Source organism: Mustela erminea, chromosome 14 (genome assembly GCF_009829155.1).
Source record: "Mustela erminea isolate mMusErm1 chromosome 14, mMusErm1.Pri, whole genome shotgun sequence".
In the NCBI taxonomy this organism is placed as follows: Eukaryota; Metazoa; Chordata; class Mammalia; order Carnivora; family Mustelidae; genus Mustela; species Mustela erminea.
Genome location: NC_045627.1, coordinates 2,728,126 through 2,872,304, shown reverse-complemented (window position 1 = coordinate 2,872,304; position 144,179 = coordinate 2,728,126). Strand labels below are relative to the sequence as shown.

At 43.6% G+C, this 144,179-nt stretch overlaps 2 protein-coding genes and 1 pseudogene across 12 annotated transcripts; 2 read left to right on the top strand and 1 right to left on the bottom strand.

Moving 5' to 3' along the window:
• Positions 1-63,357: 63,357 nt before the first annotated feature.
• Positions 63,358-64,554, top strand: LOC116573092 (annotated as a pseudogene).
• Positions 64,555-72,824: 8,270 nt separating this feature from the next.
• On the bottom strand, positions 72,825-83,743 carry LOC116573582 (sentrin-specific protease 2-like). The gene is given in 2 exon segments (XM_032313756.1): positions 72,825-75,974; positions 83,690-83,743. Coding segments are annotated over 2 exon segments (1,974 nt in total). The 3' UTR covers positions 72,825-74,054.
• A 2,415-nt stretch (positions 83,744-86,158) lies between these two features.
• Positions 86,159-139,641, top strand: LOC116573214 (protein sidekick-1-like). Of its 11 annotated transcripts, none has more exons than XR_004278651.1 (6): positions 86,159-86,299; positions 97,308-97,502; positions 102,064-102,204; positions 133,902-134,072; positions 138,771-138,854; positions 139,566-139,641. XR_004278651.1 is itself a non-coding variant. In XM_032313153.1 (4 exons), exons 1-3 carry the CDS (start codon positions 97,040-97,042, stop codon positions 100,487-100,489), a joined length of 327 nt encoding a protein of 108 aa, XP_032169044.1. In that variant the 5' UTR covers positions 96,965-97,039; the 3' UTR covers positions 100,490-100,535; positions 102,064-102,497. The 11 variants fall into 11 exon arrangements, 3 of the variants coding, with proteins under 3 accessions (XP_032169046.1, XP_032169044.1, XP_032169045.1); XR_004278650.1 differs by having other exon boundaries at positions 133,899-134,072; XR_004278652.1 differs by lacking the exon at positions 133,902-134,072.
• Positions 139,642-144,179: the final 4,538 nt, after the last annotated feature.

Below are 144,179 nucleotides of genomic sequence, written 5' to 3'. Positions count from 1 at the left end.
AATGTGAACTTGAGTCAGAGAAGCTATAAAAGTGTGGCCTCTTTCCAGCATGACGATGTCAGTTTCAACTTAGCAGAATCCTTCTCATCCCTCATGCCCCCTGCCCGGCTCAGCATCAATGTGCGCCTTACTTCTCCATTCTCAGTGCCTTGTTGTCACCTTACACCGATTAGAAACTTCCATGGCCACTCATTCCCTCATAAAAGTCTTTCCATAAGACCATTCTAGAAGCTGAAGTCCATCTGAGGCTAGCATGCTGAGTCCAGGGCCAAAGCAGGACTGGGCTCTGGGGGAGGTTAGGTTGGGTGCGCAGTCCTTGAAGAGGGAGGACAGGGCAGCCTCCCCTGGGATATGGAAAGTTCTTCAGGAGAAAGAGCCAGAGAGCTGACTCTAGGCAAGAGTGTGGGAGAACAGAGTGTGGGAGAACAGAGGTGTCCCACAAATTGTTTTAATGTGCTGGAGGAATCTTAGGCATATTCCGATTCAGCCCACAGTTTTGTTAGTAAGGCACCGAGCTAAGCCTTATACACACAATCCATGGAAAGGTCTAGACTCCTGGTCTGCAGTCCCCCAGGCCAGTCTAGTATCACCTACAGACCCCATCTACCCCCCAAAAGGAAGAAAAGTCAGTGTCTACCAGCATGCAAGGTGAGCCTCCATGGTGGGGATGACAGCACAGGGTTCCTTAGAAAGCAGACTGCCCCTGGGATGTTTTTGCTCATTTTTTGATGAGTTAAAATTGGGGAACTTGGAACTGGTGCCTCCCACTTCCACCTAGACAAAAATGATTTTTACACTTGGGTGAAGGAGAGACGAATTCCCATCTAGTTTACTTTCTGTGACTCTATTGAGGGGGAAGTTAAGGAGGTAAACTCGACATATTTTTATAAGTCTGTTTTAAGAAAGTCAAAAGATTAATGTGATTTATTCAAGAGTATTTATTTATTTTTCCTCCTATAATTAGTCTGCACTGGCATAGACTTATTTTCCTTCACATGGGAAAGGCACAATCCTAAACAAGGGGAGGAAATCCTCCCATTCGATTTTGTCATCTGCTTCCTTTCTCACATGTCTTTTCTCTTTTCCTGAGAAAGTCACCTGGTTGAGCACTTCGTACCTCCCTGCACAGAAGCAAAAGTCCCAATGTGTGTCAATCACACAATAGGACTGAAACACCTGTTTACAAAATTAAAGCAGAGTTTTATTTACTAACCTGTGCATTTTATTAGGCATCATTTTCTTCTCTTGATGTTTCACACACACAAGCCCTGCAGGGTTCTCTTTCTGGCAATATGGCAACCTAATTACCCAAATCATCCCTTCTTGCTGAAAATAATTAAAAAGGTTGAAAATCAAAGGCTTCTTCAAAGCACTGATGAGCTGGCAAGAAATCAAGCCATACACAAAGCAGAATCCAAGGGAACATGGAAACAGAGGGAAATAACAGAGTCGGCTCCCCGCCTGGGGAATTTGCCAACTTTGATGACACTGAGCTCTGGTGCTCACGGCTTCATGGAGCCTAGGAGATGGAGACACAGCACAGGACAGCCAAAGTGGCACATCCCAGAAGACCCTCGTCCCCCAAAACTGGGACGCCTGAAAATCACACGTTCAGCGTCAGCTTGATCTGAAAATAGACCCAAGTTTCCCCTAACCACTGCACAGCACTAGGAGGAAAATCACCCAGCTCCTTGGGCTCCAGCAGAAGGGGAACCCCGCCCATGGAAAGTCGCGGCCACAGGCTAGACCTTATACACATTTACAGCACAGACTCACACCTCCTGTGTAAAACAACAGTCAGGGCACGTGGGTGGCTCAGTTGGTTGGGCCTCTGCCTTCAGCTTGGGTCATGATCTCGGGGTCTTGGGATTGAACCCAGCATCGAGCTTTCTGCTCAGCACGGACCCTGCTTCCTCCTCTCTCTCTCTCTCTCTGCCTGCCTCTCTGCCTACTTGTGATCTCTGTCTGTCAAATAAATGAATAAAATTTTAAAACAACAACAACAACACTGAAGAGGAAATGTACCTCAAAGGGACAATGCACTAATGGTCTCCCAGGGCATCTGGCAAAATAACCTCGACTTTTCTACAAAGAGTTCTGCTTTAATTCCAGGAGAATCCGGAATTCTTTCTCTCTCCCTCTCTCTTTTTTAATTTAAATTTTAGGTAGTTAACATACAGTGCAATATTGGTTTCTGGAGCAAAATTCAGTGATTCATCATTTACATACAACACCCAGGGCTCATCCCAGTGAGTGCCTTCCTTGGGGAGCCTGGGTGGCTCAGTTGGTTAAGGGACTGCCTTCAGCTCAGGTCATGATCCCAGGGTACTTGGATCAAGCCCCGCACTGGGCTCCCTGCTCAGTGGCGGGGGGGGCTTGCTTCTCCTCTCCCTCTGCTGCTCCCACTGCTAGTGCTCTCCTGCTTCTGTCAAATAAATAAATAAAATCTTAAAAAAAATGAGTGGCCTCTTTAATGCGCATCACCCACCTAGCCCATCCCCCACCCACCTCCCTCCAACAACGCTCGGTTTGTTCCTATCATTAAGAGTCTTATAGCTTGTGTACCTCTCTTCTTTTTCTTTTTCCCCTTCCCATAGGTACTTCTGTTTTCTTTCTTAAAATCCACACATAAGTGGGGCGCCTGGGTGGCTCAGTGGGTTAAGCCTCTGCCTTCGGCTCAGGTCATGATCTCAGGGTCCTGGGATCGAGTCCCGTATCGGGCTCTCTGCTCAGCGGGGGGCCTGCTTCCTCCTCTCTCTCTGTCTGCCTCTCTGCCTACTTGTGATCTCTCGCTGTCAAATAAATAAATAAAATCTTAAAAAAAATCCACACATAAGTGAATCATATGGCATTTGTCTTTCTCTGACTTATTTCACTCAGCATAATACTCTCTTGCTCTTGTTGTTGCAAGTGTCAAGATTTCATTCTTTTTGATGGCTAAGTAATAGTCCTTTGTAGGTAAATACCACAGCTTCTTTATCCATTCATCATTCAATGGACTTTTGGGCTCTCTCCATAGTTTAGCTCTTGTTGATAATACAACTATAAACATTGGGGGGTGTCCTTTCAAATCTGTATTTTTCTACCCTTTGGGTAAATATGTAGTAGTGCGATGGCTGAGTTGTAGGGTAATTCTACTGTTAACATGTTGAGGAACCTCCATATTGTTTTCCAGAGTTTCTGCACCAGTTTGCATTCCCACCAACAATGCAAGAGACTTCCCCTTTCACCACAACCTTGCCAACATCTATTGTTTCTTGTATTGTTGATTTTAGCCATCCTGAAAGGCTTCAGATAGTATCTCATTGTGGTCTTAATTCACATTTCCCTGAGGATGACTGATGTTGAGCTTCTTTTCATGTGTCTGTTAGCCATCTCGATGTCTCTTTTTGGAAGAGTATCTATTCATGTCTTTTGCCCATTTCTTAACTGGGTTATTTGGTTTTTGGGTGTTGAGTTTGATAAGTTCTTTGTAGATTTGGGGTACTAACCCTTTATCAGCAAATCTGTTGTTTGCAAATATCTTCTCCAATTCTATAGGCTGCTGTTGATTGTTTTCTTTGCTATGCAGGAGATTTTTTATCTTGGTGAAATCCCAGTGATTCATTGTTGCTTTTGTTTCCCTTGTCTGTGGTGACCTGTCCAGTAAGAAGTTGCTATGGCCAAGGTCAAAGAGGGTTCTGCCTGTGTTCTCTAGGATTTTGATGATTTCCTGTCTCACATTAAGGTTTTTAATCCATTTTGAATTTATTTTTGTATAAGGTATAAGAAAGTGGTTCAGTTTCATTCTTCTGCATGTTGCTGTCCAGTTTTCCCAATGGTGTTGGGACTTTCTTTCTTCCATTGGATATTCTTTCCTGCTTTGTTGAAGATCAGTTAACTGTATAGTTGTAGGTCCATTTTTTGGATTCTCTATTCTGTTCCATTGATCTATGTGTCTGTTTTTGTGCCAGTACTATACTGTCTTTTTTTTCCTTTAAGATTTATTTCTTTATTGAGGGGGAGGGGGAGAGGGAGTGAGAGAGTCCAAGCAGACATCTCAATGAGTGGGTAGACTGTTGTGGGGCTGTAACCCAAGACCCTGAGATCATGACCTGAGCCAAAGTCAAGAGTCAGATGCTAAACCGACTGAGCCACCCAGGCATCCTAGTACCATACTGCCGTGATGATTACAGCCTTGCAATATAGTTTGAAATCCAAAATTGTGGTGCCTCCAATTAATTTTGTTTTTCTTTTTCAGAATTACTTTGGCTATTCAGGGTCTTTTGTGGTTCCATACAAATTTTAGGATTCTTTATTCTAACTGTGAAAAAATGCTGGTGGTATTAAAATGAGTTAATAAACATATAGATTGCTTTGGGTAGTGTAAACACTTTAACAATGTTTGTTCTTCCAATATGAAGTATAGAATGCTTGCCATTTCTTTGTGTCCTCTTCAATTTCTTTCATAAGTGTTTTATAGTTTTCAGAGTATAGATCTTTTACCTCTTTATTTAGATTTATTATTAAGTATCCTATTGTTTTTGGTGTAATTGTAAATGGGATCCATTCCTTGATTTATTTTTTTGCTACTTTGTTGTTGGTATATAGAAATGCAACAGACTTCTGTACATTGATTTTATACCCTGCAAATTTGCTGAATTCATGTATGAGTCCTAGTAACTTTTTGGTGGAGTCTTTCAGATTTCCTACATAGAGTACCATGTCATTTGCAAATAATATAACTTTTACTCTTCTTTGCCAACTTAGGTGCCTTTTATTTTATTTTATTTTATTTTGTTTATTTCTTTTTATGGCTGAGGCTAAGGCTTCCAGGAATATGTTAAATAGGAATGGTGAAAGTGGACATCCTTATCTTGTTCTTGATTGTAGAGGAAAGGCTCTCAGTTTTACCTCATTGAAAAATGATATTAGCTGTGGGTGTTTCATATATGGCCCTCGTAATATTGAGTTATGTTCCATCTATCCTTATTCTGGTGAGCATTTTTGTCAGGAAAAGGTGCTGTATTTTGTCAGATTTTTTTCTGTATCTATTTACAGGATCATATGGTTCTTATCCTTTCTTTTATTAATATGATGTACCACTTTGATTGATTTGTGAATAGTGAACCACCCCTGCAACCCAGGAATAAATCCCTCTTGATCATGGTGAATAGTTCTTTTAATGTACTGTTGAATTTTATTTGCTATATCTTGTTGAGAATTTTCTTTTACATCCATGTTCATCAGGGATATTAGCCTGTAATTCTCCTTTTCAGTGGGGTCTTCATCTGGTTTGGGAATCAAGGTAATGCTGGTTTCATAGAATAAATTTGGAAGATTTCCTTCCATTTCTATTTTTTGGAACAGTGTGAGAAGAATATATATTAACTCTTCTTTAAATGTCTGATAGAATTTCCCTGGGAAGCCATCTGGCCCAGGACTTTTTGTTTGTTGGGTGATTTTTGATTTCTGATTCAATTTCATTGCTGCTTATGGGTGTGTTCAAATTTCTATTTCTTCTTGTTTCAGTTTTGATAGTTTATAAATTTCTAGGAATTTGTCCATTTTTTTCAGGTTGCCCAGTTTGTTGGCATGTAATTTTTCATAGTTTTCTCTGAAAATTGTTTGTATTTCTGTGGTATTGGTTGTGATCTATCCTCTATCATTAGTGATTTTATATATTTGGGTCCTTTCTCTTTTCTTTTTGATTAATAGGCCTAGCGATTTATCAATTTTATTAATTCTTTTAAAGAACCAGCTCTTAATTTCGATAATCCATTCTACTGGTTTTCTTTTTGTTTGTTTCTACATAATTTATTTCTGCTCTAACTTTTATTATTTCCCTTCTTCTGTTGGCTTTAGGCTCTATTGCTCTTCCTTTTTTATCTCCTTCAGGTGTAAGGTCAGGTTGTGTATTTGAGACTTTTCTTTCTTCTTGAGGTAGGCCTATACTGAAATGTACTTCCCTCTTAGAACTGCCTTTGCTGCATCCCAAAGGTTTGGGGCTGTTGTGCTTTCTCATTTTCTTCCATGTATTTTTAAAATTCTTCTTTAAATTCCTGGTTAACCCATTCATTCTTTAATAGGATGTTCTTTAACCTGTAAGTATTTGACAAACTATGAGAGACTCTTAATCTCAGGAAATGAACTGAGGGTTGCTGGAGGAGCGGGGAGGGATAGGGTGGCTGGGTGATGGACATTGGGGAAGGTATGTGCTCTGGTGAGTTCTGTGAATTATGTAAGACTGATGATTCACAGACCTGCACCCTGAAACAAATGATACATTATATGTTAATTTTAAAATACCTATGTATTTGAGGTCTTTCCAAATTTTTTCTTGTGGTTTGACTTCATCTTTTTGTACTTGTTGAGGCCTGATTTGTGATCTATTCTGGAGAATGTCCCATGTGCACTCAAGAAGAATGTGTATTCTGCTGCTTTAGAATGAATTGTTCTGAATTTTTATATTTGATATAAAATATCATCTGGTCCAGTGTCATTCAAAGCCATTGCTTCCTTGATTTTCTGCTCAGATGATTGTCCATTGCTGTAAGTAGCATGTTAAAGTCCCCTACTATTATTGTATTATTATCAATCAGTTTATTTATATTTGTTATTAACTGATTTATATTTCTGGGTGCTCCCAAGTTGGGGGCATAAATATTTACAATTGTTAGATCTTCTTTTTTTTCTTTTCTTTTATTTAAATATTTGATTTATTTACTTCAGAGAGAGAGAGAGCAAGCATGGGCAGGGGAAGGGGTGTAGGGAGGGGCAGAAGGAGGAACAGAGGGAGAGGGATAAACTCCATTGAATGGGGAGCCCAATGTAGGGCTCAGTTCCAGGGTCCTGGGATCATGACCCGAGCCAAAGGCAGGCACTTAACTGCCTGAGCTACCCAGTCACCCCCAATTGTGAACTCTTCTTGATGGATAGACTACTGAATTATGGTGCAGTGCCCTTCCTCATCTCTTGTTACAGTCTTTGGTTTAAAATCTAATTTGCTGATATAAGTATGGCCACTCTAGCTTCTTTTGATATGCATTAACACAATAGATGGTTCTGCATCCCCTCACTTTCAATCTGTAGGTGTATTTAGGTATAAAAGGAGTCCATTGTAGGCAGCATATAGATGGCTCTTTTTTTTTAATCCATTCTGATACCCTATGTCTTTTGATCAGAGCATTTAGTCCATTTACATTCAAATTGAGTATTGAAAGATATGAATTTAATACTGTTGTGTTACCTGCAGAGGTGGTGTTTCTGGTGATGTTCTCTGTTCCTGTTCCTTTCCAGTCTTTGTTGGCTTCTGGTCCTTTTTTTTTCACTCAAAGAGTTCCCCTTCATATTTCTTGCAGGGCTTGTTTGGTGGTCATGAACTCCTTTTGTTTGTTGTTGTCTGGGAAACTCTTTCTGAATGACAGCCTTGCTGGATTAAACTATTATGGGCAGCATATTTTTCTTATTCAGCACATTGAATATTTCCTGCCATTCCTTTCTGGCTTACCAGGTCTCTGTGGACAGGATCTGTTTTGAACCTGATCTGTTTCCCTTGTAGGTTAAGGACTTTTTTCCCTTGCTACTTTCAGGTTTCTTTTCTTGTCCATGTATTTTGTGGATTTGACTCTGATATGTCTCGGCAATGGCCAGCTTTTTTGTTGAATTTAGTGAGAGGATTTTGATGGCTGTGTACTTCCCCAGATTAGGGAAGTTTTCAGCTATAATGTGTTCAAATAAATCTCCTTCCCCTTTATTTCTCTCTTCATCTTCTAGAACTCCTATTATACAAATGTTACTATGTTTTACTAAGTTGCTGAGTTCTCGAAATCTACCTTTGTAGTCCATTATCTTTCTTTCCCTCTTCTTTTCAGTTTCATTATTTCCCATAATTTTATCTTCTATATCACCAATTTTCTCCTCTGCTTCATCCATTCTCATTGTTACAGCATCCATTTGAGTTTGCACTTAGGTATAGCATTCTTAATTTTGGCCTGAGTAGATTTTATTTCTTTTATCTCTGTAGTAGATAGTCTATGTCGTCTATGCTTTTTTTAAACTCAACTAGTATCCTCATAACCATTTTAAATTCTAGTTCAGACATTTTACTTATGCCTGTATTGATTAAATCCCTGGTTGTGATTCTATTTCATGTTCTTTCTTTTGGAATGAATTCCTCTTCCTCATCGTTTTGTCCAGAAAAGGAGAGAGAAAAAAGAACAACAAAAACAAACAAACAAAAAACAAAGAAAGAGAAAAAAATAAGAAAAATGAAAACACAAAATAAGACCCCCCCCCAACCTCCAAATCCAGCTCGAGGCTGCCTGAGTAGCTCACTGGTTAAGTATCTGTCTTTGGCTCAGGTCATTATCCCGGGGTCCTGGATCAAGCCCAGAGTAGCTTCTTGCTCAGCAGGGAGTCTGCTTGTCTCTCTCCCTCAGCCCCCCCCCCCACTCATACTCGCTCTCTCTCAAGTAAATAATAAAATATTTTATAAATGCCAACTAGATCCAGGTGTGTTTTGGTCTGCTTGTTAAAAAAACCTAGGTCCCAAAATAAAATAAAATTAGAAAAAAATAATATATATATGTGAAGAGTATATATATATAAATTTTTAAAATTGCAAAGGAAATGGAAAATATAAGAAAATAAATGAAAAAAAATAAAAGAAATAAAGAATAAAAGCAAAAAGGAAGCTCCATCTTATTTCCCCTAGATCTGAAGCTCTGCATCCCTCTATGATCAGTAAAGGACACCCTTTGCGCTGGTCTTCTAGGGGAGGGGCCTGCCCTGCTGACTCTCAGGCCACAGTGTTTTAGTGGAAATGTGAGGCCAGTGCACAGAGGGCTGGGCTAGATGTATATGCATCCACTAGGTGGCGCTGTTTTACGCCCTGAAGGCTGTCCCCGCTCATGCAAGGGACAGATATGGTTGCGCCCTGTTCTACCCCTGAACTGAAAGTTTGCACCCCTTACTCTTCAGTGAGCCCTCCTGGAAAAGCCATCAACCTATTTGTTTCCTGGTTTCCGTCTGAACCTGCATTCATCCTGCCCATGTCTGAGCCTTCTTACCTAAAGGTGTAGAGCCCAGTTTCAAAACTCCAAATTTCAGGAACACCCACAGTGCGATCCAGCACTCTTCCTGCAGGGGAGGGGCTCAGCACGCGTTGGGACACATCAGAAAAGCACTGCCACGTCCAAATGGCAGTTCACAGGTGATAGACGAAAGCTGGCACCAAGACCCGCTGCTCTCTGCTGGCTTGCCAGCTCCTAGGCCTGGGAAGAGCGTAGCACTGGGAACTACCCATCATTCTTCCTGTGACCTGGGGGTGTTGGACCATCCTGTCACTCCTGGGATTCCAGCCCCTCTTCCTTACCAGAGCGCCTTTAATCCAGCCACAACCTCCACAATAGCAAACTTAAAAGTTCAGATTGTGTGCTCTGCCTCTAACACTTTGTGGTTGTCCCTACAAGCCGGTTCTCTCCCTACGGCTGCATCCACAGCTGTGTCTTCTACAGTTGGACTTCCGCACCTCTTACCTTCCAAAAGGTGGCTGTGTTTCCACTTGTGGACTTGCAGTTTCTGTTCTCTGGGACCTCCAGCTGCCTTCTTGGGGGTTCTGAACAATTTGATAACCATCTAGTTGTGTTCTGGGGACAAAAATGTTCAGGTCCTTCTACTACTCTGCCATTTTAACTCCTCTCTCCGTATTAGGAATCCTTAGTCCTCAAAGAACTTTCTCAAATACATGTCTGTGGAAAACAAGCAGCCCACATAAATATATCATAAATATTTAAGGAAACAAGGAAGCCTGAGTAAAAACCACTGCAAACAACAATTGAGATAGACTTGCAAAGAGCTCAGATACTGGAGTTATCAGACACAGAATTAAAAAAAAAAAAAACATGTTTTCTGTTAAAAAAGAAACAGACTTCAATGGCTGAGGAGATTAAAAAAAGAATGAAGTAGAATGTCTAGAAAGAAATGTAGCAATGAAATAAATACCTGAATAGATGAGTTTAATACATTCTACATGACCGAAGAGAGAACTGGATCCTAAGGACAAAATACGGATCTTAAGAACTTACTAAATGTCCCATAGAAAGAGGAAAAGATGGCACATTTGAAAGCAAGAACTATAAACTGAGAAAGTCTAACATGAGTATAACAAGATGTTCTGAAGGAAAGAAAAAAGACAGACGAGATGAGGCAGAGATAATATTTAATGATGTAATGGCTACAATTTTTCAAAAACTTTCAAAAGACACAAATCCACATACAAAGGTCCAACAAATAGCTCACATAATGGAACTGCAGAAAAACTGACAGGAGGAGATCTTAAAAGGAACCAGAGAGAAGAAAGAGAGTCTACCTTCAAAGGTGCAACTGTTAGCTCATTCAATCTCAACGGCAACTGTAGAAATCAGACAAAAACAGAATATTTTCAGTGTGCTGGGAGAAGAGAACTGTGCACACACACCGACACACACCTCCAGCTAAAGCATATTTTAAAGGGTTAGAGTTAGGGTTATATAAAGCTATTTTTAGGCTAATAAATCTCAGCCTGCCACCAGCAAACATCAAGGGGTTTCTTTCTTTCTTTTTTTCTTTCTTTCTTTCTTTCTTTCTTTCTTTCTTTCTTTCTTAAGATTTATTTATTTATTTGAGAGAGAGAAAGAGAGCTTGTGCGTTGGGGTGGGTAGAGGGAGAGAGAGAGAGAGAATCTTGAGCAGAATCTTGAGCTCTGTACTGAGGGTGGAATCTGACATGGAACTCGATCCCACCACCCTGAGGTCGTGACTTGAGCCCAAATCAAGAGTCGGACACTTAACCAACTGAGCCACCAGGTGCCCCAGACATTGGAGAGTTTAAGGAAATTTTCAAGGATATTCATTAAGTAGAAGGAAGATAATACTAGATGCAAGGAATAAAAAGCAAAGAAAGTGATAATTATATGGGAAAATGTACTTTTAAATGGCTGTATGAAACATTAACAGTAATGTTTTATAGGTCTAAATATGACATAGAATTAAAATACATAAAAACATCATAAAATTCAGTTAGTGACAAGTGGAGTTTAATTATTCTTAAATCCTTGAAATGATTGGAAGGATATAAAAATATTTATGAACTCTAGACGTTGATAAATTAAATAAGCATTAAAACAACAAAAGGTAAAAAGAATGTGTTACTTCTACAGTCAAAGGAAAACTTAGAAGAAAAAAATTATTTAAAAACCAAGTTAGGGGCATCTGGCTGGCTCAGTCAGGGGCACGTGACTCTTGATCTTGGGGTCGTGAGTTTGAGCCCCATGTTGGATGTAGAGATCACTTAAAAACAAAATCTTTAAAAAGTTAGTCCAAAAGAAAGAAAGGGGGACAGAAAAGACATAGAAAAGAGTGAGACTAGGTGGGGGAAAGTATGGAATAATACAGTGGCTGTGAGTACAATGACAGAAGTCCAAATATATAAGTAATTATAATAAATTCAAAGGCAAAGATCAGGCGCCTAAGTGGCTCCATTGGTTAAGCATCTGACTCTTGATTTTGCTCAGGTCATGATCTTGGGGTCATGGAATCCAGCCCCATGTTGACCTCCATGCTCAGAGGGGAGTCTGCTTCAGATTCTCTCCCCCTCTCCCACTGCCCCTACGCCCATTCACACGAGCTCACACTGTCTCTTTCTCTCAATTAAGTAAACAAATCTTTTTTTAAAAAAGGACAAAGATCATCAGATGGAAGTTAAAAATAATTTAATTACATGGTTTTTAGGGTGGAGATTCTTGATGCTTTGAGTCTAAGATATAAATATAACCACAAAGAGCCAGGGCACTGAGGTGGCTTAAGTGGCTGACTCTTGATTTCGGCTCAGGTCATGATCTCAGGGTCGTGCAATTGAGCCCTGTGTGCAACTCTGCACCCTGCTTAGGGCTCCACACCTCACGTGGGCTCCATGCTCAGCAGAGTCCGCTTGGGATTCTCTCTTACCCTCTCCCACTGCCCTCTCCCCCACCAACGCTCAGACATGGGCTCAAAATAAATAAATAAATAAACAAATAAGTAAATAAATAAATTACTTTTAAAAAAAAGAAGTATAAAGTGTTGGTAACAGCCAAGGCACTCTTTGAAAGGGGGAAGGACCTTATCATAAGGCTCTCATACTTAGGACAGCATGGCACTGGTTCAGGCATAGAGGTGTAGATAAGCCATTGGAATGTGACAGAAACCCACACGTAGATGTACTTCATAGGCAGTGCTACTGACATGTTAGGTCACTGGGGACAGAATTGGTGTTTCAAAACAGAGCATGAGAAAAATTGGTTATCTGTAGGGAAAAAAGACCAAACTCACACCAAAAACCACCCCATAATGCCAAGATGATTCAAGTACTAACTGTGAAAGGCAAAATCTAGAAAATGTTTCAAAAACAATATAGAAAAATATCCTTATGACTTGAGGAAAGACAAGAGTTTATTAAAGGGAAAGCAGAAAACACAACTTAAAGATTAACAAACTCAACAACAATTTTAAAATTAAAATTTTTCAAATCAAAGACTCAGAATAAAATGACAGACAACCTTGAAGAACATATCTGCTACACATGTAGTCAACAAATGGTTAGTGTATGGAAAAGATATGCATATATATTATTGACCATTTTTTAAAAGATTTTATTTATTTACTTGACAGCCAGAGATCACAGTAGGCAGAGAGACAGGGAGAGAGAGAGAGAGGGAAGCAGACTCTCTTCTGAGCAGAGAGCCCAATGCGGGGCTCAATCCCAGGGCCCTGGGATCATGACCTGAGCCAAAGGTAGAGGCTTTAATACACTGAGCCACCAGGTGCCCCACGACCATTTTTATATCTTTTGGAAAATGTGTATTGAAGGCCTTTGCCCATTTTGCAATTGGGTTGTTTGTATTACTGTTCTTACTGAGCTGAATGTGTACCTTATATATGCTGAATATTAATCCCTTATCAGACATAAGACTTGCAAATATTTGACAGATTTCTTTTTTACAAGAGACAAACTCCAAAATGCTTTGAAATGTAATCCTATTCAACTAAATTCCTTCACTCAAACTGTTTCCATTGAAAGCTAATGTATTTAAGAAAGAGAGAGAAAGAAAGAAAGAAAGAAAAGGAAGACAGATCAGATGCCAAAACACTGGATTTCCCTGGTTTCCATTTACCTCTTTTCCTAGAGGATCTTTTCTAGATTTTTCTCCCTCTTTTTATCAGAAAGGATTCACACCTGACAGAAGTCTCTGTTCCATAATCCTAATTTATCTTCCTGACCTACTATACTCGAACTAGAGAGAATGATAAGAAAATAATATGACAATAGGAATAGCTACAATTTAGGGAACGCCTACAATTTACCCATGCACCAGCTTCGGCCCAAACCTATGAGACACAGGTATTGTTATCCTCATTTCACAGGAAAGAAAAATAAGTCTCCGAAATGATAAGTCTTTTGCCCAAGGTCACGAGGCTATAGGCAGAGAAGTCAGAATTCCATCTTGATTCCAATGCCTGTGTCCTCAAGTACTGAGGAGAACTATCATGCCAGTGCCCAGAGAGAGAAAAATCCTACCGAACATTGGCTGTACACCTGCTAAAGAGGTCTCTCTGTTGGTCTGTCTACTGAGGAAGGCATATATCCTGACTTTGTCCTATGGTCCCACAGCCAATAATAATGTCCAACACTAGTGAAATAAAGTACTCTACCTTTTACATCTATCATCTCATTCAATCTTCTCAATCCTTATGAGAGAGTTTCTATTACCACTTCCTCTCACTGATGAGGAAACTAAGGTTTTGTCGAGTGAGGTCATTAGCTGACAAGTGCAGTGGAGATTTTGTGCCCAAGCTGCCTGATGTCCAAGTCCATCCTGAGAGGCAGGGGACTGAGCAGTTTGAGTCCGGGGGCCTGGTTCTTTCCAGTGATCTCTTTCAGAGAAGCAAGGGGTAATAAACCTTTCTTCCTGGGCCACTGCAGTTTTGTCTGCAGGCTCAAAGCAGGAAGGAGGGCACACGCCCTGCCATTAGTATCTAACATTGATGTTGCGCGGGCCCAGTGTTGCATCAGCATCATTCCTTCTGGGCTGTGGGTTCTCTGCCAATACTGGGACAGCCCTCTCCAGGAACAGATGGTGGGATTCTTAGATGCTTCCACTTGAGCAGAACTGTGATAGGCCCATCAACATGGAGGCCAGATGTAGACCCTGAGTTGGGCTAATTTCTTGCCAAGACACCAAACTAATTGGTACCAAATGGTCAGCTGTTGTTCCAAGAGGGGAAGGGAATCCCTTCTCAGAATGCCTGGCTGTAGCATAAGGTTAGGGTCAGTCTGGGGAAGCTGGGAGAGACAACATAGCTGGCTTCTGTCCCCTTTCGATTATGACTTCCTACAAGTCCCTGAAATGAGTGTTGGAAAGCAGTAGAAAACCGAGCCCACCCAGAGGGATTAGAGGATGAAAAGTGGGTTTGTTATGACTAGTGGAGAAGGTTTGGTCATTCTCTTGAATTCTTAACTAAATGTTATCTTTAAAACTCTTCATTTCAATACCTTTAATATTGACTTTCAGTTGCTATACTGTTTATTTGTACATTTACTTCCCATTCTCTGCCTCCCTGCATTTTAAAGTAGGCCAGTCCACATGGGCTTGTAATGTTTAAGGCCCTAGGAGCCACTGACCAGCTGGGCAAGTCAGTTCTGCTCTGTGCACCCCCGTCTGTCACCCACACCCATCTACTTCCTCCAAACCATAACATGATGTAACTAATATTTTCAAAACACAGGTCTTTTTGAAAATCATGAGCCTGCATTTGAGGAAATACAAAGCCAGTAAGGGCTACCAAACATGCCTAAAAGTTGCCCATTTCTTAGAGAGGTTTAGAAGTTAAAACTAAATATTAGGAATGCACCCAAACCTCCCTTAGCTTTCTGTCTTAACTCACACATTCTTCGGTTCACAGAAAAGACCTCACACAAAATCACTGGAAATGCCATTCCAGCTTCGCTTCCAAAGCTTCCAGCGTCCAACCCAGATCAGAAGTCGGTTAAGCCGTATTTAATGAATCGGATGTGTGATCTCAAGAAAGAGTTTGTGATGATTCATATTAAGATATGAAGTACTCTCATGTCTTTTCATTTGCAGGTTTCATGATCTCAGGGTCAGGTCTGATGCATCTGTAATTCTGTATAAGCGCAGCTTTAAAGCTCTTGCATATTCGTCAGTGAAAAGCATGCCACAAATAACACGATTACATAGGCAAATGGTATAATTTGCAGAAGGTTTAAAATACAGGTAGGTGGCTTTTTAACATAAAGCACCATGATGCAGAACTGTGCATGCAGAAGGTTCTGATGCAGCAACACTGCTGGGCTCTGAGGAATGTGAGATCTTCTGCCAGCCTCCTTCTTGATCCTGGGACCCTACCTTCCATGCCTCGATGTGGATTGAGACTGTCCCCTTTTTTTCTCTGCACCAATGTTAACATTAGGGAATAGTGACAACATTCTCCCTCTATTTAAACAGGTGTCTTGAAACCAAATGATCCTAGTTTCTGATTTTATTATTAATTAAATCCTTGAGAGTAATTAAGGAGTTGGTATATTAAAAAACATGATGGGGGGCACCCGACTGGCTCAGTCAGGAAAGCCTATGACTCTTGATCTCTGGGCCACGAGTTTGAGTCCCACGTTGGGTGTAGAGATGATGTAAATAAATAAATAAGCTTTAAAAAATTGTTAGGATTTTAAAAATAAATTTAAAAATAAAAATAAAAACACATGTGATATAAACATATAAAACATATCTATTTTAATAGCTCTTGTATCATTATCTGCCTGAAGCCTAGTTAATCAGATCAAGAGTGATTTAAACTGAAGGAGTAATAGAGGAGAAACACTGACATGGATAGAATTATTATGGAAAACAGCAGTTATGGCAAGGAAATGCATATCTGGTTTTTCCCACGAGAAAACAGTAAAGGAAGGATCTAGAGGTAAGACTTATGACCTCAGATACTTAATACATAGAAAATGCAGAGTAAATAAAGTGGATTGAGTTATAACACGGAGTGGTAAATCAGACTATCACAGAGATTTGGAAGATACCGTTCAAAATGGAACCCAGGAATGTGGGAGCTTGTTCTGGGCAGAAGCAGTTGAACAGCAACGTGGATTTCTGTGTCTAGAAATCCAGATCCAGAAGTAGGATCTTGGTGGAGCACAGGGGTAAATTGGAGAAAAGAAATCACACACACAAAAAAGGTGGCGTGTTCTATGGCCACCTGATCAGGGAGAGGAAACAGGTAATAAATTTCTAAAGTAAATATGTTACAGTCAAGGATCCCTTAGCAGAATCTTCAAGATCCGCAAAGGTCTGAAAAGCTCATTTGGTAGCAAAACTTGATCTGACATGAAGCATTTATACTCTTTTGTGGGTGGCAATGCTCATGTTAGTCACTTCGAGTTAAACAAAATACACACACATCAGAGAAGAAATTAGGACATGGAAATAAGAGAAGAAAATGAAAATTATCCAGTTATAAAAATTATCAGTGTTTTGGTGTGTCTCCTGGCACACTTTTCGTTTTCTGCGTACCTACTTATCTCCATATCTACCTATTCACTTGCTTACCATTGGTGATCTTTAACATCTAACATGTAAATCTAGCTATAGAAATATAGCTCTTTTAACAAAGGCTGTATTATTCTATATAATTCGTTCTTTCCATTAAGTAGTAGATCACAAACAACATTCTGTAGAATTAACTATATGCTTTCCATCATCTCAAAGTGGCTACACTGGCAGGAATGTATCTTCTTTATTAATTAATCACAACTTAATGACATTTAATTTGTTCAGACTTTTATTTTTTAAAAGTTTTTATTTATTTATTTGACAGAGAGAGAGAGAGATCACAAGTAGGCAGAGAGGCAGGCCAAGGAGGTGGGAGAAGCAGGCACCCTGCTGAGCAGAGAGCCCGATGTGGGGCTCGATCCCAGGATCCTGAGCTCATGACCTGAGCCGAAGGCAGAGGATTTAACCCACTGAGCCACCCAGGTGCCCCTGTTCAGACATTTCACTATCAAAAGCAATCCTGTGATTGACACACTAATAACTAAATCTTTGCAAATGATTGAAATGATTTCCTTACTGTAAACTTCCAAATGTGAGATGATGGGTCAAGAGATATTTTGACAAGTATTTGATAAATTTGGCAAATAACTCTTTAAGAAATTTATATCAGTATATAATCATCCCACCGAGATGTTGGTATACTAAGCATTTTAATATGTTGGTGACAGACCAACATATTAAAAATGCTCATTTTCCAACAATCTCTCAACACTGAGTAACAGAGTTCAATATCTTGGCCAATTTTTAGGTAGAAATGGTGTTTACTTTTTAAAATTGTAATATCTTTGATTACTGGTTGTGATGGCTAATTTTATGTGTCAACTTGACCTACCAGAGACTGCAGAGATTAAACAGTATTCCTGGGTGTGTCCTTGGGCGGTATTTCTGGATATTTCTGGTAACATTGGAACAGGTGGATTCCGTAAAACAGTTTGCCCTCCCCAATGTGCGTGGGCATCATTCAGTCCATTAAAATCTTGAACAGAACAAAAGGTGGAGGAGGGAAGAATTCACCCCTTTTTTTCCTGCCTCACTGCTTGAGCTGGGATATCTCAAGCTCTTTCTCCAGCTCCTGGCTTGGGACTTACACCAATAGCTCTGCTGGTCCTCAGGCCTTTGGACTCAGACTAAATTATGCCACCAGCTTTCTGGGGTCTCCAGCTTGCCGATGGCAGATGGTGGGACTATTTAACCTCTCATGGATACACACACACACACACACACACACACACACACACACCCCACACATTCGTATACATAAATATCGATTCTGTTACTCTGGAGAGCCTTAAGAACATTTTTCCAGTTGTATTTTTTTTATTAAAACTTTTGTTTTTGTTGTGGCAAAACACGCATAAAGAAATGTGTGCAAACCCGAAGTACAGCTTGGCGAATTATCACAAAGCCAACACATGCTATAGCCAGAACAGAGGTCAAGAAATAGAATCCCCAGCACCCCAAACATTGCCTTTCTGGGCACTGCCCTTTACCCTTCTCCCCAGAGGAGAGGGTACAATTTCTGAATTATTTAGCTATTGCCACAAAAATGCCCATAACAAACCATCCCAGAATTCAATGGCTCTTTAAGACAGAAATCGCTATTGCCATGGATGTTTGACTTCACTAATTTTATCTGGATTCATTTACATGTCTGTGGATCAGCTGATCAAGATTGGGCTTAGCTGGGCCATTGTCCTGACATCTAACATAACAGTCAAGTTTTACTTTTTTTTTTAGTACTTTACATAGATAGACTCCTACAATAGGTATTCTTTTATGTCTAGCAGATTTAATTCAATATTATTTTTTGAAGTTTGTCTAGCAGCATGTCTCTTAACAGCTTATAAGAGCTGATTGTTAAAATTTTAGGAATTTTGGAAACCAGGTGTCAAACATAACATAAAAGGTACATGATAAAAAATCATAATTAAACTAATTACATTAAAAACAAAGGTAATAAATACTCAAAGCTCATTGCTTCCTAATTATTCAACTACCTTTTTTTTAAATCTATGCTCATGAGGCTATGTAAAATTAATTATAACTGCTTGGAATAAACATTATTGAAAGGAGCGGTGTTGTGTATTTCATTCAAATCTTGAGTTCAATACTGTCACATTGGTAGCTTAAAATTGGCCACAGTGGGAGTATTTACCTCATGGAAATTAGCAAATACTGTAAATTAGGGCTTTATTTTATTGTTCTGTTGATCATCTAGACTCAAGAAAGTGATGGAGAAAATGTTCATTAAGAGGACCAATTAACCTTAAAATATGTTGTGTCTGCAGCCTAAATTACATTGTGAGAAACACACAAAAAACCAGGAACTATTCTTTCAGTATTCAAAACTATTATCTAATTCAGTATAGAGGTTCCTCCTTCACTGGCAAGTATGGGAAGGCTCAACATAAATCTTTAGTTTCTTTGGTCTTATTCCTCAACATAAGTAAAATGATCGAGTAACAATCATGTCAGAGCTACATTGTTGGTTTGTTGACCATACCCACAGGCTGCCTACAGATACAGGAGTTCAGCAAAAGTCAACAAAATCGACAGAGAATCGATTGGCAATATGGAATTTCCACTAAGGAGTATTGCAGATTTTATTACTTGTAGATTGTGACTTTCCAACCTTTATAATACTGAAATTTATAATAAGTATATGTATAGATATATAGAGAGATTTTACACATTTGCCAGCATCCCTCTGGTCACTTACATCACATATTGTTGTGTATAGTAGTAGCTCATTTATTATGGTATTCTGCTGAATGATTATACCACCGTTTATTTTTCCACTCTACTGTTCACTGATGTTTGGATGATTTCCAGTTTCAGCTATTTATTTTTTCTTTCTTCTTTCTTTAAATTTAAATATTAATGAGCAATATAGAGTACATCATCAGTTTCAGATGTAGTGTTCAATAATTTATCGGTTGCATTTAACACTCAGGGCTCATCACATCATATGCCCTCCTTAATGCCCATCACCCATTTACCCCCATCCCTCCACCTCCCTCCCCTTCAGCAACCCTCAGTTTGTTTCCTATAGCTAAGAGTCCCTCATGGATTTTCTCCTGCTCTGATGACCTCCCACTCAGTTTTCCCTCCCTTCCCCCGTGACCCTCTGTGCTGTTTCTTACAATCCACATATGAGTGAAACCATATCATTATTTTTCTCTGCCTTATTTCACTCAGCATAATGCTCTCCAGTTCTATCCTTGTCAGTGTAAATGGTAATTATTCATCCTTTCTGATGGCTGAGTAATATTTTGTGTATATATATGTATACATACATACACATACATATATATGTAATATTGATGTAATATGTAATATTATATGTAATATGTAATATTCCCATATATCTGTATCTATCTATACATATCACATTTTCCTTATCCATTCACCTGCAGCAATGCCCACAATAGCCAAAGTATGGAAGAAGCTGAGATTTCCGGCTTTAGATTGAACAAGTAATGCTCTTGAAACATTCTTGTGAATGTATTTTGGTACACATATGTACTCATTTCTTTAGCTATTGTATTAGTTGTGAATGGCTTATATAAGAAACTACCTCAAATTTAGTGCCTTAAAACAATATTAAGTTTATAATGTTACAGTTCTGGAGATCAGAAGCCCCAAATGGGTCTTGTTGGGTTAAAATCAAGGTTTTGGCTGAAATGCATTGCTTCTTGAGAGCCCAGGGAAAGGTCTGTCAGCCTTTTGTTGCTTCTAGAGACCACCGACAGTCCTTGACCTACCGTCCTTTCCAGCCCTCACTCGTCACTCAGATGCCAGCTTCCATTGTCACACCTCTTCTCCGGAATCTGACCCCATGCTTCCCCCTACATGAGGACGCATGTGTTAGATTGAACCCACCTCAGTAATGCAGGATGAGCCCCAACACCCATCTCATGATCTTCAATTTAAACATACTTGCAAAGTCCTTCTTGCCAAGTAAGGTAACCTAAACCCAGGTACAAGTGATTGGGATGCACACGTCTTTTGGAGTGCTATTATTTTTATTTAAGATTTTATTTATTTATTTGTTTGGGACAGAGAATGAGAAAGAGAGCATGAGAGGGGAAAGGTCAGAGGGAGAAGCAGACTCTCACTGAGCAGGGAGCCCGTTGCTGGACTCAATTCTGGAACTCCAGGATCATGACCTGAGCTGAAGGCAGTCACTTAATCAACTGAGCCACCCACGCGCCCCTGGGGCTGCCATTATTGTGCTTGACACAGGCACTGTCTAAAGATGGAATCGCTACACCATAACCATGCATATATAGTCAGCTTTAGAAAATATTACCACATAGTTTCCCTGAGTTGTCCCAATTTCCCCTCTGGAACACTATCTGAATATTTCAGTCACTCCCCTTTTTTGCTGAATAGGGTCAGTCCTCTTTCTTTGGATCATTTCAGCGGATTAGTATTAGAATCTCACTTTAATTTTAACTTATATTTTCCCGATGACTGAAGCAGATTTTCATTGGCTTATCCTATGAAATACCTGCTTCTGTAAAGTGCTTGGTTGAATCTGCCCTCTGTTCATTTTTATATTGGGTTATTTGGTCTTTTTTCTTTCTTTTTTGTCGTCATCTCAAATACTTTTTATATAAAAATATAACTACTTTAATTAATCCTCTTTTTTCCTTATGAATTATTTTAACTCATGTATAATCAACATATGGTGTTATATTAGGTTTATGTGTACAATGCAGTGGTTCAACACTTGGACACATCACCCAGGGCTCATCACAGTATGTGTGCTCTTACTTCCCTTCCCCTATTTGACCCCCCATTTTTTCTTTTAGATGTATCAGAATTTTTTAAAAAATAGGTATTCTGGAATCAAAACTTTCATCATTATGATTATTACAAATATTTTCTCCCACTCCATGTCTTTCATTTTCAATTCCTTTTATCATGTTATTTGAGGAACAGAAGTTCCCATTTTAATGTGGTATACTTTATCAATCTTTTGCACCATGGATAATGTTTTCTGGGTTCTGTTTAAGAAATTGTGTTGCCTACTTTGCCTACTCAGTGTCTTGAAGTTGTTCTCCTACATTATCTTCTAGAAGCCTTATTGTTTTACTTGTCACATTTATTGTTTTAAAGATATTTATTTATTTATTTATTTATTTATTTATTTATTTATTTCTGAGAGAAAGCACCAGTATGGGGAAGGTCAGAGGGAGAGGGAGAAGCAGACTCCCCACTCAGCAGGGAGCCCAACATGGGGCTTGATCCCAGGGCCCTGAGATCATGGTCTGAGCCGGAGGCAAACGGTTCACTGACTGAGCCACCCAAGTGCCTCTAGTTGTCACATTTACATTTACAATCTGTATAGAATTGATTTTTTTGTGTAGTGCGGGTTTTCCCCTCATGTGGATACACAATTGACTTAGCATCATCTATTGAAAAAAAATTCTTTCCCTTGATTCTTGCATTATTGTTGATGTTTTTGCTTTTACTTCAGTGCTGGACATTGAGCATAAACATTCTGAGGGATAATTTGAGGCTTTGTGTGTTTATATCTTTCTCCAGAGAGGATTAGTTTTTATTCCGCAGACAGACTGGGGCAAATGATCCTGATCTGATCAAGGGTGGAGCTGGCTGGAAGCTAAAACTTCCAACTTGGGGAAGCACGTTTATTTCAAGGTCTCCAGCTCCTTTCATGGAATGACCCCTCGGGTCCCGTTTGCAAGATCAGGGGTTGATCGGGGCCTCTCCTCTTCGGTGGGTCATAATATTTGTGTGTCCTGCCCCATGTGAGTGCTGAAGGCTCTGCTCAGCTTCTCAGCCTTTTAGCTGGTTTGTTTTCTTTTCTTTTCTTTTTGTGTTTTTTTGTTTGTTTGTTGTTTTAGCTTCCCATACTCTTGGGTGCAACTTTCAAACCCATGAAAGGACTCCAGGAGAAAAGTATGGCCCTCTATCAGCTCACTCAAAAGGAGACTATAGCCCGCCAGTCAAAGTAGAGTTTGTGGTGATGACCCGAGTGTAACTCACAGTGAGCCCCCTTTGTGGCTGTTGGTCCAGCTGCTGAATACTTGGCAACCAGGGACATTATGGTGGGAAATGCTTAGTAGAAATGCCTGGAAATTTTCCCTCCTTACCACGAATCCAGAAAAACTGCAAACAAAACTGAAACAAAACAAAGGAGGGGAGATGGAACAAATTGTAAGCATGCGCACTGTGATTCAGGTTTACCGCAGTACTTGCTTCCATCCACACTGTGACTAAAACACGGAGAAGAGTGTAACAAGCCATGAAGTCATCTCTGCTCCATCCCAGCCGTCCTTTCCTCTTTCAAACAGACGGCCTCTTTGTTTGTAATATTACGTGTGCCCATCCATGCTATTAGAGTATGAACGTTCTACTTTCTTTTTAAAATATTTTATTTATTTGGGGCACCTGGGTGGCTCAGTGGGTTAAAGCCTCTGCCTTTGGCTCAGGTTATGATCCCAAGGTCCTGGGATGGAGCCCCACATTGGGCTCTCTGCTCAGCAGGGAGCTTGCTTCCCCCTCTTTCTCTGCCTGCTTCTCTGCCTACTTGTGATCTCTGTCTGTCAAATGAATAAATAAAAATCTTTAAAAAAAGATTTTATGTATCTATTTATTTATTTATTTGAGAGTGAGAGCTTGCACAAGCAGGGGAGCAGCGGAGGGAGGGGGGAGGCAGGCTCCTCACTAAGAAGGGAGCCCAATGTGGGACTTGATCCCAGGACCCTGGAATCATGACCTGAGCCAAAGGCAGACTTAACCTACTGAGCCACCCAAGTGCCCCATCCACTTCTCTTGATCGTCTTCTCTCACTACTACGTGTGTGGACTGATTCCACAAACCTAAATTTGCAAAATCCACTGGGAGTACATCTCAAAGAGGGGGGACCCTGCTGGGGTGGTCAGAAAACATACTTTAGATCAGAACCAGAGCACATGACCGGGGGTCTGGATAATGCAGGGAGAAGGGAGACACAAAATCACCTCTGTGGCTGGCTGTTATGTTTCTGCCTTGCCCCCTCCAAGTGAAGCTTGCTTTCAGGAATGCCTCAGGTGAAAACTAATGATCGTCATTTGAGTCAACGAGAGGATAAACACACCCGGCATTCACGATCTGGTGTGCACTTAATGCACCAGTGAGAATGTATGGAAAGCAGGATCTCCTCAGAGCAGCTCTGCTTTGACCAGATTTCCGTATGAAAGAGAGTGGCTAACAAGGTCCACAGCTATTCTGGAAGTGTCACCACGGAGTGAACACAGAGCGCAGAATACACAGGAGGGACGGCATTCCTTCCCAGAGCAGCAGGTGGAATTTTGGGGAAAAATCACCAAAGAACAAACAAACAGTGAACCAGCCCATATACCCTGAAAGTGCTCATCGCTGAGCCTTGGCCAGCTCATCAGTGGGCCCATTTTATGTTTGAATTGCTCGTCTGTCTAGCGCTCCCGGGAATGGATGGTGTCGTATGTCTGGTTCATTGCTGACACTCAACAAACAATATTAATCCTTATCATATGACTTAATTGAAGGCCTGCACAGGAAGCTAAAGGACAAGGTTTCATCTGTCCTGCCTGCCTGGAAGGGACAATTCTGCTTATTTGGACAACTGTGCGTACCTGGGAGATGGATGGCCACTCAGCGTTTTGCCCCCAGCCTCTCTCAGTGTCCGGAGTATAAACACATGACTCCACAGAGACATGACTTCTGGCCCTATTTCCTTCTTCTGCACAGCATAAAAACACCTATTCTGTCCCTCTTCAAATAATAAACTCCTTGTGTGCAAAGACTGTACCATTTACACATTTAGAATCTTCCCGGAGCACCTCAAGGGTGGGCCTTGGTCATATTCAGCTTCTAGTACCAAGGAACAACTCAAGAACAAGAACACCAGCATGGCCTCCTCAACTTAGAATTCACATGGCAGCAAAAACAGGAATCCCAAGGGGTGCCTGGCTGGCTCAGTCCATAGAGCATGCGACTCTTGATCTCGGGGTTGTGAGTTTGAGCCCCACCTTGGGTGTAAAGATTACTGAAAAAGACATCTTAAAAAAAAAAAAAGCTATAATGGCAAAATGACCTGTTCTAAACAGAAGAGAATGTTCTCAAAACCAGAAATCAGTGAGTTGCAAGTGCCCCCCGAGTGCTCCTTCCTCCACAGACTGTCCCTTTGCAGCTGTCTGGAGCCTCTGGCCCCCGACGAGTCAAACAGTGACCAACCCATTGAGTATTTGCCAAACACCCTTGAAGAATGAGGCACAGAGACATTTTGACATAGTCCCTGCTTACAAGAATTCACAATCTGGGCACACAAAGAGATCATACCTAATAAGAAGCAATAAAACCTGTACCAGGCATGCACCCAGCTCCTGGGGTGAGGCCAGCCTGGGAAGTGCTTGTTCCAGACAGTGGGGACCGGGGCTCTGGGGCGAGGCCACACAGAGGCTCACCTCCATGAAGGGAGGGTAGGCCTGAAGGTCAAGAGGATCCAGTGCCCCACCAAAGTGCCTGATTCCCCTGCCCCGGCTTACGAGGCTCTTTCCAGACAGAGAGGCCAGAGTTGGAAATGGGAGAGTGTGGTTGGGTCCTTCCCGGCTAACCTCTGGTCTTTGCTATTGGACACACTCACCACCATCTCCCTCCAAGTCTAAGCCCTATTTGTATCATCACACCCGGTTGACAGTCTGTAGGTGTGATGTATTGTGGCTGCTTTTAGTACCTGCTGCTGGGGTCTCGGGTAGATCCCACTTGTACATGGCCCCCCACTGACCAGCAGCTGACACTAGCAGGGTTCCCTTCCACCCGGCTATGCTGGGGCCTGGCATCACGGTGGGGACAACTCTGCAGACAGGTGGATTCCAGAGCCATCCAGGGATCAGGCTGAAGCAGGCTCCAGCCCAGGCCCATCCTTGCTCAGCTCCTGAGAACATGCTGCCTCATCCCCAGCCTCTGTGGATACATAAACCCTTGCCTCGGGCTTTGCTTCTTAGGAACTGGACCTAAGGCTTAAAATACAATTTCGCAGGTATACTTCAAGTGAGGCAGGTTATCTACACTCTCTTACCTGAAGCTGAGGCCTCCACTCACAAAGTCACAGTGACAACCACTCCTCTACAGAACCAGGCTCACTCGCTCTCAGCATCCAACGTCACGAATTCCTCCTCTCTTTCGGCGGGGCTGAAAGTGGACCCCAGGCTCTGGGGCCCCCTACCTGATTCCTGGATAAGTCTGTGCGGAAAAGAAATGCTGGGCATGGAGACGGGAGGTAAAGAAGAATCTAGAGTGCCAGTGGGGCTTGGGAAGGACAGGAGAACTTTCTAGAGTGGGGGTCATGAATTGAGGGTTTGAAGCCATGGGTGAGGATATAAACAGCTCCTGGACATTCATAGTCAAGTGGGCTTTACTGGGGATGTTCCTTATCTACTTACCTGGCACTTAATCTCAGGAGCAGTGACAGACGGAGACCGAGCCGGAGAGAAAATGTAGGGTGAACAGCGCCTCTAGTGGCCCCTGCCTGGCAGCGCAGCTGCTCCTTGAGAAGCTGCACAGGCAGCATTTATGTAGTCAAACGCCCACTAGAAATTTGTCCCCTGAAGCAGCAGAATCCTTTCTGGTCCTGGGATGCGGCTTATAGGAAGTTGCACCAGGAGGTCCCCACGGTGGGGTCCTACCTTCCTGCAAACCCCATCGGAGGTCTGGCTTGCGGGCTCTCTTTACGATGTGTGGAAGGCGGGAGAAGCTTAGGCAGGCGGCATCTGGAAAAGAGCTGCGTGGGCATGCAGCTGGTGGGCTTCTTCCCTGCCTCATTTTCCTCCTGGGCTCACACGGGTCCCGCTAAATGCAAGACGCGAGGCTGCAGGCCCTTCTGGATGCTCACAACCAGAAGTGTGGCCCCGCCCCTCCCCGGGCCCTTTGCCCCCTCTATGCACAGTCAAAGCTCCTTTGGAGAGGGGCTGTGTGTGGTCTCTGGCCCAAGGGCAGGGCTAGGGACACGGCGACAAGAGCACACCGTACCTCTCTGGTGGGCTCCTAGGGCTCGCGCCACGGAAGTCACAGGTGGCATGTGACTGTCAGTGTGTCTTGGAAAATGCCATCCTCCAAGAGGGCATATTTCTGTTCCCTACCATCTGATACCATTTTCAAAAATGCAGAACACAGTCAGAGACTCACTGATTCTCAGTACAGTCTGCATTTAAAAACCATCCTCTCCCGGGCTGGTGTCCCGGAAATGGCATTGTATTTATTCGTCTTAGAACTCTATTTGGACTGGAATAGAGCAATGTCCCTCCAGACTGTGGGTGCCTGATGGAGGCTTTGGGCTAGAAAAGCTCTCTGTGCAGACATTGCTGTTCGGAGGTTGGCAGGGAGGGGGAGCCCCGGGAGTCAGCCCAGGGCTCCAGAGTCCAAGGATGCAGGCCTGAAGGTCTACCACACACTAGCTGTGTGGCCTTTGGCAAGGCAGTTTCCTATGTATCCATTCTTCCTAGATAAAATTGGAATAGTGATATCTATTTTATTGCATGATTGCTGAATTCCAGGAGAAGGTCTATACAAAACCCCAAGTAAAGATTTATTAATTCCAAGTGATTAATGATAAAGGATATTTTATATATATATATACATATATATATACATATATATGTATATATATATATCATCCATGCCCAACATGGAGCCCAACACTGAGCTTGAACTCACGACCCTGAGATCAAGACTTGAGCTGAGATCAAGAGTCAGACGCTTAACAGACAGAGCCACCCGGGCATCCCTGATATTTACTGTTTTTAATATATGTTTTGAAATAGGGCTTGTATTTACTATTTATCCTGTATCCAGTCTGGTGAATTCCTTTGCATGCAGTAATTAATCATATTTGTTGAATGGATAAAGACATATGTTGCATTATGTCTTCTTTGTCCTTAAACTTCTTTCTCATTCATTATCCTATTCAATGGCAACTGTGAAGGTATCAGCATAACATTTCCCGGCTTAGTGTGCTATTGGATTTCTGAATTTTTGCCTTCCTGTTCACATCCACCACCACAATCTTAGTTTACAGAGGCATTTATTTTATTTTTTTTTAAAGATTTTATTTATTTATCAGAGAGAGAGGGGGGAGAGAGCGAGCACAGGCAGACAGAATGGCAGGCAGAGGCAGAGGGAGAAGCAGGCTCCCTGCTGAGCAAGGAGCCTGATGTGGGACTCGATCCCAGGACGCTGGGATCATGACTTGAGCCGAAGGCAGCTGCTTAACCAACTGAGCCACCTAGGCGTCCCTACAGAGGCATTTAAACAGAGCTTAATATTCTTTAAGATCACAGACTACACAGCCACAGTGCTTGGTGAATCCAGCTCCACCCTGCCTGGCCTTGACTCTGGGCAAAGGTTTCAATGAACCCAACCCTCAATTTCTCCCATCTGCAAAATGGGAACAATAGAGAGCATCCTCTTAAGGCTGTGACTAGGATTAAATGAAGCCCTTCATGGAACACACTAGAACAGTGTCTGGCACATGGTTCTTTTAAAGTCATTCTCCCAGCTGGCATCAGGTTAAGCCCTTAATAGCACAGTTTTGATTATGTCTCTCCTCTAATGAAAAGCCTCTGATGACTCTCCATTGTCTGCCAGATAAAAGGCATCCCATCAGGCCTGGAGCCCAGTGCCCTGTGCAATGCTGTCCCAGTCTTTCTGCCTTTGATTCTTGCTCTGCTCATCCCGGTGAAACCTGAGTTCCTGTGACACTCTGAACACCCTCCCCTCCTACACTTTACAGCCCAGACCCTGCTCCAGGAGTCCCAGCAGAGACCACGCCCACACTGCTCCTCTCTCCCCTCACCCCTTCTCTCTCCCCTCACCCCTCCTCCACAGGGTACGTTCTTCTATCTGCTGGGACACCATCAGCCTATGAGGGCGATTCCCGCCCTATCCCCCTGCTCTTCCCCTGCTTTCTCCTTTCTTCCATCATGTGCATTTTGTTCACTGATTTTTTGGAGAAGGGAATATATTCAGATGGTTCAAAATCCAAAACCTCCATCTGAAAATGTTTCCCTGACATTCTCATCCCTCGGACACTGAGTGTTCTGCCCCACAGACTAGCAATGCCTTCTGTGTCCCATGATTCCTTTTAAAGGATGTTTTATGCATATATGTGTGTATACTATTTTCTTTTCATAGAAGTGGGAGCATGCTGTACACAGACAGGAGTTTACTATAGATATTGTACTCTGTCTTGCTCTTTCTCACTTGCTATACCACGGAGGAGAACGTGTCCACATCCCTTCCCATGGGAGAGTCCTCCTTCCTGTTATGGCTGCATTCGACTTCGCGGATGGATCACGATGGATGGAAGGATGGATGATAGCTTAGTCCACTGGCGGCCACTTTGGTTCTTTCTGTGTTTTTACTATTAGACACAATGTTGCCGTCTATGTCCTTCCCTTAGGTAACATGTGTAACTGGTGCGTGTAAATATTCCCAGCAGTGCACTTGACCGTGGAGAGAGACGTGCACTTGTGATTGTGACTGAGGCTGCCACAGCCGCTGTCGGAGAAGACATGACATTTCACACTCCCATCAGCAAGGTGCGAGCGGGCCAGAGTTGGCTCACTCTTACTAGTCTTCTCCAATATGAGAGGTTGACAGAGGAGATCTTGAGGAGTTTAATCTGCATGTGAGTCTGTTCTTTGAGAATTGCTCAGTTGGGAATCAGCTAATAAAATATCCCTACTTCTAGTTTCTTGTTTGATGGCAGCAATTTCAGGACACTTTTAGTGATTGTGGGGGCAGACCCTTCTTGTCTTACTCCTGATTGAACTGAAATGTGTCTGGTCTTTCCCCTTTAGGCTCGGTGCTTGTTTGGGACTCAAGATGTAACATCTATGCAACAGTTCTTATCATATTCTCCTTTGATACCTTAGTGAATGGAATTGTATTAATCGTTTTCATTATGGCAAACTGTCCTTCCGTTCCTGGAATAAGCAAGGCTTGGTCGTGGGGCATTTCATCCTAATCTGAAGGGCTCTGTGTCCTGGCTGCCACTGTCCTATTAAGGGTTAGTCCATCCCTTTTCAAACAGAATATTATTGGTGATTTTTGTCCTTTGGTGAGCTTTATATCATCATGTGCTTGTTTTGTTAGGTTTCTCAGCCCTCCCTGCCAACTCCACACTGTGTCCTGAACAAGTTGAAGAGCACCGGGTCATCTCTTCCTGAAAAGTCTGGTACAGTTCCCCTTGGACACTGCCTACATCCAGCACTATTCATGGTCTCATTTTTTTTTTAAGATTTTATTTATTTATCAGATTGCGAGCAAGTGAGAACACACAGGCAAGGGGGGATAGCAGACTGCCCTTCATGGTCCCATTTTAAGGCACTAGCCCTTAGTGGTTCCATCTGCCACGCCAGCTGCTAGGCTCCCACAGGGTGACACCCAGCAGCTGGAGTCAGGTGCTCTGGAGCAAGCTTCTGGCCAGTAAGTTCACCTCGATGTACAGTGACTTGGGAACTGAAGCATTCAGCCCGTGGGGTTCTGCACCTGAGCTGCCTGCACAGAAGAAAGAGAAAGCAGCCCAGGCAGCTCAGGGCCTTGGAAAATGATGACCGTGTCCCTGCAGGCACGGCACCACAGCCCGAATAAAGCCAGTAGGTACCCCCATGCTCTCAGAGGATGGCCTTGCGAACAACCTGGGCTGAGCTTGTGTGCCAAGTGTCTTTTCCTTGCAATAATATTAAGAACCCAACAACACAAGAAGACATGGCTTAGCCATAAAGGGTACAGGGTTCAGAGTGGAGCAGGCCTGGGTATGAGCTCTGACCTCTCCTCCCTCAGCCTCCCACCACTTGCGCCAAGACTCCTAACCGGCCTGGAAGGTTCCTCAAGACAAAAATGCCTCCTGATATCCCGAGGCTCAAAGATATTTATGAAAACAAATGGATTCTGTCACCTCGTATCCACTGTAATGATCCAAGGGTTAGAGGCATTTTTCTGTAAATCTTGCTTTCGCATGCTTTTCGTTTAGAATTATAAAGTTGAAAGTAAATTGGAAAACTGCTGTGATTGTTTCTGTAAAGTGCCCCTGAACTTTACGGGCACAGGTGCTTTGACCCATATAGGCACGTGGAAGGAGGGCTTGCGAACGTGAACCACGCTTGGGTGACTCAGCCTCTGAGCTCTTGTCTTTTGCTTCCTGCGCCGGGAAGTGGCGTGACAATCTTAGTCATGTTTACTTTCATAGCCTGTTACTACGTAATAGGCCACTCACAGAAAGCAAGTTAATAACTCCCAAAACATGAAATTTAATGATTTGCCTACATGTTTCAACATACCCCACCTGAAGATCTCAAAGTGCTATTTTTAAAATGTCAGTCCTCATTTTTTTTCACGTTCTACCATCCTCTTGGGACTCAGTGAAGACAACAAAGTAAAAATAATAATGTCGTTGGCATTGGCATTCCATGACTTCCTAGTCTAGTCATCACAGCACGGACGCACCTGTCCTCGCGAGTGTTTTTCTTTGATGTAATCCATAAATGGAGTCAAAGGGACAAGCCATGATGCTACAGAGATGTTTCAGTTTTCCGACACGGCTTCCTTTTTAATACCTGGATTGCTCATGGAAGAGGGAAATCTACTAATCTAAAACTTGCGTTTTCTCGAAGTCTGAATAATTACTGAGAAACATAGCAAACTTCCTCTTGTGTTCACATCGGATTGTAATAGACAAAATTGTGAGAGAATTTCATGGATTCTAGAGGGCTCCACGGTCTCTGATTTTGCAGGCTTCCTGTAGACAAGCCATCCTGCGTGAACGGAGAGGCTGGGTCTGGAGAGAGACGCGCCGTCACCTCCCGGAAACCAGGGACGGAGGGTCACGGACTGCGAGCTGTTCTGGATCTTTCTGAGACCTCTAGCATGGGCCCACAGACAGTCTCAAAGAGAGGCCTGTTTTAGAGAATTTCGATTCTTGTTGGCAAAATTGCTCCTCTCTCCAAAAGCCATTCTTGTCTTTCTATTAAAACACTTATTTTTTTCTTCTGATTTGATCAGTTCACCAATTACTAAAATCACTCAAACTAAGAAGCCCTGGAACAAGAAAACACAATGAGATACAGGGTTCAGTGGCCTAGCCCTGAGTTTCTCAGGGACATTTCCAAAGTCATCAGAGATGTGCTTTCACGGAGAAGGCAGCCTCTGAAAAGGGGAATGAGGAGTCCATGTGATCTTGAACATGTGATTCAGCATCTGCTGCCCCACCTTGCCCTCCTTGGTCATGGGGACGGTTGTAAGGCCCTGCGTGGCCCCGTCAGCATCCCTAGCCTCGTCTCGGGTCCTCCTCTGCACAGTCTCTGTGGCCGTGGTGGCCACAGCTAGCTCTGGCTCTTTCTTCTGTCTGGATCCATCTTGCTGAGCCATCTACAGCCATCCTCAGATGTCAGCTCCACCGTCACGTCCCTAGGAAGTCCTTCCCGATCAGCCTCAGCTTCCCCTGCAGATGCCATGATTCCCAAATACAAGGACATTTCTCCAGTTGTGACTGTGTGATCCCGGACCACACGCTCCTTTCCGCTTTAGAAGTTCTGAGGCCTCTTTCCCACACGGTACATTCCCAGAGCTCGGCCCAGGCCCCAACTCAGGGAACACACCCGGTAGAGTATGCACTGAATACTATTAATAACAGACATTAGTGACAAGAAGAGAAACAGCCTCCTAAATTATAGTCAAATTTCTCCCATTAAGTGCCTTTTGTGACCCTAGGGACTGCATTGCTTCAGTCCTCCATTTTCTCAGCCCGTGGATAGGGACAATAATCACAGCGTTCAAAGGACAGTATAAAAACAAAGCCATATATATGACTGTAACTGCTTGGGATTAATTTAAGGGGTATTTGAAATGCTTCAGATTTCTTGGAAAAGCTGAATGACTGGAGCGTTTGATGCCACAAGTTTGAGCTGCCTCGACTAATTTCTCAAGTCCTCCCTATCAGTCACTATCTACATATTTAGAAATAATTAATGGACAAGGAAATTTGGTAATAATTTGTAGTTTAAAAGGCTTGGATACTTTTGACACTGTGCTTGCTGTTAGATGCAGAAACAGAGGTGTTCACACATGTTAATGATAATAATGTTTTTGTATAGTGCTTTGTCCTTTATGCCGGGCTTTTATAGACATTATAAGGGTCCCGTTTCACAGTTGAGATAATAACAGGCTCTCTTGATGCGAGGTGACTGGTGAGTTGCTCGGGTTCACGGGTCTAGGACACAGAGGTGATACTTGAGTGGAGATCTTCTGCCCGAGTGTCAAGCTCAGATCTGACTCCCTGAGAATTCCCACCACCTTCCAGGTCCCTAGGCAGATTTCTTCTCCTTATGGCTGCAAACGGTATAAAATGTGGACTTCCCTTCCAACTGCTGAGTGTCTGGTTCTTTGATTGGCATATTTTAGCCTTAGTAGAGTTTGAGGTTGGGTGTTAGTGTCCCTGAAGCTCTTTCTTTTCTTCTCCTTCTTTTCATTCTTCTTCCCCTTCTCCTTCTCCTTTTTTAAGTAGGCTTCATGCCCAGCATGGAGCCCAGCATGGAGCTTGAACTCAGAATCTGAGCTGAGATCAAGAGTCAATGCTTAAGCAGCTGAGCCACCCAGGTGCTCCCTGAAGCTTCTTTTATTTTTATTTATTTATTTAAGATTTTATTTACTTATTTGACAGAGAGAGAGAGAGCACAAGCAGGGAGAGGAGAAGAGGGAGAAGTAGGATCCCTGCTGGGCAGATAGCCTGATGAAGGACTTGATCCCAGGACCTGGGGATCATGACCTGAGCCAAAGGCAGTTGCCTAACCAGCTGAGCTGCCCAGGCACCTCCTGAATCTTCTTCTCATGCTCACCTGGGGTCAGGGTGATTTTGGCCAGGTGCCACCACCAACAGTAACCATAAACACTGTAGCTCCTACCATTGTAATGTAGGAGTGCCTAATCTGTTTCAGATGTTGTCCTGGATCTTTTTTTTTTTTTTACCCGTTATTTGTCATTTTAACAATAATCCTGCAAAACAGGTGTTACTGTAGCCATGTTATAGTAAAGCAATGGACTTGCACAAGGTCAGACTGCTTGATGCTAGCAATAAGAATCAAAATCAAGTCTGTCTGGGTCTAATTTCTTCCTACTCTCCCCCTGACTCTTTAATTCTTACAAGAGGATCCAAGTGCAGAAGAGAAAAAGTGGCTTTAGAGTGGTGTGAGTCTCACACACGTGGTCATGGGCAGACCACTGTTCAAGGCCAGAATCTTTTTGGAGCTTTAGGAACATAGCCCTGTCCATTAGTCAAGACTTTCATGCTAACCTCTGATTTTATGTACATCCTTGGCTCCTTCTGGGTTTCCCAGAACTTTATTGGACGTTTCCAAACAATTGTATTTGTTGCAATGGCCCTGCCAAAGGCAAACCTTCTATTTCCAGCTTTTCCAAATGGGCCATGATAGATGAAAGAAGTAAATCTCTAAGTCATACGCAAATACTAAGGAAAGCGTAAGATAGGTGTGTTCTTGCTCCTTGTCAAGATTATGGATATGAGAATTAGAGGCTGATTTTTCCCACAGTGGATTAAAAGGGTGGCTGCATTTCAGTAGTGCCTGCTCTTTTCATCATGACCCTACCCTTCCTCCCACTTCCAGACAGGGACTCAAAGGGGCAGTGAGGGACAGGAGGGGAATCTGTCTTGAGGAGCAGAGGGACAGGACTTCATCTCACTTCCTCAGCTCACCCTGCATTGTGCGTCCCTAGGTCACATCTCTTCTGCCCTTTTTTTCTTAAATTAACATATAATGTATTATTTGCTCCAGGGGCACAGGTCTTGATTCATCAGTCTTACACAGTACGCAGCACTCACCACAACACACACCCTCTCCAATACCCATCGCCCAGTCGCTCCGTCCCTCCCACTCTCCTCCAGTTTCTTTCCCTCCACGGTGCTCACTGCCACATGATGTGGCATAATTATTATTTATTTGTCACTCTTGGTTTTCTGCCTTAAGATGGTAATCTCCAAAAGGAAGATCCTTCCCCGCTCCGCATTTTTTTTTCTTTTTTGTAAATTGCTATTATGAAGCTCCTAGAACAGCATCTGGCAAACAACAAGCACGATGCATGTTTGTTGCAAGAATGAAGGAACACATGAACGCATGAACATCCAGAAGAGGGCTCCTTTCAGGTTTATGCGTGAACGGAACCCTAAAAGCACTTCTGGTCTACCTCAAGAACAATATCCTCGCTGTTGATGAACTACAAGCAATGAAGTGATCGTCCTACCTTGGCCTGTTCTGAAATGACAGAGAGAGCAGGAGAAACAACTCTGATATCTTTTGGGGGTTCAGTGAAAATGTTAACTAATGATTTAGTAAGAAAAGGGAAGACACCGTGCTCTTTTCTATACTCGCTCTCTCTGGTTTTCCATCCTAACTCACATTTATCCTTTGTGAAGTACACTTTTAAATACTTCACATATAATAATAGTTCACCTACTTTGAGGTTAAATGATGATATGTGTACACCTGTGTATATATGTTAATAAGTACTTAATACAATGCATGACATATGGTACGTGCTATACACATACTATCTACTACTCAATCTCTGTTAAAAAATGATACGAGGCCAACAAGAACATGAAAAGATGCTCGACCTCATTTATTATTAGGGCAATGAAATCAAAACCACAAAGAGATGCCTCTTCATGGCCACTAGGTAAGGCATAATAAAAAAATAAAAATAAAAAGGAAAATAAGTATCTACAGGGATACAACAGAGAAATTAGAACCTTCATACTCTTGGTGAGGACATAAAGTGGGGCAGCCACTTTGGGAACAGTGTGGCACTTCTTCAAATGTTTGAGCACAGACTTTCCACGTGACCCAGGAGTTCCACACCTAGGTCACCCAAGAGAAATGAAAACATGTACGCACACCAAAACCTATGCACAAATGTTCTCAGGAACATTACTTACGACAGTCAAAAGGTGGAAACAACCTAAATGTCCATCCGCTGATGAATGGGTAAACACAATGTGCTATTTCCGTGTAATGGATTAGTACTTGGCCATCAAAAGTGATGACATACACTTGATACAATGTGGATAAGCCCCAAAATCATCACACTCAGTGAAAGAAACAAGAAACAAAAGGTCACATATCATATAATTCCATTTATGTGACATGTCTAGGATAAATAAGTCCATAGAGAAGGAAAGCAGAGAGGCTGTGGCTGGGGGCTGGAGGTCGGGGGCGACGGGGAGTGACTGCTTAATGTGAATGGAGCTGGCTTCAGGGGTGAAGGCAAGATCATGCAACTAGACAGAGGGAAGTGACCAATGCTGCAAATATCCTAAAATGTCACTGAATTAAAATGGTTAGTGGTTAATGTGTCATGGAAACTTTACATCCATTAAAAAGACCAGATAAAGCGACTACGGTTACTATCTCTGTTTTTATAAATGAAACTTCTCAGACATAGGAAGGTTAAGTAACTCCCTGTGGGTTTCTTTTCTTTCTTTCTTAAAGATTTATTCATTTATTTATTTGAGAGAGAGAGGGACAGGCAGCAGAATGAGAGGGCACGAGCCGGGTTGGAGGGCAGAGGGAGAAGACTCCCCACTGAGCAGGGAGCCCATGTGACGCAGGCTCCATCCCAGGACCTCGGGATCATGACCCGAGCAGAGGGAAGCTGCTTCACTGACTGAGCCTGCTGGGCAACGTGCACAGCGGGTTTCAGAGGCAGTTGATGGAACAACTACAGTAGAAGTTTCAGCAGTCAGATTTCAGAACACACACTGAAGCAACGGCACACTAACGCTCCTCTTGTTACTCCTTTCTGCTACTCTTTGAGAAGTGACAATAAAAGCTCAGAGCCAGCTCCAGAGGGGGAAGTGTGGCGAAGGTAAAGGATGATCCAATATATAATGAAGAGGGAATGCATTCATGTGTGTGATTAAAGAACACCACCTGCTTGTGCAATATTGTGAAAGCACAATGCCAGGCTGTGAGAGTTCTTGAAAACCGGTCAAATATTTTTAACTGCTGGGGCTTCTGATCTATCTAATAAAATGGCCAGTGTGCCATTCAGCAAATTAAATTGAAGTCATCTCGCTCTTTGGCAACCAAGAAGAGTTATGACAGATGCAGTGTAAACCGCATAATGTCTACTTGTTATTTATAGCCTTATATCCAGAAGATAAGCCATTTTAATTAACATCTGTATCACATAACTGCCTATTTTCCTGAGGAACCACACTGATAATATCCCAAGCAAGTTCAGATCATGTTCTACCACATTCAAGTACGTGTCTTCAGAGAGAGAGCAGCAGTGGCGAGGCATGATTAAAGACCATGCGGAACTGAACAAGCCCTTTGTCAGCTGATACATTATTCTACCCCTCATATCTGATGGTGCTGTCTCATCCCTAGGCTTACCCGGCTGCCTTCCAGGTCTGGCCATGGTCAGAGACAGTAAATAGAAGCACTTCAAGTGACAGTCTGGTTTACTTATAGTGAGACTCTGGCACTGCTAAATAATTAGAATAATTTAAAAGTGATTTAAATAAATAAGATAATGACACGTCCTAGTTCAGTTTCCTCACACCCAGGCTGTCACTTTAGAATCTTTTGGAATTATAAGATAAATTTTGGAAAGATGCTCTATTTCTATCTTGATTTTTATTACACATGCACACACAGTTTTCTTGATTATTAAATATTTTTGACCATTGGTGAGCAAACCTCACCTAATTTGGGGGGAACACACCAATATTATGCCAATATTATGGTGGGCTATCATCATGAATCAACTTGGGAAAGCACTTTGTGTTCATGTACTAAATAGGAAGGATTCTGGTTCCAAATGGAAATGTCAAAAACATTATTTTTGCTCTTTCTGTAGAAAATGTGTGTTGAGACATGATCATCTTCCTTATAAATACTGGGATCACTGACTTAAAGTTACGCATCTGTTTTTGGTTTTAGCAACTTCCTGTGTATCCCACACTTGCCACTCACTCATCTCTACCCCTGCAGCTTCTATCTGAATCTTAAGTCCTTGAAACAGCCGCCTACAAAACCATCTGTTTTAAAAATACTCTTGAATGCTACTTTGTCTTCTGGAAGCTTTCCCCAGTCGAGTTCCCACCACCAAGAATACAAATCCTCTTTGGCCATCTCCACTTTTAATCAATGTGTTAAGAAGATTATGTATAGCTGAGGGCTTGCTTAAAATTTCCTACTGAGATGAGTCTATTCTCTTCATGAAATCTTATTCGAGAACATGTCAACCCTTCTAAGGAGCCTTCACTTAGCATCCTAGCTAATGGCATCCATTTCCTCCCTTTCCCCCTCTCTCCCTCCCTCTCTTCTATTCTTCCATTCTCCCATCCATAAATGTCTATCGAGTACCATCTATGTTTCAGACACTGTGTGAGGCACTCTATCAACTACCCCTGGCTTTCAGGATTTATAATATTCTGAGGCTATCACCTGTCTTTTCTGGTAGGGATTAAATACCACCTGCACAGCTTTAAGCACCTTGGTTCAAGGCCTCAAACTGATTCATGGCTGCATACACAAGTCAGTGTGCTGTAGGACAATTAGCCTCAGGCCCAAGGGAGCAGTGGATAAAGCCAAAAAAAGAGAAGGGAGAATATTGGATCTTTGCAGAAGCCAGACTAACTAGATGAAAATTGTGAATAGCTTATGATACTTAAGATACCTGAAATGATGCCTTATTGGAAATGGTTATATAAGAATGAGTTACACTGGGGCACCTGGGTGGCTCAGTGGGTTAAAGCCTCTGCCTTTTGCTCAGGTCATGATGCCAGGGTCCTGGGATTGAGCCCCACATCAGGCTCTCTGCTCAGTAGGGAGCTTGCTTCCCCCTCTCTCTGCCTCCCTTTCTGCCTACTTGTGATCTCTGTCAGATAAATAAATAAAATCTTAAAAAAAGAATTAGTTACATTGATGGGTCTTCTGAAATGTTTAGGGGATCATGTTTGAATAAATATGATGGCATGTTGGGTGGACAGACACAGATATGTACTACAGCAAATAGGGTGGCAGTACTGCTTACTGACTGTAGGAGGTGGGTTTAGAGATGCTCACTGTAAAATTCTTTGTGTTTTAGTATTGAAATATTTTTCTATTCGTTGTTGGAGAAAAGCTAGTTATGATGTAAAAAGAGCTGATCTCTTACTTCACCCACTGGTCAAACCACCCAGATGGTTTATCTGTCAATAAAGCCGATGCATGCATGGGTGAGTGTTGGCTATGTGTTGCAAATCTGTAAAATGGTCCATCTGGTAGTAAACCTATTAATCTTGACTAGGTTCACAGGACGTATGGTATATTCAGCTAATGTGCATTCATCTCATTCACAGTCTGCCTTGTCTATGTATAGTGAAGGAAATTCTTGCTTAATGGAGGCAGTGTTTTGGAAACAGTAATTCTTCTGAAGCTTACATAGAGATGTTTGATGGAGAATGAGTTATGTTGTTTCTGAATGGATTTCACAAGGAAGAGGCTCATCAAAACAGGTCAAATTCAAGCCTGAAAACCCCTCTGTAATTTTTTATTCAAGTGCTAAGAAATGTCTTGGGAACATATGAGGACTCAGGAGCATTTTGGCCACTTTGAAGCCATTACTGAAAGGCAAGGATTTATCCCAGGACACTCATTGTTTATGTTGAAGGCCTCAAACTGATTCATGGCTGCATACACAAGTCAGTGTGCTGTAGGACAATTAGCCTCAGGCCCAAGGGAGCAGTGGATAAAGCCAAAAAAGAGAAGGGAGAATATTGCATCTTTGCAGAAGCCAGACTAACTAGATGAAAATTGTGAATAGCTTATGATACTTAAGATACCTGAAATGATGCCTTATTGGAAATGGTTATATAAGAATGAGTTACACTGGGGCACCTGGTGTTATTAAAGGGCTGGTGAGGTAGAATATGCTGGAGAGTGCCTGAAAACTTAATGCATCTGATCAATAAAATATATTTCAATTTGCAAAGTCAAGAGTGAAGGGAATTACCAGAAAGAACTGCATGAGACTGTTCAATCTTTGTAGACTTTATGAATGAAGTGACATCTGAAACACAGGGAAAGAGGTACCTGACAAAAACTAGGAAATGGCTTTTACTCTTGAATTCAAGCAATGCAATTTATAAAATGGAGCAATTAACTTTAAAATGCCTTCCACTTATCTGGATTCTTTTGAGTCGTGTCGCATTATGCTTTAAAAGAGTGAAAGAAACGTGCTAGATCTTAAAGTAAATTTTCCACATAAAAATATTTCCGAAGTCTCTAACAGCCTTAGTGATTTAGAACAGACTAGTAAGAACTTTGGAATTATATTTCTCCCTTGGGAGAAATAACGGCAGAGGGCCCACAATTCACACTGGATAGGATTCCTTAGGCATAAAAGACGAGGTGACAAACAGGTGGTTTGGAGAGTATTTAGTTTTTTTCATCACGAACCCAGGTGGCTTGTGGGTCATGTTTTCTGTAGATCACCTCCAGGCTAGATGGAGCCCATAAAAGTTGAGCGTTTTGGCATTTGCCTTTTTGTTTTGTTTTGTTTTTTTAACGTGCCCAGTAGAAGATTTTACACATGGGGCAAAGAACAAATGTAAGCTTAAATGCCTATGAACTCAATAGATCTTGATAAATTTCCTCATTACAGGGATGTAGCCACTATGGCAGATGGTGTTGTTTAATGCTTTCAAACCACAGAGATGGTTTAATAAGAAACCAGAGGACTTTAACAGGCAAGAGTCTTCATAGAAAAGGACGATTTCTTTAGCTTCTTTACATTTGGACTGCTGGGTTCTAACCAAGAATTTTCCAGGTGCTCTCAACAAAGAGATTCAGACATAGAATAAAATGTGCTCTTCAGGATAACCAGGAAACGATCTACTTCAGCTTTTGTAAACCACTGACTGTTCTGCTCACATGCTGCCTGCATTTCAAATGATCAATCAAGTGGTATTAGGGGCCTCTTGTGTGCTCAGTGCTATGGTGAAGCATAAGAGAAGTCAAAATCACAAAGCATAGCCTTTCAAGAGCTTGTACTCTGGCTGGGAACAATTAGCGAGTGACAAATGATGGCAGCATAGACTATAGAAATTAACTGTGGTGAGACACAGAAATTACACAGAACTGACAGCATTTGCTTTAAACTCTTCTAGCAGTTATCAATGTACTGCTAGAAGTTATCAATGTACCTCTGTCGAGTTAGATCTCTACAACACTGGGAGGGCCGGAAGCTCATGGAAGAAAGAGATTCAGCTAGCTCAATTAAATTCAATATACTGATTAAATAACTTACAGAGAAAATATCATCATTGCCCTTGTCATGCTTGTCTCTTGAGGAGTATTGCTAGTTTTACATAAATGAAAGAAAAAGCAGAAATCACGGAATTTAATTTTCAAATCATCTTTGCAGGTCTGTCATTGTTTTGGTTACATCTTTGATCTCAATTGGAAAGGAACAGCATGGGGATGATTTTAGATTTGCTAATTTACTCTTATGTAACTACATTTCAAAATATTCACAACACACAGCTGGCTCTGCATGCATATCTGTCCTAAACTCCTCCTAATAATTATTTGCAAATATGAAAACCTTGTAAAATGACTTCTCAAGTTGCATAGGATGACCCAAAGTAACTTCCATTATAAAAGCCCTTTGAACTATATTTCACAATAGAGTTCACTTTTTCTCTGCTCCTTATTTGAAAATGAAATAGAAAAAAGCCCCCACAGAATCCAATGGCAAAATGGCCAGAGGATCTGAATAAGTATTTTCCCAAAGACATACAGTACAGCTCAACCTCACTCATCATGGAGATGGAAATCAAGACCACAATAAAATGTCACCTCACACCTGATAGAAACTGGTAGGAGGTCACAAGGGTTGGCGAGGATGTGGAGAAAAGGAATACTTGTGCACTGTTGGTGGGAATTTAAATTGGTGCAGCCACTATGGAAAATTCTACAGCGTTAACATAATCAAAAGTAGAAATACTGTATGATCCAGTAATTTTACTCCTGGGTATTTATTTGAAGGGAAGAAAAGCACGAGATATTTACATCCAGCATTATGTTCACAGCATTACTTACAAAAGCCAAGACATGGGAGCCACCTAAGTGTCCACTGACTGACGAATGGATAAAGAAAGTGCAGCATATGGTTTCACTTACATGTGGAATCTTAAAACAACAATAACAACAACAACAAAGACAAGTTCATAGATACAGAGAACAGACTGGTGATTGCCAGAGGTGGGGGGTGGGAGATAAGCAAAATGCAGGAAGGGAGTCAAAAGGTACAAACTTCCACTTACAAAATGAATAAGTCACGGGGACGTAACAGACAGCATGGTGACTATAGTTGATGACACCGTATTGACATGTGAAAGCTCCTAATAGCATAGATCTTGAAAGCTTTTGTTATAAGGGGGTGCCTGTCCAGTTCAATCAGAGGGGTATGTGACTCTTGATCTCAGGGTGGTGAGTTCGAGCTCCGTGTTGGGTGTAAAGATTACTTACATTAAAAAAAAAAAACCTTAAAGAAAAGTTCTTGTCATAAGAAAGAAATCTGTAACCACATGTGGTGGTGGATGTTAACTAGACTTATGTGACAACCATTCTGTGATATATACAGATATTAAATTATTATGTTGTACACCTGAAACTAATATAATGTTATATTTCAGTTGTACCTCAATTTAAATAAGTAGTAATAAAACAAAAACGAAAACAAAAACCCCAGTTTAAAAAAAAATAAATAATTCCACTCCTTTCCCACATTCTTTCCTCATTCCTTCTGTATGTATATTGGTTCATATAACACAGTGTGAATGTTATAAAACACCTAAAAGCACACAGCCTAAAAACACATTATAAATGAACTGTAGTTATTTATGTCTCGACCCAATATTTATTCATTACAAAAATCACGTTGAAAGTATTCTACTTCAATAAACTATTTGTAACTCAAATATTTTAAATTTCTCTCTATCATAGATGGCATTGATATGTTGAAGATTTTATTTATTTATTTGAGAGAGAGATAGAGAGAAACAGATTGTCTGCTGAGCAGAGAGCACATTTCCAGGCTTGATCCCAAGACCCCAGGATAATGACCTGAGCCAAAGGGGAACCGTTAACCGATGGAGCCACCCAGACACCCCGTATTGATATTTTAAATGATTCTCTCTCTCTCTGGATATGTCTATATACATATATTTAGCTATATGTATATACTAGTCATTTTATTTTAAACACTTCTCTGAAACCCCATTCTCTTCAAAAGTATATGAGCAACATTCTTAGCCTGTCTTCTACACCATATTTTAATAACTCACATTTTATTCTCCAGCATTCCATTAAATGCTTTCTACTTTATGCAATTTATTGTTGAGAGAACAAGAACAATTCAGATTGGGCTTAAGAACTTATAAAACCTATACTGTGGATGAAAGCCTATGAAAAGAAATAGTTTTCTGCTTCTTCCTCTTTCCGACTGTTTGCTTCTCTGCAGTCCTTGCCCCCTACTGATAGTCCCTTGTCAGAACTCGGTATTCTGGGTAACATTTATTACTAGTTTACTGTAACTTTGTTAACGATTAATATTCCTTCTTCCTCTTACCTCTTGTTTTCTCACTTGTACTTTCATAGGTAAAACGCATGAGGCCTTCCTGTCCTTGTCACTTTTTCTGCTCACAAGTTCCCTGGACATCCCATGTGGCTCAGTATGGCATCCCCAGGGAGTAGAACCATATTTTACGGTTTAAAATGCCTGATAAGTAACGGAGCCACCCAGTGCAGTATCATTCCATCCTTACCATCATCCTTGTCCCCGAGAAAAATTTTAGCACTGAGTTATTTTTCCTAATCATTTTAAAAAGAATGAATTTTATTATTATGTGTAACATGGATGGAGCAAAGTGAAAAAGCATGTGTTTTGTTCAGTGTAAAGTATATTTTGGGAAATACCATTTACGTTACCTTTGGTGGGAATGATGACCATGAAGTTGAGTGGTTCAGCTATTCCCCTTAGTAATGCTATCAAGTGCAATATTTTTTTAAATTTCCATTTAATTTCTTGAAAGTATGATTTATTTATTTGTGAGAGAGACTGAGCATGCAGGACCGATGGGACGAGGGGGAGGAGCAGGTTAGGAGAGGGACAAGCTGACTCCATCTCCGTGATAAGCATGGAGCCCAACACAGGACTCAATCTAATGACCCCGAGATCATGATCTGAGCTGAAATGGAGAGTTGCATGTTCAACTGACTGAGTCACCCAGGCGCCCCACTTGAAAGTCCTTTTTGACATGTTAAGTTTCTTTTACTCATTTATTCCTTCACTGTTCATTTATTTTTACAGTGTTACTGAAACATAATTATCACACAGCACTGTGAAAGTTTAAGCTGTATGGCATAATGATCTGACTTACATAAACTGTGAAAAAAATAATGATTGCTGCTGTAAATTTAATTAATATCCAACATCTCCTGTAAATACAAAAAAAAAAAAAAACAAAGAAGAAAAAATTTTTCTTCCTCGTGATGGGAAGTCAGGATCTATTTTCTTAATGACTTCCAAATATATCATACAGCCCCATTAGGGATTTCTTGAAAATATTTTATCTCATGATTGAAAATATTTACTCAATAATTCTGGAGTATAAGAAGAATTAATAAAAATATGGGTAGCTGGAACATTTGAGATTGGCTGTTCATAATCCAAGATTCTATGAGCCCCTTTTTAATTTACACTTTTCTGGAGAATTTACTGGCACTGTGGGTCTGAATGCTGAGACCTGGATTCCCATCTTGGCCGCTAACTATGACTTTATGGTCTTTGTTTCAAATGAAAACCTCCTTCTCTGGAGGATATGACATCGCTTGTATCTGAACCTCTGCTCCAAAGAACGTAACTGAAGACTTGAAAAACATGCCTGTTGCTACACTTGCACAAGCGCACAGTCATTACACGTGGGAAGGGACTTGAGGACTTTCAGGTGGCGGAAACTGGCAGAGCTGCAATGACTAGGCCAAGTTCCCATTACAGTGAAGGGCAATGTCAAATTCATTGCTCTTTCAAATTGTCGAAGTCCCCCTTTCCTCCACCTCTCTTCTACAAAACAAGCATAGGTGTAAAAAAAAATAAGTGTTTTCCAAAGTACTGGAGCATGGTTCCTTGGATTGGTGAGGAGAAAAAACCCTTTACAAATCCTCGACAAATTCAGTGTTAATAAGAACAGAGCGAGGTAGCTGGGATTGAACTAGAGCTAGTATCTGATGCGTGATAGTAAAGATCAGAATGGGCACTAGTCGAACCTCAGCGTGCCTTACCAATCAGCCGGGAACCTGATTCACTAACAGACTCCGCTCTGGGGGGCTTGGGTTGGGACTTGAAATCCCTCAGCTCTGACGATGAGCTCCCAAGTGATGCTGATGTTGCTGGTCACTTTGAGAAGTGGGTGTCTACCAGATGGTAAGAGAGCCATTTGGGAGAGAGGCTTTCATTTAGTAACTTTTATGTAGACTCCTCTCTGGAGCGAAGGAAGCAATGGCTTTCCTATGCTAGCTTTACTGGATAGAGCAAAGAGTCAGCAAGCAAGCAGATGGCAGCCATGCTTCCTTCAAACCGAGCTCCAGGTGACTGCTGAGAGCAGCACACGCTTTCTCTGTGTCCCCATTACCACGATCCCGGTTCCTGAGAAGGTGTCAGGTTTTGCTATTTATTTCCTATTTGGAAAGGGCAGTGGGTTTTAATACGTTTCAGAGAGGGTTTTTCATCGAACACGGTTAAAATCAAATTTGGATTCCTATGGATGTAAATGTCATTTGTTGGACGATTGCATTATCTGGAAAAGCTTTTTCTCAAAGTTGTTAAGCAAGAGGCTTAAGCCTGCAGTCTACAGTGTTGCTTGCTCCAGTCACATCATATAGGAAAATAAAAACACTTTGGTTACATTTGCAATAATTTAGTAAAGAGATGGTTCTTCTTGAATAAAAAGGATGGAAATTATTTTTTTTTTCTTAAAATTTCCATAGTCCAGTGATGTGAATCCTCCCTAAAACAGCTAGTTGTTTTTTAGTGAAGGATTTAAAATCACTTGATTGTTTCCTTGAATTTTTTAATTTTTCATTTCTGAGATCAATGATCAGATTTGTTAGATAACCATTTCTTTTGAAAATGAAGCACAATTTTTTATTCATTCAGTTCATTTTACATATTTCATTGGAAAGTATTAACAGTGAGTTTACCTTATCAATATGATTTTTCCTAAGCCAGCCTTGATTTTACTCACTTTTTTCCCAGAACGTCACTGTCCTTTGGGAGACAGCCTCTGATTCTCAAGGTTGATAACAGATAGAAGAACATGACATGTGGGGGCCCCTGGGTGGCTCAGTCGGTTAAGCGTGTGCCTTCATCTTAGGTCAGGGCCTCAGGGTCCTGTGACTGAGTCCCACATCAGGCTCCCTACTCAGCAGGGAGTCTGATTCTCCCTCTGTGATCTCTCTGGCTCTCACTCTCTCAAATAAATAAAAATAAAAATCTTAAAAAAATTTTGCATGTGTCATGGATAACCATAGTCTGGAAAACACAGGTGTGATTTTTCTTCCGCTTGATAAAAATATGTGGAATGCTAGAGTCACTTCATTTTTCTGTCTTGGGTCATTCCATTTTATCTCTTACTGGTGGGAACATACAGCAAACAATATTGTGAGAGGCTGGCATATCCCGTAATTGGAAACCTTACTCCATCGACAGCTGGTTACAACAGATTTCCCACCAATCGATGGGAAAGTTTTGAAAAGATCATACATTTCTTAAGTACTTCTTCAGTAATTCAGCAACTTTATATTAAAAGTGTATTGTAAGTGTAAAAAAGGGATCAAATGCATTTCAGTAGGAAAATTAAGGCTCATGAGCCTGAGAGATCATGTACATCTGTTACTACTAATAATAAGAACTGACATTCATTGGGAATGCACTAGCAGCTTTCCCTATATTCTCTTCTTTCTTTCTTCCTTTTTTTTAAAGAATTTATTTATTTATTTGATAGACAGAGATCACAAGTAGGCAGAGAGGCAGGCAGAAAGAAAGAATGAAGCAGGCTCCCAGCTGAGCAGAGAGCCTGATGCGGGGCTCGATCCCAGGACACTGGGATCATGACCTGAGCTGAAGGGAGAGGCTTAACCCACTGAGCAACCAAGGTGCCCCTATTCTCTTATTTCTTGGAAAAACTCTGTGAGACAAGTACTACTGTACTATCTTCATTTTATAGATGGGGAATTTGCGAAAACACCAGATGACTCAAGTAAGTCACACAGCTAGCAAAACAAGGAGCTTCATCGATCAAGTCAGAATCAACCTACTTCAAACACCTGTGCCTTACTACTTCAGAGTACGGGGGAAATGGCAACATATTTTAACAGGACCTCTTTGCATTTTATTGCGCAATAAATATCGGTATTTTATTTCTTGTAAATTTTATCGTCTCATGTGGCAATTTTTCTAGTATTCAAAGAGGTGAAGTCGACAATCCCATTATGCAGTCGGGATTTTAGCTCTGTTTTAAGACTCAGCCCCCAGGCATTCAATGCACATATAATAGGAACTATCTGTAGAAGAGTGTAGCTGTTGGTTTTATCTTCATGCTACAATAATACTTGAATCATCACCAGTAATAAAGACTCAGAGGACAGTAAAGTAAATATGCAAAATCAGAATGGTATTCAGCGTTTTCCTCCATTGATGTGTTGGCTTTGCTAAAAACAGCCCAGATTTTGCCTGATTTGTAAACTAAGCAAATATGACTAGAGGATACACAGGGAACAGATGTTGATTTTTAAAAGACCACTTATCCATCATCACTTTTTTATATAATCAGCTGAAACCAGCATTCAATCCCTTTTCTTTTTTTAATTTTTTATTTATTTTCAGCATAACAGTATTCATTATTTTTGCACCACACCCAGTGCTCCATGCAAACCGTGCCCTCTATAATACCCACCACCTGGTATCCCAACCTCCCACCCCCCCGCCACTTCAAACCCCTCAGATTGTTTTTCAGAGTCCATAGTCTCTCATGGTTCATCTCCCTTTCCAATTTCCCCCAACTCCCTTCTCCTCTCTAACTCCCCATGTCCTCCATGCTATTTGTTATGCTCCACAAATAAGTGAAACCATATGATAATTGACCCTCTCACTTGACTGATTTCACTCAGCATAATCTCTTCCAGTCCCGTCCATGTTGCTACAAAAGTTGGGTATTCATCCTTTCTGATGGAGGCATAATACTCCATAGTGTATATGGACCACATCTTCCTTATCCATTCGTCCGTTGAAGGGCATCTTGGTTCTTTCCACAGTTTGGCGACCGTGGCCATTGCTGCTATAAACATTGGGGTAAAGATGGCCCTTCTTTTCACGACATCTGTATCTTTGGGGTAAATACCCAGGAGTGCAATTGCAGGGTCATAGGGAAGTTCTATTTTTAATTTCTTGAGGAATCTCCACACTGTTCTCCAAAGAGGCTGCACCAACTTGCATTCCCACCAGCAGTGTAAGAGGGTTCCCCTTTCTCCACATCCCCTCCAACACATGTTGTTTCCTGTCTTGTTAATTTTGGCCATTCTAACTGATGTAAGGTGATATCTCAATGTGGTTTTAATTTGAATCTCCCTGATGGTTAGTGATGATGAACATTTTTTCATGTGTCTGATAGTCATTTGTATATCTTCATTGGAGAAGTCTCTGTTCATATCTTCTGCCCATTTTTTGATAGGATTGTCTGTTTCATGTGTGTTGAGTTTGAGGAGTTCATTATAGATCCTGGATATCAACCTTTTGTCTGTACTGTCATTTGCAAATATCTTCTCCCATTCCGTGGGTTGCCTCTTTGTTTTTTTGACTGTTTCCTTTGCTGTGCAGAAGCTTTTGATTTTGATGAAGTCCCAAAAGTTTACTTTCGCTTTTGTTTCCTTTGCCTTTGGAGACATATCTTGAAAGAAGTTGTTGTGGCTGATATCGAAGAGATTACTGCCTATGTTCTCCTCTAGGATTCTGATGGATTCCTGTCTCACACCAATATCACTGATGAATATGGATGCTAAGATTCTCAACAAGATCCTAGCAAACAGCATCCAACAGCACATTAAAAAGATTATCCACCATGACCAGGTGGGATTCATCCCTGGGCTATAAGGATGGTTCGACATTTGCAAATCAATCAGTGTGATAGAACAAATTAATAAGAGAAGAGAGAAGAACCACATGGTCCTCTCAATTGATGCAGAAAAGGCATTTGACAAAATCCAGCATCTGTTCCTCATTAAAACGCTTCAAAGTATAGGGATAGAGGGAACATTCCTGAACTTCATAAAATCTATCTATGAGAGACCCACAGCAAATATCATCCTCAATGGGAAAAAGCTTGGAGCCTTCCCGTTGAGATCAGGAACATGACAAGGAGGCCCACTCTCACCACTCTTGTTCAACATAGTATTAGAAGTCCTAGCAACAGCAAACAGACAACAAAGAGAAATAAAAGGTATCCAGATTGGCAATGAAGAAGTCAAACTCTCTCTCTTTGCAGAAGACATGATTCTTTATATGGAAAACCCAAAAGACTCCACCCCAAACTAGTATAACTCATACAGCAATTCAGCAACGTGGCAGGATACAAAGTCAATGTACAGAAATCAGTGGCTTTCTTATACACTAACAATGAAAATACAGAAAGGGAAATTAGAGAATCGATTCCATTTACTATAGCACCAAGAACCATAAGATACCTGGGAATAAACCTAACCAAAGAGGTAAAGGATCTGTATTTCACCAACTACAGAAGACTCATGAAAGAAATTGAAGAAGACACAAAAAGATGGAAGACCATTCCATGCTCTTGGATCAGAAGAATAAACATTGTTAAAATGTCTATACTGCCTAGAGCAATCTATACTTTTAATGCCATTCCAATCAAAATTCCACCAGCATTCTTCAAAGAGCTGGAGGAAGTAATTCGAAAATTTGTATGGAATCTGAAGAGACCCCGAATCGCTAAGGAAATGTTGAAAAACAAAAATAAAACTGGGGACATCACGTTACCGAATTTCAAGCTTTATTACAAAGCTGTGATCACCAAGACAGCATGGTACTGGCATAAAAACAGATACATAGACCAGAGGAACAGAGTAGAGAGCCCAGATATGGACCCTCAACTCTATGGGCAAATAATCTTCGACAAAGCAGGAAAAAATATACAGTGGAAAAAAGACAGTCTCTTCAATAAATGGTGCTGGGAAAACTGGGCAGTATACATGTCATATAATGTAGAAGAATGAAACTCGACCATTCTCTTACAAGGTACACAAAGATAAACTCAAAATGGATGAAGGCTTCTTTTTAATCACTATCCAGGGAAGTCAAAGCCTGACTTAACATATGAAAGGAAGGACAAGAGAAAGTTCTACATGCAGGAATCAGGTTTTCTCCTTGTGTCCTTGAGCTGGTTCCTGACCCTCCAGTACCCCAGGCTTGTTTTTAATCCTTAAATTAACAAGTAGTGAAGGTTTACCTGAGCAAACACACTTGTCAGGGAGTTAAATTTTATTTCCTCTCTGGGCAATCTCATGAGGGCCTCTGGGGAGTAGTCTAACCCAAGGGGCAGGAGGTGGGTAGACACTAACACCCAGCCGTCCTGCGTACGGGGCACCCCCAAGAGTCTTCTGCTGCAGGAATGGTGATACCTGCATGCTGGGCAGCTTCTGCCTATGCTCTGCCCATTTCACAAGCCAATACTGCCTGCATGATCAGAGGCATAGCTGGGTGCCTGTAGGAGCTGGCTGTGATTTGAGCAGGGAGAACCTGGGTTTGACCATGCGGAGGGGAATGGGGGGTGGGGTCCCCAGATTAGGGCAGGGAGCAGACACCTAGGGTGGGGAGGCCGGGGGTGGGTGCGGGACTTGGATACTCCTGGGTCCTGCATCTGCCTGCAGGGCTGCAGCTGCCTCTGCTCCGTGAGCGCAACACACTAATTTGTGGAGCCTGGACCTTCCACCACAGCCGCCTTTGCAGGTGTGTCTTCACAGCCCTGCACTGACTTCCCCAGCAAACACTGGGCATCTAAGTTAAGTGGATCTGCCTCCTGTGTACATAGTCCATGCTCCCAGGCAATGCACAGAGGTCTAGCGGTGCCAGGAGACAGAAAGGAGAACCTGGGGTGACTGATCACCTAAGAAAGTCATGTTCATTGTGATTACATAGAGTATTATTATTTTTATATTAATTACATGGTAATTAATGTCTATATTTATTATATGATGATATATATTATGCTCACAATGATTATATAATGATACTTAAAATAATTATTATGATTCAAAATGATTCCCAAGTTTATTATGCCCAGATGGCTGGGTTTAAATATGTTTTCCAAACAGTGTCCTTAAGTGTGCTTTCAGTGAACAGAGTTTGGGAGCACACAAGCTGCTAAGCAGAGCCACGACTAGGAGAGAGGTTACAGACGAAATCCACAGTGATTTCCCTACACCAAGCCACACCCTCTCCTTGGCTGTGAAATGAGGAGGGCACTGGAGCAGCACAGGAACAGGCAAGGATGGCCACATGCTGCCCTTTAGAGCCAACCAGGCCGTGCTCCCAGAGAAAGAAGTACCTCGTAAGCGCAACTCAGGCCTCCCATACATTTTAATAGCCAGGACGGTGTGGCGAACACATGGGTGAGCACTATTTTTGAGACATCTGAGCAGTTTTTACAAATATGCGAGCTATATTCAATCTTGGCAACTTTATTTGCAACTAATAAATCAGAACAAACACATACTTAACTTCAGATATAATCAGGGTCATAGAAAGTCTGCAACCTTCTATTAATCTGTAAGTGTTAAGCATGAGTCTTTAGAGAATAAGCATATATCTTCGACAGCTATTTAGCTACGGTGCCAGGAGATGCTTGCCAAAAACCAATTTGTAAAAAAAAAAATGCATTTTCGGTAAAGCTCAATAAAGTGAAGTGCACTAAAATGAGGTATGCCGATATGCCACTTCCTGAATGTAGTCTGCACATAGTAACTTCCTTCTGAAGAGTACAGGATAGAGGAGGGGCAGGGGGGAGTGTAAACTTAAAGCAATCTTACAAACAGTACCTCAGCCAGGTTGTCAAGTTTAACACTGATAGTGATACCACACTGACAGCATGCATCCTTAGTACGACATGACGAAAACAGCAATTGACCTGAGGGGTTCTATTTCCCAAAACCCATACCCCCCAGAGCAAAAGTCAGATAAATCACAGTAGAGGGGCATTTTATGAAATTCTTGACCAGTACTCTTCAAAACTGTCGAGGCCATCAACAAGGAAGCTCTAAGAAACTGCCACAGCAAGAGATGCCTAAGCAGACAACTACATGTGCATAACGTGGTACCTGGATGACATCCCAGAATGGAAAAAACACATGAGAGGAAAACTGAAGAAATCCAAATGAAGTATGGACTTTCATTAACAATATATCAATCTTGGTTCATCATTGAGACAAATGTGCCATAATAATGTTAGATGTTAATATCAGGAAAATTGAGTGTGAGGTACAAGGGAACTTCTGTTTTATCTTTGTGATTTTTCCAGAAACCCAAAACTGTTCTAAACTTTGAAATATAATTATAACATTGTTTTCCTGATCTGAAAATTTAAATGGAAATGAACCCAGAAGAACCAAAACAATTTGAAAAAGTTTAACAAAATTGAAGGACTTAACCTTCCCGATTTCAAAACTTACTTTAAAGCTACTTTAGTTAAACCAGTGTGGTGTTGACATAAAGAAAGACATAGAGATCAGTGGAACAGAACTGATTCTTGGTAAAGCTGGGAATGCATTGTAGGAGAGTCTTTTCAGCAGTTAGGGCTGAAAGGTTGGATATCAATATAACAATGTGCAAAAACAAAGAAAAAAGAACATTGATACATAACATCATACAGACATACAAAATAAACTACCTTGAAATGGATCATGGAACTAAATTTAAGATGTAAAGCTATATGAGTATTGAAACAATATACTAGAGGTAATTTTTATGATCTTGGGTTAGGGACAGATTAGGGTACAGATAAGTTCTGAACTAAGAGATGTTTTGTGTTCAATAATTCTTTTTTTTTCAAGATTTTATTTATTTATTTGACAGACAGAGATCACAAGTAGGCAGAGAAGCAGGCAGAGAGGGAGGAAGCAGGCTCCCTGCTGAGCAGAGAGCTGGTTGCGGGGTTTGATCCCAGGACCCTGAGACCATGACCTGAGCCAAAGGCAGAGGCTTTAACCCACCGAGCCACCCAGGTGCCCCAATAGTTATTTGTTAATCTGAAGTAGACACATTCCACTAATCACTGGTCCTATTCAGAATATGTCATGAGGGATCCAGTGTGACCACCAGCAGATTGGATTGGATGCTAATCTTTGATCCTGGCAGGATATCATTCTAGCCACCATCTCAAACAATGGCTCCTATGTCTATTCCAGTGTTCATAATTCTGGAAGGAGTATACATTTCAATACCCTTTCAGCCACTTCATGAATAAAGAGCAGGAGTGTGAGAAAAGGAAGAGAACCATATAGTTGACCAGTCTTCAAATACTGACTGAAATCAAATGCAAGGGTTTGGGAGAGGATGTGAGGGTTAAGGGAGAGGCAAAAGACACTGAAACACCTCATTTATTCTGCCAAAGTGTGAGTTAAATTCATACAATATATCTTAAGTGTTTTTAGACATTTCACTCTTTCATTCATCCATGTGCCAATGTTCTGCATAAGCAGGAGAGGCAAAATAAAAATGAGTGAATACAATTAAAGAAAAGTGCAAGAAGTGTTCTTAAATCAGAATTCTGATTCTGTTCCTTGAGGAGACCACCTTTATCTATTTGCTGCCATCCTTCAGCTTTTAGAACCTCTGCCATCTCCTGGATCTTTATTCAGAAAGTTTCTTTTTTTTCTCACTGTAACAGTGAATTTCAAACAGTGGTTCACTTCCAGTAGCCAAACTTCATTCTGGAGTTGGTTAACAGAATCTGGGTTGTACATTCTGACTATATATATATATATATATATATATATATATATATATATATATATTTGTTTTAAAAAAATTTTTTTTCAATTTATTTATTTTAAGAAAAACAGTATTCATTATTTTTTCACCACACCCAGTGCTCCATGCAATCTGTGCCCTCTTTAATACCCACCACCTGGTACCCCAACCTCCCATCCCCCCGCCACTTCAAACCCCTCAGATTGTTTTTCAAAGTCCATAGTCTCTCATGATTCACCTCCCCTACCAATTTTCCCCAACTCTCTTCTCCTAACACCCCTTGTCCTCCATGCTATTTGTTATGCTCCACAAATAAGTGAAACCATATGATAATTGACTCTCTCTGCTTGACTTATTTCACTCAGCATAATCTCCTCCAGTCCTGTCCATGTTCCTACAAAAGTTGGATATTCATCCTTTCTGATGGAGGCATAATACTCCATAATAGTGTATATGGACCACATCTTCCTTATCCATTCGTCTGTTGAAGGGCATCTTGGTTCTTTCCACAGTTTGGCGACCGTGGCCATTGCTGCTATAAACATTGAGGTACAGATGGCCCTTCTTTTCACAACATCTGTATCTTTGGGGTAAATACCCAGTAGTGCAATTGCAGGGTCATAGGGAAGTTCTATTTTTAATTTCTTGAGGAATCTCCACACTGTTCTCCAAAGAGGCTGCACCAACTTCCAAAGAGGCTGCACCAACTTTCTGACTATATTTTTAAGCGAGCTCTTCTGCCCAGTGTTGTCTCTGATAAGCCTGATCTTATACTGTGATTACTCCAGTTCCCCTCATCTAAGGTTGCCTGTCCTCTGGCTGGGGACTGGTAGAGTGTGGATTAATGGACATGACTTGTGGTGTGTTTACTTTCTAAGAAATCCCAGTGCTGCTGATTAGAAGGCAGATGCTACTTCTATCCTATTTCTCTTCTCATCTTCATTTATCTTCTTGTCGGCATTTAACAGGCATTAAGTGCAAGAGCAGACTCTTGGAGAGGTTAATGGATTTGGAGGTAGAGTAACTTTAATTTTGTACACTCATGTGAAAGCATCTGTTCCTTTCTTTTTTATTTACTGAGATTAAAAAAAAGTAATGGTGGTTGGGTTTAAGGAAAAAGTTGGGTTTTGTTTGTTTGTTTGTTTTGTTAAGAAGCATGTGGTTGATAAAGAGGTGAAATGAAGCAAATACTTTTGTTTTTTGCAAATTCATTTTTTGATATATTGAAAAGTACTCTAAGTGGAAAGAAAGATTGTGAAGTCTGTTGTATTTCATTCTTCTATACTTCATCTTGTCTTTTTCATAGCTTCACCCTATGCTTGGTACTTCATTCTAACAATCTTCAGTATCCAAATAACTACAGAACCAAAGTTTGTGGCATGTATAAGTTCTGGATATTAGATTTCAAAGGAGTTTTTATTTTTTTGTAAGAGAAGGCTAGTTTCAAAGGTATTAAATGTGACTTAGTTGGAAAAAATAGTACTTCGAACATTCTTTTTGAAAAGTGAATAGTTACTTTTATGAGTCAATGGAAATCTGCTTTTGGTAGATATCAAAATTTTTCCCATACAAAGCTCTCTTTAATTTTCTAGAAATAAGATTACTGAGAAAGGATTAGATGCATGCCTTAGTGGAGGGCCCTTGATATCAAGGACACTCCTAATGGGAGCCACTATTTTTTTATTATTATTAACATATCATGTATTATTTGTTTCAGAGGTATAGATATGTGATTCATCAGTCTTACACAACATACAACGCTCACCACAATACATAACCTCCCCAGCATCCATCACCCAACCATCCCATCTCCCCCTTCCTTCCAGCAACATTTTCTCCTAAGATTAAGTGTCTCTTATGGCTTTTCTTCCTCTCTGGTTTCATCTTGTTTCATTTTTTTTTCTCTCTTCCTCTATGATCCTTTGCCTCTTTTTCTTAAATTCCCCTTATCAGTGAGATGATATGATAATTGTCTTTCTCTGATGGACGCATTTTGTTTAGCAAAATGCCCTCTACTTCCATACATGTCATTGCAAACGGCAAGACTCCTTTTTTCATGGCCATGTAGTATTCCGTTGTGTAAACATGGCACATCTTCTTTATCCATTCATCTGTTGAGGACATCTGGGCTCTCTCCATAGTTTGGCCATTGTGGACATTGCTGTTAGAAACAAAATAAAAGGCATCCAAATTGAACACGAAGAAGTCAAACTCTCACTCTTTGCTGATGATATGATCCTTTTGGTGGAAAACCTAAAAGACTCCACTCCAAAACTGCTAGGACTCATGCAGAAATTCAGTAAAGTGTCAGGATATAAAAGCAGTGCACAGAAATGAATTACATTTCTCCATACCAACAATGAGACAGATGAAAGAGAAATTAAGGCATAGCTCCCATTTACAACTGCATTACAACAAAAGCACAAGAAACCTGAAAGAAATCTAACCGAAAAGACAAAGGATCTGTATTCAGAAAAGTATAAAACACTCATGGAAGGAATTGAGGAAGACACAAAGAAATGGAAAAACATCCCGTGCTCATGGATTGGAAGAACAAATATTGCTAAAATGTCTATGCTACCTAGAGCCATTACACAGTCAATACGGTCCCTATCAAAATGCTATCAACTGAGGAGTCAAGATGGCGGAGAAGTAGCAGGCTGAGACTGCTTCAGCTAGCCGGAGATCAGCTAGATAGCTTATCTAAAGATTGCAAACACCTGAAAATCCATCGGCAGATCGAAGAGAAGAACAGCAGCAATTCTGGAAACAGAAAAACAACCACTTTCTGAAAGGTAGGACCGGCGGAGAAGTGAATCCAAAGCGACGCGAAGATAGACCCCGGGGGGAGGGGCCGGCTCCCGGCAAGCGGCGGAGCAACGGCGCACAAAATCAGGACTTTTAAAAGTCTGTTCCGCTGAGGGACATCGCTCCAGAGGCTAAACCGGGGCGAAGCCCACACGGGTTCAGCGTGGCCTCAGGTCCCGCAGGGTCACAGAAGGATCAGGGGTGTCTGAGTGTCGCAGACCTTGCGGGTATTGGAACGGGAAAGCTGGCTACAGGGACAGAGCCGACAGTAAGCTCACAGCTCGGTGTTACCTTGAACTGGTCGCAGGCTCAGAGAGCTCGGAGCGCGGCCGGAGGTCAGGCAGACGGGAGTAACTGGGCGCTGTTTTCTGAGGGCGCACTGAGGAGTGCGGCCCTGGGCTCTCGGCTCCTCCGGGCCGGAGACCAGGAGGCCGCCATTTGTATTCCCATCCTCCGGAACTCTACGGAAAGCGCTCAGGGAACAAAAGCTCCTGAAAGCAAACCCGAGCGGATTACTCACCCCGGCCCCGGGTAAGGGCGGTGTAATTCCGCCTGGGGCAAAGACACTTGAGAATCACTACAACAGGCCCCTCCCCCAGAAGATCAACAAGAAATCCAGCCGAGACCAAGTTCACCTACCAAGGAGTGTGGTTTCAATACCAAGGAGAGCAGAATTCCAGAGGAGGAGAAAGCCAAGCACGGAACTCATGGCTTTTTCCCTGTGATTTTTTTTTAGTCTTGCAGTTAATTTAATTTTTTTTCTTTTTCATTTTTTGGTTTTTTTTTTTTTTTTTTCTCGCCTTCGGGTAAAATTTTTTTTTAACTGTTACCTTTTTCTTTTTTAACGATTTTTTACTAGTTTATCTAATATATATATTTTTTCTTTTTTACATTTTTCTTAGGTGTTTTCCTTTTTTTTTTAATTCTTTTCTTTTCTTTTTTCTTTTTTTTTTTTCTTTTTTTTTTCTTTCTTCCTTTTTGAACCTCTTTTTATCCCCTTTCTCCCCCCTCACGATTTTGGATCTCTTCTAATTTGGTTAAAGCATTTTTTCCTGGGGTTGTTGCCACCCTTTTAGTATTTTACTTGCCCCTTCATATACTCTTATCTGGACAAAATGACAAGACGGAAAAATTCAACACAAAAAAAAGAACAAGAGGCAGTACCGAAGGCTAGGGACCTAATCAATACAGACATTGGTAATATGTCAGATCTAGAGTTCAGAATGACAATTCTCAAGGTTCTAGCCGGGCTCGAAAAAGGCATGGAAGATATTAGAGAAACCCTCTCGAGAGATATAAAAGCCCTTTCTGGAGAAATAAAAGAACTAAAATCTAACCAAGTTGAAATAAAAAAAGCTATTAATGAAGTGCAATCAAAAATGGAGGCCCTCACTGCTAGGATAAATGAGGCAGAAGAAAGAATTAGTGATATAGAAGACCAAATGACAGAGAATAAAGAAGCTGAGCAAAAGAGGGACAAACAGCTACTGGACCACGAGGGGAGAATTCGAGAGATAAGTGACACCATAAGACGAAACAACATTAGAATAATTGGGATTCCAGAAGAAGAAGAAAGAGAGAGGGGAGCAGAAGGTATACTGGAGAGAATCATTGGGGAGAATTTCCCCAATATGGCAAAGGGAACGAGCATCAAAATTCAGGAGGTTCAGAGAACGCCCCTCAAAATCAATAGGAATAGGCCCACACCCCGTCACCTAATAGTAAAATTTACAAGTCTCAGTGACAAAGAGAAAATCCTGAAAGCAGCCCGGGAAAAGAAGTCTGTAACATACAATGGTAAAAATATTAGATTGGCAGCTGACTTATCCACAGAGACCTGGCAGGCCAGAAAGAGCTGGCATGATATTTTCAGAGCACTAAACGAGAAAAAACATGCAGCCAAGAATACTATATCCAGCTAGGCTATCATTGAAAATAGAAGGAGAGATTAAAAGCTTCCAGGACAAACAAAAACTGAAAGAATTTGCAAATACCAAACCAGCTCTACAGGAAATCTTGAAAGGGGTCCTCTAAGCAAAGAGAGAGCCTACAAGTGGTAGATCAGAAAGGAACAGAGACCATATACAGTAACAGTCACCTTACAGGCAATACAATGGCACTAAATTCATATCTCTCAATAGTTACCCTGAATGTTAATGGGCTAAATGCCCCTGTCAAAAGACACAGGCTATCAGAATGGATAAAAAAACAAAACCCATCTATATGTTGCCTCCAAGAAACTCATTTTAAGCCCGAAGACACCTCCAGATTTAAAGTGAGGGGGTGGAAAAGAATTTACCATGCTAATGGACATCAGAAGAAAGCAGGAGTGGCAATCCTTATATCAGATCAATTAGATTTTAAGCCAAAGACTATAATAAGAGATGAGGAAGGACACTATATCATACTCAAAGGGTCTGTCCAACAAGAAGATTTAACAATTTTAAATATCTATGCCCCCAACGTGGGAGCAGCCAACTATATAAACCAATTAATAACAAAATCAAAGAAACACATCAACAATAATACAATAATAGTAGGGGACTTTAACACTCCCCTCACTGAAATGGACAGATCATCCAAGCAAAAGATCAGCAAGGAAATAAAGGCCTTAAACGACACACTGGACCAGATGGACATCACAGATATATTCAGAATATTTCATCCCAAAGCAACAGAATACACATTCTTCTCTAGTGCACATGGAACATTCTCCAGAATAGATCACATCCTCGGTCCTAAATCAGGACTCAACCGGTATCAAAAGATTGGGATCATTCCCTGCATATTTTCAGACCACAATGCTCTAAAGCTAGAACTCAACCACAAAAGGAAGTTTGGAAAGAACCCAAATACATGGAGACTAAACAGCATCCTTCTAAAGAATGAATGGGTCAACCGGGAAATTAAAGAAGAATTGAAAAAAATCATGGAAACAAATGATAATGAAAATACAACGGTTCAAAATCTGTGGGACACAACAAAGGCAGTCCTGAGAGGAAAATATATAGCGGTACAAGCCTTTCTCAAGACACAAGAAAGGTCTCAGGTACACAACCTAACCCTGCACCTAAAGGAGCTGGAGAAAGAACAAGAAAGAAACCCTAAGCCCAGCAGGAGAAGAGAAATCATAAAGATCAGAGCAGAAATCAATGAAATAGAAACCAAAAAAACAATAGAACAAATCAACGAAACTAGGAGCTGGTTCTTTGAAAGAATTAATAAAATTGATAAACCCCTGGCCCGACTTATCAAAAAGAAAAGAGAAAGGACACAAATAAATAAAATCATGAATGAAAGAGGAGAGATCACAACTAACACCAAAGAAATACAAACTATTATAAGAACATACTATGAGCAACTCTACGCCAATAAATTTGACAATCTGGAAGAAATGGATGCATTCCTAGAAACATATAAACTACCACAACTGAACCAGGAAGAAATAGAAAGCCTGAACAGACCCATAACCAGTAAGGAGATTGAAACAGTCATTAAAAATCTCCAAACAAACAAAAGCCCAGGGCCAGACGGCTTCCCGGGGGAATTCTACCAAACATTTAAAGAAGAACTAATTCCTATTCTCCTGAAACTGTTCCAAAAAATAGAAATGGAAGGAAAACTTCCAAACTCATTTTATGAGGCCAGCATCACCTTGATCCCAAAACCAGACAAGGATCCCACCAAAAAAGAGAGCTATAGACCGATATCCTTGATGAACACAGATGCGAAAATACTCAACAAAATACTAGCCAATAGGATTCAACAGTACATTAAAAAGATTATTCACCACGACCAAGTGGGATTTATTCCAGGGCTGCAAGGTTGGTTCAACATCCGCAAATCAGTCAATGTGATACAACACATCAATAAAAGAAAGAACAAGAACCATATGATACTCTCAATAGATGCTGAAAAAGCATTTGACAAAGTACAGCATCCCTTCCTGATCAAAACTCTTCAAAGTGTAGGGATAGAGGGCACATACCTCAATATCATCAAAGCCATCTATGAAAAACCCACCGCAAATATCATTCTCAATGGAGAAAAACTGAAAGCTTTTCCGCTAAGGTCAGGAACACGGCAGGGATGTCCATTATCACCACTGCTATTCAACATAGTACTAGAGGTCCTAGCCTCAGCAATCAGACAACAAAAGGAAATTAAAGGCATCCAAATCGGCAAAGAAGAAGTCAAATTATCACTCTTCGCAGATGATATGATACTATATGTGGAAAACCCAAAAGACTCCACTCCAAAACTGCTAGAACTTATACAGGAATTCAGTAAAGTGTCAGGATATAAAATCAATGCACAGAAATCAGTTGCATTTCTCTACACCAACAGCAAGACAGAAGAAAGAGAAATTAAGGAGTCAATCCCATTTACAATTGCACCCAAAACCATAAGATACCTAGGAATAAACCTAACCAAAGAGACACAGAATCTATACTCAGAAAACTATAAAGTACTCATGAAAGAAATTGAGGAAGACACAAAGAAATGGAAAAATGTTCCATGCTCCTGGATTGGAAAAATAAATATTGTGAAAATGTCTATGCTACCTAAAGCAATCTACACATTTAATGCAATTCCTATCAAAGTACCATCCATCTTTTTCAAAGAAATGGAACAAATAATGCTAAAATTTATATGGAACCAGAAAAGACCTCGAATAGCCAAAGGGATATTGAAAAAGAAAGCCAACGTTGGTGGCATCACAATTCCGGACTTTAAGCTCTATTACAAAGCTGTCGTCATCAAGACAGCATGGTACTGGCACAAAAACAGACACATAGATCAATGGAACAGAATAGAGAGCCCAGAAATAGACCCTCAACTCTATGGTCAACTAATCTTCGACAAAGCAGGAAAGAATGTCCAATGGCAAAAAGACAGCCTCTTCAATAAATGGTGCTGGGAAAATTGGACAGCCACATGCAGAAAAATGAAATTGGACCATTTCCTTACACCACACACAAAAATAGACTCAAAATGGATGAAGGACCTCAATGTGCGAAAGGAATCCATCAAAATCCTTGAGGAGAACACAGGCAGCAACCTCTTTGACCTCAACCGCAGCAACATCTTCCTAGGAACAACGCAAAAGGCAAGGGAAGCAAGGGCAAAAATGAACTATTGGGATTTCATCAAGATCAAAAGCTTTTGCACAGCAAAGGAAACAGTTAACAAAATCAAAAGACAACTGACAGAATGGGAGAAGATATTTGCAAATGACATATCAGATAAAGGACTAGTGTCCAGAATCTATAAAGAACTTAGCAAACTCAACACCCAAAGAACAAATAATCCAATCAAGAAATGGGCAGAGGACCTGAACAGACATTTCTGCAAAGAAGACATCCAGATGGCCAACAGACACATGAAAAAGTGCTCCATATCACTCGGCATCAGGGAAATACAAATCAAAACCACAATGAGATATCACCTCACACCAGTCAGAATGGCTAAAATCAACAAGTCAGGAAATGACAGATGCTGGTGAGGATGCGGAGAAAGGGGAACCCTCCTACACTGTTGGTGGGAATGCAAGCTGGTGCAGCCACTCTGGAAAACAGCATGGAGGTTCCTCAAAATGTTGAAAATAGAACTGCCCTATGACCCAGCAATTGCACTATTGGGTATTTACCCTAAGGATACAAACGTAGTGATCCAAAGGGGCACATGCACCCGAATGTTTATAGCAGCAATGTCCACAATAGCCAAACTATGGAAAGAACCTAGATGTCCATCAACAGATGAATGGATCAAGAAGATGTGGTATATATACACAATGGAATACTATGCAGCCATCAAAAGAAATGAAATCTTGCCATTTGCGACAACATGGATGGAACTAGAGCGTATCATGCTTAGCGAAATAAGTCAAGCAGAGAAAGACAACTATCATATGATCTCCCTGATATGAGGAAGTGGTGATGCAACATGGGGGCTTAAGTGGGTAGGAGAAGAATAAATGAAACAAGATGGGATTGAGAGGGAGACAAACCATAAGTGACTTTTAATCTCACAAAACAAACTGAGGGTTGCTGGGGGGAGGGGGTTTGGGAGAAGGGGGTGGGATTATGGACATTGGGGAGGGTATGTGCTTTGGTGAGTGCTGTGAAGTGTGTAAACCTGGTGATTCACAGACCTGTACCCCTGGGGATAGAGTATTATGCCTCCATCAGAAAGGATGAATACCCAACTTTTGTAGCAACATGGACGGGACTGGAAGAGATTATGCTGAGTGAAATAAGTCAAGCAGAGAGAGTCAATTATCATATGGTTTCACTTATTTGTGGAGCATAACAAATAGCATGGAGGACATGGGGACTTAGAGTGGAGAAGGGAGTTGGGGGAAATTGGAAGGGGAGGTGAACCATGAGAGACTATGGACTCTGAAAAACAATCTGAGGGTTTTGAAGGGACGGGGGGTGGGAGGTTGGGGTACCAGGTGGTGGGTATTATAGAGGGCACGGATTGCATGGAGCACGGGGTGTGGTGCAAAAATAATGAATACTGTTATGCTGGAAATAAAAATAAAAATTCAAAAAAAAAATGCTATCAACTTTTTTCACAGAACTGGAACAAATAATCCTAAAATTTGCATGGAACCAGAAAAGACCCTAAATAGCCAAAAGTATATTGAAAAAGAAAATCAAAGTGGTGGCATCATGGGCTTCAAGCTCTATTACAAAGCTATAAAAATCAAGACAGGCCTTGCAGCCTCCCCAGTGCCTCTGGGCTCTTCACTCCCAACAATGGTGGCTCCAAGCCCGAGCGGTGGCCGTGGCTCCAGGAGCAGCAGTGGCAGTGGCACCCCGGCCCCGTGGGGACCCTGGCACCGGGCCACCCGGCTGTCAGCAGCATGCAGGGTAAACGCAAGCACTAAGGTTGAATTTTGCAAATCCACCTTTCAAATCTACAGCAAGGTTTACTCTGAATCCCAACACTACAGGAGTTCAAAACCCACATATAGAGAGACTGAGAACACACAGCATTCAATCGTCAGGAAAACTGAAGATCTCGCCTAAGCAGCACTGGGATTTCACTGCAGAGGACTGGAAAGACCTTGGAGAAATTGGACGAGGAGCTTATGGTTCTGTCAACAAAATGTCCACAAACCAAGTGGGCAAATAATGGCAGTTAAAAGAGTTTGGTCAACAGTGGATGAAAAAGAACAAAACCAACTTCTTATAAATTTGGATATAGTAATGCGGAGTAGTGATTGCCCGTACATTGTTCAGTTTTATGGTGCACTCTTCAGAGAGGGTGACTGTTGGATCTGTATGGAACTCATGTCTATCTCGTTTGATAAGTTTTACAAATATGTATATAGTGTATTAGATGATGTTATTCCAGAAGAAATTTTAGGTAAAATCACTTTAGCAACTGTGAAAGCACTAAACCACTTAAAAGAAAACTTGAAAATCATTCACAGAGATATCAAACCTTCTAATATTCTTCTGGACAGGAGTGGAAATATTAAGCTCTGTGACTTTGGTATCAGTGGACAGCTGGTGGACTCCATTGCTAAGACAAGAGATTCCGGGTGTAGGCCTTACATGGCACCTGAAAGAATAGACCCGAGTGCATCACGACAAGGATATGACATCCACTCTGAAGTCTGGAGTTTGGGGATCACATTGTATGAGTTAGCCACAGGCAGGTTTCCTTACCCGAAGTGGAACAGTGTGTTCGATCAGCTCACGCAAGTCGTGAAAGGGGACCCTCCACAGCTGAGCAACTCTGAAGAATGCAAGTTCTCCCTGAGCTTCATCAACTTTGTCAACTTGTGCCTTACGAAGGATGAATCCAAAAGGCCAAAGTATAAAGACCTTCTGAAACATCCCTTTATTTTGATGTATGAAGAACGTACCATCGAGGTCGCCTGCTATGTTTGCATGATCCTGGATCAGATGCCAGCAACTCCCAGCTCTCCCATGTATGTCGACTGATCTTGCTGCTGCATCAGATTTGAGAAAAAAAGGGCTGAGAGGAAGCAAGACGTAAAGAATTTTCATCCCATATCACAGTGTTTTTACTGCTCGCCCAGACACCATGTGCAATAAGATTGGTGTTCATTCCCATCCTGTCTGTATACTCCCGTCATTTAGAACACGCATCCCCATGATACCTGATTGATCACAGTGTTAGTGCTGGTCAGAGAGACCACATCCTGTTCCTGTGTGATGAATTTACTCATGAAATGTGGAAGTCAGTACGATCAATTTGCTGAGTGTGATTAGATCACTTCTTAAATTCACTTCTAGGCTCAAAACCTGAAGACGCAGCTACTGGAGTGGTGTTTTGTTGGACTTCAGATGCCGGAAGAATGCGGTGATGGACATATGAGGTCTGAACCTAGAGACTCCAGCTTGAGTGAGAGAGCTGGCGCAGCCCACAAGGCCCACGGCCTTCTGGAACTGGGAGACAAGGGAGGGATTTACCGTCTTCACCAAGTGCTATAGATTTACTGATTTGATATTCTGTTGATTTACGATCAGTCGGTGTTCGGGGATTGATGTGCTCAGCCAAATTTCCTGTTTGAAATATCACATTAAATTAGAATGAATTTATCTTTACCAAAAACCATGTTGCGTTCAAAGAGGTGGACACGGAAATATTGAGATGGGACAGAATGTGTTCTTTTCTCCTTTACCGGTCCTTCTGCTCTTCGTTGGGAAGACTCAGGAGTCTGCCACTTTGTCAGAGAAGGTGCTGATCCTAAGAATCTTCATTCTCAAATTCTGTGTACTGCCAACTTGATGTTCCATCTGCCACAAACCACTGACTGAAACAAGAAAAACGTACTGAGGGCAAAGAGTACAGATGTTTCCATGCCGAGCATCTGACCCAGAACGACTTGTAACAGCTCTGAGTTCCCCTCAGTCCCATGCCTGAGACTTCAGCCTTCACAGCTCACGCACAGGGAGAAGCAGCTAGAAGCGATGTGCCTTGACTGATACATAGACTGTGCTTGTAGGGCAGCACAAGACCAAACCTCAACCTTCTGCTCTCACTGGCCCAGATCTTCGGTTTTGGAATCCCCCTCCCTTCCCATCTGGTCTGTTGCCACTCTGTGACTTTTGCTTAATCCAATATTTTGCTTTTTCCCCCCATCCTGTAGCAAAAGCCTTTTTAATTTCCAGGGATGTTTAGCCCCCAGTCCCTCCCATGCTGTAATGTTTAAAAGGCTGAGAAACGTAGGACCCCACAGATGTGGCAGGTGGTGAAGAAGCGTCTTCCAGAGACATGTCAGACCAGACGAGGGTCCCTTACAGAAGCTCATTGCTGGTGAGAGTCTCTGGCAGATCACTATTTTTTAGAAATGGAATTCTCTTGAAAGCAAAACAAAACAAAACAAAAAAACCCAAACCAACCCAAACCCCCAAACCACCCCAGAGTAGTTGTGAGGCCACTGATGAGGTCTGCCCCCTGATGTTGTGCTCCATCACCAACTCATTAGCCAGGTGGCCCCCTTTGGTGTCATGGTGGCCTCGCTGGCCCCGAGTGTGTGGCTCCGTGCGACAGTGAAGCACCTCTGTGAGCAGTTCTAGCGCACGGGAGAAGGCGGCCGAGGCTGAGAGCCCGTGGTGTCCTTGGAAGCAGGTGCGGCCGGTGGTGCTGGGGCAGGGTGAGGGGAGCGCCCTCCCAGGGTGACTGTACCAAATGCTGTAAAACAGTCCAGGGAGGACGGTGTTGTGTCACGTGACATCCCCATAAATCTCCAAGTTTCAGAAATGAATTATCGCTTCGGTCCACTTCCCTAGTTTCCCCAGTTTTTCCCCACCCCAGCCTCCTAAACCTTCGACCACCCCAGTGCCCCGAAAGGAAGCCTTGTTGTGTGTCTTCCTTCAGCCACACCAAGCCATCGTCCTCCGTTGCTCCCGGGGACTCAAGAGGATATCTGTTGCTCTGTTGTCCACTTCCCATCTGGCGCCGGGTAGGGTCACTTTGCCATTGGACACGTGGTGATAAAAGCAATTCTGACTGTCCAGGAGCTTCATCTGACAGTTCTCTTGTGTGGATGACCACATGAAAAGGCAATTTTAGTGTATTAATCATAGATTATTATAAGCTATAAACTTAAGGGCAAGGAGCTTAGTACAATGTGTCTTTATTAAAACAAAAGGATGTATAGTGTTCATAAACTGTGAAAATAGTGTAAGAACTGTACATTGTGAGCTCTGGTTATTTTTCTCTTGTACCATAGAAAAATGTATAAAAATTATCAAAAAGCTAATGTGCAGGGATATTGCTTTATTTGTCTGTACAAATGGAACTCAGTAACAGACCTGCTTCTTGGAGCTTGGGAATATTTTATCCTGTATTCTTGTTTGAACCCTCCTCTATTTAAGATATATACATGGAATTGAAGTGTTTATGTAATAGTTCTATCCTTTTGCCTGCAGGTCAGTTGTAATAAATCTAGGATATGATGATGACTTTGTAATTAGGTTTCTTGAAGTCAGACCCTGAGAGGGGAAAATCAAGTAAATTCCATTAAATTATCTGTGCATAAAAAAAAATCAAGACATTATGGTACTGGCACAAAAGCAGACATATTTGTCAATGGCATAGAGCACAGTGCTCAGAAATGGACCCTCAGCTCTATGGTCACCTAATCTTTAACAAATCAGGAAAGAATATCTGATGGGAAAAAGACAGTTTCTTCAACAAATGGTGTTGGGAAAATCAGACAACCACATGCAGAAGAATGAAACTGGAGCATTTCCTTACACCAAACAGAAAAATAGACTCAAAATGGATGAAAGACCTCAATGTGAGACAGGATTCCATCAAAATCCTTGAGGATAACCCAGGCAGCAACCTCTTTGACCTTTACCCCAACAACTTCTTGTTAGACACCTCTCCAAAGGCCATGGAAATAAAGGCAAAAATGAACTACTGGAACCTCATCAAAATAAGTAGCTTTTGGACAAAAAAGAAAACAGATAGAAAAGACAACCAACAGAATTAGCAAATATCTAATGACATATCAGATAAAGGGCTATTAGCCAACAGCTATAAAGAACTTATCAAACTCAAAACCCAAAGAACAAATAATCCACTCAAGAAATGGGTAGAAGATGTGAACAGATATTTCTGCAAAGAAATCATCCAAATGGTTAACAGACTCATGGAAAAGTGCTCAATATCACTGGGCATCAGAGAAATACAAATCAAAACCACAGTAAGATACCACCTCACACCAGTCAGAATGGCTAAAATTAAGTCAGGAAATGACAGAAGTTGGTGAGGATGTGGAGAAAGCAGAACCCTCCCACACTGTTGGTGGGAATTCAAGCTGGTGCAGCCAATCTGGAAAACAATTAGGAGTTTTCTCAAAAAGTTGAAGGTAGAGCTCCCCTATGACCCAGCACTGCGCTACTGGGTATTTATTGCAATGATACAAGTGTAGTGATCTGAAGGGGCACACGTGCCCCAATGTTTATAGCAGCAATGTCCACCATAACCAAACTATGGAAGGAGCCTAAATGTCCATCAACAAAAGAATGGATAAGGAAAACATTGTCTGTATATACAATGGAATATTATGCAGCCATCAAACCCCCCCAAATCTTGCAATTTGCAATGACATGGATGGAACTAGAGGGTATTATGCTAAGTGAAACAAGTCAATCAGAAATAGCCAATTATCATATGATCACACGGAAATCAGGAATTTGAAAAACAAGATAGACTATCATACATGAAGGGAGGGGAAAATGAAACAAGATGAAACCAGAGAGGATGACAAACCATAAGAGGGTCTTAAACTCAGAAAACAAATCAATGGTTACTGGAATGGAGGAGGGTGAGTGGGGTGTCGTGACAGGGTGATGGACATTGGGGAGGGTATATGCTATGGTGAGCACTGTGAATTGTGTAAGGCTGATGAATCACAGAACTACCCCTGCAACAAATAATAGATTATATGTGAATTTTTTTAAAAAAGAAGTAGTCAAATATCATGGTCAGTGGGGAAAAAGACACCAACATCATCACACTGCTAAGATAATTCAATTGGAAAACAGGAAAAGATGAGCTTAAATTCAGTCATAAAAGACAATGATGGAATATTAAAATATTGGAAGCTCTAAATATCTTTATTTGATTTGCGATTGTCATGTTGTTTCTACTTTTCATTTTTTAAAAAGACTTTATTTATTTATTTATCTGAGCAAGAATAGTGCACATGCACAGGGGAAGGACAAGAGGAAGAGCTAGGAAAAGACTCCCTGCTAAGCTCAGAACCTGACATGGGGCTCAATGCCAGGACAACAAGATCATGACCTCAGCTGAAATTCAGAGTCCATAGCTCAATTCACTGAGCCACCCAGGCCACCCCTTCATTTTTTATTGGAAATGTCATAAACTAAACTCAAACTTTTTAGTTTTTGTATTTTAAAGTCTAAGATACTTTTATATCTTGCTACACATGCAATGTAAATATAATTATTTCAGCAATAGGCCATGTAACTAAATTTGCTTAAAATGGGCATATTACTTTCAGTGGAATACTTCCCAATTACATCATGATCTTGGAACTATAACTTCAAAACTCTCAATTACATGGAAGTACATTTAGAGATTGGTCTCTTCCAATGTATTGCTGATGGTAGACTGTAGACATTGCTTATTCTCCAAATTATATCTATATCTATATATCTATATCTACCTACATATATATGACAAATTATCTCTCTTTTACATGAACATTCTCATATGAACATTAAAAACTAGTCTAAAGCAGTGAATAGCAAATAAGTTATTTGCTTCAGTATTAAAATAATAAGCCCAATATAAATGATTAATTTATCTTAAAAATTATGATGAAAGACAATTTTACTGATTTTGCTGACAGAAGAAACTTTATATTAGGCATAGAGAGAGAAGAGGAAATTTGAACCAGTTTTGCAACATCAAAGTACAGAGTAAGTGGCAAATAGAAATCCAGAGGGAAAATGACCTGTTAAATTTTGGTCATTTGGAAGAAATCTTGTGATTGCATTTTATTTTATTTTTTTAAAGGGATTTAAAAAATTTATTTGACAGAGAGAGACAGAGCGAGAGAGAGAACACAGCAGGAGGAGTGGGAGAGGGAGAAGCAGGCTTCCTGCAAAGCAGGGAGAATGATGTTTGTCTTGACCCCAGGACACTAAGATCATGACCTGAGCCAAAAGAGATGCTTAAGGACTGAGCCACCCAGGCACCCTCTGATAGCAATTTAAATTCAGATGGGTAAGGTCTAAAGTGGGCCACAGGCTAGGCTGTTGTCCGTGATTTGCCTATAGGGAAAGGCATAGCTTCCCTCCCTGTTAAGAACAGAAATAAGAAAAAGAAAAAAGAAAATTTCTAAAAGTGCTCAGAAATCAAATCTAAGGACTGGGGGAATTGTTATAGCAAACACTTCCTTCTAGTCTACCAGACAAGAGCAATTTAAATTATCTAGTTCAAGGAAAGAACTGATTAAAAGCATACCAATTATTTTTTCTATGTCATCATAAAAGTAGTCTTCTCTTTTTGGATTTTGTTTTGGATATTTCCTTCTAATACTGAAATACATATTACATATTTTGACAGGTCATCAATAATTTGAACAAAGAAAATCATAAACTACCTTTTAATGTGCTCCCCAAATGCTCAAGAGACCCATGATTTGCAAGAGAGCATCAGGTTTACTTTTTGGTCTTTGTTTTTAATGTTCAGTTTGCCCCTCTATAGTACATCATTAGTTTTTGATGTAGTGTTCAGTGATTCATTATTTGCTTCTGACTCCCAGTGCTCATCACAACATGTGCCCTCCCTAATACCCATCATCCTGGTACCCCTTCTTCCAGCCCCTCCCCTCTGAAACCCTTAGTTTGTTTCCTAGGGTCCGTAGTCCTGAACTATGAGGATTCCTCTCCCTCTCTGATTTCTCCTCCTTCATTTCTCCCTTCTCCTAATGCCCTCCACACTATTCCTTATGTTCCACTTGTGAGTGAAACCATATAATTGTCTTTCTCTGCTTGACTTTGCTTAGCAAAATCCCCTCCAGTTCATTCATGTTGATGCAAATGATGGGCATTCATCCTTTCTGATGGCTGAATAATATTCCATTGTATACACGTACCACATCTGCTTTATCCATTGGTCTGTTGAAGGGCTCTTTCCACAGTCTGACAGTTGTGGACATTGCTGCTATGAACATTGCAGTGCATGTGCCCCTTCTTTTCAGTACATCTGTATCTTTGGGACAAAGACCTTGTAGTGCAATAGAATCAGTTTTTTTTTAAAGATTTTATTTATTTGACAGAGATCACAAGTAGGCAGAGAGGCAGGCAGAGGGAGGGAAGGGGGAGAAGCAGGCTCCCTGCTGAGCAGAGACCCCAATGTAGGGCTCAGTCCCAGGACCCTGAGATCATGACCTAAGCCAAAGGCAGAGGCTTTAACCCACTGAGCCACCCAGGCGCCCCAGCATCAGGTTTTTTTTTTTTAATCAAAATAGGAATGTATGTCTGTATTTGATCCTGGCAGCAAATTTATAAAAGTGTTTTCTTAGTCTGGTGGGCCCATGGGATATAGATTAGTCTAAAAAAGATCAACTTGCTGAGAAAGGGGAGGCTGCTGTGTTCTCTCACTTACAACTCTGTAGGGTTTCTTATAGAAATACTCTCCTGTATCTAAATTGTCCTAACATGCTAATGTTTCTCTTTTATGTTAACTTTGACATGGTAATAGGTAATATTAGCAAGTTCAATTAGTTACACTGCGGAAACAGCATTTGACTATAATGGTTCATACTGTTACCCCCATTGAAAAAATAGGAGATAGAATTCCATTCCCTTATGAACTTTATTGATGGGTTATTGAAAGCCATTGTGTAATTCAATAATGCACATACACAATTGACAATCACTGTAACAGCCAATCACATTTTACATCATTCAGAGAAAAAATATATTCTTGGTTCACACAACAGGAAAAGCAAGGTAAGGATTCCATAGAATAACAATGGCACTCAGCTTGTCCACTCAGGGAGGAAATGAGCATACCCCATTGTCCTTCCTAGGATTCCAGATAGAACCCACAGCTGGAGAAGAAATTAAGACTTTGATTAAAGGTTTATTTTAAAGGTAAAAGCTGATCTTGATTAAAAGTTTATTTAAAAGAATTATAGTTACTTACTACAGTAAATGTTTTCTTGAACTTCCAAATACCGGGAGTTATAGGTCTTAAAGAAGAGATCAAGGACCATCAACTGCTTCAGTTTGTTTTTGGCCTTTTTCCCATGGACTTCCATGTAGGGATACACTGACTTTGTATCCTGTGAGACTAATAATGAAATGCCAAAGTCTTGACATAATGTTTAATTTTTTACTTTCATAGTATTCTTTTGTTTAGTCAAACAGAATCTCAGCCTGGCTAGTTTCCTAACATCAAAACTTCCAAAACAAAAGGCAGTAGGGTGTTTGCTTTTTTTATTCTTTTAAGAAGTTTTTTCCTGGTCACATAACATCCTGATGGTTTTTAGGCATTCTAAGTTATTGTTTTGTCTGCATGATGATAGACACAGTTCATAGAACAGAGAAGGTGTGCTTGCTTTATTTAGAGGAGTACTAAATTCCATGCAGTTTTCTGTGACATCAACCTCATTCACATTTCAAAATTTATGAAGAATTATACACAATTCAGTTCATGTTCTGTACTCTAATTATTTCTACCCCTGGAAACTGACAGATGCAAAGAAGCCCCCTATAGGAATAGCGATCCACTCAGAGAAATTATTCCCTAATAATGTGACCTAATTAATTGGTAAAAAATCTCTATATCCATAGATATTTGCTGAACATTTAATACGTCCTTATCACTGTATCATTCGGGAAGTATAGACACTCAGGAAGTATAGGGCACTGTGTCTCAATTAACTAGAGCAAAAAGCTGATTTTATTTATTTATTTGGCAGAGAGATCACAAGTAGGCAGAGAGGCAGGCAGAAAAAGGGGGGAGCAGGCTCCCCACTGAGCAGAGAGCCCGATGTGAGGCTTTATCCCAAGACCCTGAGATCATGATCTGAGCTGAAGGCAAAGGCTTTAACCCACTGAGCCACCCAGGTGCTCCCAAAAGTCCAGTTATAAATATTTCTGGTTTGTTACAAAAACTATACTTCTGTAAAATCCAATAAAATAAATTACTAGGAAAGTGAAATTGAATTAAAAACAGACGAAATACAACCCAATTTTTTTTTTCAGGTTCTGCCAGACAACCTTTATTACATCAGAAAAGCAACACTAGGCACTAGATCTTGCAAAATATGTTCTGACCAACTCTAAACTTTCTGAAATTAAAACTGCGTAACCACTGTAAAGTTTTTAATGAACAATAAAGTTAAATACAAACTTTCATATGCAAAATAGATTATTGTATAACTGGCAGCCTCAGAGCCAAGTACTAAATATTCTTCCAAATTTCAGTGGGGATGGAATGGGGGGGGAGGGGAATGTAAATCCTAATGAGTATAAAACTTAATTTTGGCTTTATATATAGAAAAAAATCTTTGAGGAAAAATAGCTTTTACAGTGAAGAGTATCTTTTGAAATCAACGGCCCAGGCCAGCCCTTACAATTCTGAGGTTTATACTCAACCAGATCTAGGATGAAAATGAAGATTTCGGGTTTACAGTTACTTCAAATCCAGTTTCAAGAGTAGCCAAGTCACCTCATTTCCAGAAAGTGGATGACCACGACACTCTTCTGAAGACGTGTGGAGAGCCACAGTTCCACTTTTCCATGCCTCCACGCCAGTGCTGTTGTGTCAGGCATGCTCTGGAAGGCGGCCAAAGCCCTCGGCCACAGAGCTTCTCCCGGCATCGTCAAGCCTCCAACATAAGAAGATCTCTAGATTCGAGTTGGCAGTCTCTGCTCCAGCCTTAGAGAAGTTCATTAACACTTCCTTCCTCCCCACCTCCCTGATTGCCCTCCTGATCTTCAGCTGGGAGTGGAGCTTGATTAACACTCCTTCAAAAATAAATAGTTCAGGTAATTCAGAGTTAACTGAAAGAGCAAAAGCACATAGCCACAGCCCATTATGTCTGCTAATGAGTGAGCGAATGAACACACGTGAACAAACACACAAAAGACAAATCATAGAATAAATCCTGCATTTCGAACATTCACAGGGAAAAAAAATCATTAAAAAAAGTTATTAATTAGCATTTGTTCTTGTGTGGGTTGAACAGTCCAGGCTCTGAGCAGGCACAGGCTCACACATGGGGTTGCAGGCAGAACCTCCACACAGCACGTCAGGACCAGGGTGCGGGAGAGGCCGGCGTGCACGCCCGACAGCTCAGTACCTGTGAGACAACAGAGGTGATGCAGGGACTTCTGAACCCACGATGCATGAGGTATATGGAAACATCAGTCCTCCGTGACAGAACCACCAGCAGCTCGAGGGACTGGGCGGGGCATTCTCACAGCAACTGCTGATGAAGGATTTCCCACACCATCTTCTTCCGGAAGAGAGGCATCTGGTGCTGAGTAAATGTGATAGGTTTGTCCCTAGAGATATAATCTGCATATTTACAAGTAAACATTCCACAATCACTCCCATTCAGCTGTTGAGGAATTTCATGTGTCTTCATGCTGTAGTGGGTCCACTCTAAAAGATTCAGATCAATATTTCTTTTGGTCTTACTTTCATCCTGTAAATACTGAAGGAGAATCTCACAGATCCTGTGGCCCTTTTGTCCCATAGAATCCAGATATTTAAGACACCTTTTTCTTAGGTCTATCACCACCAGGCTCCAATGTACCTTCCAATGAATAGGCACCAGAATAAGTTCCTGTTCAAAGAGATTGACCCCTTTGGTCCATCTTTTCACTGCCTGGTAACCACCAGACTTTAATTTGGGATAGAAAAAAGTACTGAATGCATGAAGTGCTGGATACCCTTATTTTTTGTTTCTTTCCACCAGAAGATTCATATAAAAATTAATGACTTCATCATTGAGCCAGTGATAGTTCTTCAAGGTCTGGATGTCACCTCGAGTGATTCGCAGCTTGAAAGCGCTACTTAGGACCTCATCCTGTAGGCCATGACCTAGGGCATTACTGATTTCCCTTTCCATGTCCTCTGTAAGTTCAAGAAGATCATCCATCCTTTTATCCCTCTCTTTGCCTGAGCAATGTTTTTCTTTTGTCTCAAGTATTGACATTTTCCTCCTGAGTAAGCCATTGCTCCCACTGCCCAGGCGGAGTGGGGCTGACACCTCTTCGGATAGGTCAGGTTCCAGCTGGTGTCCCCTCCTACCTTCATTTTCAAGTCTGATTCCAACTGTCCTTTCTGTATCAGAAATTTTCCCCTTTGAACAACACCTCTTCTCAGTTCTCACTGAGCATAAATGTCCCCTTGTTTCAACAACTCTGTATTGTTTTGGAACAAACTGAGTTGTTCTGACTCCGTGACTTTGCTCGTCCCCCCAGCCTTTGGTCTTTAATGTGTCCATCTGACTTCTTTGAGAGCTGTGGTAAGTAGGAGCTACCGGAGGAACAGAGTTTCCATGACCACCTTCTTTAAGTCGCTCCAATAACCTTCGGTATTTCTCTCTTTCCTCTTTTTGAACACCCTCCTCCACAGTACAGTGGGGACGCCTCAGACCCTTGCCACCCTCTTCAGAAATCATTTCTGTTACAACCTGTTCCTGAGGCTTCCAGGTTAAGGAACTCTCTGAAGGGCCTTTGCTATGATGACGGCCACCTGGTCTTCTGTTATACCCCTCTGAGTTCAAAGTAAAACCAAAGAAAGGCAGGACTCTGCCGGGCTGATCTCGGGTTACAGTCACTCTGATCTTTGGATAGTCACTTATTCCATTAGGAGATTTATTACCCAGTTTCAGCATGTTGTTCCAGGATCCAGAACCTGTCAGTTCACAAGATGAAGAGTTCGAAAATACCTCTCCTGAAGGGGCCACATTCCGTGTTCCATTACAAGCAGAAGTTACCATGGGTTTTGTGGTCAGCTGGAATGGGAATCCAAATAAGCTGGCAGCATTGTAGAGACTGGTTTTGACTTGGTGAATGAAATAATCTAATCTTGGTCTTTTGGCTGGTATTTCATCAGGGTCCACTATAGAAAACAAAGTGCTGTTCGAGCGCCGCCTCTTCAGGAGGGCCCGGGTTGGGGTCACAGAAATGGAAAATGGTGCCGAGAATCCTAACCAGCCATTTGTACATACCAAGCCCAAGCAGCAGCAGCGGCCAACACACCCCGAGAAGCAAACCCCAGAGCTGTCGCCGCTGCTGCCGCCTTCGCCGCCTCGGCCACCACCGCCTAGGCTCAGTCGCCGACTTGTGACGCGATCGGAGGGCCCACAGATAAAAGGTCCAGAGGGCTATAAGAGCCCCCCCGCAACCCCGCCACCACTCCTGACGTCACCTCCTCCCGCCCGACCGGAAAGCATCTTCGTCCTCAATCTCCAACCCAATTTTTACTGTTAGATTCAACTGAAAATATATGGCATTTAACAAATATAATCAGAACAAACATTACAGGAAAGTTTTAAAAACTGTGCATATTGTTCATTCAAAGTTTGCATCACAGCGATCATATAAAGAACCATAATTACACTTGAACTTTTTGTAGTTCCATAAGAGAAATTAAGGAAGTTATGAGTAAAATAGTGATTCTCCACATGGAATGCCTACTTCACAATTTGAAGAGACACCTTACACATCAAAATATAAAGTTATAATGTAAAAATGAACTTGTTCCTTGCTTGACTAATCTAATATAGCCTCTATTGGCCACAACAGTATTCACAGGGAGTAACATACCTGAACTATTTCAGTGTCTTAAAACTTATCATAGAGGAATCAGTCTCAAAATGATATTTTGATAGCAGTGAAAGAAGTGATTTTAAAGCAATTTCAGTAAGCTCAAGATACTCATCCTTAATTTTTTATTTAGGATAAATAATGTGATGTTATATTTTCAAAATTCGTCTTTAATTCTTCATCAGTAGCCAGCGCCAACAGTTTATCCTGAGAGTTACTGTTAAGCTTTACTTAACTTATGATGAAAGAAGTTGATCTTGATTTCATTAATATCTGTAAGTGTTCTTTTGATGGAAAAGGACTTTAAATCATTCTACCAAATTTATGAGGCCCTTGTTGACAACTTTACTTGGGTGAATTATTAAGTTTACTACCTACCTACTGAATAATTGTTACTGAATTCTGGATCACATAACATTCTGTAGGAGTTCTCTTATCTCATGAATCTCACTTTTGTTTTTGCCTTTAAAAGCATCATTCCAGGGGCGCCTGGTGGCTCAGTTGGTTAAGCAGCTGCCTTCTGCTCAGGTCATGATTCCAGTGTCCTGGGATCAAGCCCCACATCGGGCTCCCATCTCAGTGGGGAGCCTGCTTCTCTCTCTCTCTCTCTGCCTGTTGCTTTGCTTCCCTGTGCTCCCTCTCTTTCTCTCTCTCAAATAAATAAAATCTTTTAAAAATTTTTAAAAAACAGAAAAATTTAAAATAAAACATGAAAGTATTAAATAATTAGAAATACCAGAAATACCAAATAACTAAAGTGGGTGCTTACTTTACAACTTTAAAATCTTGAGACCAAACTATATTCTTACATTGCATAAGTGATGAGATTTTACTCTGCAAGTCAAATATTTCAACAAAATTATCTTCTTAAAAGCCATTATAAGATCAAGTGTAGCATGAAGCATCAGTTTTTGTTTAGCTTTTTTATTATGTCCACATAAAAAGAATAATCTCAATTTGACCCTTCAGTCTTTAGAATCACAATTTGTACTATATCACTAAATACACTATTTCGTGTATTCTACTTAAAAAAAAAAAAAACATTTCAGTGAAGTAAAGAATGTGGATTTTAAAACTATTCTGGCACCAGCACCTAAATCCTAGACAACCTCTGTGAGGTGCAGTATGTTTGTGTATCAGAGAACCAAGAGTTAATATGAGGGAGAGATACCCTAGAAGGTTGAGAGCCTAGAAATTCTAACAGAGGAATCTGATCTCATAGCCACAGGTACTTGGGAGCCAGTGCAGCTTCTTGAACAAGGGAATAGCATGAGGGTAGTCACATTTTAGCAGCCAGAGCTCTGCAGGAGGTTGGAACATCATGGTGATCTTGTGCAACCTACTCACTTTAGAGATAAGAAAACCATTATGTAAATAATTCACCAAAAGAACCAAAGCTAGCTCCCAAAAACTAACACACCAAAATATAAACATATTTATAAAGAAGGTTTTTTTTTTTAAAGATTTTATTTATTTATTTGACAGAGAGAGATCACAAGCAGGCAGAGAGGCAGGCAGAGAGAGAGGAGAAAGCAGGCTCCCTGCTGAGCAGAGAGCCTGATGTGGGCCTCGATCCCAGGACCCTGAGATCCTGACCTGAGCCGAAGGCAGCGGCTTAACCCACTGAGCCACCCAGGCGTCCACAAAGAAGGTTTTGGGAAAAAAAAAAAAAAAAACCAAAAACAAACAAACAAACAAACAAAAAACACTGAATAAAATATGCACAGGAAATAGCTTGTATGCCTTGCCATATTTAAAGTTAGGTAACACTGGAATGCCAAGAGCAGTTAAATTTACAAAAACACTGTGGAAGACCTTAACTTGACCCTGCCTGAGAAAAAGTCTCTGATGTTTAACTGTCTTTGGAAAGATACTCTTAATTCAATGACATGGGCAGTTTTAAGGACTCTCCAATCCCAACAGCTATGTGACATGCATTAGCCATGATCATGGAAGCATAAAGAAAGCAGACAAGTAAAGAAGATATTAGGGAACTATAAAAACTATAAAAATTCAAGGACTGAAAGTGGCGAATGTAAAGTTGCAATTAGCCTATTTTATTCTTTTTTGGATGACATTTCACTAACGTGCATAAATTTGCGAATAACACAATAAAAATGCAAATATGCATCTCCTGAATTTGACCCTGCAATTGCACTCCTGGGTATTTACCCCAAAGATACAGATGGAGTGAAAAGAAGGGCCATCTGTACCCCAATGTTTATAGCATTAATGGCCACGGTCGCCCAACTATGGAAAGAACCAAGATGCCCTTCAATGGACGAATGGATAAGGAAGATGTGGTCCATATACACTATGGAGTATTATGCCTCCATCAGAAAGGACGAATACCCAACTTTTGTAGCAACATGGACGGGACTGGAAGAGATTATGCTGAGTGAAATAAGTCAAGCAAGAGGGTCAGTTATCATATGGTTTGACTTATTTGTGGAGCATAACAAATAGCATGGAGGACAACGGGAGATGGAGAGGAGAAGGGAGTTGAGGGAAATTGGAAGGGGAGGTGAACCATGAGAGACTATGGACTCTGAAAAACAATCTGAGGGTTTTGAAGGGGCAGGGGGTGGGAGGTTGGGGGAACCAGGTTTTGGGTATTGGAGAGGACACGGATTGCATAGAGCACTGGGTTTGGTGCAAAAACAATGAATACTGTTACATTGAAAATAAATTTAAAAAAATTAAAGTTTTACCCAGCTAGAAAAATTACATTTGTCTTTGAAAAGAAAAAAAAAATTGTAAATTTATTATGGTAAGAGTAGTTTGAATTAATTTAAACCCATTAATTATTCTACAGATATACCAGAGATTGTGAGTGGACTTTAAACAACCATTTCCCATTTTTAAATTTAGTTTGCAATACTTTAGCGCATATGCAAGATCTTTGGGAAAAGTTGATTCTACCCCTTATGCTACAGGTGGGAGAAGAAAATGGGACAAAATATCAATGGAGTGAAAAAGGGCCATACCTTACTCCTTACCTTTTCAGTAATCCCATAATTACCTCCTGCTAGACAATCTCTGAGCCACACAAAATGTAATCACTTTCTTTGAGAAAATGAAAAAAGAGCCTATTGGAGAGCAGAAACAACCTCAGAAGAGTTGGAGGAGACTAATGTATTATCCACAGAGTACATCATTGGTTTTTGATGTAGTGTTCAACAATTCATTCGTTTTGTATAATACCCAGTGCTCATCACAACATGTGCCCTCCTTGACGCCCATCACCCGATTACCCCATCCTCCCATGCCCCTCCCTTCTGTAACCCTCGGTTTGTTTTCTGGACTCCAAGGTCTCTCATGGTTTTTCTCCCTCTCTGATTTCTTCTCACTGATGAATTAGTTAATTAATTCAAGTAAGAGTTATTGACAAATATATGTAGAATGTATTGGTCACTTTGCTGGAGGTGCAGCCAAAGTCAACTCTATGGGATTTTCATTATACTGTGTTAGAAAAATATTAAAAAAATAAAAATATGAATAAATTAATTTCAAAAACTGATTAAGCAAACCAGCCAGTTTTGTGATAGAAGATGATGGGTATTATGGAGGGCACATATTGCATGAAGCACTGGGTGTGGTGCATAAACAATGAATTCTGTTACGCTGAAAAGAAATTAAAAAAAAAAAAAGATGATGGGGATAGAGTAGTAGACCATTCAGCAGGATGATCACAGAGGGCCTAAAGAGAAATATTTTACTAAGAACTGAATGAAGAAGAGGCAGATGAATGATAACCAGAGGAGTTGCCATCCTCAGGTGGAGACCACAAATTCAAAGCTTCAAAAGGGAAAAGGCTGGGATCTGATTTGTTAATTTGCTGTTGAATCCACAGGAGCTGGAAATTATGGAGTACATGTTAAGTGCAAAGTTAATAAATGATGATATCTTTTTTATATTTAGAAATAATAAATGAGGGAGAGTTTTGTTATTTGCAGAGGGTCATGTATACATTTCAGGAAGCTGGAAGTCAAAGATGAATCTTGTGCTTCCTTGAGATTTGTTATACTTTGTATTTCCATAATATACTGTTCATTAATTTGATTTATCAATGTGTTCTCAAACCTACAAGCAGTTTTGTCTTATTGATTTCTATTAAATATCACAATTAATTGCTAGTTTGATAATTACCAATGTTAAAATTTTTTACTTGAACTCTGAATGAACACAAAAGTGCTGAAGGCTTGACATAAGAAGATGGAAACATATGGAACTAAAAATTCATGTAGGGGAAAAAAACAAACATGGGAACAATCTGTTACACAGGCTAAGAGCAATATTTTTTATCTATTTATTTTTAAGATTTTATTTATATTTCAGTTAATGTACAGAATAACATTAGTTTAAGGTGTAAAAATCTAGTGATTCAACACTTTTCTACAACACCTGGTGTTCTTCCCCACTTGTTATTTTAAATTTTTATTTATTTTTTTAAATTTTTAAAAATTTCTTTTCAGTGTTCCACACTACACCAAGTTCTCTATGGAATATGTGCCCTCCATAATACCCACCACCAGGCTCACCCAACCTCCCACTCCCTGCCCCTCCAAATCCCTCAGTTTGTTTCCCAGAGTCCACAGTTTCTCATGATTTGTCCCTCCCTCCAATTCCCCCCCAACTCCCTTCTCCTCTCCATATCCCCATGTCCTCCATGCTATTTGTTATGCTCCACAAATAAGCAAAACCATATGATAATTTACTCTCTCTGCTTGACTTATTTCACTCAGTGTAATCTCTTCCAGTCCTTTCCATGTTGATACAAAAGTTGGGTATTCATTATTTCTGATGGAGGCATAATATTCCACAGTGTATATGGACCACATCTTCCTCATCCATTCGTCCGTTGAAGGGCACCTTGGTTCTTTCCACAGTTTGGTGATTGTGGCCATTGCTGTTATGAACACTGGGGTAGGGATGGCCCTTCATTTCACTGCATCTGTATCTTTGGGGTAAATACCCAGTAGTGCAATTGTAAGGTCATAGGGAAGCTCTATTTTTAATTTCTTAAGGAATCTCCACACTGTTTTCCAAAGTGTCCACACCAGCTTGCATTCCCACCAAGAGTGTAAGAGGGTTTCCCTTTCTCCACATCCTCTCCAACACACATTGTTTACTGTCTTGTTCATTTTGGCCCTTCTAACTGGTGTCAGGTGGTATCTCAATGTGGTTTTGATTTGAATCTCTCTGATTACTAGTGATGATGAACATTTTTTCATGTGTCTGTTAGCCATTTGTATGTCTTCATTGGATAAGTGTCTGTTCATGTCTTCTGCCCATTTTCTGACATGATTATCTGTTTTGTGTGTGTTGAGTTTGAGGAATACCTTATAGATCCTGGATATCAGCCCTTTGTCTATATTGTCATTTGCTAATATCTTCTCCCATTCTTTGGATTGCCTCTTTGTTCTGTTGACTGTTTCCTTTGCCGTACAGAAGATTTGATCTTGATGATGTCCCAAAAATTCATTTTTGCTTTTGCTTCCTTGAGAAGTATTTATTTAAATCACATGATGAATATTTTTACCACCTAGGTTTTTGTTAGAACAAATTTACAATTTTCCTAAAGAATTTTGGAATGTGTTTACTTGGAAAATAAGTAAAACAAGGTAATATTGTATTTCTGGAAAGGCTACAAGTGCTTTCTTCCTTGCAAACTTCCCACTTGGTTAGGTAGACTTATTTAAAATCCTTGAAGTGAGTTGTGGTGCAGATCCTCTTGGCAAACATAGAGACTGCTTTTTATTGAGTGTGTCATCCTACTACTTTGGCAATTTCACGTTTGTTACCATAGCAAAATCTCAAATTACTTTTTGTTCTACCTAAATCGCAGTACATAAATAAAAAATATCATAGACTGTTTTGCCTAAAACTTAGAGGTAACTTGAAGTAGTGACATTCCGTTTAAAAGAAAATACGTTTTACCAGTACCAAAATCCAATTTCCTTTAATCATCTCTCCCCAGTGCATTGTCTTTCCATTGCTAATGTATTTCCCACTTGTAACTATTGACAAACTTTTTGAAGTTCATGACTGAAATTACTTTCAGCGACCACAACAATTTTAACTTTGTGTTTGCTTCATTTATTACTGAAAATAAATTTCATTAAACATTTAAAAATATTCTTATATGATATCATCATCTACATGGAAAAGGATACCTTTTCCATGTAGATGATGATATCATATAAGAATATTTTTAAATGTTTAATGAAATGGTTTATTAACTAGATTGAAAAGTCAGATAATAGAAATGGAAGAAATTCACTGAGGTTTATTCCTCTGGGTTATAAAATCATAAAAGCAGGTACATCTTGGTTACAGATTATTGTAGAGTTTGCAGAGGTCTTACTAAATTTAGCAGGTACTTTGTAACTTTTGTTCAGTGAGTGATTTAATTGGCAATCATTGGAAAGGCAAGTTAGAAAAGAGAGATAAGGGTTTGCAAGACCTGAAGATGTTGATTAAAAAATAAGGAAAATTGGGGGTCCCTGGGTGGTGATGTCTTGGTTTTGGCTGAGGTCCTGATCTCAGGGACATGATATGGAGCCTTGTGTCAGGCTCCACACTCAGTGGGTGTCTGCTTAGGATTTTTCTTCCTCTCCCTCTCTTTCTGCCCCACCACCACCTCTTTCTCTCTCTCCCTCTCTCAAATAAATAAATAAATCTTAAAAGAAAATAAGCATCATGAGAGACTATGGACTCTGAAAAACTATCTGAGGGGTTTGAAGTGGTGGGAGGTGGGAGGTTGGGGTACCAGGTGGTGGGTATTATAGAGGGCACAGATTGCATGGAGCACTGGGTGTGGTGAAAAAAAAATGAATACTGTTATGCTGAAAATAAATAAATTTAATTAAAAAAATTCTTAAAAAAAAGAAAATAAGCACAACTGATTTGGTCTGAGAAATAAGGAGCTTAGAAATTGTCACTCCTTCCCAACAACTAAAAAGCTGAAGAAACTGAAAAATAAGCAATTCTCCTTAGATATTTCAGAGAGTGAGTTCATGGACAAACCACTGCTTCTAAAACTGGAGAGACAGACAGGCAGAGACAGAGAATTACAACTTTCCAGAGCAGAAACTTCCACAGAAACCAGTCCTGGGGTTGGGAAACCTGAGCTGTAATTAGTGAATTGCTTGGAGGTTTAGTGTGGATATGACTCTGATAAGAACTCTAAGTGAGGACCAGCCCCGCAAAACAAAAACAAACTCCAAGGGGACCCAGCCATAGGGGGTCTCTATACATTTGTGAGTTTTACCTCCAGGGGTTCTAACAGGTCCTCATAGTTAATAGTGGAGAAAAATTTCCTCATACCTCTAGCAGGAGAAAGGGAAACGTAACCATTTATCTATATAAGAACAACTCAAGATGCTGATGGAAAGTAACGATGAGCAAAAGAAAGGGAGAAAGTCTCCTTATTCATGCATATAAGATTCAATATGGTCAAGATGCAGGTTCTTCACAAATTGGTCTGTAGATTCAATACAATCCCAGTCAAAATACCATCAAGTTAATTTACGGATATCAGCAAACTAATTCTAAATTTACTTGAAAGAAGAAGACCAACAATAGTCAACATCATATTAAAGGAGAGGAACAAAATCCGAACACAGATAATACTCTTTGTATAAAAGGAAAGGCATTCAGGAACCGGTAGTTGGGAAGATGAAATACCCTGGAGATGACCTCTTTTCTCTTTAAAAGATAAGTTTATGGATATAATAAATAATAGATAAATTAACAGAGATATCAGAATGAGACACGTTTGTTCCCAAGGGTGCAAAATTTAAGGAGTCACTCACTTACAGAGTCACTCACTTACAGACTTACAGAGTCTGTTTACAGAAAACAAAATCTGGACACAGATGGCCAGTTTTGTCATGACAAATTTGCAACCATTTGTCCAGCAAATCAATTTTTATTTTGTACTTATAGATTTTCAGTTAAATTTCCAAATTCTGTTACGATTTCACTTTCCTCATTTACATTGTTTATTCATCCAAACGTGTTTATTGAGTTCCTACCTAATGTGTCATGGGCTAGGCGATTGATTATATATTGGTGAAGAAAACAAAAGCTGACTGCCTTTTTGGAGTTAATGATAAGGGAGAGATCAAGAGACATTTAACATGTACATAACTAAGTTAATAAGGACTTATTGTGGTAAGGACAATAAAAGAAACAAACATGATGAAAGAATGTCTATTATTACTGATGCATGTTAGAGAAAATAATGTTCATCTCCAAGACCTAAGATATGGTGGGGGATCAACCATATAGAAAAACTTTGGGGATGCAGTGTGGTTGAGGAAAATTCCTGCCTGAAGTCCCAAAATATTTCTTTGAATGGTAAATATTAAAGTTAAAAATGAAATTAAAAATAGGAAGATATTTTTTCAAGCATATAGAATAAAAACAAACTACATTTGGTCATACCACAAAGATACTACTAATGAAGTTATTTCTTTCTTTCTAGTTTTGTCCCATGCCAGCTTTAGTAAAATTCATATTACTCCTTGACTACTACTCTTCTGCTCTTGTCTTTCTTCTTTCTCTTCCTTCTACTCTTCCTTTTTATTCTTACATATTTAAGATTGATCTAATTTTAATTTCTTCTCATTTAAAGCCACTCTTGAAGGGGCGTCTGGGTGGCTCAGTTGTTGAGTTTCAGCTCAGGTCATAATCTTTTCATTTCTGGGATCCAGCCCAGAGTGGGCACAGAGCCCACTCCCTGCTCTGTGCCCAGCAGGGAGTCTGCTTGAAAATTCTCTGCCTCTGCCCATCACTCCCTTTCTCTCTCTCTCTCTCTCTCACACATACACACACACTCTTTCTTTCTAAAATAAACAAATCTTTAAAACAATAAAGCTACTCTTGGATATTTTAAGTTTTTGTTGCTGTTGTGAATGAGGTCTGGTCTCTATGTTCCTTTTCATAATCTACGTAGTCTTGATGTTTCACTGTAGAGAAATTTTAAACAGAGAAAATTCTAAGGAGTAAATAAAAATCTCTCACAGTATGTTATCTGGTTAATATTTGCAGCATATTTCAGGTTTATGTTTATATTTATAAAATCAAACATTTTTGTTGGTCATACGTAATGATTACATTTTGTAACTATCATTTACTTATGTAAAAGAAATTATTGAGTTTTTCTATATGTAGCTTGTATATGCCATTATCCATTGTATCTAATTACTAACACTTTTAATCAAATGCTTTATCTTCATCTATTGAAATAATTGTTATTTTCATATTTCACCAATTGATGAATAAGAGTAGATTTATGTATTTTTTTGGAACAGGAATGCCCGTGTGTTCCTGGAACAGAATTTATCTATTCATGTTATGTTGCTTCTATTTATTTTGTGTCAATTTACATACATACAATACAAAATTTACTACAACGGCTCATTCCATATGCCTTATATATCAAAATTCTTCCTCTACTTATGAGAAGATCCTCTGGTAGAAAATAATAATTCTTCCATTTTCATCACTTTCTTTCAAGGATTGTTATTTCTTTGACTTTTCCATATCTCACTCTGAAGTCCACTTATATGACATTTAAAACATAATTTTATACTTTTAGCCATTTAAATAACAGAATTGTATAGAATTCACTATTATGAAGAGTGGTGTGATAGAAAATGTTTATCTGTTGATTGTTCAGAGCAACAACAAAAAGTAGCCATAATTTGTAACATTCGTTTGCTTCCATGGGGATGGGAGGAGCCCCAGGCAGCGGTGCAGCAACGGCGGGGGGCGGGCGTGGTGGGCGGGACCATCGTGCGCGCCAAGGGGGCAGGGCAGCGAAACGCCGCAGAGGCCTGGGGCACAGGGCCGCATCCGATCGGCGGCAGCTGAGGTAAGGGGTACAGGGTGAGGGACACAGCAGGGTGGCAGGATGCATGTGGCTGTAGCAATGTGGAGGAAGTGCGGGGAGGGGGGCGGATATTCAGGGCGGAAGTAGCGGTAACATGCCTGGCAGCGGGGAGGCAACGGAGCAGGGGGGAGGGGTAAGCCATCAGGCAGTAGTTGGGGGTTGGGGGCAGGACAAGCCGGGCGTTAGCGGTAGACAACGTCAGGGCGTGGTGGGCTGGGCTGAATAAGCCTGAGGGGTTTGCAGCCGGGAGAGAAAACTGAGGTAGGGGGACGGGATCACGGAGGAGGGAGCAGGGGTCACCAGAGGCGGGAAGGGGCAGGCAGTAGTCGTACAGGGAGGGGTGGGAGCTGCGTGGCACCCGAGCGGGGCAGCCATGTGGCACCTCTGGGGGATGGGTAGAATCTAGGCAGCAGAGGGGTGAGGGGATGGGAGCAGCCCCAGGCAGCAGTGCGGCGACGGCGGGGGGCAGGCGTGGTGGGCGGGACCATCGTGCGCGCCAAGGGGGCAGGGCAGCGAAACGCCGCAGAGGCCTGAGGCGCAGGGCCGCAGCGGATGGGCGTCAGCTGAGGTAAGCGGGGCAGGGTGAGGGCACAGCAGGGTGGCAGGATGCATGTGGCTGTAGCAATGTGGAGGAGGCGCGGGGAGGGGGGCGAATATTCAGGGCGGAAGTAGCGGTAACGTGCCTGGCAGCGGGGAGGCAACGGAGCAGGGGGGAGGGGAAGCCGTCAGGCAGTAGTGGGGGGTTGGGGGCGGGACAAGCCGGGCATTAGCGGATCGTCAACGTCAGGGCGTGGTGGGCCGGGCTGCATGGGCCTGGGGGTTTGCAACTGGGAGGCAATACTGAGGTAGGAGGCCGCGATCACGGAGGAGGGAGCAGGGCTCACCAGAGGCGGGGAAGGGAACATACAGTAGTGGCACAGGGAGGGGTGGGAGCTGCTTGGCACCTGTGGGGGATGGTCGGAATCTAGGCGGCAGCAGAGGGGGTGACGGGGTGAGGGGGTGAGGGGGTGGGAGCAGCCCCAGGCAACGGGGCAGCAACAGTTAGGAGGGGGTGGTGGGCGGGCCCATCGTGCACGTCAAGGGGGCGGGGAGGCGAAGTGCAGCAGAGGCCTGGGGCACAGGGCTGCAGCGGAGTGGAAGCAGCTGAGGTAAGGACAGGGGTGTATGTGGGCGGTAGCAATGTGGTGGAAGCACGGGGAGGTGGTAGGTAGGACGCTAGTAGCACGGTAATGTGGCTGGCAGCGGGGAGACAACGGAGCCAGGGGAGAGGGAAGCAGCTAGGCGGTGGTGGTGGGTGGAGGGGGGGGACCAGCCTGGCATCATCGGGAGGCCAGTGTTTTGGCGTGGTGAGCAGGGTAGCAGGGCTGCAAGGGTGCCAGGAGGTGTCAGAGAGGTGAAAACGCTCAGGTATGGGGGCGGGACCAGTGGGGGAGAGAGCTGGGGTCACCAGAGTCGGGGGAGGGGGCAACCAGTCAGTAGTGGTGCAGGGAGGGGTAGTGGCCGTGGGTCGGGAGCTGTGTGTCATCTGAGGGGGTCAGCAGTGTGGCACCTGGAGGGGTTGGGTGGAGTAGAGGCTGCAGGGCAGCATAGGGAGGGTGGACCAGCCCTGAGGCAGCAGCACAGAGACAGCTTGGCTGGCTTGCTGGGCCTGCTCATAGTGCTTGCCAACGAGGCGGGGAAGCGAAGCGCAGCAGAGGCCGGGGCACAGGACAGAGGCCACCCGGCACTGAGGGGGCCTGTGGGGGGGCACAGCTGGGTGGCAGGGGTGCATTTTTGGGGAGCAGCAAGCTGGTAACCGCGCCGGGGTTGGTGGACGTGCTGGGCAGCCACATGCTTGGCAGCCAGGAGGCATCGGAGTGGGGGGAGGGGAGTAGCTAGGCCGTAGTGTCCTTGGGGGTGGGCAGGACTAGCCGTATATGAGCGGGGTGTCAATGTCATGGTGTGGTGGGTCAGGCAGCGAAGCAAGGGCTTGGCTTTGCTGGGCTTGGTGCATGTCTACAGGGCAGGACTACTGTTAGCAGCAGCGTGGACCCAGGGTAGCAGTGGAGAGGCAATGGTGGTTGTAAGTGGGGGCGCTGTGGACGGTGGTGCAGCGTGGTGGGAGCGGCTCACGTTGTGGGGGCAGCCTGGTGGTACCAGTGCGGGGAAGGTGGAGTAGGACTCATGGGGCGGCAGCAGCGGGGCAACAGGGGTAGGGAATCGGGAAGGGTCCAGAGTGGGGGACAGGGGTAGCATCGAGGTGGTAGCTGCAGGGAGGGGTGGGCAGGAATAGCAGGGGGGCAACGTGGCAGGTGGGGCAGTCATGCAAGTCAACAGGGCAGGGCTATGAAGACCAGCAGCTGCAGAACACAGGGAAGCAGCAGGACATAGGGTAAGAGTGGGACCCAGGGTGGCAGCAGATCAGAAGCAGGGTAGTGGTAAGGGGGCAGTGACGGCGAGGGGCAGGGGATTGGTAGTGGGGGTGTGGGGAGAGCAGATGGGGGTGGTATCAGCAATGTGGTGGGGCATCAGGACAGTAGTGAGCATGGTGGTGGGCAGGGTGGGCTGCACGGGTGCATGTGGGGTGGCAGGCAGTTGGTGGTGGCATGCGGAGAAGGGGGGACAGAACCATCTGGGAGGCAGCGGCACAGCAACTGCACAGGTAGGGCACGAAGGGCAGGGTAGGGCCTCAGTGCCTGTCAATGGGGCTGGACAGTGAAGGTCAGCAGTGGCCTCGGGCACAGGGCAGCAGCTTAGCTGCAGCAGTGGTGGTAAGGTGGACAGTATGAGGGGTGTGCTGCAGAGGGCAGGGTCACGAGGCGGGGGCACCCAGGCAGTAGCAGCATTGGGAGAAGGCTGGGATGCGTGGGGCGGCAGCAGCAGGTCAACAGGGAGGAAATCTGGAGGCACTGGAGCAGGGGTGGGGGACCGACAGGGGGGAGAAGTTCGGGGGTGTTTGGTGGGACCAGCAGGGCAAGAGCATCAGGTTAATAGCTGTGTGGGCAGGGAAGGGGCTCTGCACAGCCGTGGCAGCAAGGGGACAGTATGCAGTGAAGAAATGGTGGGGGGTGGGCAGTGAGCAGCAGTGATTTGAGGAAGGCAGTGACTTGAGATGGCAGCAGGTGGGGAGGCAAAGCAGGGAGGCGAAGCGGGGAGGGATTGGCCTGGATGTGGTTGGGATGGACCAGTGGCACAGCAGCCACATGGCAATGGCACAGCATGGCTTGGGGGCTGGGTGGGGCAGTGGAGATGGGCAGGAGCAGGGTGACCACGGTAGCAGTGGTGGTGCTGTTGGAAACACAGGCACCAAGTCAGTAGAAGCACTGGAGGGTGGCGCAGCAGGGTGGCAGAGTCCTGGTGGGTGCACAAGGGAGCAGTAAGGGCACTGGGGGTGGCACAGTGGGGTGGCAGTGGTACAGGGTGTGGGGACCAGTCAGGTGGCAGAAGCACAGGTCAGGGGGCAGTGATTTGGTAGCAGCGCAATCAAATGCTTTTTCTGCATCTGTTGAGATGGTCCTATGATGTTGATCCTTCGTTTTGTGAATGCAGCACATTAGTTTGATTTGTGGATGTTGAGCCGCCGTTGCGTCCCTGAAATAAATCTTACTGGATCATACTTCTTCCTGTATTGTAGAATTAGGTTTGCAGGTATTTGGGTGAGGATTTTTATGTTTATGTTCATCACAGATACTAGTCTGTAATTTTCTTGGAGCGCCTTGGGAGGTTTTGATACGGGCCATGCTGGGCTCCTAAAATGAGGTGGGGCGCATTCCTTCCTCTTGTTTCTCTGGCAGAGTTGGGGAAGGATTGGTATTCATTTTTGTCTGTGGATGATTTGTAGAATTCACCAGTGAAACCATGGGGTCCTGTACTTTTGCTTGTTGGAAGTTTTTGATTTCTTATTCATTTTTCAAATTAATTTATTTATTTTCAGCATAACAGTATTTATTATTTTTTCACCATACCCAGTGCTCCATGCAATCCGTGCCCTCTGTAATACCCACCACCTGGTACCCCAACCTCCCACCCCTCCACCACTTCAAACCCCTCAGATTGTTTTTCAGAGTCCATAGTCTCTCATGATTCACCTCCCCTTCCAATTTACCCCAACTCCCTTCTCTCTATGACCCTGCAATTGATTTTTTATTTAATCTCTCTACTGCTCATTGGTCTGTTCAGATGTCTGTTTCTTTAGGATTCGATCTTGGCAGGTTGTATGTTTCTGGAAATGTATCCTTTTCTTTTGGATTATCCAGCTTCATCTTGTTGGGGTGTAATTGTTCATAGTACATTCTTATGAGTCTTTGCATATCAATGGTTTCAGGGAACATCTCTTTCATTTCTGATGATGAGTCCTCTTTTTTTTTTTTTTTTTAGCTTGAGTGGCTGAGACTCTGTCAGCTTTGTTCTTTTCAAAGAACCAGCTCTTTGTTGATCTGTTATTGTTCTTGTTGGTTTTTTTTCCATTTATTTATTTTCAGCATAACAGTATTATTATTTTTTCACCACACCCAGTGCTCCATGCAATCCGTGCCCTCTATAATACCGAACACCTGGTACCCCGACCTCCCATCCCCCCCGCCACTTCAAACCCCTCAGATTGTTTTGGAGAGTCCATAGTCTCTCATGATTCACCTCCCCTTCCAATTTACCCCAACCCCCTTCTCTCTAACTCCCCATGTCCTCCATGATTTTTGTTATGCTCCACAAATAAGTGAAACCATATGATAAATGACTCTCTCTGCTTGACTTATTTCACTCAGCATAATCTCTTCCAGTCCCGTCCATGTTGCTACAAAAGTTGGGTATTCATCCTTTCTGATGGAGGCATAATACTCCATAGTGTATATGGACCACATCTACTTCATCCATTCATCCGTTGAAGGGCATCTTGGTTCCTTACACAGTTTGGCAACAGTGGCCATTGCTGCTATAAACATTGGGGTACAGATGGCCCTTCTTTTCATGACATCTGTATCTTTGGGGAAAATAGCCAGGAGTGCAATGGCAGGGTCATAGGGAAGTTCTATTTTTAATTTCTTGAGGAATCTCCACACTGTTCTCCAAAGAGGCTGCACCAACTTGCATTCCCACCAACAGTGGAAGAGAGTTCCCCTTTCTCCACATCCTCTCCAACACATGTTTCCTGTCTTGCTAATTTTGGCCATTCTAACTGGTGTAAGGTGATATCTCAATGTAGTTTTAATTTGAATCTCCCTGATGGCTAGTGATGATGAACTTTATTTAAGTTCTGATGTGTACCTTCTACTAACTTTGGACTTTATTTGTTCTTTTCTGTTTCCTTGAGGTATCAAGTTAGGTTGCTTATTGGAGATGTTTCTTGTTTCTTGAGTTAGGCCTGTATCACTATAAACTTTCTTCTTAGAACAACTTTTTTTTTTTTTTAAGTTGGCTCTAAGGGCTGCCTGTGTGGCTTGGTCTGTTAGGTGTTGGTCTTTGGCTCAAGTTATGAATTTAGGGTCCTGGAATTGAGCCCTGCATGAGGTCCCTGGTCAGCACGGGGAGCCCCTTTCTCCCTCTTCTACTGCCTGCTGCTCCTTCCACCTTGCTCAGTCTGTCTGTCTCTCTCTCCCACTCTGTGTCAAATCAATAAATGACATCTTTAAAAAAATAAAGTGAGATCTATGCCCAGTGTGGGGTTGAAACTCAAAACCACAAGATCAGGAGTCACAGAGCTCCACCGACTAATCGACTAGACTAATCGACTAATCGGGTGCCCCATTTTAGAACCTGTTTTACTGAATTCTGTGAATTTTGTTTCATTGTATTATTTTTTCATTTACCTCAAAGTATTTCTGTGTTCCTATTTTGGTTTGCCCATGAACCCAATTGGTTGTTCAGTAGCATGTTGTTTAGTTTCTGTGTTTATGAATTTCCAGTTTTCTTCTTGGAATTGATTTCTAGTTCTATACCACTGTGGTTGGAAAAGATGGTTGATTTGATTTCAGTCATCATTTGGGAAAATTCTAGGCTTCTGGAATTTATTGACTTGTCTTGTGGCCTTACATATGACCTAAGGTGGAGAACGTTCTAGGGGCACTTGAGAGGAGTATATTCCATTTTCTGCTTTTGGGTGGAGGGTTCTGTGTGTATCTGTCAAGTCCATCTAAATAACGGGTTGTCTGAGGCTGATGTTTCCTTTGTGATCTTCTGTCTGGATGGGGGATCATTGAGAGAAGTGTGAGGTATTAAAGTTCCCTATGGTATTGGTGCTGATTGTTTCTCTTAGGTTTGTTCATATATGCTCTACATATTTAGTTGCTCCATGCTGGGTGGGTAAATATTTATGTTGCATCGTTTTACTGCATTAATTCCATTATCAGTTGTAATGCCCTTCATTGGCTCTTGTTACAGTGTTTGGATTTTTTCTTGTTCTACTCCATTGGACTGAAAATAAGAAGATCATCTGTTAGTTCTGCAGCCATGAACAAAGCACACCCCTGCTCTAAGTTTGGTTTTCTTTTTTTTTCCTCTGTAAATTAACACAATAAATTCTTCTCCCATGACCATATCCTGACTCCAATACGAGAATGTGTATAAAAGTGCTTTATAAACTAGTAGGAGATACTGCCCAATTATGAAAGTGATTGTGCAACCACCAATGTTCAGGATAAGATTTTTTTTTTATTTTTTTATTTTTTTTAAAGATTTTTATTTATTTATTTATTTGACAGAGAGAGATCACAAGTAGGCAGAGAGGCAAGCAGAGAGAGAGAGGAGGAAGCAGGCTCCCTGCTGAGCAGAGAGCCCGATGTGGGACTCGATCCCAGGACCCTGAGATCATGACCTGAGCCAAAGGCAGTGGCTTAACCCACTGAGCCACCCAGGCGCCCCAGGATAAGATTTTTAAGGACATATTTATTTATTGTAGAGACAGAAAGAGTGCACAAGCATATGCTAGAGAAGGGAGGGTCAGAGGGAGAGAGGGTATCCTCCAGCAGCATCCCCGCTGAGTGTGGAGCCTGGTGCAGGGATCTCTCCCAGGAGCTTGGGTTCTTGATTTGAGCCAAAATCAAGAGTCAGCTGCTTAACTGACTGTGCCACCCAGGTACCTCCAGAATAAGATTTTTTACAACATTTTTTGAGGGCTTACGGTACCCCCAGAATAAGATTTTTTATAACATTTTTTGAGGGCTTACTCTCATAGGTACTATTCTAAGTGATTTCTATTTCACTCAATTCTAAAAACTATTTTTAAATTTAAATAGAAGCTATGCTAAAAGCAAATATTCATAATATCCTCAGAGGTGGGCAGACAGGCAGAAAAGAGGTTAAGTAGGGGCACTGGGGTGGTTCAGTCATTGAAGCTTCTGCCTTTGGCTCAGGACATAATCCCAGGTTCCTGGAATCTAACCCCAGGTCAGGCTCCCTGCTCAGTGGGGAGTCGTCTTCTCCCTCTCCCTCTGTCCCTCCCCCTGCTTATGTCCCCCCTGCTTATGCCCCCCCGACTCTCAAATAAATAATTAAATTAAAAAGGTAAGTTACTTGCTCAGTGTCATGATAAATGTTAGAACTAGATATAGTCCTGAGTGTGTGACCCTGAAGAATGTGTTCTTTACTTTTTACATTTACCAAAAAATACCTAGCCCTCAAAATACCATAGATTAAATTAGTTTCCCCTTTCTCCATACATTGAGTATCAGAAGATGCTATAATTCCAGGACCCTGGCTGCCTGGGTCAGTGGAGTGTCTGACTCTTGATGTCCGGGTTATGAGTGTAAGCCATATTGGGGGTACAGATTACTTAATTGAAAAAAAAGATGCTATATTTGGGTTTGTTTTCTTTTTCCGTTTTGACCCCTTCACCCATTTCTCCCACCTCCATCCCCAAACTTCTGCCACCCCCCATCTGTGAGCTCATATTTTTGTTTTTGTTTTGTTTAAGGTTCTACATGTGATTTCTAGTATTTGTCTTTCTGTCTGGCTTGTTTTACTTAGCATAATGCCTTGAAGGGCCACCATGTTGTAAATCAAAAGATTTCATCCTTTATTATGGCTGAGTAGAATTCCACTGTGTTTATCGACCACAGTTTCCTTATTCATTCATCCACTGATGGCATTTAGGTTGTTTCTTTATTTTCACTGTTTTAAATAATCCTGCAGTGTACACAGGGGTGAATACACCTTTGTGAGTTAGTATTTTATTTCCTTCAGATAAATACTCAGAAAGGGAATTGCTGGCTCCTTTGGCAGTTCTGTTTCTCATTTTTTGGAGGAACTTCTGTACTGTTTTCCATAGTGGCCGCATCCTTTTATACTCCTAGTAATGGTGCACTAGAGTTTTCCTCTACTCCACATCTTCACCAAAACTTGCTATTTCTTGTGTTTTTTTTAATCTTTTTTTTTTTTTAAAGATTTCTTTATTTGACAGAGATTGCAAGTAGACAGAGGCAGGCAGACGGAGAGGAGGAAGCAGGCTCCCTGGTGAGTAGAGAGCCCTATGTGGGGCTCGATCCCAGGACCCTGAGATCATGACCCAAGCTGAAGGCAGAGGCTTTAACCCACTGAGCCACCCAGGTGCCCCAATTTCTTGTGTTTTTGATAATGGCCCTTCTGACAGGTGTGAAGTGGTGCCTCATTCTGGTTCGATTTGCATTTCCCTGACGATTAATGATGTTGAGCATCTTTTCGTGTTTGTGTAGACCATCTGTATTTCTTCTTCAGGAAAATGTCTATTTGGATCTGCTGGTGTTACATTAGATTACTTGTGGAGTTTTGGTGCTTTTGTGTGTTTTGTTTTGTTTTGCTGTTGAGTTGCATGGGTTCTTTATATTTTAAATATTAACCCCTTACTGGATATATAATTTACAAATGTTTTACCTTACGTTACCTTTTTATTTTGTTGATGGTTTCCTTTGTTGTTTGGACATTTTATAGTTTGATGTAGGCCCACACTTTACTTCTTTGTTTTTACTTTGGTATCAGCTTAAAAGAACCACTACCAAGACCTATGTCAAGGACCTTACCAAACCCTGTGTTTTCTGCTACAAGTTTTATAGTTCCAGGACTTATATTCAAGTATTTGACCCATTTTGAGTTAAATTTTGTATATGGTGTAAGAGAATGGTGTAGTTTTGTTCTTTTGCATGTGGCTCTCCAGTGTTCCCAGCACCATTGATGACAGAGACTGTTTTTTCCCCCTTGTTTATTCTTGGCTCCTTTGTCATAAAGGTCCCGGACCTTTAAACGGACTATAGATGTGTGTGTTTATTTCTGGGCTCTCTCCTGTCTTCTGGTGATGTGTGTGTTTGTTTTTATGACAATGCTAGATTGTTTTGATTCTCAAGCTTTGTCATTAGTGTGAAATGAGCAACTGCAATGCCTTTAGTATGGTTCTTCTTTCTCTAGATTGCTCTGGTATTCAGAGTCTTTTGTGGCATCATACAAATTTTTAGGTCCTTTTGTTCTCTTTCTGTGAAAAATGTCCTTAGAATTTTGATAGGAATTACAACGTAGATGGTTTAGGGAAGTATGGACATTTTACCACTATTAATTCTTCTCACCCATGAATATGTGATAACTTTCGGTTTATGTGTGTTGCCTTCAGTTTCTTTCCTTACTGTCTTGTAGTTTTCATTATACAAGATTTTACCTCTTGGTGAAGTTTATTCCTGGGTATTTTATTCTTTTTGATGCAACTTAAGGTGGGATGATCTTCCTAATTTATTTTCTGATGATTCGTTATTAGTGTATAGAAATGCAGTAGGTTTGGGGGTAGTGATATTGTATCCTGTCCCTTTACTGAATTTAGTCATAGTTTGAACAAGTTTTCACTGGCTTCTTTGAGGTTTTCCTTATATTCTGTATCATCTGCAAATAGTGACCATTTTACTTTTTTCTTTCCAGTTTTGATGCCTTCTGATTATCTTCTTGCATAATTGTTCTGCCTTGGATTTTTAATATTGTGTTCAGTAAAAGCGGAAAGGAAAAAGTGACAGTGTTCCTAACTTCAGCAATCGTAGAGGAAATAGAAAGAGCTAAAACTTTTCAGTATGGGATGTGACGTAATCTGTGTGGTTGTCGCATATGGCCTTTTTTTTTTTTAAAGATTTTATTTATTTATTTGAGAGAGAGAGATCACAAGTAGGCAGAGAGGCAGAGAGGGGTGAAGCAGATTCCCTGCTGAGTAGAGAGCCCAATGCGGGGCTTGATCCCAGGACCCTGGGATAATGACTTGAGCTTAAGGTAGAGGCGTTAACCCACTGAGCCACCCAGGTGGCCCATATATGGCCCTTTTGGTGTTGAGGTATGTTCCTGGTCTACGTGCTCTGTTAAGAATTTTGATTGAAAACAGATATTAAAGTTTGTCAAATTCTTCCCTGCTTCTCAAATGATCACATCATTTTTATTCTTTATTTTGTTAATGTGCTATATCACTTTGATCGATGTGCTCCTGTAAACCATCGTTGCATTCCTGCAAGATCCCACTTGATCATAGTATATGATCATCTCAGCATATTGGTGAACTTGGGTTTTTAGTATTTTGTTGAACGTTTTTGCATCTATAGTTATCAGGGATATTGGACTGTAAGATTCTTTTCTTGGGGTGTCCTCATTTATTTTTGTATCAGGGTAATGTTGGCCTCAGCAAGTGGGTTTAGAAACTTTCTCTTCTGTTTTTTGGAAAAGCGGGCAAAGGACTGGTATGAATCCTTCCCTGAATGGTAGAATTTACCATGAAAGGCATCTGGTTCTGGAACTTGGTATTTTGGGAGGTTTTAAATGGCTGATATGATGAGTACTGGTGTTTTATGTAAGTATTCAATCACTAAAGATGAAACTGTTTCCATATCTTGGTGGTGGGAAGGATGAAGGGGAACGAGAGTCATGGGGGCCCAGCACTCAGAGGCTCCATCTGCCACTGCGGCTGTGCCATTCCTCTCAGATGCTGGCAGAGGAGGAAGGACGTGGTGGAAACACGGCAAGAGTGGTGGTGGCAAGAATGTGGGGTCCGAGAGACTGATGCATGGCCCTCCTGTCCCACCCATAGGGTATCAGACCGCCTACTGCCTGGCCAACAGCAACTCCAGCACGTTCACCACAATTGGAGATGGGAGCTATGGTGAGGTGATTCATGGCCACCGAGCTGGCCCCAGAGTCAGCGTACATCTTCAGGCTGATGATCAAGATGAGGCAGGGCTGGGGGAGCCCCTAGAGGCCACCATCATCACCACTGAGAAGCGAGGTAAGGTCAGAGGCCCAGGTCCGTTGTCCTGGTGATGTGGGAAGACAGCTGGGCCCAAGGCTTCCTGGGGCAGGGCTTGCAGGGTAGTGCATCTACATAGCCCGATATTTACCAGATAGGCAGGAATGTCCCTGGAGAGGAGGTTGTGTAACTGGATCAGGGTGGTTCTGAGTCACCATGTTGGAGGGAGGCTCCCTGAAGCCAGGTACTTTTTCTCTGATGTTCAAGAGCACATGGTCAGCTGAGCCAGGGGTTCCAAGACACGTTTCCTACCAAGCAATCCTAGGGAGATGTGTCTTCATGGATGGCGCTTCTGTTCCAAGCACTGGTAAGGTGCTTATTCATTGTCTTGGTTTATCCTCAGCCAATTTCTGGGGGAGAAAGTGCTCTGAGACCCAGTTCTACAGAAGACATGGGGCACAGACAGATTCAGTCATTTGCCAGGGACAGAGCTGTTGAGGCAGTGATGTGGACACCCTCCAGAGACACTGGACTCCCTGTTCCCACAGCAATCTGCTGTGAGTTCCCATCTCAGTGAGCTCCCGATATACCATCCAGCCTCATCCCGGGATCTGCCTCAGGGGGTTCCCTTCCCAGGGTCACTCCAACTACTATAGGCCCTTTTTATGCCACCTGACCTTGGAAGAACCGTAAGGGTTCCAGCTTAGGTCTGAGTCAGGACAGAGCAGGGGCAATCTGGAATGCAGAGCAGGCACTGAAGCCCCACTCTGAGGCTTCCAGGAGCCTGCGTGGCTCTCAGGGCAGCATGGTGCCTGCCATTTTCTGTGCTACCACCAGCCCACATGCATAGTTCCCGTAGAGTTCTGGCTTCAGAATGTGTGGCTCAGGGACTGCATCCCTGTTCTCTCCACATCCAGGGAGCAGGCTGTGCTTTGGCCCTGCTGAGGCCACAGGGTAGCACACAGGTAGTAGCTTGACTTGGCCTGTCCCAGGAGTGGTGTTGAGGGGAACATATGGCTCATTTACCTCCTGTGCTCTTGAACAGAGAGCCCCATCCATGCCCCAGAGCTATCTCCCTGGACTTTGGAGCAAATTCAAAACAACAAAATGAAAGGATCCAGGTTACATTTGGGCCCATTTACCTGCAGAGGTACTCTTGGTCTGTGGCTTGCTCATCAATGTCAAAGCAGGGCTCTTACTGGAGCACAGGTAGGCTGACAACCAGGCCTGCTTCAGGGTATCTGGAAATGTTGCCACTCTGGGAGAAACACATTTGCTCACTACTCAAGCGTTATTTGTGCTGTTATGCTTAATCCTGTTCTGACCCACCTGCGTACCATGAGAGGCTGAGTGCAATGCAGTGCCTGGAGTGTAGATTATGTTGGCTTCTCTATACATCTGTCCCTAGGGGTTATTCGGCTGGTGTGGAGGCGGTTAGGGAGCAGGTATTTGGGGCTGATGTGTCTTGCTTCCGAGGAGCCCCCTGTGTTTGAGCAGGAAGGCAGGGGGCTGCAGTCTGATCATCTGATCTGGCACCTGGGCCCACGTTGGTTACCACGGTGGTTGGGTTGAGGGGGAACACAGGGCCTGCCAGCCGGAGTCTGTAGTTCCTCAACTGCCTGTTGACAGCCTGCACCCAGGGCTCGGGGCACTGGAGCAGAGCCAGAGTCCCAGGGCCCAGGCAGATGCTCACAGGAAAGGACTGGGGCCAGGGAGGGAGGGAGGCAGGCAGGCCCATGCAGCCACGGAAGCCAGCCAGGTCACTGGGGGGCTGAAGCCCGGCTCTGTGCTCTGTGCTGCATTGGAGGGTTGGCATGTCTCAGGGCAAAAAGCACACAGTGGCAAGTCTGCCATCACCACAACCCTGAAGTAGACGGTGTGATGTGGCATGAACTCAGGCACCTGGGAGTGATGGGCGTGTCTCCTCATCCAGTCTACTTTCACATGCCTTAGGTCAGCACCTGGGCGTTGGACAGAGAGCAGCTAGCTAGGGTGCGGGAGTTCTTTCTGAGGAGGCTGGCAGGTGGAATGCTGCCCCGTGGCTGAGGTGGGCGGTGGGGGTAGAGACCAAAATAGCCGGCTAAGCGCTAAGGCTCAGGTTTTGTGCAAGGGGATTCTTGGAGACACCACAAAAGAAGAACCCCATCTGCATGTCTCTGCAGAAACCTTGGTTGGGTGCAAGGAGGGAGAAAGGGTGGGAAGGAGTATATTTGCTCTTTCCACCACTATGCGGGTTACCTTCTTCCAAAGAGATCCATTGAGGACATGGAACACAGAGGCCGAGCGACCTGGTGGACACCAGGAGAGGGTGTGCTGTGCAACTGGGGGAGAAAGGGCTAGACCTGCCTGACTATAGTGGATGCAAAGGGGGCACTGAACAGGTCTGTGGGCCTTGGGTAAGGCAGTGAGCTTCAGGGATTTTCCATTATCCAGGAAGCCTCCGTAAACACTGTTGCAAATCCTTTACAACCCCTCTGGTTTTCTCCTTGGGAGAAAATTCTAGAATCAGAAACCTTAGCTCAGAAGACATGAGTGTATTTGGCTTGGAGATACGGAAACTCATGGACTCGCCATGGCCTGGCGACCAGGATGCAGGTCTTGTGGCCTCTCTGCTTCCATGTTGATGTCTTGCCTTCTATGTTAGGTGAAAATATATCTCATTAAGTGTGTGTCCACAGGCCTTTTATCCCTACTTTGCCATTAAATGCCTGTGACTATACATGGTGATGTGTCTTGTGGGGTCATAGTGTCCGATCGTGAAAATTCTCAAACTCAGCTGGGTATGGATTTTCAGAACTCATGGAAAAGCTGCATTCAAGCCAAGCAAGCATTAGTAAAGGGGGACTGAGTGAGTTGAGGAACATGAGCCTACCTTTGTGACTCTTGTTTGAAACATTGCTGGTTCTTTAATATTTCTTCTTCCAGATTTAAGGAAACTGTATCTGAAAATATCCATGATCTACAGAAATGTGATGAAATATTTCTGTGGGAACAAATGGGAAAATTTAACTTCTCTCCCTTCCTGAACCCTCCATCATTCAGAAATTCTTAGGGAGAATTCTTTCTTCCAAGGTACTTAGGATTATTGGCATAAGTTCAGCACAAGCACCTTTTTCTTGTTAAGAGGACATGGCTGGAAACATTGGTTATTTTACCAAGGGATTGAGTGAAATGTCCAATTTGACAGTAATGTGTATAGACTCAGATAATGAACAGAAAATTTTCAGGAACTAAGGGTGACTTTGTGGAACCCCTTGGCAATAGCGGCTTCACACCTTGATGACACAGTGCTCAGGAGCCTTGCCAGATGAGTAGGGAATGTTACCTGTTGGCAGGTAGAGGAAACTCAGGATATTTGGGGGACCTCGAGAAGAGGAATCCACCGAAATCGACAGGTATTGCAGTCAAGTCTGATGGGAGTATTGCGCTTGCCTTTGGCCTGGGCACACTACTGAAATTTCACTCTAGAGAATCCTCATGAGAAGTTCCAGCACAGCAGAGTTTCAAAATCTGTATGGAACGGTCCGTCACTATGCCTGCCAGGCTTAGTTAGAATAGATGCTAAGAAACCAAGTGTGCTTGTGGCTGCCTCCTTGCATCTAAGAAACCATCCCAAATCTGTTGAACTGAAAGCCATCACCCATGTGGACTGGCACACGCTGCCACCACTGCCAGGCATTTCTGTGCCTCACAATGGGTCCCGTGAAGCTCTGAATCTGTTTAGTTCACAATCAGGTTTGGGGACCTCACTTTGTAGGGTGGCAGTGTTTATGGATTGGGAAAATCCTATCAGAACTATACCCAAAATCGTCCCAGAATCCTCTAGAAGCTGGCTGTTGTAGGGCTTGCCCTTTAGGTCAGTAGCATAGTCTCTGGTTAAGAGTGAAGCAACTTCGATCTCCAAGGTATAGGTTACATTCATATTGGGTGGTGATTAGTTGTTGGTTCTTTTATTTCTTTTTTTGAGTTCCAGGGTCCATGAGAGGCATGTCTTAGAAAGGAAAGACCAGAGGCTCATTTCAGCCAAAGAGAGTTGTGAAGAAAGAAAGGAAGCAAGACTAACAGAGTCACTCACATAGAGTAGAAAAGACATTGAGGAGGTAGAGTATATGCATATCTACAGTGGGAGTTCCGTGTCATTGAAGTTACAGGGTAGAGGAATGAGAATGCATGTCGTAGGTGAACGGAGATTCAAGGAGAAGTAAGCAACCCTAAGACGGGTCATGCAAAATGCAGTTGAAATAGGGTTTATGCAGATCTTCTGTTTGGGTTCTGGGAGCAGCAGAAACTTTATTTAGACTCCTGTCACTAGTTGCACATGGTGATTGACCTCTGGGCCATTTCCTGGCCCACGTCCTCCTGCTTGGGTCTGGCAAAGATATCATGGAACTCCCGGTAGCCAGTTGACCATGCATGTATCATCTGAAGTTCTGCCAGCAGCAATGATAAATCTTTAAATTTTGGGATTCTGTGGTTTTGGCCTCTTTGAGCTTGTGCTCTATGCTGGAAGGGAGGGGCATGCTTTCAGTTTTGTGTGACATTGTGCCTTCCCAAGTGCGGTTCCTGAGACCTCAACTAAATGCTCTCCCTGTTTTTACAGGTGGTGCTTTGAACCTCAGGTGACTTGACCTCGTTGGCAGCATCCAGCGCGTCTGGCCTCTGTCTCTTCAGTGCAGATTCAAGTGCAAAATACACAGGATTGTGACCTCTGTCATCTCCCTGGTGGATGCATATCACAGTCGTAAGTTGTCATGGTTCTGAACCTCCCGCCAGGGTTGAGGTTCAGGCTTTGACTTGGGTATCTTTTTTGCTGGCTTCTGTCTTTCTTCTGGAGGGAAAAATACCCTCTTCTTGTCGATTAACTTGGAGATGTACCCTTAACCAGAATGTTTAGAGTTTGCTGCTTGGGGAAGATGACTTAGTGGCACATATGGAGAAGGTTCTGCTAGTCCCTGCCCCACACAAAACTTCTGAACTCCAGGTTGCCTCTGGTAGCAGAATCCTGAGTTATTGCAGCCTGACCTTGTATAGACATTCTCTCAATGATCGACTTTCTGCCCACAGTTGCTTTATTGGGCCATTCATCTAGAGCAAAGAATCCCGGGCATCTTTACAAATGGATGTCTGAGTGGACTTCTGCACACATTCTCTCTCTCCATCTCTATCTCTATCTCTATGTTTCTTTTTGTGGGCGGAGTGGGAGATGCAGAGGATGAGAGAACCCTTCAGTACGCTCCCCATGCCTTCCATAGCCTGACCCAGGACTCAATCCCATAACCCTGACATCATAACTTGAGCCAAAGCAAAACATTGGTCCCTTAACTGATAGTACCTCACAGGCATTCCTGGACAGGCTTTGTCTTTATGGAAGGGTATGTAAGAAACCCCTCCTGTTCTAAAATCTTCCGAATCGGGGAGCATTTCCACATCTGCAGTGATCGTACACCCTCTCAGGCCCAGAGATACGTATCTGTTCTTTGTGGTGTAGAAAAGCGTTTGGCTCCCATGTTCTCATAGACGGGGAGGAAGCCCTCACTGCCTGATGTTTGATGCTGACGTGTTGAGGTTTTCTGCCCTGGTCCCAACAGGTCTTCCAAAGAACACCTTTGTAGAAGATGAAATTAATTTGCAAGCCCCCGGGTGGCACAGTTGGGTAAGAATCTGCCCTTGGCTGAGGTCAGGATCCCTGGAACCTGGGGGATCAAGCCCTGTATTGGGCACACTTCTCCATCTTCCTGGCTGCCCGACCCCGACTGTTCTTTCTCCCTCGCTAGCTCTGTCGATTTCCAATAAGTGACGTAAATAGAGATATTTCTAAGCATGTAATTAATTTGTAAATTTTTTGCACTTTGTGAGGACAATATTAGTAGAATTAAAGACGCACGAGAGGTAGATCACAAACCATGTGTTTGTTGAATCTTGTGGCTATTCATCCTTGCGATCTACCTACATGGATACGTTCATGTTTTTGTGAACATCCATCGATCGCCTTGTGTTCTGAGATTCTGAGTTCACCGTCGACTTGATGTTCTCATGGATCCCAGGCAGTGTATTTCCTGTGACCCCACTTGCTAGCAAGAGACAGTACCTGTGTCAGTTATGAGAGGTCGTAAAGGAAACGTCCCCCGTTCTTACTTGGCATAGTGTGCAGTGTTGTGAGACCCGCCTGTTCGGTGAGACTGTCTTTTATGCAAGTACTCCTGGATCCAAGCAGATGTGCTTGATTTCTAGCTTTTGGTTACTGGAATAGCCCATTCTGCATCCCTCAGAATGGGGCCCTGCTGTATGTGTTTGCAATGTCTGAGTTTGTATCTCAGAGTCAACCTGAGGAATTCCTTGGGAGGTAGTTGCCCAGTGATTCTCTGATGGGAGTGTCCGGGGAAGAATTTCCAGTCGTTGCTTTGGGATCAGTGTTTTCTCGGTGTGAGGGTGTCGTTGCTGGCTAGGGAGGAAGGGATATCTGAGCCCATTCCTTTGCTCATCAGACTGGGAGGATTTTCTTGTGTGCAAATCCTGCCAGGTCCATCCTGTGTTGGCTCCATGAGGAATGGGATTCCCATATGGGATGTCCTCGCATTCAGCCACAGCGATGATGGAGGGGGTCCCAGGGGTACCCGCACCTTCGCTCCCGTGTGAGGGATGAAGCACACTCTGAGATGGTAGCGGGACCCTCAGGCCTGAGCCCCACCTGAAGCTTCTCCCACCAGGATACAACGCTAGTGGCTCTCCCCGTGTGAGTTCTCTGGTGTTGGGAAAGGGCCCACTTCTGGCTGAAGGCTCTGCCTCAGTGACGGGAGACAAGGGGTTTGTACTGTGTGGTTTCTGTGGCGGTGAGCAAGGTGGGCACTCTGGGTATAGGCGGGGCCCCAGTGATGACAGACACAGGTTTCTCCACTCTGAGTTGTCTGGTGCCTCCAAATGTGAGAGCTGTGTCTAACGGCTCTTCCACGTTGACTGCATTTGTCGGGGTTGCCGCCGGTGTGGATCCTCGGATGCTGGCTAAGGGTGTGGCTGTCCTAAATGCTTTCCCCTGAAGATGACATTCAACTGGTTTCATTCTGTGGGAACGTGCCCATGGCCTTGAAGGGATGCATGTTGCTGTGAGCTCTTGTGCAGCAATCCCAGCACATGGCTTCTACCCCGTGTGAGGTCCTGGGCATGAAGAAGAGCAGAGCTCTCTGAAGCAAGGGTCTCCCACCTTCGTTCCATCCCTGAGGTGGGTCTCCAGTGGTCTTACTGTGTACAGATGTGAGCACTGCCCTGGAGTTGTTCCCCCCATGTGTGTCCTGTCTCCTTTCCTTGGAGAGTGAGTTCTCTGGTGTCTCCCAAGGTTAGAGCCCCGACTAAAGGCTCTCCCACCCTGGGGAGATGGGTGTGCTGCGATCCAGGATGAACGAGCTGTGATGTCCCTGGCACCAGGGACACATGGCTGAAGGCTCTTCCACATTGTCAGCAAATATGAGGCTTGACTTCCCAGGACACAACACAACCGAAGTGAGGTGAGGCACGTGAGACCTCTCCGTGCTGTGCTCCAGCATTGCCCGGGTTCCTGTGCAGTGGGAACCCTCTGCTAATGGGCAGAACAGGAGGGGCTGTGGCAGGATTGCACACTCATGTTCCTCCCTTCCTGACTCAATGCACACGTTCCAGCCCCTTCCTTCAGGAATGGTCGCTGCGAATACCCCTGCAAGCCACTTGTAGTCGGGTGCCGTGTTTCTCTCCGGAATTCAGATAGAAATTTTTACATGGTAGCCTCACCCCCACGTCAACTGCTGATTAAATTTTTGATGTTTCCGTTTCAAAGACTATATACCCGTGAGTCGTGCTGAAGCCACTGACTTTTCCAGACACTCGGGCGGCGGCTTGACTTGAGGCCCATTTCAGCCGAGAAATGAAACTCTTCAGGTCTCTGGTGGGACAGCCCGTATGCTCAGGGTCTTGGATGACAGGGGATTGTGGGGAATGCTTAGCGTAGCCCGTGTCCAGCTGTAGTGTGGAAGGCCAGGGTTCATGACCCTGAAGCTTCCCGTTGACTTGCAGAGAAGCAGACCTTTGAGATGCCCCCGCGTGGGTCTCCCTTCATCCTTTATAATAGGGAACGAATTGCCGTGAGCTCCTGGGTCTTGTACACAAAGAATGAGTCCCGGAACACTAGGTGAAAAAGTACTGAAGTGCTGTGTGGGGACTAACAGAACAGAAGGAGAAAAGGAAAGAGAGGGAGGGAGGAAGGAATACAAACAATGAAAAGATCATGCAGGGAAGGAAGGGAGGGAGGGAGGGAGAAAGAGAAACTGGTAGAGAGGCATTAGGGGAAAGAAGAAGTTTGAAAGTTGTGAGACAAACATCTGAGAGTTAAGATTTGAGCTTGATGGAGTCCTCTACTCAGGAGCATAAACCGGTTATAGGGTGTTGGTGATGATAATCTATGGACCAGATAAACCTGCGAGACAAAGAAAGTGAGGGTGGGATGCTGGGGAGTTTCAGAAGGGCAACGTCAACCACGTCAAGGACTGAAAGAGGGGCCACGTGATGGTTTGAGTGCAAGAATTACAGAAGGGTCCTGTCCTCAGAGGACACAGAATGTGCAGTGGGTGAGGTGAATGGAGTCAGAAGAGTTGACAGAAATGGGCCCGTGTTGCAGGGTTGTTTCCACAGGAGCCCTACAAGAGACAGGACTGATGTAGGAAAGAGGTTAGCATTCAAGACCGATGGTCAAGAAAGAAGTCTTGAGACGGCTTTGCTGGCAGGAGGTGATTTTTATTAAAGCACAGGGATACGACCCTTGGGTAGAAAGGGCTGCTTGCTGGGGTCGTGACGGTAGGCTGACTCTCTGGGATGGCATTGGGGGCGGTCAGGCAAAAGGGAGGTTTTGCAAGAACGTGGCAGGAGGACAGAGGACACCCAGGATACAGGAGGCTTTGCTCTTGTGAAGGGAAGGTGGTTTTTCCTGCTAGGAAGGCATGAATTGAAAGATGGTGTGGAGCTTCCTGGAGGAATGTTACCTTCCTCCTCTCCCAGGTCCTTCCCAAGGGACTGCAGGTTTGAAAAGAAACTCTGTCCTACGGATATTTCCTTCGGCCTCAGCCTCCCTCAGTGTCGTGGAGAGGAGGGAGATGTCAGGGCTTCAGGAAACGGAGATCCGGACCTCTGGCAGGTCGCTAGCCTCTCGTGAAGTAAGCCTCTTCCTGCAGAATCACGAGGACTTTGACAAACTGAGGGAGACTCCGGTCTTGCCAGGTTTTGATCTCCATCTGGGGAGAATCTGTTTTTTCCTTTTCTCAGCTTCATGTCAGTCAGAGCGCCTGAGGGATGTCCCCCGTATCACAGGTTGGGGGGCGGTGTGGCGTGCCAGCTCCTGCTTGGTGCTCAGCTAGCCTTCTCCCTCCTCGTGTGCCCCTGACCAGTGCAGAGCCTTGCGTGGTTAAGGTTGTTGAAGCAAGACAGTCTCATCTTCTGTAGCTTCTTCCTGCTGAATAGGGGCGCAGAGCTGTCCCTCCGCGTGGGTCGTTGAGGGACACTGAGGGAGGCTGAGGCCGAAGGAAATATCCGTAGGACAGAGTTTCTTTTGTCCCTCCGTGGGTCGTTGCTGGTCAGGTCGGGGAGGCCCAGCTGGGGGAGACCTCTGTTGTCAGAGTTGTCAAAGGAAGAGGCCGCTAAGCGCAGGGGAGAACTTGTGACTGGATCATCCTGAGCGGAAAGGACCATCTGTCCTCTGGAACTTACTGCAGTGAAGGGTTCCTGGCACCACCTGCAGAGATGGGGTGGGGGCTGGGAAACAACACAATGGGGTTAGAAGAAGAAAGAGAAGGAGAATCCCCATGAAGAGTCCTCTGATAGTGGGTGAGAACCCTCCCCAGGCCAAGAGCTGAGCCAGTCCTTAAGGAGAGGGATCCTTGGAAGTGGGGATTTGAGCAGTGGTGTCTGGTAGGAACCCAGAGTTCTCTTTGAGATCATGGGGAATGTATGCACAGCATTGTGTCTTTCGATGGGCACAGGTTCCACCTTGTGCAGCAGTTACCACCTCTGAAGCCTTTGTGTTCTGTAGAACTGCCTTGTGTGTTGGGATCATTCCTGTATTTCACTGAGAAATCCTGTTTGGGGTGACACAGTGGGCCTTGACTGTGTACTCAGTAAGGACTCCCCCATGCCCCACGACATCCTCCATTCCCAAAGAGGAATGGAGGATGGATGCTAGGTGGCCACGTCAGTGGAACAGAGCACCCGTGCACTGCTGCTTGAAATGGGGAAGGTCGGCTGGGTCGGTGATGGTTTTCATGATGCGCCCACGCATTTGGCCCAGCCCAAATGTCTGGTGGCCTCTGGAGCTTGGGGAAGCCATGGGCCCAGGTTAGAGCTTCATGGCCACTACGTCCCAGCTAGGGTCCCTTATCGAATCCCGAGTCTCCTTGAACCACAGTCAGGCTTTCAAGGGCTCCTTGGGTTGGGAGGGCCATTCTTGGAACGTGCAAGCATTTCAGGCCCATTTCAGGTTGGCGGGTTCTGGCTTGGGAAGAAGAGCCATTTCTGTCAATTGCTTCATGGGTGACAAGGACAAGGAAGGCCTGTTGGAGTCCGGATAAATGCTTGTGTGATTTGTTGCCAATGAGAACCAACAGGTGGGCACTAGGATCTCTGCTTTGGGGGCAGACATGTTTGCTGACAGGCTTTGGCCTCAGCAGTCCGAGTTCGACTGATGACAGCACACCTGGTTCTTCTTACCGTCTTTCCCTGAAACTGTTGCCGTTGCTAAAGCACCTGTCCTCCTCATCTTCAGTCTGGTGGACTTCAGAGCCTTTCCAGAGTTAGGAGCCATGGGCGTAGAGCGGTCGCGTCCAGGCCCAAGGGTCACTGGCTTTCCAGGTGGGCTGGTTTCGGGTGTTAGTTCAGGCATATCTGGAAGCGTAAGGTGGTACTTGGTAACATCATGGGCCTGCTGTCATGGTTTGGTGGCCTTTGTTCTCTGGGACACTCTGGAGCTGATGCCAAGTCCTTAGAGTCAGGGGCCATCCCCGCATGAATTGGGAGGTTACTTTTCCCAGGAGGGCAGTTGGATGCTTAGCTAAAGCCTTTGTTTGCCAGTGTACCTGAATAGGGGTGGCTTCTTGGATCAGTAGGACTGGGAGGGAAGAAACCATTGCAAGAAGCCCTTTCGATTGGAGGTCCCGCCAGAAGATCCTCATTAGTAGGAGTCGCCGGTGAGTGGGAGAAAACTTGTCCGGGAGATAAGGGCACCCCAAGTGCACCCTCCACTCCAGGTAGAGCGCGGGGTCCTTCATTGTCCCCATAAGTCCCCAGAGAACCCTGTGGAGTGGTGTGTGTTCTCTGGCTTTGAGGGGAAAGAGTTCCTCATCCCAGCCCCATCAAGCTGGTCAAGGTGCTCGTTGAGTTCCACATTTGTGGGGGAATCAGTTGCATGGTCCAGTTGCTGAATGAGCCCTGAGCCCGTGGGGTCTCGGTGTTATGCCCGTAGAATAAGGAGCAAGGGGACTGCCCTCTCATGCGCTAATGGGGCCATGTTTCTGAGGGTGATTTCAAGATGTCTAGCTTATGTAAGCAACACACGTGAACGTCCACAAAGGTGGGTTCTTGAAACCGACTTTTTCTCTTCAAAAGAGCACTCCTTTCCAGAGATGGCCAACTCAGGGCTCATGTTCTTTGGAAAGCAAGCCCCGCTTTAACCCACGGGGCCCCCTTATTGACTTAAGCTCAGCAAGCTTTGTGATGGATCCAGAGTGGTCGCTTAGAATCTGCGTCGCCGGGACTTTTCCGAGGAATCTCTACCCGTTTGTTGTCTCTCGAGGCCAGAAGCCAAGGGAAGGGCTGGCCATCGGATTGCCTGCGATACCTGTGGATTTGGGCAGGTTCCTTTTCCTGAGGTGCCTGATAGGTCCTTGGGTTCCCACTCCTGCCAGGACGTGACAGTCTTTCTGCTCCTGGTGAGGCGGTGGGTAGTCTGGAGGCCAAGGGGTCAGGCCAGCATTCCCAAGGGGCTTGCTGGCCGCCGGCTTCCCGAAAGTCAGCCTCAGTCCCTTAAAGCCCTTTGGTCCCATCTGGGTCTCGGCCTAGCTGTCTCCGTAGGACAGTCCCATCCAAGCCTTGGTCAGATTAGCCATGTTTCCAGTGATGGCCCCGTTCCAAGGAAAAGAGGTTCTCATGGAACATCAGGAGACGCTGAGGGTTGCCATGGGAGAGGAAATGCTTCCTGAGACCTTTTGACTTGGAGGGCTCAGGCAGAGTCCAATGCGCCATGCTTTCACGTGCTTCCGAAGGAATGTTGGGTCCCATTTCGTTGTGTCCTAGATGTCTAGCATTGCCGTCCTTGAGGCCAAGGTTTCCCCGAGGTGCAGCATGGTGCTTGGGGTCCCAGGTCCTCTGGCGTGGTGTCTGGGTGCTCCCGAGTCAGAGCTCAGATGAGGGACAGCCTCTCGTCGCTACACCTCTTGCTGCTGCCAAACACACAGATGGAGCGGGGCCCGTTTTGTGGGGCCGCTGCCAGTGTTGAGCCCAGCATTGGTCACGGTCCTGTGCGTGGAAGTGACAGGGGCGGTTTGGGGGCGGCACCCTCGGGGAATCCAGCAGGGGTAGGGCTGCTGCCCCTCGAGTGGATCCCAGGGTGGTCAAGGGGCCCTGGCAGTGCCGCTTGGTCCTGCATGTGTCATGCTGTGCAGGCTTTTGGGGACTACAGGGGACAGCAGGAGGAGGAGCAGCCCCTGCAGCAGACAGGGGAGATGGGAAGGCTGCTGTCCCGCCCAGTCCCCGGTGGGCCCAGTCTCACCAGACAATGGACTGTTGTGGGCCCAGATGGTTGCCTCGTCCTCCCATCATCGGCAGGGCCCAGGTAGCCACCTCTGGGTGTGGTGACCGACTCAGAGGGTCCTCTTGTCTCGTCCTCGGGGCTCTAGTGCTGTCCTCTGGTGGGCTGCCCAGAAGTCTCTTTGGCCTACAGAGGTCAGTCGTAAGAGAGCCGTTCCTGCAGGCGTGTATCCCTGTGTGTTCACGCCGACTCCTCCTCCGGGCCCAAATCGGAGCTGCAAGGGGGGCCCCAGGGCCATCCTGGCTGCCTTTGTCGGAGCACCCCAGGAGCGTCTAGTGCCCCGGGGTCGTGGGCACACTGTCCTGTGTCGCAGCTATGGAGACAACGGGTGGAGTGGTGTGAGATAGCGAGTGGCGTGTGGCGTGTGGCCTGGGCCAGGTCTTACCAGAGGCCTGTGGGGTTTTGCGGGACGTGTCTTCTGAGGTGTTGAGGTGGAGGTTTCCCTGCAGGACCCATGCGTGACCTGAAGAGAGGGGAATTTCCCGTGGGCCCCCTGGGGCTGAATGAAGGCTACACTGCCAGGGCCCCTCAGGCCCCTTCCCTGACTGACCTCCTCCATGATGGCGGGTTCCTCCTCCTGCTGGGCTGTCCCTTCCCCAGCCTCTCTGAGAGTCCTGGACATGCCCTTCTCTGTGGGGGGAGCCTTTGCCCACACGAGTGTTGCAGGTGGCGTGGCAGAGACGACGTGCTCCCAACTCCCACGGGAAGTGAGTTTGCACATTCCACGGGCTGTGGGCAGGTGTTGGGTGAGGTGGGAACAAGCAGGGTGGCCTTTCCCTGGTGGGTCTCCCCTGCCGACTGAGGGATCGAGGAGAGTCTCTAGAGTATGAAACTCACAAAGCGAAATGGTGCCATGAGGGGACCCACTACTTCCCACGAGGCGTCTTGGATGCTCGGGGGATGGGAGGTGTTGGTCAGATTGTACGGGAGTGGCCGGTGGACAGGACTCAGCTGGAGACCGGGCCCGTCTCTGTGCCCACAGGGATTTAGCGCTGGGAGGGGTGAGCTGTCCTGGTCCTGTGAGCCCGGGGCCCTGTCTTACTTGATCATTTCTCACGTGCCTGAAGTGGGAGATGAGGCCACCCCACCACTGTCTCTTCCCGACTAGTGTCATCCGGGCGCAAGCCATCTGCTGACTTTAGCATTACAGGGTCAGGCAGCAAGTGTGTGAAGCATGTCCAGCAGCCCCTTCACACAGGCCCGGGGGACTGTGGCCCGCGACAAGGGTTCTCCAGGGCAGCTGCATGGGGGCGTCCTGCCCTTGGGAACACATCCACAGGTCAGACTCGGCTGGGGTGTGAAGGCTGGCAGAAGCTACGATTTATGGGCATCTGTGTAGTGAACTCAGGGGAAGTACGCTTTCCCTTCTGCAGCTCTGGGCGTCCCCTTGAAGTTACAGCAGCTTGGAGAGAACCGGGATGGTTTGGTAGTGGAGGTTATGTGGAGAGAATTTAGACCTGTCTTCCACCTCCTGGCTCAGACCAGAAGGTAGTGTCGCAGTTCTCTTGCCCAGGAGAGTGTGGTTGGGGCCGCCAAGTCCTGAGCATGACCAGGTCTGGGCCCATGCCAAGCAAGATGCAGAATCTCTTGTGCACCATTCCTGAGAGGCCACGAGCAAAGAGGCCAAGCTTTGACATGTGGCAGTGGCCAAGGGAGGCACGAGCAGCTTTGATGGGAAAGATCCTTCAAGGAGCCGCGCAAGGAGTCGAGTGGTGATGACAAACCCAGCCTACCCTAAAGGCCCGTGGACACCTTGTCTGTTCTTTTCATGCTGAAACCGTGACATGAGGAAGTGATGCCTGTGCCAGAGCATCACTTTCCTTGGTTTTTGACCCACCTTCCTCATTCTCTGGAGCAGCACGGGCAACCCCATGTTCCCGGGAGCCCCAGTGTTCCCCTCCTCGGTGCCGTTCCCTACCTGAAGAGACTTCGCCCTCACTGAGGGAGTCGTCCTCGATGCTCTCTACCAGTAGATCTGTAAGAACTGAAAGAGGAGCAATGCCCGTTAGGAGAGAAACCGCCTCACCCCTTCATCCCAGGTGCGTTGAGATGTCTCTGGGCCATGCAGCATCTGCCTGACCCTTTTGCTGCGCTGTCAGATGTTCACGGGGCTGGCGGAGCGGGGCCCTTGGAGGAGACGGGGATTGGAGTTTCACGCCTTCTAATGAGACCAGGACACTGCAGCAGCCACCTCAGTGTCAGTTCTGCATGCCCATGACCGCTGTCCCCTCCCAGTGCAACCATCGGAAACTCCAGTCGTTATGGGACTCTTGACATGTGGCTAGTGGGAGTGAGCAACTGGACGTTTTCGTTCCCTTGATTTCTGTATACTGTGCTGAGATAATAAATGACTGTGTGTGATGGATACTAGACTCTTTCCTGGATTACTGAGCACTAGACACCAGCCAGGAGCGAGAGACAAGGCCTGCTCTCCCGTGTATTGCTCGGGCATCAGTGGCTGGCCTGACCGGGACGTTGATCAAGGGAAGACGTTTCCGGGCTCACACACACCCACCAGGCGCTGCTGGAGGTCTTTGGACTCGAAGAGATTAAGGTGAAGCCCCAGTTCCTAGAATAAATGGGGAACAGATTCCGTGCAGCACTGACCAAAAGCATACAGTGTGATGTTCTTGGGACAGAGGAGCTGCTATAGTAGATAAGGGAACCACAAAGGAGCACAACGAGCCACGACGTTTCTGAATATGAAGAAGTCGGTGGTGGGTCCCTAGAAGCTGACCTTCCAATACCTTGGATGACTCCCCTGAGCCAACAGGAGGGTGCTGGCATACAAAGAGGCAGAAGCACCTGGGAGCGGAAGAGAAATGCCCCTGGAAATGCGCTCATGTTGGCATCACGATGCTTGACAGGAGGACTGCCCAGAAAAAGCATCCTCTTCTGAAACAGCGAACAGAGTGAAAAGGCGGCCCACAGATTGGGGACACCGTTGGCAATCCTTATTTCAGAAAAGGTGTGTTCACTGTCAAAAAGGAAAAACAAGAAAGAAAACCAACCAAACAAAAGACCGGGATTTCACCAAATGAAAGAATCGAGAAAAAGACTGGAATAGTCTGTGCTGCAAAGGGAATGGATGACTCGGCCAGTCTGAGTCCGAAAAGATGCTCAACATAAGGCATCGTGAGGGCAATGCGAATCCAAAGAATGCTGAGCTGTGGCATATTCAGTTAGGGCGGCGAGGACCCAAACCAGCAATTCAAACCCAGGACCCATGTTGGAAGGAGGCAGAAAATTGGAGACTTTGTATGCAATTCGTGGAATGCAGACTGGTGGAATTACCCTGGAAAAGCCCGTTGAGCGTCCTTGGAGAGCAGCGAAAGGTACTCCTGTGGATCCCGGGTGTGCGAGTGAGAAAAAGAGATGTCGGAAAATCAGATTCTGTTCCCATAGGTGTTTCTCATGAGAGAAAGTCTTGTTGGCTGCCAAAGAACCCTGAAACCCTGATTTGGCTCTGTTTCCATTCCCAGGCACTGAACTCCCTTGAGTTGTCTATTGGCCCAAACCTTCGGAATCTAACAAGGCCCTCTTGCATGGACAGATGGCCAGCGAAATGGGCGGTGATTGTCCTGTCACACCTGTTGAGGTTTGCGGTTCTCTTTGGCCACCTTGCAATGCACAGAGCACCCTTTGTTCCTGCATGGTTGGGGCCCAGGTGCCCCCAGTGATGCTCAGTCCCTGAAGACGACCTCATTCCCCCTTGGATAGGACACCCTTTGGGCCCACCGCTGAGAGCCCCAGCGAGGACCAGTGGTGGGTGTGGGATTTCCCCTGGGACAAGGCCAGTTGCATTCTTAGACACAGTATCTGCAGGGAAATGGTAGATCTCCATGGAGAAACGCGGAGTCAATTGGCCCCATCTGTTCCCTGGCCACTGTCCCGTTGTGCACGTTGCCCCCGAAAGGGCTGTTGCACATGGCTGCCCCGGGAGCCGCCAGGTGGTGGGTATTAGGGCATAGATTGCATGGAGTACTGGGTGTGGTACAAAAACAATGAATACTGTTATGCTGAGAAGAAATAAAAAAAAAAAGCAAAGAAAATCCACAACTAGAATAAATTTTAAAAAACCTAAAAATTAATATGTATAAGAATAAATTACTTACTAAAAATAAGCCTAGAAGAAATTCTAAAATCAAATAATTTAAACACATGTACATATTTGACAATCACTTTAATGTTAAATGAATCTGAAAATAGATAACCATGTAAAAGAGTGGCTGTAGATTTGGGGAGGATGAAGGCAGTTGTCCCTTCTAAGTTATATAGGCTGCTCACTACATTAAAGAACAGAACCAAAATGGTGAAGGACTGTTTCAGTAGAAGTAGCAAGAGAGCAGACCCCAATGAATGAGGGGTAGGGGGATACATCTAGAAAATCTCCAGAACCAAGCCGTCATGGATTTGAGCATTTCAGAGCAATAATAGGAGAGAGAGAGCTCTGTGAGGCTAGAGGTCTGCTTAAGATGTACTGCTTTCTACAAATCCAAGAAAACAAGTTTAGTGACAGAAAAATAGTGTTGTGGACTCCTAGGCAGAGGGTTGTAAGAGGAAAAGGGAGTACCTTCAGAATAGCTCCACTGAAGAAAATGAAGGCATAAATTCCTGACAATCTTCATCTACTTTCATGTGCTTTTTTCCCCAAATTGAAGAAAAGGCATTAGGGAAATGAAACAGGATATTGAATGACACCATAAATTAGAGTTAGAAAAACTCAGTGAGGAAAGTACAGACCTCAGGGAAGAAGCAGCAGCATATCAAAACATTACTTCCTAAGTGAAATGGGAAGTAGTAGAAACGGCAGCAGACAGTGCTGTATGAGAATGGGAATTGAGAAGAGAAAAATGCTAAGAAAGAAACTAAAAAAAGAGACTACAAGATTTGAGAGAAAATACCAAAATGTGAAGTTATGGACAGGAAATGAGTATCTGGAATGCCTCTGGGAAAACCAAAGCAAAGACACAAAAACGTTAAAAGTCATAATACAGAATTTTTTGTAAACACAATAAATCCTTTCAAACTGTTTATTAACAGAGTACCGTGAGCACTGACTCAGAATGACAAATGGAAGGTTTAGTAAAATCATTGAGAGAAAAATGAAATTAAAATTGAAATGCAAAATTTAATTGAAATGTAAAGAAAAAAGGAAATCCTTGGGCATCTAGGGAAAAAGGAGCAGATGACATATAAAGGAAAGGAAATGAGAATGTAATCCACATTTCTGAATGCCATATTTTATACCACAAGAAAGTTATTGACACTACAGTCTTTTTTCTAAAAAAATTAAAAATAAAATAAAAACAATACCAGTGCTATGGGTGATTGGAATGTCAAAGGGACATTTCTTAGCCTAACGAGTTTGTATCTATAAACATAATGTGGAAATATTTGGGATCTTGTGTTTTCTGGAGTGAGTTGAGCAGTAACTTACATTGCTAGAAAGGGAGGAATCTCCCCATCCCACTGTCAATAGAGTTTTCATATATGAGGGCTAGGTATCATTGGAAAATGCAGATATCTGAAATAACTGAAAACTGAGAAGAAACATTTTATCTTTGGTAAGCCCATTGGCAGCTTCTAAGAAAGGCATTTGTTTCAGTTGAATGTTAAGAAAGCTCCAGCTGACTGGAGCAATGTGTTAAAAGACACTTGTCAGATTTTCTTTAAGAAAAAAAAATGTGTTTTATGGGGCACCTGGGTGGCTCAGTTGATTAAGCATTCAACTCTTGGTTTTGGCTCAGGTCATGATCTCAGGGTTGTGAGATCACGACTTATGTGGGGCTGCCTGCTCAGCATGGGGTCTGTTTCGATTTCTGTTCCTCTCCCTCTGTTACTGCCCCTCCTCCAACTCATGCACATGCACATCCTCTCCCTCTTTCTCTAAAATAAAATAAAATTTTCTAAAATGTGTTTTTTCATGTTTGAGATTTTGTACATTTGGATTTTCCTATAAAATTGGTAATTTTAAATGTTGGGAAGTAGTTAACATTAAGTATGTTGAAGGCAAAGAACGGTGTCTATGCACTGAGACCCAACGCCTCATTTGTAATCTCTGGCCTGCACAAAGTGATGAAGAGGAAAAGAGTAACAAGTCTCCTTACACACCAGCTAGGGCTGGATAACAAAATGTTTAGTGCAGATAGTAAGCTTGGTCACAATTAGCAGTAAGGGTTTGGAGGAAAGGAAATAGATAGTGGTCACCAACCTGGACGTTTTGTTATGTGGGTTTGGCAGGCAGTCAAGAGATGGAAAGAAATCTGTATGGAAAGAACGACATTCATGACCCTATTGTTGGCTAGCTGAAATAGCCTGGAGGTGCACTAATTTCTCTTTCAAGGATAAGTTTATAGAAAGAATAAATAATATATGTTAACAGAGATACCAGAATGAGACAAGTGAGACCCCTAGGGTACAAAATTGAAGGGGCCACTCAGTTGCAGGGTCATGAAAGTTCATGGGTGAGGCTTGTGCAAACCTAGGTGTGAATGTCTCCTGACATCGTGTGCTCTGGATGCATCAATTGCCTCACCTTAGAGTTGGTTCTGGTGTTTACACTACGTCAAAAACAATTATTCTTTTCTCAGATGATACGGCTATTTTTCAGTTTGGGGAAGAGCAAATCTTAGTGAAAAACAGTAATGAAAGAGTAGTAAAAAGAAAAAAATCTGGAAAGTAATGGCCCATTTTGTGATGACAAATTTGCAACCATTTGCTCTAATAAATCAAATTTTATTTTGTATTTATAGATTTTTTTTTATTTTTCTTTTTTAAAAAATTAATTTATTTATTTTCAGAAAAACAGTATTATTTTTTCACCACACCCAGTTCTCCATGCAATCTGTGCCCTCTATAATACCCAACACCTGGTACCCCAACTTCCCACCCCCCCGCCACTTCAAACCCCTCAGTTGTTTTTCAGAGTCCATAGTCTCTCATGATTCACCTCCCCTTCCAATTTACCACAACTCCTTTCTCCTCTCTAGCACCCCTTGTCCTCCATGATATTTCTTATGCTCCACAAATAAGTGAAACCATATGATAGTTGACTCTCTCTTCTTGACTTATTTCACTCAGCATAATCTCTTCCATTCCGGTCCATGTTGCTACAAAAGTTGGGTATTCGTCCTTTCTGATGGAGGCATAATACTCCATAGTGTATATGGATGACATCTTCCTTATCCATTCGTCCGTTGTAGGGCATCTTGGTTCTTTCCATAGTTTTGCGACCGTGGCCATTAATGCTATAAACATTGGGGTACAGATGGCCCTTCTTTTCACATCTGTATCTTTGGGGTAAATACTCAGGAGTGCAATTGCAGGGTCATAGGGAAGTTCTATTTTTAATTTCTTGAGGAATCTCCACGCTGTTCTCCAAAGAGGCTGCTTCAAAATTAAAAGCTACTGCACAGCAAAGGAAACAGTAAAAAAACAAAACAAAACAAAACAAAACAAAAAACAAAGAGGCAACCCACGGAATGGGAGAAGATATTTGCAAATGACAGTATAGACAAAAGGTTGATATCCAGGATCTATAATGAACTCCTCAAACTCAACACAGGCGAAACAGGCAAACATATCAAAAAATGGGCAGAAGATATGAACAGACACTTCTCCAGTGAAGACATAAAAATGGCTATCAGACACATGAAAAAATGTTCATCATCACTAGCCCTCAGGGAGATTCAAATTAAAACCACATTGAGATATCACCTTACACCAGTTAGGATGGCCAAAATTAACAAAACAGGAAACAACATGTGTTGGAGAGGATGTGGAGAAAGGGGAACCCTCTTCCACTGTTGGTGGGAATGCAAGTTGGTGCAGCCTCTTTGGAGAATAGTGTATTTATAGATTTTCAATTGTACTTCCAAACTCTGATACAACTTCATTTTCTTGGTTTACATATTTATTCATTCCAAGGTATTTATTGACTTCCTACCTAATGTGTCATTGTGCGAGGCAGTTGATTATATATTGTTGAGTAAAACAGAAAAGGTGACTGCCCTTTTGGAGTTGACAAGTAAGAGAGAAAAAGACATTTAATATGTTTATAACTAAATTAGTAAGACTTATCATTGTGGTAAGGACAATAAAAGAAACGTGATGCTTACTCTTATTGGTTCATGTTCGAGAACACAGTCAAGGATCACCTCCAATACCCTTGGTGATGCAGTGTGGTTGAGGAGAATTCCTGCCAGAAGTCCTAAGACGTTTGAGAAAGTAAATTATATAACATCTTCTCTTTCAATATTAAAGATAAAATTGAAATAATTCATGCATGCTTTAAAAATAGGAAGATATTTTTTCAAGTGTTTAGAATAAAAACAAAACACATTTGTCCATACCACAAAGATACTACTAACAAAGTAATTTCTTTCTTTCTAGTTTTGTCTCATGCGACACTTTAGTAAAATTCCCAATACTTCTTGACTACTCTTCCTCTGTTCTTGTCGTTCTTGTTTCTTTTCCTTCTCCTATTCCTTTTAATTCTTACATACTTAGGATTGATATAATTTTAATTTCTTCTCATTTAAAGCTATTCTTGGAGGGTAGCCTGGGTGGCTCAGTTGTTGAGTTTCAGCTCAGGTCTTTTAGTTTTGGGTCCTGGGATCCTGCCCAGAGTTGGACTCTGTGCTCAGTAGGGCGTCCGTTTGAAGATTCTCTGCCTCTTCCCAACACCCCCCCCACACACTCTCTCTAATAAAAATTATTTTAAAAGAGATGAAAAATAAGAAAAACCTGAAAAAAATAAAGCCTACAAAATAAAAATACAAAGAGTGCTACTTAGTGTTTTCCCTAAGCTCTGAAGCTTTGCAGCCCTCTATTACCAGTAAACTTGAGAGGAGTGAGTTTTTGTGATGGTCTTCTAGGGAAGGGATCCCTTGCCCCGATCCTCAAGTGTACTTCAACTAGCGCAGAAGCAGCTCTCCTAAGCAGCAGAAACAGGCCTCCATGTAAGCAGCTCTGGATTCCAGTATATGATGCTGTTTTACTCCCTGAAGGCTTGCAGTGCCAATGGGTGAGATGAGTATCACTGCACCTGGCTTTCTACCCAGGAAATGAAAATTTGCACCCCAGTCCTTCAGTGAGTCCTCACAGAAGGAAAAAAAAAAAACCAATCTGAACCACCCAGTCAGACCCAACTCCTATTTCTATGGATTCCTGTGGCACAGACCCACACCATACCTGCGGGGTGTTGGAGGTCTTGCCATGGTTCTGGTTTTTGCTGGACCCTCCCAGGAAAGTGAACGCCCTACCATGCTGTGATTCAGAATATAGGGCTACACAGCAGAAAGTCAGGATCTAGCTTCGTGGTTTTCAGCCATTTTTCCCAAACTGATGTCTGGAAACTCTGAAGCATTCGGACCCCACCTGTTCTTCTTGTGACCTGTAGGTTCCTGAGATCGTACTGTCACACCTGGGATTCCACCCAGCTTCACCACTTGAACACTTTTAAGCCAGGAGTGTCCCCCACAGTAGTAGACTCCTAAGTGTTTCAATCACACACTTCGTTGCAGTGGGCACCTCGAGATAGGTGCCTCCCCTCTGCTGTATCCACAGCCGTATCATCTGCACAACTTATTCCCACCCATGCCACTCGAGCTCTGAAGCTGCCACAGGTACCATTCTGGGAGCCAGAGGTAGCTCTGAGGTGGTTCAGGATCTTCTTCTGGGGCTGGTGCTGTAGATCCAAGAAGAGAAAAGTATCATCACCATGATTGACTTTTCATGTCCCTCCTAAATAAAGGAAAAATTTCCCACCATTCAGTGTTCCCTGAGTCCACGAAGCAATCCCTGCAAGGTCTCCTCTGATGGCAGGACATGGGCACAGGGATCTGAGAGTACTCCCGGAATACCAGTCGATAGAGGCTTGCTCTGTGGGCCCTAAGCTGTTCCCTCCAAAGGTCTACATCAGAAACACCCTGTTCTCCTCACCTCAGCATCTCTCTGGTTCCCCTCCTTCTGCTCCTCCCCCTCCTGCTTGTGCTCTTTTCCCTCTAATAAATAAAATACTAAAAAAATAAATACATGATTGAGCCTAAAAGTATACATTTAGGCCTTCAAGTCCTGGCTGGAAACACCCTCCTGTGTGTTTTTCTTTGTCATCTTTCCTCTTGTGCTGATGGCATCAGAGGTGCATGACAACCTAGGGAGTGAGAATGCCCATGGTGGAGGGACTCTGCGTTCCTGAAAGACTATATAAAGGATTTCAGTCTCCTAATCTGAAAAGTCCCTCAGCACTGTCATGGGGGGAAATCTGTGGCAAGCTACCAAATTTGGGGAGTTACTTGATAATTTAGCATAATGTAATATACCTACAACATGTTGAAATCACCAAGTAAACATCAATAGTTATCAGCCTAAAACCTTTAAAAATGACCAAAGAGGCATCTGGCTTCCTCAGTCAGTAGGATACTTGATCTCAGGGTTAGGAGTTTGAGCCCCACATCAGGCATAGTTAACTTACAAAACAAAAGAAAAGAAAACAAAAGGACTTACACATGGCCAAAATGAATGAGGCTCAAACAATGGAGCTGGTCGGTGTGGGGATGGATCCTGTCTCCCGTTCATTCAGCCACTGGGCACTGCCCACTCAGATGGTGCCTGTGCTTATCAGCCAACCAGGTTCTCCTTCTACGAGCTCAGGGTCTAGAGGAGAAGATGGAGAAACAAGAAACAAAAATGTGAATGAAAAGAGCAATTGCTTGTTGTAGCTGTCCTTTTAACCATTGCTGGTTCTCTAATGTTTACTCTTCCAGACTAAGGAAACTTTTTTCTTTAGATGTCCATGACTTATAGAAATGTAAAAATAAAAATTAAACAAAAAAGAAATGTAAAAATATTTATTTATAAATAAAGCATTCAACTTTTCTCAAAAAAAGAGAAAAGAGCAATTGCTCCATAGGAAAAGAGCAAAGGACTACAACTAAGTCCTGAGCTCCACCAGGTGAGGGGTATGACAAGGCTATGCTGAGATGACATTGAGAAGTCCTGTGACAGGAAAGGAGACAGCCCTGCATGAATCTGAGTGTAGTTAGCCTTGCAGAGGGCACCATGCATAAGAGGATTGGAGGCAGAGTTTGATGTTCCCAGAGGGGAGGTTAGAAAGGATGCCACGGTGGTCAGAGGAAGCTGAGGAAGAGAGCAGAGATGGAGGGTAGGAGGGCCACAGCCCAGGGCAGTTTAATAGTATCAGTGCACTTCTCCCAGTGCTGTGTGACCACATTTCCCCACACTCAGTGGCTGAACCCACAAACACTGTCTCTCTGTCTCAGGGGGTCAGTAACCAGTAGTGCTCAGCTGGTTGGGGCTTTTGACAACACCAAGAGAGGACCTGCTTCACTGAGAACCTGACTCACTTAGGGGCACTGGCCAGACACAGCCCATCTCAAAGACCTGAGTTCTCTGTTGTTGACCCACAGTGCTAGGCCACATGCATATGTCTGTGCTTGTACTCAAGTGTGAGGATCTGAGAGAGAACATGTGTCAGAGTCAACATGGGGCAGGCAATGGGCTTTTAAAAATAAATCTCAGCAGGGCCTTTGGGTCATGTTGCCATGTTCTGTGGAATGGAAGTGAATCACTAAATTCAGACCACACTCAGGGGAGGGGGTTGCAAAAGGATGTATACAGAGGAGTTGGGGAACCAGTAGAGCCCCTGCAGGGAGAAGGTGATGATCCCTGCAGAATCCATGCCTTGCCCAGAATCAGGCTGGTAGGAAGGATTACTAGGTATGAACCCAGCCCTTTGAGTTTCCTCAAAGGTGGGGTCCTGGTTGTACATAGTCATTCGCTGGGGGCTCTGGAAAAGGTTGTCTAGAAGGAAGTGGCTGTAGACATGGAAATGGTATTGGGCTGAGGGTGATCATTGATGTCCTACAGAGGAGACATCTCTCCATGTTCTTGTATGAGGAGGACCCCAGGTCATGGCAACTCAGTGAATGGACCCCTATCAACATCACACCATTTGGAAAGGAGGTCATGGCTTGCCTCACAGGACAGGCAGTCTCTAGGGGTAAGGGTGGATTCTGACCATCATGGGCCAAGGCTCCAGTCCCTTCTTTAGGGTTTGCATTGAAAATTAGAAGCCTAAGGTCTTGGGAAGCTATTGCCCACCCCTCTGTAGGTGGGGCTGTCATCTTCTGGGACTCCAGAATGTGAGCACTGATGAACACTTGCATGCACACAGGAGCGAGTGTGCATGTGCACACAAAAACACACAAACCAGTTGGGACTGTGGGGTGGGATCTGACTAGAAGCAGATTCAAAAAAGTTGATAAGAGGAAGGAAGTTTGGTTGGAGATATTTCCTACATGTGACACTACTCCTCTAACATCATAGATATTATCCAACCTATGCCTGTGGCTATGTGGTAGAAGGGCTTGCTAGAATCATCTGTATTTTACAGAGAAGACCATTCCAGTTAGGCAAAATGGCTTATCTAGAGTCTAAAACAGGTAAGAATAGAGAGCGGTGCCTGAAACCAGGTGCGTTTCCAAGCTGAGGCCCTGGCTGCACCCAGATCTTCCCTGGGGGCCTGTGGAGAGGGATGTGTTGTTGTCACTGTTTACAGATGTGGCCTTGCATGCAGAAAGGGTATGAGGAGATGGCAGACCAGAGCACTGTTTGTGTAGGTGCCAAATAAAGAGTGGACTCCGGTAGGGGATCCCAGGCAGTGATGTCACTTCCTCGACCAGAGACCCCAACAGAACTTGGTACCCCCTGCAACCAGGCAACCACATTCTAGTGTAGTCCAGTATCAGAGTTACTTGGCTGGAGACATCTGATATGGAAAGGTGTTCTCTTGCTTCTTGCCTACTTCCTGGGGCTCTGCGTCCCAGAAACCCCAGGGGAATGGCGTCTTACATGCTAGGGATTTTGGCTCAAACCTCAACCCCAATGCCTCAGGGAATTTGGCAGGAGGTGCTATAAGGTACTTAATACTGAGCAGACTAGGCGATGCCCACCTCTCTGAACCATCCAAGGGCAGCCCCATTCCTTCCTCTTAAGTTTTAGGGAAAGAGGGCTATATGTGGTTTCCCGCCCATGGCCTGGGGGAGGTTGAGCACAGTGGATGCCCCGGTGATCCCTTCTTGTTCACACCAATGTCATGGTGGGCAGGGTGGAAAGAGGATTCCTGAGGTGACTGTTACCTGTGCCAGAGCACATCCAAGGCCCTGAAGCTGTGCCACGTTTCTCTCTCCTTGGTGGAGGTTGTTGCATACTGGGGTGTGATGTGTCTGGAATAGAGTTCCTTAGATCTAAAGACCAACAAAGCCATTCCAGACAGGGCTCTGAGGGCTTCCTGCCTGGCTGCCAGGCACTGCCTCTGTAGAGTTCTACAAAGGAGATGAGGCAGAAGCTGAATGATGAGATACCCTGCTCTACCTCCTTGAAGGACAAGAAGGTGCCCCCACACTGCCAACATAATCCAGGTGCTGGCTCAGGGTGAGTGCACCTGAGTGCAGGTGCTAGGGAGAAACTGACTACCCAGGGACACTGATGCAGCACAAAAGGCCCCACTTCCTAGAAGCCAGCCTGAGCTCCTACGAGTCCTGTACTCCCATGAATATGCATCCCATCTCTTCCCAAACTTGCCCTCATGGTCCTGCCCATGCCTTGGATAGAAGCAGAGTCACTGTCCACATATTTATAGGAATAGAGACTTATTAAAGAGACTTTCAACCATGTCCCATCCCATTTATCTAGAATCCTTCTGCACTGTGATATGGATTTCCTAAATCGTGCTCCCAGGTGTCCCCATTGGCCCAACAGTCCTTCCCCAAATTCGGCAAGTCTTGCAAATGATCATGGTGAGTTGGGAGACTTTTATCCTAAAGGGACCTCTGGCCCATGGTACTATGTCTCTTGTCTTGCCCTTCTGTTTTGATGGAACACATCTTTGGGGCCCCCCGCCCCAGGGTCAGGAAGAGGGGATCACTGCACTGCACCCCTTCCTGAAGGCCAGTCATTTATCACAGACATTGAGCCCTTACTGATTGCAGGACTTTGATGTGATCCCCTTCTGTCACCAACACAATTACTGCATCCTACCATCCTCCCATGCCCTAATATTCTAAGCTCTCTCACCTAAAACATCTCTGTTGTTCTTGTCTCAAAGAATGGGATATGTTATCAGTAAATCACAGGATCCATGCCATTCATAGCAAGAGAAGGTGCTATCAAGTACTCAGCTCACAAGTGTGACCTGAGATACTATCAAGTTCAGACATCATTTCCTTCTAATTCCTTAATAGATGCCAAGAACATCTTTTTTTCTTTTTCCCTTAAGGTTTAACTAATTGATTGGTCGATTGATGGATTTGAGAGAGAGGCAGGGGGGAGATTGGGGAGAAGCAGAGGGAGAGATAGAATCCTCAAGCAGACACTGCCCCATGTACACAGCCCTATGAGGAGCTCAGTCTCAGGACATTGGGACCATGACCTGGACCAAAACAAGAGCCTTACGTTTAACCCCAATGAAACACTGAGTCACCTTATTCTTTTTAGGACTGTGGGCCCTCTTGTCCCACCTCTTGCCACAAGTCACTGAGATCTGGGGGTTCAGTGTGACCTCCAATCCCCACCTCTCCTGGTGGCTATAGCACTGACTCATGTCTCCTCTGATTCACCTCATGGTAAAAATGGATCAAACAGGAAGAGAAATGACACCTCCGTGCTATGGACCAACATGGCCCAACATGCTGGAGACAGAAATAAACACCTGGTGCCTGCCTTCCTAAGAAGAGATCTTAAGTATGTCTACATGTTCCTGGGTACACACCAAGCCTTTGACACCACCCAAGATGTGCCAGACCTCTTATTTGCAAGATGAGCACCCTGCCCCCAACTACCAAGTGTGATTGGGCCAATGCATGGTTAGTGAGACTTTGGCATGTCCCCAAACTTCACAAAGCCTCAATTTGCTCCTACCTGGTGGCAGAGTTATTATAGAGACTCAGTGGAGTCTTTATAGGGAAAGTACACCATGGGTGTCTGCTCCTGTGGAAAAGTGCTGCTAGAGGGGCCTTGGTCAGGAAATTTTAGCATTCTCCTGCTACTCATGATGAAGCCTCTGCCCTCATCCTTCACTCTCACTATGGTCTGGTGCTGGCTGTTCTGCCATTTAAAGGGAGATCTGAGACTCCATCTGGGGATCGTGGGTGTGAGTAAGGGGCAGGGCCCACTCACATATCTGTGATGGCTGGTTGGGGGCCCCTTTATTCATCAAGCATCAGGAAGCTCCATCCTAGTAGAGGCATTTATCTAGGAGCTGAATGAGGATCCCTACAGAGAACAGGCAGTACCCCCAGGGCTACAGAGTAGTAGGGGGTCAGATGTTGGCGAGAGCCCAGAAGAAGCGGAACATTTGAGTGAGCTTTAGCTGATAAGGAGGGCATTTCCCTCTCCACTGGGCAAGCGAGGTACTGTAAATTAGAGGGGCTGCTGGACCTTCAATCACACATCTGTTATTCGTGCTTTAGGGATAAAGGTCTGAGCGCTTCTTCTGGAAATCCGGAAGTTGTCCTGGGGAGATGTGGTTGGTGTGTGAGCACTGTGGGAGAGCATAGGGGAATGGAGGACCTCTTGAACCCCTAAGAGGGTCATTCTCCATCCCTTCCTTGTCCTGGCCCTATTCTCTACCCCAATTCCTAGGACCCTGAAACTGAGGATTTAGGAACAACCATCACACAGCATTCTGTTGGAAACCGGGACACTGGGTTCTCAGATGATTCTCAGGAGAACCCAGTGAGAGCACTAAGGGAGCAGACCATCCCACCACTCTGTGGGATATTAGTGTCAGTGGAAGGAGACCCACTCTGGCACCTAGTGAATAAGGCAGCACATGCGTATAAGGAGTTAACGTTTGAGGCATTGGGAGGGTTCCTGGGGAATGCCTGGGCTAGAGACAAAGTCCCTTAGTTCCCTCCTTGGTTGGATCTTCACAGAGCAGTGGCCATGTGCAGTGAGGGTAATTAGGAGGCCAGACACCATCCCCCTCCTTGGCACATGGCAGTTGAATTCAAGGGGCAAGTGGGCAAGGAGACATCAGGGAGCTGGACACACTCCTCGGTCTAAGGGCAGAAATGGTCACACCATTAATTAAGGACTCCCACCTCACAGTGCCTTTTTGGCCAGCCTGCTGTCTGGGACCAGGCCTGTCTCACGCAGGACTGCCAGCTCATCAGGTGGGACCAGGATTAGGACTGGACTCTGACAGGAACTGGAAACACAGGGGCCCAGTTTCCCACAGGGGTTCCCTGGGATATTGGTTAGGATGGGTGCCCTGTCCTCTGACTTCTCTGCCTACCTGTCTGTCCCTAGGGCACTCTATTCCATCTTGAGCACATAGCTAGAACAATATCTTGGGGATTTTTTCCAGCCCCCAGAATTACCCAGCCTGAATATGCTGCTGGCATACCTGGGGCTTAATATGTCAGGCTCAGACCTGGAGTGCCGTGTCCAGCTTCTGCTCTCACAGATGCAACAGCTTGATCCCACAGAGCCAGAGCCTGGGGGTGAGGAGGACTGGGGGTGGCTCATGGGAGCCTGAGAAGGAGACAGTGTGGGCTACAGGTTGGGCCGAGTGGAGTGAGTAGTTTCAGATCCCTGCCCCCATGGGCTTCAGTTGGGGAGACCTTCCAGGAATTGGGTCTTGAACGTAGATCACACTGAGTGGTGGGAAAAGTTTCTTTTATTATAAGACAAAAGGGAAGTCAGTCATGCTGATGATACTTTCTCTTCTTGGAGCTACAGCACCAGCCCCAGAGCAAGGTCCTGATCCACCTCGGGAGCTCGTCCTAAAACCTGCTCTGGCACCTGCTGCATCTTTGGAGCCTGAGCTGGCCCACCCCATCCCTGCTGCTGTGGCTCACCCGTCAGGAAAAGCAGTGACAGCACTTGCCCTGTTGGGGCCAGTGCAGGTGGTAGTCAGGGCTCTAATTCACTCTCCTGAGATGGAAGAGCCATCAACCCCTTTGCCTGACCTGGAGGTCCAGAAGGGTCCTGGGGTTCCTGAAGAGCATAAACCACCACCTGCTTCAGTGGAGCAACCAGCCTTAGACCCTGAGCATTAGCTGGTGCAGGCTGCAGCCCCAAACAATGCCTTCCCCTCCCCTGGCATTGCCTTCTTTATAATATTTGTGTTTTGTATACAACTGTGTAATGCCTTAATAGATTTTGTTCATTAAATAAGTAGAATTTGAGTTTACATAAAGTTTTACTCACATATTTTTCAGTGGTATATCGAGGTCTCATTAGGTACATTCAGAGTTTGGCACAACCATTTACTTCTACAACATTTCCATCAGAGACACCTGTGCTGCTAATCACTCACTGCTCATTCCCTCACCCCAGTCCCGGAAACCACTGCTCTTCTCTCTGTCTCTGGTACTTTACCTCGTCTTGGTTTTTCATGTGCCTGGAATCCTACGATATGGGCATCTGTGTCTGTCTGCAGATCATAAGAGTGATTCACATTTTCTAATTTTTTATACAAATAACATTTTATTACATAGAAATGTTTCTGAAAGAACAAAGATCACAGGAAGCCCCCAAATGAACTATTTTCATTATCTGTGATAGGGTTCCCTTTGACAAGGATCCCTTGAAAAGCAGAAAGCACAAGAGAAATGTCTGGGTCCATGAGACACCTTTCAGTTCTTTCATTTTCCTGGGCTGTCTACATTTAAAGTATTCTAATGGGCATATTATAAAATATTAAAATTATAGCTTAAATATTCTCATTTATTGCTAATAAGTTAGGTAATAAGGTAAATAGTTCTTTAGGTTTTATCCAGACTATGTTTATTTAGTAAATAGTGATTTAAATATGAAAAAGGCACGTTCCTTCTACCAAGATATAATTGCCCATAAGACACAGTGTCCTTTTTCCCTGCCTTTCCCTGTAAGTGTAGTGTGTGTGTGTGTGTGTGTGTGTGTGTGTGTGTGTGAGTCAGAGTGGGTCAGGGATGCTTCCAGGACTGAGCTCTTGTTCTACCGTATGTCCCCACAGTGGATGGACAGGCACTGTCACTGCTGTCTCCTTGGGCATTCTCAGTGACAGAACTCAGCAGACCCCATATTTGAATAACTAAGACATTTCCAATTATTTGACTCTCATAATGTAAGTGATAAGTATGTCTGTGATATAAATCTCTGTTTCTTTAGGAATGATTCCTATAAACACCAGTACTGAAACACACTTTAACCACATTTTGGGGGAACTGGGTGCTGGCTCCTCTATGCCCTCTTTATTAAGGAGAAACATTGCTTTGGAAAGGAAGGATCCCGGGTTCTATAGATGAGAACTGAGATCATGAGGAGGACAAGCCACCAGTGATGCCATCGGGGTATTGGTAGTGACCATAGAGCATGGAAGAGCCTGCGCACAATGCCCCTCATATGTCCTCTCCCACAAGCTTCCTTGCCTTGTGTCCTGGAACACACCTCACCCATGCCCTGTCTAGTGACACACTCCAGCCCCTCCAGCCCCTCGTGCTTTGTAACTCAGATTCTAACTAGAGCAACCAGACCCTGCTCCAGGCAAGTAGAGGCGTTCAGGCGAGACCACTCTTCTCAGCTGGATCCCTGTCCTTCCTGGCTGAACCCCATCCTCTCAGGGAGGAACCTCTAAGGACAGTGCATGTTAGTGGGTTACAGACAAGTGTTCATCCAGTTGTAGTTTTAGTGGCAACAGCAAGAACCACTTGAACTTGTGTGAGCAAGAGAGGCCTTTACAAAACACACTGGCTGCTCATGGAAGCTGCAGGATGGACAGAGCCTCAACCAGGGGCTTTCGCACTGGACACAGCTCGTCAACACCCCTCAGGATCCTCTAGCTGTGACCCCCTGACACTTCCAACCCCAAACTTGGCATCCCTCAAGTTGAACCTGTCTGAGAGAGGGGGCTGTGCTTCCTGCTGAGACCCCTTTTCTCCCACAAAGTTGGGTAAAGGGGAGTCCACTTGATCTGATGCTGTAATAGAGACCATTGTCAGTAATTCCTGTCTTCTCCGCCATAACACGGAGCTAACCAGGCACAGAAGGTACATCTTCAGAGAGAGGACATTTGGGGCTCTCTCTGCAGGAAGAGAGAGAAACACCAGTGAGTGGGACTCAGTGAGAAAGGAGAGCTCTGAGCACTAAGGGAAGGGCTGCCATGGGCTGGGCACTGCCATATTGGTCCATGGAACAGGCTTTGTGTTGGCTTGTAGGGAGTGGTCAGGCTTCATCCTACTAATAGGTTCAACAAAAACCAAAATAATGCCCATAAAATACTTCCAACTACAGAAAGGCTCTAGGACCCAGGCATCCAAGGAGGCCCAAGATGTTATGTACCAATGATTACACGGTGTGGGAGAAAGCGGGACAGTCGTGATGGAACTGAGGGCAGCTCATTTCCCTGCTTTGGGGAGAATGAGCCCCATCACAAGGCACCCCAATATTTGTTCCAAAAACGGGTGACAGCTGAGGGGGCTCCTGCCTGCCAGTCTCCACAATGATTGTCCATGTTCCGCACACAAGCTCTGGGTGACATCTGGTCCCAGGGCTGGCCTGGGTCTGATGGATGAGCGCCAGTGTTGTGGGATCCTATAGTGGAGGGGATGAAGGCTTTCTGGAAGGACAACTGAGTCAGGGGAGCCTGGATTGGCAGGCTGAAGCGACACAGTAAGGCAAAAGCCCAAAGCCCATGGCAGCCATGTACTCCAAGTGGGCTAATTTTAACAGGCAAAGCTAAGGATTACTCAGTATCTTTTGAGAGAATGAATCATGTCAGTCAATCCCCCTAACAATTCCATGAGGAAGGTAGAAATACTGTCTCTATTTGATGAAGAAGGAAACCAAGGTTTTAAGAAACTGCCCCTTTCCATGCTCCACATTGAGTCCCAGGCAGGATTTGAACCCAGGGCTTCCAGCATTATGGGCCTGACCTCACAAGAAAGTTGCATGCAGATGCTTCAGAAGACTTCTCAACTCTGAGGTTACATGAGCCTTTGTACCCAGGGAGAAACCTCCTCCTACCCACAGAAAAGCTGGCTGGTACTGGGAGAGTCCTTAGTGCCAAGGCACAGCATCATCAGACAACAGATGCGGGACAAGCCCCAGTCAGAGGTGGTACAGCTGCCCCTTGGATTCAGTGAGGTCTCCAGGCCTGTGGAGCCTTCTGCACTCTGAGTTCCAGGAGTGAGTTGTGGATGGAACACAGAGTCCAGTGGCAGAGAGACAGCAGTTCTAGCCCCTGCTCAGCCTCTTTGTCGCTGGGTGACCCCAAGCAGGGCTCTGAAGCTACATACCTCTTCCCTAAATTGGAGAATGTAATGAGTACTGCTATGTGGGATGTAGAAAGATATGACTCCTACGGTTCCTGCCTGGTGCCTGGGAGCACGTGTGGAGCCCAGAGGGAAGGCATTTTTGTCAGTGACCAATTTACCCATGCACCTGTTCTTCCACTTGTTGATTCTGGTGTCGTCCTTAAAAAACAGATGCCAAAGCTAAGGTCAGGAATATTTCTTCTTAGGTGTTCTTCTCTGAGGTTTATAGCTTTAGCTCTTAAATTAAGATTGTGACCCATATGGGGTTCATTTTGTGACTCCTCTGAGGGCAGGGTCCATGGACCTTCCTTCAGTAATTTATAATTTTATGTATTTGTATGTGTAAAAAGGGACTGGTCAATAGATATGCAAGAATTGGTAGAATAATATTTATTCTATCCTTGAAGAAATTCGCTGAGATTGTGAAAAGGAGGTTAACTTGTATCTTGTGTGGAGGTGGAGCAGCGTCCTTGTTAAGAGCACACTCCCCCCTCTGGTGGCCACTGGAGACATTGCAGGAGTTCCCTGATGTGTCTGCAAAGCAATCCACAATGTTGGGCATCTTCAAGGATTCACAGAGATCCTAACATTTCTGTAAAATTTAATGTTTTGGAGGGTGTCTTCTAGGAAATCTGTGATAAAGTGCACTATTTCGAGAAATATTTTCTGAGAAGCCTAGTCAGGCCCTGAGTTCAGGATAGAAAGTAGGGAGAGTGGTGGATGCTTCCCAAGAGTCACAAGGAGTACGTTGGGGTATAGTGTGGAAGATAACTGGTCTACACCAAAGCTCTGTATATCCAGTTGAAAGAAAAAAAGCCATATTTATGGATTCCTGTGCTTACATTAACCATAAAACATTTTAGAAAAATTGAAAACTATCACTCAGCATATCTGTATCCTCTTTTCCCAGTTAGATGACATCAACTTATATTCCCAGCTTATTTTTTACTTATTAGGAGAAGATGATGTCATATATTGAACCCTTAATGACTTTACAAAAATCCTTGCAGAACTAACAGATGGATTAAGTCCTAAACTTATTGACACAGATTTAATATACAAAAATGAGTTTCATCTCTATACACGAATAATGTGCTGTCAAGAACAGAAATTAAGAAAATAGTTTGTAATTGATAATCACTCAAAAAGAATAAGATACATAGGAATTACTTTCACCCAGAGATGAAAGACCTGCATACTGAAATCTTAAATCATTAATGAAAGAATATGAAAAAGCCAGAATTAAGTCTGAAGACACCCCATGCTAATGGATCCCTAGAATATATGTAATCCAAAGGTCCACACTGTGTAAAGCAATCTAAATATTCGGTGAAAACCCCATGAAGATCTAATGACATTTTCAGAAATAAAACCAATAATCCTACAAAGTGAATGATACCACAGAAGGCCCTGAATAGACAAAGCCATCTGGGGAAAGAACAAAACTGGAGGCATCATGCTTTCAGAGCAGAAAATCCAGCAAAAAACCCACACATATGTAGTCGATTAATTTAGAACATAAGCTCCAAGAATATAAAATAGGGAAGCAACAGTCTCCACCAAAAGTGGCTTTGGAAACACTGGGCAACCTCAAGTAAAGCAATGCAACTGAATGTCTATCCAACCCCATCCACAACAACAAAGTCACAATGTGTCAAGGACTTCAACAAAACAGCTACAGCCATAAAATACATAACTGAAGATTGGGCAGAATGTTATTAACACCCCTGATTTTTTATAATAAATTCCATGAACAAAATTTGAACTCCAGATTCTGAGATCAAGAGTCAGATGCTGTGCTAACTAAGCCAGCCAAGAATCTATTAAAACAATGGGGCACAGAGGCATCAGCAGAGATCTATTCATTTATCCCCCTTAACACATTTTTTTAGAAGAATGTTTCTTGAGTTCCTTCTTGACACTGATTTTTGGATTTGACATCAGAAGCAAAAGCTACAATGAAAAATAAAATGGAACTGCATCAAACTAAAAGCCTTCTGTACAGCAAAGGAAATCTCCAGTCATCAACACACTGAAGAGAAGAAAATATTTGCAAACTACCTAATTGTTAAATGTCTCATATCCAAAATATTGAAGAACTCATACCATCAGGGAAATGCAAATCAAAGCCCAAAATGATGTCACCTGTCACCTCTCAGAATGACTAGTATCCAGTAGACCGAACAAGAAGGTTTGCCAAGATGTAGAGGAAAGGGAACTGTGCTCTTTTGTGGGACTGTGAACAGGCTCTGTTGGTAGGACTGTACGTGGGTGCAGCCACTATAGAAAACAGTATCAATTTTTCTTAAAAAAAAAATTCAAAATAGGGGCACCTGGCTGACACAGTCAGAAGAGTGAGAGACTCTTGATGTCAGGGTCATGAGGTTGAGCCCCACATTGGGGGTAGAGAGTACTTTAAAAATGGATATAGAACAACCATATCATCCAGCAATTCCCTTACATATTAGAATAAATCCAAGTCTTCTCTCTTCTAACATGAAGATGTATATGGGTGCCTGGGTGGCTCAGTCGTTAAGCGTCTGCCCTCAGCTCAAGTCATAATCTTAGGGTCCTGGGATTGAGTCCAACATTGGGCTCCCTGCTCAGTGGAGAGTCTGCTTCTCCCTCTCCCACTATCCCTGCTTGTGCTCTCTCTCTCTCTCTCTCTCTCTTTTGCTGTGTCTCTCTCTCTGTCAAATAAATAAATAAAATCTTCTAAAAAATTAAATAAGATGAAGGCATATAGTTTTATGTGCCCCGCTGTTTCATTCCAGAACTGAGAGTCTCTGTTCCTTTGAAGTAGACTGTGAAGGGCCCTGGCCACCAAGCCTCAGGTAAACTTCCCTCCAGAGCTCTACTCAGATTCTGACAAGTTAGCTCTCAGTCTATTCCCCTTGTACCCACAGCTCTGCCTCCCCAGTCTTTCAAGTCCCAACCCACCATCCCCTGGGAACTTGACATAAGTTTGTGGTTTGACTGACCCAGGACTTGCTGAGTTAGCACTGCCCCAAAGCTATGTCCTGAGCTGTCCCCTATAAACATGCCTGGGTCACAGGAACTTACAAACTACTTAGCAGAATGCTCTCACAAGCACAGGTTCCCAACCTGTATACTTGCTGATCAGGGAGCATGTCCCGTCCTTTGCTGTGTCACTGTATCCAATGAGCCATAAGGTGTTCTGTACAAATTCCTTCCACACTCGTCCCTCAAGCAGCCAAGTCAGATGCCCATGATCACCAAAATGTTTCTGGCTTTAAGTCTTCTGCTACTCATGCAGCTATTTCCTTCCTACCTCAGCAGTATCTGGAAGTGAGGACACGTTACTGAGTCTTCTGATCTTGAAACCTTAGACCTTTCATCTATCTCATGGTCTGATGTGCCTGGTGTCTTCCTTCTGCTCTCAGGAATCTTTTTCTTCATAAGGTCCAGTCCTTGGCTCTGAGTGCTGCATTAACGAATGGAGTCCACCAGGTAACTTTCATGATCCTTAGAGTCTCCCTGTTGATAGCTTGGGAACAGTAATCTGGAGTTTATGGATTTCTAGGAGTTTCTGGAGTGAATAAGTGATATATATCAGTCTAGCTATCTCAGATTTTGTTTTGTGGAGAGAAACACTGACACTGACAGGGCAAACAAAGTCCATTCAGATGCAAGATATTTCATACATATACATGATCAAAAAGGAAAATTCAAACCATAATTAGTCTCATTTTATATTTATTCAAAATGATGACCTAAGTTTGTTTCCTTCAAAAGACCCACATAAGAAAGCAAGAGCCTATTATAAGTGGTCATTTTGACAGAAATCTAGGTGGTGTTTTTCCTCTCCCATCACTGACCTTTTCTTCCTCCAACTTGCAACACATAGCCTATTCTTTTTTCTTCTTTGGAAGGAAGCCAGGTGCCCACCTTAATGCTCAATCCCTGAAGAATAGGGTCTTCTGATAATCACACAGAAACAATGGCTGGCCCAGTTGGGACCAGTACCCACAAGGGAACTGCATTTCCAATTTTGGCAACATTATCTGAGGTGAAATGTTAGATCCCAATTGCGGAAATTTGGAGTGAATTTTCCTCAGCTCCTTCCAGAGGTGAATGTGGGATGTGACTGCCCCAGGGCCTGACTGCTACAGCAAGGAACACTGATCCAGAACTCCAGACTATGAAGACTATGGGAGGATTAACTCTGAAACTGCCTGTAATCAAAAAAGAGTTTGTGAGTGAGGGAAGGAGAAACAGTGAAGCATCAGTGTGGGAAATACCCACTGGATGCCAAAAGTACTTGAATGCAGAGCAAGGACTGGGCCTGATGTCTTGCACCTGGCATGTGTCCCACAGGAGGCTCTCTCAAGCAAGGACTAAAGCCATAGTTGATGCCAAACTCAGTAGAAATTTACAGTCCCTTCCAGGCAGTGGAGATGTGAGAGAAAGTGCTTGGGCTTTGGAACCAAGGCACCAAAACTTCAGTGCCTAGTTTCTCATATAGTAGTCCTCAAGTCTCTGTTCCCTCACACAGCACACAAAGACCATGATGGTGCCTTTTCTTTTCTCATGCTTGATCAAATGCCATGAGGGAAATCTAAAACCTGCTCAGAGGTGAGGTTTATTGTTAGATGAAGTTATTACTGACTCATTAACAGAGATTCTGAAGTGTGGTTTTTGTTCATTTATCACCCTGTGAACATGTTTTTCAGTAGTGATGACATTTCTCCCCAGGTTTATTGAGGTGCCACTTTGTGTACAATAAACTGAGGCCCAAGCATCACCAGGCTTCCCTCAAGAGCAGGCACAGGGTCCAAGTGGATGCTCATTGCTCACAATCCTTGTCTTGACTTCTGGGCATTACCTGTAAGACTGGCCATTGGGGAAGTACAGTCAACATGAGTTAAAAATTTGCCATACTAGCATTTGTAGGAACTTTCACATGATGACCCCATGCCAATGCTTAAGTGGTTCTTTAGATAAACAGAAAACAGAGGAAAATAAATAGAAAAAGAGATAAATAGAAAGAGAATGAAATCTTCTCATCTTGTCTATGAAGCTAGCATTAACCTGGTCCTCAAACTAGGCAAAGATCCCATGAAAAAGAAGAATTTCAGACCAATAGGCCAATGAATATGGACACCAAGATTCTCAACAAGATCCTAGCTAATAGGATCCAACAGTACATTAAAAGGATTATCTGCCATGACCAGGTGAGTTTGATCTGGATGCAAGGCTGGTTCAATATCCGCAAATCAGTCAATGTGACAGAACAAATCAATAAGAGAAGAGAACCACATGGTCCTCTCAATTGATGCAGAAAAAGAATTTGACAAAATACATCCTCTGTTCCTGATTAAAATGCTTCAGAGTATAGGGACAGAGGAAACATTCCTCAACTTCATCAAATCTATCTATGCAAAACCCACAGCAAATATCATCCTCAGTGGGAAAAACCTGACAGTCTTCCCTTTGAGATCAGGAACACGACAAGGATGTTCACTCTCACCATTCCTGTTCAACATAGTACTAGAAGTCCTAGAAACAAGAGACAGCAAAAAGAAATAAAACGTACTCAATTTGGGAAAGAAGTCAAACTCTCTCTCTCTGCAGATGATGTGATACTTTATACCCAAAATACTCCACCCCAAACTACCAGAACTCATATAACAATTCAGTAATGTGGCAAGATACAAAATCAATGCACAGAAATAACTTGCTTTCTTATTCACTAACCATGAAAATACAGAAAGGGAAATTAGAGAACTGACTCCATTTACTATAGCACCAAGAACCACAAAATACCTTGGAATAAACCTAACAAAAGACATAAAGCATCTGTACTTGAGGAACTAAAGAATACTCATGAAAGAAACTGAAAAAGACACAAAAAGTTGGAAAAGTATTCCATGCTCATGGAACGGAAGAATAAACATTGTTAAAATGACTGTACTTCACAGAGCTTTCAATTCCATCCTGGTTCCATGGAAATTTCAATTCCATCCTGGTCAAAATTCCACCAGCATTGTTCAAAGTGCTGGAACAAGCAATCCCAAAATTTGTATGGAACCAGAAAAGATCCCAAATTGCTAAAGAAATGTTCAAAAAGAAAAACAAAGCCAGGGGCATTATGTTGCCTGATTTGCATATGGATGCAAAACTCTATCGTCAAATAATCTTCGACAAAACAGGAAATAATATCCAGTGGAAAAAAGACAGTCTCTTCAATAAATGGTACTGGGAAAATTGGACAGCTATATATACAAGAATGAAGCTTGACCATCCTCTTACACCATATACAAAGATAAACTCAAAATGAATAAAAGACCTCAGCATGAGGCAGGAATCTATCAAAATCCTAGAGGAGAACATAGGCAGTAAGCTCTTCGACATAATCCCCAGCAACTTCTTTCAAGACATGTCTCCAAATGCAAAGGAAACGAATGCAAAAATGAACTTTTGGGACTTCATAAAGATCAAAAACTTCTGCACAGCAAAGGAAACAGTCAATAAAACAAAGAGGTAACCCATGGAATGGGAGAAGATATTCGAAAATGATAGTACAGACAAAGGGCTCTTACCCAAGATCTATAAAGAACTCCTCAAACTCAACACTCAAAAAAGCAGATAATCTTGTCAAAAAATGAGTAGACAGGAACAGACACTTCTCCAAAGAAGACATACAAATGGCTACCAGACACATGAAAAAATATTCATCATCATTATCATCAGGGAGATTCAAATCAAAACCACTTTGAGATACCACCTTACACCAGTTAGAATGGCCAAAATTAACAGCACAGGAAACAGCAAGTGTTGGAGAAGATATGGAGAAAGGGGAATCATTTTCCAGGGTCCTGTCCCTCGAGCTCTCCAATTGGGGAACCCTGAGTCACACCCCAGAAGTCCACCTGCCACCCAGGCAGAAACGATGCCTTTCAGAGCTGTGGAAAAGCCTCAGAGTGAGAGAAACCTTTGTGACCCAACAGGGCCATATCCAAACTCTGGCGCCACGGCGGGTCAAAAGTCGGAGGCTGATGCCTGGCCACAACCCCTCCCTCAATTCTGCTCCAGGAAAGCTCCCCTGCGCTGGGACCCCTGGGTGGTCCCCGACGTCTCCACACATTTTCCAGATGGCCGAGACATGCCCTAGGCAAGAAAGCGCTCTAGGCCACAGGGGACAGGGCAGTCCGAAGGGCTGCCCAACACCAACCAATTCTCACGAGTTTTCTGCCCAAACCTTTATCAATTTGGGCAGAAAGCTCATGAGAATTGGCCAGAAAATCCCCAGCGAACTCACTTCGTGTGACGCATGTCTGCCTGGCTCGGGATCCCGAGTTGTCCTGGCTCGAACCCTGCCAGAAAGCCCTCTGTGAGTCAGGTGCAGGTGAGGCCAATGCCTCCTGCTCTTCAGCCTCCAGGGGTCCCCTCCCTGGTACTGGCAGATGGGGCCTGCCATGCGCCTAGGCCCGGGCCTGAACCCTCACCTGGTTTTTCAGTCTTCCTTTTCCAGGCTCCTGTCCCTCGAGCCCTCCAATTGGGGAACTCTGAGTCCCACACCACGAGTCCACCTGCCACCGAGCCAGAAATGGTGCCTTTCAGAGCTACAGAAAACCCTCAGAGTGAGAGAAACCTTCGTTCCCCCACTGAGGCCATCCCCAAACGGTGCCACAGCAGGCTGAAAACTTGGAGATTGACACCCTGCTAAAACCTCTCCAACAACTCTGCTCTGGGAAAGCTCCACTGTGCCAGGACTCCCAAGTGGGCCGCATTGTCTCAGTGCATTTTCCCAATGGCCGAGACATGCACCGAGTGAGAAAGCACTCTAGGCCACGGGGGACAGGGAAGTCCCCCATTGATTTGGGTAGAAAGTTCATGAGAATTGGCCAGCGTTGGGCAGCAATTGGGACTGCACTGTCCCCTGTGGCCTAGAGCGACTTCTTGCTTGGTGCATGTCGCAGCCATCCGGAAAATGCGTCGAGATGACCCTGCCCACCCAAGGGCCCCTGCCCAGGGGAGCTTTCTAGGAGCAGAGTTAAGGGAGGGTTTGGGGCCAGGCATCAGCCTCCAACTTTTCCTCCCGGTTTGTTGTTGACAGTTGGGGATGGCCTCAGTGGGGGCATGAAGTTTTCTTTCTCTGAGGGTTTTTGTGCAGCTCTGAAAGGCAGTGTTTCCTCTTGGTGGCAGGTGGATTCATTGGGTGTGACTCGGAGTTTCCCCATTGGAGGTCTCAAGGAACAGGACCCTGAAGACAGAAGACTGAAAAACCAGGTGAGGGTCAGGGCCCTGGCCTAGGGGCATGGCAGGCCCCATCTACCAGTGCCACCAAGGGTACCTCAGGAGTAGCAGGAGGTGGTGGCCTCACCTGTGCCTGACACACTGTGGGCTTACTGGCAGGGTTCGAGCGGGGACAACTCAGGATCCTGTGCAAGGCCCAGGGGGTGGCCCTGCAGACATGTGGTGCATGAAGTGAATTCACCACAGTTTTTCCAGCCAATTCTCACGAGCTTTCTGCCCAAATCGATATCGATATCGATTTAGGCAGAGAGCTCATGAAAATTGGCCGGTGTTGGGGGACTATTCAAACCGCACTGTCTCCATGCTGCCCACCCGAGGGCCCCTGTGCAGGGGAGCTTTCCAGGAGCACAGTTGTGGCCAGGCGTCAGCCTCTGACTCTTCAGCCCAGTGTGGCACCAATGGTTGGGGATGGCCTCAGTGTGGACATGAAAGTTTCTGAGAGCATTCCGCAGCTCTGAAAGGAACCATTTCCTCCTGGTTGACATTTGGACCCATGGGGTGTGACTCAGGGTTCCTCAACTGGAGGGCTCAATGGACAGGACCCTGGAAAAGGAAGGCTGAAAATCTAAGTGAGGGTGAGGGCCTAGGTCCCATCTGCCTGAGCCAGGGAGGGTACCCCAGGAGGTTGAGTAGCAGGAGGTGGTGGCCGTACCAGCTCCTGACTCACTGAGGGCTTTCTCACAGGGTTCAAGCTGCTGGAACTCGGGATCCCAGGCCAGGCCCAGAGGGTGGCACTGCAGACTTGTAGCACATGAAGCGGTGATTTGCTGGGTGTTTTCCGGCCAATTCCCAGGAGCTTTCTGCCCAAATCCTTATCTCTTCACAGATGACATGATGAGAGGTAAGGTGTTTAATGATCCTGACTACGGCAGAAAATGAGACTGCTAATCCACCGTGGAGGAAATGGAGGGCATGTCTGTAGCATAAGAGATTCCTTTGAATCAGCAAGCCCTGGTATGAAAGTCTGTGAAAAACGACAGCTGCCCAATCCAGGCAGAACTACTGGTAGTCCACGAAACTCAGGAATGAAGGGTTGGGTCACTCCACCAGATAAAGAATCATGACCAGCTGAGGTGCTTGTTCACAGTGAATGTAATATAGAACGAGCAGCCAAAGTAGCAGGTAAAATACCAGCTATGACCATGTGACCAGTTACAGAAATAAGGACTCTAATTCTTCTTTTCATAAGATTTTGTTCATTTGTTTCTTTGTTCAGAGTGCAAGTGGTGGGCGGGACAGAGGCAGAGGGAGAAAGAATCTTCAGCGATTCCATGCTGAGCACAGAGCCCCATGTGGTGCTCAGTCTCAGGACACTGACATCATGACCTGGGCCAAAACCAAGAGTCGGAAGCTTAACCAACTCAGTCACCCGGGCATTCCAGGACTCTAATTCTTATGAGTATTTCTTCCTTATTTTGTTATGAGTATTTTTGTGTTGATCCATCTGTTTTCTTCCTTCTCTTGGTCCCTTATCAAGAGAACATACGATGCATGTTTGTGATGGTTAATTCTATGTGACAACTTATGTAGGTCAGAGGATCCAGATGGTTGATCAAATACATGTCTGGATGTAACTGCAGAGGTATTTTTTTATATGTGATTTTCACTTAAATTTTGAGAAAAGCAGATTATGCTCTGTAACGTGTGTGGGCCTCATCTAATCAGGTGAAGGTCTTAAAAGAAAAGATTGAGGTCCCCAAGTGTGAAGGAGTTCTGCCTCCAGGCAGGGATCTGACTCAAATTGCCACATCAGCTTGGTCTGCCACCAATCTGCAGAGTTCAAACATGCCAGCTTTCAAAGTCAGCAAATTCTTTAAAATAAATCTCTCTCTTTCTCTGTCTCTCTTTTTCTCTCTCAGTAAACACACATACATATTCTAAAACCCTACTACAGAAAGTACTTCCCATTTGTAATTAAGAAAATGATGAATAAGGAATGAAAGATGGGCATCCTATTTACTCAGAAATTATTGGCATGTGCCTTGGCTATTAATTATAAAAATTCTAACAGAAGTTTCTAGTAAATTCTCAACAAGCACCTTCAAAGAAAGTATAGAAAAGGACTAGGCTATATACCAAAACCCAGAAAAAAAAAAAACAAACAAAATGAAAATCCAGTAACTGCATGAAGTAGTAGGCAAAGTGATCACAAGAATAAAATCAATCAAATAAGAACCATACACAACTGCAACTAAGAAGGGACATATAGCCAGACATCAACAAAACATGAGCATGGGATTTGCTTCTCCTGGAGGCAATGGAGCCAGGATGCTGGGTTTCTCCAAACTCTGAGCAGGCCAGTCTGGGTTTGATCCTCTGGCAGAGAGCTACCCACTGAAGAACTCAGGTGTGGTTTTCTTTCCTTCAGAGAATTGCTGACAGACCATCTGTCACACACTCAGCCTGAGCCTGAGCATAAAGGATAGCTACACAATTGTCAGCCACAATTGTGATTCTTAAGAATGACTCTCACCCCAAACTAGTGCAGTATCCTCTCACGGAGAAGAGCCTGTTTAGGAAGCTCGGAAGCCAGGCGACTCACATTGGAATTAACACTGGGCCAGGGCGCATGGCTCTGGGGTCAGCTGTTCCCAGGACAGGCTGGGAGATCTGAACAGCGTAAGAAGTGGGTCAGGTTGAGCAGGGTGGAGATGCGTAACAAAGAAATAAATGTGGACACCCGTGGCTGGCTGATACTCAACCTGGATGGCTCAGTGGGTTAAGTGCCTGACTCCTGATTTCAGCTCAGGTCAGGATCTCAGGGTCAGCTGGCCTAACCAGCACTTAGCAGGGAGTCAGCTGAAGATTCTCTCTCTCTCTGCTCCTCCCCCCTGTTGTACTTTCTATCACTCTCTCCCAAATAAATATATAAATCTTTTTTAAAAAAGAATGATAAGAAAGACTGCAGGGCTAAACAAAGTGAAAGGCCAGTGAGTCATCATGACATCTCAGATTTCAAAATGATAATGAAGAAAGTGGAAAACAATCCAACCTCCAAAACATGCCAAACTCCGAGTGGGGGGGGGAGGGCGGGAATCTGTTGCCTTTTAAAAAAATGTGCCCTTGGAAATATTTCCAAGGACATCTTCCGTTACCTGCTCATTGGGCTTCTTATGAATATTTATGGCACAGGTATGGAATGAATGCTGTTACATAGAGCATGAACATGAAAACAGGCAGAAGCCATGAACCCAGCATCAGAGAACGCATTGCTAAGGCAATTTCTGGTGCTTCAGGATTTCTTGTCAATTTGGCTGTGACTGTGATGGTATCTGTGGGGTGTTGTCTACTTATGGACACGGCTCAGGGGCCAAGCCGTGGATTACGGCTTATCTTTCCAGGTCTGTTTAGAGAGAAGGCCAGAGCTCAGTATTGTTAGGTAAATTGCACATTTTTATTAAAGCAATAATCTTTGAAGAGTTTAAGTACTGTTTTCCATTTCGGATATTATGTACCACCTGAAGGGACAGTCAGCACTTAGCATCATGGAAAAACTGGGGGTGACCCATGGGTTTATGCTGTTGAATAAAGCTGCAAGAACCTCTAGGAGATTCAGAAAAGCACACATTTGCTCAAAATAATTTTTTAAGTGAAACTGTATTAGGAACTAGTTTCAGTCCCTTTCTGGCTCACATTGGCCATTTGTAAAGAGGGGTAGAGGGAATGTAGCCACAGCATGGATTTATCCATTTCCACACCAGACCTGGGGAAACTCATGCTCTGCATTCTGTGTTCTCCAGAGAAGGAAGAGCACCACTGTGATCCAAAAAGCGTGACCACACAGCATTCCCATACTTTCATGTAACCAATGGCGCAGGTGGAAACACACGTGACCAGCCAGTCGGGCAAGTGATTGTAGCTGGGGTCGCTGGGGCCAGGGAGTTGGTCGGAGTCAAGTTGGCCCACAGAAGTGCATTTTAAAGGAAACTTGCTGTAATGGGGTGTAAACATTGGCAGAGAAAGGAGCCCTGGCGACTTCCTGCTCCTGCCCCCTACAAATACCACTGACTATCTCACTGTCAAGGAGACATGCATCATTTGTTTTCTTTTAAGTGGCAGAATCAGAATCTACAAATGCCTTGATGTAATAGAACAGGTCTTATCAACTTGACATTCAGCACGATCCAGTGTCCTAATACAGCCTGCTTCAGGTTCACTTCAACTTGCTTGGACTTCTGAGGATCCAAGGAGCTAATCAGTGCCATTTCCTAAAAATTTCCTAATGGGGGTTCAGGGCCAGATGGTTAAGTGTCTGCCTCTGTCTCATCTTTAGATCCTGGACCCAGCCCTGTGAAGCATCCCGGCTCAGTGGGAAGTCTGCTTTTACCTCCCCCTCTGCCTGTCCCCCCTGTTTGTACTCTCTGTCTCTGTCTCTCTGTTTCTCAATTGAATAAATAAAATCTTAAAAAAGAAAATCTCCCAACGTCATATCTAGGGAGGGACTGTCACTTCCTTGTCAATTAAAGATGACAATTACCCAAATTGTTGAAACTTTTGTGCATATCCCGCTCTGATCCTGGGATAATTTGGTAGGTTGTCTTCATCATGTTGATGGTTTCCTTTTCTGTGCGCCATACTTTCCAGTGCTCTGAGAACATGAATGTACCCATTTTTAAAATTCAACAGCTCCTCCTGGAATATTCTGGAGTGGATGACCACCACTCACACCTCACCAGGACATATGAGAGCACCTGTGATCCTGCTCCTTCCCCAGCATTTTTTAGCTTAGCCAGTCTGATGATTGAAACACATTATAATATCCTCCACTGTGTGCAGTTCGCTCTGTTGATGGAAGACTCAGGTAGGAGGCAGAGTAGTTGCAACTTCACTAATCCTAGAAAGCTAAAAGGCTAGAGAGGATATGAAGCAGAAGCATCCTCTGTGTAGTGAAAGGGACCACAAAAATCCTCCAGGTCTCACCAAACTGGATTTACAAAAAATATTTATATTGGAAGCTAAACTCCTTCTCTAGATACTAACATGAATATTAAGAAGGTTTCATTGAAGCCTGGGAGAAATGCAGAACCATTTGGGAGTTCTTGTCTATTTCAGGGAATGTCTTAGAATCTGGGGCTTGCGTCTCTCCGGCCCAGCGTTTGGGCAGGACCTCAACTGACCTTCCCAGATTTGAATAGAAGACACAGAGGCACAGATGTGCTCGGTGCTTCAACCTGGGCTGTTGAGTGAGCACTCCCAGGTACAACATTTCTCAAACCTTGGCATTCATCACAGAAAAGGCAGGGTGGTACACACTGTGTTTCTATCATTGGGATTTTATTATGTATCAGGTGAAGCACA

Coding starts and splice junctions, on each gene's coding strand:
- LOC116573214 (XM_032313153.1), top strand. CDS start 97,040: ATGGCTGATATGATGAGTACTGGTGTTTTAT. Junction 97,071..97,307: donor GATGAGTACTGGTGTTTTAT/GTAAGTATTCAA, acceptor TCCCACCCATAG/GGTATCAGACCGCCTACTGC. Junction 97,503..100,388: donor CATCACCACTGAGAAGCGAG/GTAAGGTCAGAG, acceptor TTCTTCTTCCAG/ATTTAAGGAAACTGTATCTG.